The sequence below is a fragment of the Rousettus aegyptiacus genome, unplaced genomic scaffold (assembly GCF_014176215.1).
Source record: "Rousettus aegyptiacus isolate mRouAeg1 unplaced genomic scaffold, mRouAeg1.p scaffold_m13_p_5, whole genome shotgun sequence".
Taxonomy (NCBI): Eukaryota; Metazoa; Chordata; class Mammalia; order Chiroptera; family Pteropodidae; genus Rousettus; species Rousettus aegyptiacus.
The window spans coordinates 116381147-116517757 of NW_023416308.1; the positions used below are offsets into that span (position 1 = coordinate 116381147).

The following is a 136611-nucleotide window of genomic DNA, read 5'->3' on the forward strand; positions in this document are numbered from 1 at the left end:
CAGCCTCCGGATGTGGCATTTTTGGAGCCCGGCTCCTCTTCTACAACCTGACACAGTCGCCCCAGTTCAAGAATGTCATTTATACTTCCACCAAGACCCATGTCAGCTCAAAACCCTCCCCTCCCTTCCTTGGGAAGTCCTTGCCTGGGAAGATTAACCAGCAGGCCCTCAGCCACGACAAACAGGGCTCCCAGCCTATCACATGAGCCCATGTGTGGCTCTTGGCGATTATTCCCATGCTGCTTCTGAAGAAGCCTTATGGGGAATGGCAAAGTCTCAGTCCTCACTTGACAAAGTTCGAGCCCGCATCCCCTCGGTAGACTCGGAAGACCCCGCCCACCTGCAGTGGGATGGGGGCGGCGGGGCGGGGCGGGGAGGCGTGTGCAGGCCAGGCGGGCTGTTGTGCGCAGCCTGGAGCACCCGGCAAAGCTGGAGCTCGGCATGAATGGGAGCGAGAGCCGTTGCCTGGATACAAGTCGTGTGACTGGGAGGTCCAGAGCAGGCATTCAAAACTCAGAAAGAAAGCAGGGTGTGAAGCCAAAAAAGCAGACAGGTCTGGCAGAGGCGCGCCTCTCCGCCACCAGGCGGTTCTCTTGCCCCTGTCGGGAAGTTGGTACCCGTCAGCTGCCAGCTGACTGTTCCCAGGCCCCCCTTCAGCTGAGTCACCAGTTTCCTGACGCGTCATACCTCTTCCTCATGGAGACTCTTGCTCCCACCTGTGCCGGGGCACTCAACCTCCGGCTGAAGTTGGGGGGTGGGGCACTGGGGATGGAGGATTTAGGAAGTGAAGAACACCGGCGGACCAGGATTCCTGGGCCCCACCTGCTTCAGAAGCCCCTTGGACAGAATCTCCCTGGTCCTGGTTGTGCCCTGTGCCCTTGAGACAGGACCCCGAGGTTGAAGCTCTTAACCGAAGTTCGCCTTCCCCACCTCAGAGCCCCAGCCCCGCCCCAGCCCTGCCCTGCCCTTTTTCTCACTCTGGGGAGGAGGCTGCCCTCCCTCAACCCCTGCGTAGCTGCCTTTTAGGATTCAGGCTCTGTCTAGAAAGGTCAAGGGAGAGATGCTCGGGAAACAAAAGCCCCTCATAGTTCCCGTGCGTGGGAACCCAAGTGGATGCCAAGAACCGGGATGGAGGATCGGGGCGGCGGGGGGGGGGGGGGGGGGGGGGGGGGGGGGGGGCACGGGGGTGACGGCCAGGGCGGGGCTATGACCGTCCCCCGGGCCCTCCATCCTGCAGTCACTTCGGCTTGGCGTTTCCTTTCCCTGACCTTCGGTCACCCAACCCAGGCAGTTTGGGCTGAGTCGTCACTTTATTTGGCACACACTTCCTTTCCCCTGCGTGTGGGGCTCGTGGCCGAGCCACCTGAGAGCCACTCCTAGGAGGACACATGTGGCCTCTCCAGACTATGAACCCTCTGACTAGACATGAAAGGACTTGACTAAGGCGGTTAGATGTTTCTGTTTTTTTTTTTTTTAACATTTTAAAAATTTGTATTGAGATATAACAATAATATAAACTTCACTACTTTAATGTGTACAGCTCAGAGCTTTTTAATATATTCACAATATTGCGCAAACATCACCACTATCTAATTCCAAGATATTTTCATCACCCTAAAGAGAAACCCTGTACCCGTTAGCAGTCACTCTCCATTTCCTCGCTCCCCCTCCCTGAGGACCACCAACCTCCTTTCTGTCTCTGTGGATTTGCCTTTTCCGGGCATGTCACATACACGGAATCATACAATGCCTGGTCTTCTGCATCTGGCTTCTTTCACTTAGCATCGTGGTTCCAAGGTCCCTCCATGCTGTAGCACGTGTTAGTGCCCCGATCCTTTTTATGGCTGAGTAATATTCCGTTGTACAGATATACCAAACTTTATTCATTCACTCATCAGAGGGTGGACATTGGGGTTGTCTCCACTTTTTGACTACCGTCAGTAATGCTGCTATGAACACTTGTGTACATGTTTTTGTGTGAGCATGTTTTCACTCTCGGGTGTGTATGTATACCTAGGAGTGGTAGGGCGGGGCTTCAGATTTATGAAGGAAGGGAATGCTAGGGATGGGAAGGAGAGAGAGAGGAAAGGAGGAGAGGGAGGAGGAGGGAAGGACAGAGGGAGAGAGGGAAGGAAAGAATGACAGGCCTGGACAGTGCTTAGAGCCAGACTGAGGAGTCTAGAATGCTCTGCGAAGGCGTTTGAACTTGATCTATACGCCCCAGCGAATCTCTGAAGACTCTGAGTAGTAGAGGCACAGTAGCCAACCAGCACCCTGGGAGAGGACTGGCGCAGAACTGGGAGAACTGGGGGGGGGGGGGTAGGCAGCTAAGGAGAGGGGGGACCAGAGGCGAAGCTGACACTCCTGGCCTCGTTGTCCGTAGGTCACCAAGGAGGCCATCCCTGAGACGGGATTCAATTGGCTGCGCTCTGGTATTTGGGCCCCTCTGACACTCTGGCCTTTGGCATTTTAGGTTTTCTACCCCTGAATGGCCACCCTTATCTCTGCTCCCTCTGGGGCTGTCCTGGAAATGCCAGGGCCCCAAGGGGCCAAAGGGCTGGCCTGCTTTCGGACCCACGTGGGCCCAGGCCAGCTCCAGTTCCCCCACCCAGATCCACCCCCCTCCTCAGGCTCCAGACTCCTCCCTGCCCAGAGCCTGCCTGACAGCTGAGCCCTGCAGCTGCCCCGGCCCAGGGGCCTCTCAGAGGTTTCAGGGACAGCTGCTTCCCTGTGACCCTGCTGACCCCTGCTCCCTGCTCGCTGCTCTCTGAGAGCCCAGGAGTCTGCCCATCCGGGGCAGTGGCGGGCCCATGACGAAGCAGGCAGCAGCGGGAGGAGCACTGGACCAGGACCCAGAGTCACGGCCAGTCCCGATTCCGGAGGGCTGTCCCCAAGGCCCACTTTCCCCCTGAGGACCTAAGTCCCCTTCAGATGTTCTGCCCCTTAGAATATTTCTGGTGACAGTTGTTCACCTCTGGGGACGGGTGTCAAAGGGCTGGGGGTCAGGAGCCGGAGGGCTCAGAGAGTTCTCTCACAGCATGTTTGAAACCTTCTGCCATCAGCATGGACTTACTCTAGAAGAAACACACACACACACACACACACACACACACACACACACACATACACACAGACCCCGCCACGCGCTCCTCAGTGCTCTGCGTCCTGTCACGTTTGTAATGTCCTCCCTGGGAGTCGGTCTCACAAAAGCTGCTGTTCGCGCCTCACGGCGCTGTCTCTGAGTCCAGGCTCTGCGACTTCCTGAGCCCTTGTCTCCCACGGCCCCCTTTTTGCCATCCCCAGCATCCCGCTGTCTATTCATTAACTCATCGGGTACCTACTATCAGGCATGCGCTCAAGGGCAGTGGTGGTTACGGTCCGGTGGGGGGCGGACATGAACCAAACGATGATGGCACAGAGAGGACAGTGACCCAGAGTTTCTCCGAGGGTATGAGGAGGGCCCTTGACACCTACTGGGGGTCTGGGAGGCTTCCCTGAGTGCAGCGTCAGTGAGCTGAGAACCGCAGCGGGGCAGGGTGCGCAGGAAGTGACCGGTGAGGTGAAGGGCGGAGCAGTGGAAGGAGCCTGCCCCGGGGGTCTGGGCGCGGCTGAAGGGCTGATAGGCTCCAGGCTGGAGAGGTGAGCAGGGGCCCTGCCCCGGGTTTGTGGCACTGAAACAGGTAAGCAGGGGCATGTGGCCATCAGATGGGCGATTTGCATCAATCTCCATGTGAGGTAGAGAATGAGCAGGTGGCGCAACGTCTTCACCCCAAGAATCCTCCACCTCCCTTGATGGCCCCACTATTCTCCCTGTCCTCCCCTGCCCCTCCCCGGGAGTCACCCAAGCTATCACCCTGGGGCGGGCCTGACCCCCACTTCCCCTCCCTCCATGGCCCTGGTCTGTCACCAGATTTCAATCTTTCGACCTCATTACCTCCAACTCTGGCTTTTACCCCACGGCTCAGAGTCAAGTTTTGTCTCTCCTCTGAACCAACTCTTCTCAAAGTGTCCCCCGCCTCCCTTCAGGTCGCCTTCTCCAAAGCCAACTTTCTAAGTGCAATTCTGCAGCCATGTCATGGAAAAGGAAATTCAGATGCCCCTGAAGGCTCCGAAAAGACAGTCGAACTCACCTCACCTCGCATGAGAGAAACACAAAGAAAAACCACGCCGAGGTTCCTTGGGCTGTGTTTAGTGTTTACCTTTCAGACAGACAAAAATCAAAAAGGGTGAGGAGAAACAAGTCCTGTGGTCTGTGCAGGGGGCCTGGTACCCGGCGCATCCCCTGAGAAAAACAAGCAGACGGAGCTGACCAAATGACAACTGCACGTGCCCTTTGATCCCCCAAGTCCCTAGGAACTTATTTCAAAGCTGTGCTCTCATGCACAAGATGACTGGCTCCCTGCAGTGTAGCTTGTCATAGGGAACAACGCAAACGGTCATCAGCCGAGACTGACTGACGTGCATTATGCTGCACTGGAATACTATGCTGCCATCAAAAAGAGAAACCCAGGACACACTCTGTGTACTGATATGGAGTGGCTATAAGTACAATGTCAACTGAAAAAAGCAAGACACAATACATATGAATAGCAGAGGCTCAATAAAATGTGACTTCCTGCGGCCCCAGAAAGCCACCCCACTTCCCCTGACTATGGGGCCTGCCCTTCCTCCATCCCTACAGGGCCTGCTGTACTTTGGGGTTCTACTTATCTAAATATCGCCATTCATTGCCGTTCGTGGAAAAAAGATGGGAGGGGCTTTGCTTGCACACATAAAGATTATCTCTAGAAGTGTTTATAAGAAACTGATGTAACACTGGTTGTCCATAAGAAGGAAAATTGGTGCCTGGGGAACAAGGGTAAGAGAAAGTCTTTCTGCCTCTTGTGCCTTCTAAATGTTGAATTGCATGAAAGCATTATCACGTCAAAAAAAGTATTTAAATGAAAAAAATATAATTCTGATCATGCCGCACCTCTCTCAGGATCTTTAACTCCCTTCCCGTGGCATTCAGGAGCCATCGTGAGAAATCGCCTGCCATTAATCATTCTTTAATGGTCAAGATTCTCTGTGGCAAGTGACAGAAACCCAATTCCAACTGCATTAGACAGAAATCGTGATTCGTTAGTCTGTGTAATGGATGTCTGCTTCAGGCACGGCTGGATCCAAGAGTGTAAGTAATGTCATTGAGGTTCGTTCTCTCCGCTCTGCTTTTCTCTGTGCCGGCTGTATTCTCAGAAATGACCTTCCCTCAGGGTGGCAGAGCTGGTCACTAAGCAGTCCTTAGTTTGCATCTTGCCATTTGCAATTCTAGAAGTCCAAGTAAGTCCCCAAGCTGAAGCTCGTAGGTGTCACATCCCCATTCCTGAACTATTCCTATGACTCAAATTGGCTTGGCCTGGCCCTCGGACCCGTTTTTAGAGAGTGGAGGTGGGCTCACTCACAATGGAGACTCTGGAAGATTGACGGGCAGCCACCGGAATCAGACAGATGGATGATGGGCGAAGAAAACAGTGCTTTTCCTGCTCGCTATGCCATTGTCTGCTGGACATCTCGTTACCCGATCATGTCATGTATCTACCTTTACTCCTCCTGGCCTTTGCCTCTGCCTCTGCCTGCTCTCCCCAGAATATCCTTCCCTTTGTCTACCTGGCAAACTCCTACTCATCCATTAATTCTCTGCCGAAATAGCACCTCCTCCTTGAAGCCTTCCTAACTCTCCCGTTTCCCCATCTCTAACAGGACAAATTCTTTTCACTGCTGTTCTTTTTGGCTTTTCGTTCAATTCATAGTCACTGACTGAGCCTCATCCAAGCTGGCCTGAGCTAGATAGAGGTGAGCCAGGGCCGGCCTCTGTCCTTAAGGACTTCCATTATGGCACAAAAAGTACTGTTTTAGACCTAGTTATTTGTTTTACTTGGAGCTCTTTGTTCTCTGAGAGCTGGGGCCCCAGCCTTGGCCATTTGTGTCTTCTCCTGTCCAGCACAACCCTGGACACAAGCTTGATGCAAATATGAGTTTTCAAAACGAATCATGAAGGGGTGGGAAGTATTGAAGACTGGCCTCCGATGACTCTGTTCCCCGGGCCAAAGGACAACAAGGCAGCTCGGGCACTCCCAGGGGCTTCCGGGAGGATGTGCATGGGCCGGTCTCTGCTAGGACAGGGCCGTCGCCACTTTGGAAACCCCCACAACCTTGGGCCAGGAGATAAAATCCAGACCCGAAGGAAAGTCCCCCAGCAAAGCCTTGCCACCCAGCTCCCAAGGAGGGCTCTAAGGTAGAAGCTGGGGTAGTTCCAAGGGGACACTGGTCTCAAATCCCCGCCTCTGGCAGGTCAGAGTTCTCTGAAGGGGGGTGAAGCGCAAGCAAGGAGGGCAGGGCTAGACTTGGCCAAAGCCCAGGGGAGAAAGGAAACAAGAAACAATCAAGGAAAAATCCTGGGGTTGGCTCAGGCCACAGAGCCCTCAGGCTGGGATGGAGGAGGCTTCCTGGGGGGTGGAGGGGGTGGAGCTGAGGCTCCTCAAGGGACCTTGTCTCCTCTCACTGCTCTCTTAAATTTCCTCAAAATTATCACCGCCCTTCCCTTGTGACCCTCTGCTCCCAGACCGGCCCCGGGATTCCTGGTTCCCAAAGTCTCACCTGCCTCCCAGGGACCCAAGTTCCTGGGTAGGTGGGACCGTGGAGAGCTGGCTCCAGCCTGGTCCTTCCTGAAGTTCCCTCCACCCTCCCAAGCTGACCTTAGAGGAGTCCTCAGGAGGAGGGGGCTTCCGACTCTCTCCCCCTGGGCCCATGAGGGCTGGGCCTGCCAGTGTGGATAATTTCCAGGAAGAAGGGGTTGGGAGGGGAAGGAAGGGCTGAATCAGTCCCCGCATGGTGATTACAGGGCCCCATGGGGGGAAGCAGCCGTGAAGATGGGGAGGAACAGACTCGACCCATCCCAGAGCCAAGAAGAGGCTCCAGGCTGAGAAGAAGGAAGTCGAATACCTCATTTATGGTTTTTCTCCTTCTCAGCCTTCCTTACCTCTAATCTCTCCCAATTTTCCTGAGGGTCCTGTCCCCCCAGCCACCAGGGAGTCCGAAAACCCTTCCAGCAAGAACAGCCCAGGTCCTGGCTGAGGCATCAGACCCTGGACATGGGGTGCAGGCTGCAGTGGGAGGCAGTGGGTGGGGCGATGGCCTGAGTATCTGTTGGGTCAGAAATGCAGGACAACCCAGCCGTCTCATGGCTCAGGAGCCCAGCCTCCCCACCCACACTCAGGCCCTTAAACACAGACTGAAGAATTGCGTAAAAAAGCCAATTTTAGTAAATTAAATCCTGTTTTATAAATGCTCATTAATTGCAGGGTTCCCGCAGCGGCTGGGTGTGTGTACACAAAGTCCTGCCCATTCAGCAGATCCAGGAGGAGCTGGCAGCAGGCTCCCCAGGGCTTCTTCAGCCCCAGCCAAGTGACATAACATCACTTGTGAATGGGGAGAGTGAACCCCCTACCTGAGTGTTTGTAAAGCACAGAACCCTCCCTCAGGCACAGGTCACACTTTGGATGTGGGCTTTCATGGGGGCTAATGGCAAGAGTATACAAAGTAGCGTGAGGAGGCACCATTTGGTAGAAACTTGTCACATCCGAATGGGCTTAAAACAGCCCCTGGAGCGCAAAGGGCGGTTCCTCTGGCTTTGGGCCCTGGTCGGGAGCCCTGGCTTGGAAGCCAGGCTGGACCGATCTCTAGGTGGCTGAGCAGAGGGAACAAGGGTTGGACAGGGCTGGTGGGGCCAAATTGGCTGCTCTCTACTCATCACCTGGTACTCCCCAATAGCCCTCCCAAAACCTCTCTAAGGAGCTCTGGAGTTGGTTCCCAGGATTCTGTGGCCTTGGGTGAGCACCTTTGTTGCTCCAAGCTTCCATCCCTGCAACTTTCTGGCTTGTCGCCAGCTCTGAATGGAGCACCTGATGCTTGCAGACCCCCGCCTCCCAGTGGAAGGCTCTCAGAAGATGGGAGGGGGCAGGCGCTGCACCTCAGCCTCATTCCTGCAGGTTCAAGGGTCTTCATCATTAGAGTCATTCAAGGCCAGGTGGTGAGGCCAGCCCACCGTCCCCCAAAGCTCCTATTACATCGCGTCCATGAAATTGTTGCCCGCCGAGCCTCTGTGTTCCCATCAACAAAACACATGTAATTCCCTTATCTGGTCTGGGACTCACTTAACTCCAATTTTATAGGCAAGGAGGTTCAGAAAGAGACTGTCTTTTACCTGTGGACAAGTCAGCAGCAGAGTCGTCTCAGAACTTGGGCCCATGGCTCAGAAGCAGCACTCAAGGCTTGGCAGGGATGTTCTTCCTCTCCCAGGACTCTGTTGTGGGATGGAGGGGAAAGCAGAGGTGACACTGGCCGGGTAGCATCCTGATGATGGGGGGAGGGCCCAGAGCCTACACATTTTGACATTTTCAGGCCGAGCGCATCACTGTTAGCGCCCTGAGCTTCAGTTTCCATCTCTGTAAAGGCAGATAGTGATGCCAGCTCTGCCCACCTCGCTGGGCTCTAGGGAACAGGAAGCGCTTGGTAAGGGGCAAAGGCAGGCCTTGGTGGGTGGGTGCTTGGCAGAGCCTGGGTGGCATGGGGTGGGGGAAGTATAACTTTCACCACTCACATCAGAACTTGGCCCAGGGCCACCATGGACCCCCCTCCCTCGACTGTCTAGGCTCGTTTTCCTCTGAGCCACCAGGCCAGGCCACCTGACTGATGCTTCCTGAGGAGTTGAGGGAGGGGCTGGGAAGTTTCAAGTTGAAAACCCGAAATTCCCTGATTGGTTTTCTATTGCTGCTGTAAGAAATTACCATGAATTTGGAGGCTTAAAACAACACAAATTTATTAAGGTGCAGTTCTGTAGGTAAGAAGTCCAATGTGGGTCCCACTGGGCTAAGATCAAGGTGTCAGCAAGGCCTTGCTCCTCTGGAGGCCCCAGGGGAGAATATGTCCTTGTCTCTTCCAGCTTCTAGGGGCCACCCACCACACAGCTCTTTCTCTGCCTCTCCTTTTCTGTCTCCCTCTTCCCCTTTTAAGAACTCTTGATATTACATGGGACCCACCTAGATAATTCGGGGTAATCTCTCTATTTTAAAGTCAGTTGATTAGCAAGTGTAATTTCATCAGCAACCTTAATTATTCTTTTCCATGTTAACGAAACATATTCACAGGTCCCGGAGACCAGGCGAACATCTTTAGGAGAGGCCATTGTTCTGCCTACCCCATTTCCCTTCTCCCCATCCCTCTTTCCCTCCGGACTTGGCTGACCCCACCCCACGTCCAGCATCCTTCTTCTTCAGGACGTTTTCCTGATCTTTCCTCCCTAAGAGTCTCTCCCATATTTACAGTATGGATACTTTTACCATCCTGGTGACACTGTACTGTCACAGCTATCGCCCTCCAGAAAGTAAGGTCCCCTCACCCTTACTTTGGACGGGAGGTCCTGATCCAGAGGGGGCCGAATCCCCAGCAACAAGAACAATGCCTGGCACCTCGTAGACGCTCCTCAAGTGTCTGTTGAATAGCTAAATGGGGCAAGGGCACAGTTCCTTTCAGGCCATCTCCAGTGCCCTATTTAGGGCCTGCCCTTCAATAAATTTTTCTAATACTGTATGAATGAAAGAATGAATGAATGAAAGAATGTATGAACGAACAAACTAACGAACCAACTGTTGGAACAAAACTGTCCAGGTAGCCACCTAGCATTACGGCAAATACCAGTGTGCCCAGGCCACTCTACCTGCACATCCTCAATGTCCCCTTTTCTCCAGGGTGATAAACTCCTGGAAGCTCTCGAAAGTTTGCAGTATTTTAACGTAGGCGCTTTCAAGGCCTCATTCATTCTTTTAGTTGTCACTGAATGCGCTTGCGTAGGCGCCTACTAGACCCAGCCCTCGGGGTCCAAGGACTCTCTCTGAATAGTGAAGAAGAATTCACTCTAAGGCTGCTGCTCCTTCGGTCCTACTAGAACCGAGAGTCTGGGCTCCGACAGGCACAGCCGGAGTCCACAGAGTCCAGCCTAGGAACCCGACGCCCTCTGGCCGGCAACCCTACAAGCCTGGAGCGGACACAGGAGCGGGTAGGGCTGCGGGACCCCGGCGCTGAGCTGTGGAAGGCGGAGCCCAGGCGGGCCCCCGAGAAGGGCGGGAATGTGGGCGGGGCCATAACTGGAGCGGCCCGGGCATTGGCTCCATGGGCCGGAGGCGGGGCTTCAAGGTCCAAGGTCTGCACAGTAAGTTCACAGCCAGATTCCGCTCCCATCGCCGGGCGGTTCTAGCTCCCGAGCTTTTGCCACCCGCGGGTCGGCTGCCTGCGTATTTTTAAGGTGAGTTCGCGCTGGGACTCTGCGGCTTGTCTGCGGCTCCCCGTCCCAGCCTGTGCCCCGGCCCCCGTCTCACCTCCGCGCAGGTCCTTTCCCGGGAGCCTCGGGCTCTTCGGTGTTTCCCGCCTGCGCCTGGGTCTTGGCAGCCACGCCCGCTCCACCTTCGCCTGCGGGGCGCCGTGCATCCCGAGCCCGAACTCCGGGTCCCGCCCTGCACCCTGCGCCCGAGCCCCACCCCACCCACGGGATCTGAGAGCGCCCTCCCGCCGCCCTGCGTCCTCTCCCGGGCTGGGGGTCGTATTTTTAGCCGGTGGTGAGGTGTCCTATCTTTAGCCATGGCCGCAAACGTCCTGAAACGGATCCTGGCTAGGCTGGGCTGCGCTTAGGCAGAGGGCGGGGAGGGGTCGGACCCGGAACCCTAGCTGGGGCTGAAGAGCAGGACCCGCGGGAGTCATGGGCGGGGACCCGCACGCCTCAGCTCTGGCTCTGCGCCAAACAGACACACGGCCATCGCCCAGGCAGGGAAGCACTGGGGAGGCTCCTCCCAGAGCTTGGAGATTCCAGCAGGGCCTCCGATCTCCCCTTTACCCCTTGATTTTCTGATTGTGAGACCAGAACCCCCCGAGAGAAGAAGATCCCGCAGACCGTCCGCGTCTGGTACGCGAACGTGCGACTCTTTGGGGGTGCCTGCCTGGAGCCGGAGGCTGGCTGGAGACTCCGGTGAGCGCCCGGACTCCTCTGGGACTGGGCGATAGTGCGGGCGCGCGCGCCATCTAGCGGCCGCGGATCCGAGCGCCGCTCAGCACAGGAACCCCTGGAGACTCCGCCGCGGGCGAGCGGGAGTCTGCACAAGCTGTGGCGGTGGGCGGGAGAAGGTGGGTGCCTGGGGCCAGGGTCCGTTGGTTTTTGGTCTTGTTGAGAGCACTGTCCCCAGATCACCAAAAAGCCTGAGGAAAGCTCTACAGTTATTTGCTGAATGAAAAACAGGGCTGACAGTGACATTGGTGTTCTCATCTGCACTAGGTAGAGGCCTCTAGCAGCCCTCTGGTAATGGCTTTATTGTCAGCCCATTACATGGATGGGGAAGGTGAGGGACGGTATCTTTCCCAAGATCAGAGTGAGTCCCAGGTGGAGATGGATTCAAGGTCAGTCTCCTGGTTTCAAGGTCAGGGGGCTGCTTTTTGAACACCCCTGGTAGAAAGTGGCCTAGTGTTGTGACAAGAGGGCCTCTGCCTCCCAAAAGTCATTTTCTCTGACGGTCCAGAAAATGCTGGGTACCAGTCAGTGTCCACTCTTTCCTGTAACTAGCTGGGTGACTTCAACAAAGTTACTTAACATCTCTGAGTTTCAGCTTCAGCCTCCGTAAAAGGCAGTGATGACGCCCACCATGCTGTGTCTGGGAAGCTGAGCAAGGGCAGCTGGAGCCTGGGGTCTTGTAGTTGCCAAATTCGAATTCTTGGGGCTTGATGATTGCAATTCCCAGCTCTCCCCTGGGTGGTTGACTCTGGCCCAGCCCTTCGCCGCTAGCCTGTTCTCCCCACATCTGGAATTGGGCGGTACATCTGGCTCTGAGTGAGACAGCTGTCAGGGACGCCCAATTTGTTGTGGAAACACTCAGCCCGTCTTGGCGCTGTGTGTTGGGAGGGGGGACGTGGTCCGGGCTTTGAGCACATCCTACCAGTCGGCCCCATTCTCCGTGAGTGAAAAGGAAGGAAAAGCCACCCCAGGACTTCTCGCCTGCAAGGGGACAGATAGGATGTGTGTCAGCATGTCCCCCCCCCCCCCCCGCATGGTGGGCACAGGTAAATGCGTTAGATGAATGAATGATGGGATTATAAGGCCTCTAGGCGCCCACTTCCTCGTCCGCCCTTCCCCCAGCTCCTTCAAGCTTAGCTGGAATTCTGCCACCAGAGAGTCATTCCTTTGTTTCCTGTTAAGCTGCAGGTGCTCTGGGAGGGGCACGATGTATGGTCTCTGTGGCTCGGTGTGACTGACCCGGGACTGACCCAGGGCGTCCGGTCCTGGGGTGGGGTTTCCTGAATGAGGGCCTGGGCTGGGGGAGTGAGAATTGGGATTCTGACACTCCTGCTCCCTCCTTCCTCCTTCCTGCTCCCTCCTGCCAGTCCGACGGCCTAGGAGACAGGGCAGTGGGAGAGGGTGAGCTCACATGGGTACCCGCTGGGTGACCTTGGACACGTTTCTTTCTTTGCCTTTTGTGCTCCGATTCTACATCTGTATCCACATGTCGGGCCAGTCCCCCCCCCCGCCCCGCCCCGTGGGAACTGGAGGCTTGCAAAGCTTCCTTTTTCTGTTAACCAGTATGATGCCCCTCTAGAGGCGTTTATTTTTCCAAATTAAAAATAGCTTTATTTTTTATTTCATAAATAATATGTGCACGTAAATAATATACATGCTTATTTTTAAGACCCTGAGTTTATAAAAGTATGAATAAGAAAGGCAAAGACCAGAAATACTATCACCACGGGAGAACCACCCTCACCATGTTGGCGACTGTCCTTTCAGACTTACAAATCATTTCATAGTAACAGGACCAAATACTAATTTTTATTGAGAACACCTTTTCTCCCACATCACTGACCCCACACCCCATCCCAGTCTAGGTGGCCCACATGACAACCTAGCGCTGGCCTTCCATGTTCTTCTCGGTTCTTATCCTGGATATAATCTTATGCAGATTTATATAGGTAGGTTCATGTACACGCATAGATGGGGAGGGGAAGCAAACTGGTCAGTACTTTCGATAAATGGGATCTTACATACTACATTTTTGCATTTTGCTTCCCTTCTTTTGCGAAGCCTTATGGGAATGCGTCCAAAATGTCTTTAGCTCGTTTTAAAAAGGGGATGATAGGAGGGTGGTTGTGATAATTAAATGAGATAGATGTGTTTGCAAAGAACTCAGCAAAATGCCAGACACAGAGCAGAGCCCCCTCCCTCCAAAAAAATATTTGTTCCCCCCACTCCATCTTCTCCTTAGGTGCTAAGTCAGGGAAGGGGACGGAAACTCTATTAGGCTCAGCCTCTCCGCATAAGGAGGAGAAAAGGGAAACTCTGAGATGACCTCACTACCAGGCGGGATGTGAGTGGCCCAAGCAGGAATGTCAGTCGTTTGGCACTATCTGCTGAACACCTACTCTGTGTCAGCCTTGCGCCGAGCCTGGGTGGGTGAGATGGAGGCTGAAAGATCTCTATCCTCAGTCAGTTGGGGAACTGAGACCCGTCTGTGAGACCCCAGGCAATTTGGCACTTGTCATGTCTCGGGGCACTGCTGATGTATAATAAGGGGTGAGTGCCAGGGCGACGGTCGGTTGTGAGCAGAGCGGAGGTCCCAGGGCAAGAGACCAGAGCCAGGACTTTGTATGGGATTTCAGGCCTGTCACTCAGGTTCCTGGGCCTCAGTTTCCCCACATGTAAAGGGAGGGGCTTGGCGCTGGTGACCTAGGCCCTAAGATGCAGTGAGTCTGTGACGGAGCCCATGCTTCTTTCAGGGCCCCCACAGCAGGGCGGCCCTCCGTGGGCTCCTAGGCCTGAGGCAGGGGGCCCAGAAGTGAGACGGATGCTTCTGACTTCTGTCCTTCTGTCCCTGACGTGTACCCTTGATGTTTCAGCTCTTCAGCCCTGGACCTAGAAAACACGAAGACAAGACCAGGGAGCGTGGCCACCTACGAGACCCCCACCTTCCTCCTCCAGGAGTTTCCAGCCCTCTGGAGAGAGAGACAGTGACTTTTGTTATCTCAATCCTCTGACTTTGTTGATTATTCGTCTTTCTTTTTCTGATTTCTTGGGCCAACTTCGGTCACACCACACACCCTACTCTTAGCCCTTTGGCAAGTTTTTGGTGTCCGAAAGCCACCTTCTGGGTGTCCCTGGTTGAGCGGTGACAGGAGGCAGCAGGAGGCCGCAGTCTCGGCGAGGGGATTGTCGCCAGCCCCGGCAGCCAGGCCTGGGTGGTGGGGTCACAATGTCCACCAAGGCGCCCATCTACCTGAAGCGCGGCAGCCGCAAGGGCAAGAAGGAGAAGCTTCGGGACCTGCTGTCCTCGGACATGATCAGTCCACCGCTGGGAGACTTCCGCCATACCATTCACATTGGCAGCGGTGGTGGCAATGACATGTTTGGTGACATCTCCTTCCTGCAGGGCAAGTTCCACCTCCTGCCGGGGACAACAGTTGAGGGACCCGAAGAGGACGGCACGTTTGACCTCCCCTTCCAGTTTCCCCGCACTGCCACGCTGTGTGGGCGGGAGCTCCCTGAGGGGCTGTCCCCTCTGCTCAAGAATGCTGTCTCCCTCCCGGTCATCGGTGGGCCCCAGGCCCTCACCCTGCCCACAGCCCAGGCCCCACCGAAGCCCCCTCGCCTGCACCTAGAGACCCCTCAGGCCTCCCCACAGCCTTCGCCACAGGAGGCAGGGAGTGTGGATATCTGGAGAATTCCAGAGACTGGCGCAGCCCACAATGGGCTGACCCCTGAGTCTGAAGCTGAGGAGCCCTTCCTGTCCCACGCCAGCTCCCTGCTCTCCCTGCACGTGGACCTGGGGCCTTCCATCCTGGACGACGTCCTCCAGATCATGGACCAGGACCTGGGCCACATGCAGATCCCCACATAGGACCCGAGGTGGGCCAGGCTGAGTGCCCAGGCTGGGGTGAATGCCAGAGGCAAAGGGCGGACATGGTCCTGGCCCAGAAGTCAGGATCCCAAGGTCACTGCGTGGTCACTGGCCAGCAACGTCTCACTTTGGGCCTCTGTTTTCCTCCCTCCCACCGTCTCCTCAAGGGCACAGTGCGCCTCATTGCTTTCCCCTGAAACCTTTGAGGACACGTGCAGCACTCAGCCCAAAAGCCCCTGAGCGCCTTGAGCCACCTGGACCCTCACCGCCAACTGCCCTTCCTGCCCTCAGCACCCTTAGACGAAGGCTCTGCTAAAATGGACTCCCCTCTCCCCTCCCTGCTGCCTCAGCCCCCTCTGATGCCCTGATTAGGGTTGGGGGAAGAGGCAGGGCACAGCCAGCCAGACATTTGGTGTCACGTCCTAGACTGTGTATGGCATTGGTGATCGAATGTCCCTCTCTCTACCCCATCCCCTCCCACATGACCAGGAGTTCTGGTTGCAATAAAACTTGTTGCTGCTCATAGTTGTGATCCCCATACCCTTGTCCCCTTGTCCCTGAAGATGGGCCTGTCTCTGTGAGCTGGATCGGCCCTGGGGGAGACTCCAGCCCCTGCCTTTTGGGAGAGTGCACCTGATTCCGAGGGCCCAGGGCTGGGAGGGATCTGACAGTGCTGATCAGCAGACTCATCTCATCAGTGTTGTTTATTGCACGTCTGCAGTGCAACTTGGCATGCTCCAGGTGCTGGGGACACAGGACGCGATACCTGCTCCCCTGGAGCTTAAATTCTAGGGGGAGGAGGACAGTAAATCTGTAAGCAAGTACGACGATTTCCAACAGTGCTAAACACTATGAAGAAAATGACGCGATCGGGCAGCAGTATGGGTGGTGTCAGGGTACTTTAGGGTGATCGGATGTGATTCTGAGCCAAACTGAGGTCAAACAGACATATGCACAGGCATAAGCAAAGGCACCGAGGCGCCAGAGTGAATGAGAGAAGCCGCCGTGTGGTGAAAACGGCATTGACCTCTGAGTCTGACCTGCCCTGTGTGAGGCTCTTGCCTCGTTTCTGAAATGGAGTCAGTGACACCTGCCTCGTAGGGTTGTGGAGACGACCAGGGATAACGTTTGGTTACAGTGTGTGACGTAAAGGAACTGGAAGCTCAGGAGGACAGGACCGAAGTGGAAAGCAGGTTGGAGTCAGAACAGTTGTGCTCGCGGGCTGAAGCTGAGGATACGAGCTGCTGAAGGATTTGGAGCCAGAGAGACACGTGGTCAGGTCGCCACCCGGGCCAAGCGGAAGATGGACTGAAGACCGAAGGGGAGGAAGCCTTTGCATCATGAGGCCTGGACGGGGCGGGGACAGTGGGGACGAAGAGGAGGGGAAAGTGTAAGGTGGGGCTTGGTGTCTGGAGGCCAGTGCTGGCCTCGGTGGTCCTCCTCTTCCCTCTCAGTGGGTTCATTTCTACCCTTTTGACCCTACAAATCCCAGACCCCACCTCACCCCCAGCCTTTCCTACCTCCAAGGAGAGATTTCATACTAGAGGCAGAGGCAGAGGCAGAATTGGATCAGGAGACATTCTGCTTGGCCACACAGGTTTTGTTGTTGTTGTTGTTGTTGTTGTTGTTGTTGTTGTTGTTGTTTTGGTGATAAATTTATTGTGGTAAAATATATATAACATGAAATTTACCATTGGAACCATTTTTAAGTGTATGGTTCAGTGGCATTGAGTACATTCACACTATTCTGCAACCATCACCATCTCTAGAACTTTTTTCATCCTCTCAAAATAAAACGACATCCTCATTAATAAATAACTCCTCGTTCTCCCTTCCCCTCAGCCCCTGCAACCACCTCTCTACTGTCTCTGAATTGGACTTCTCCAAAGACCTGATAAGAGTGGAATCACACAGTATTTGTCTTTTTGTGACTGACTTATTTCACTTAGCATAATGTCTTTAAGGTTCATCCATGCCGTTGCCTGTATTGCAATTTCCCTCTTTTTAAAGGCTGGAGAAGAGTCTGGGCAAGATAGTGGAGCGCATAAACGCCGCGTTTGTCTCTTCCAATGACCACATTAAAATTACAACTAAATTACAGAACAATCAATCTGGAAAACAATCTAAAGACTAGCTGAACAGAAGTGCTATCACTAAGGATATAAGGAAGAAGAAGCCACATCGAGGCTAGAAATGAAAAATAAATAAAGACTGAGTAATATGCCATTGTCTGCATATATGCCACAGTTTGTTTACCCATGCATCTGCCGAGACACCTGGGTTGCTTCTACCTTTAGGCTATTGTGAATAACGCTGCTGTAAACATGGGTGTTCAATATCTGTTTGGGTCCCTGCTTTCGATTCTGGTGGGTCTATACACAGAAGTGGAACTGCTGGATCATATCGTCATTCTGTGTTTATTTCTTGGGGAACCACCATCCTGATTTCCATAGCAGCTGCACCCTTGTACATTCCCACCAAACTTTCTGTTTTTAATCTGAACTTTTTGCCATCAGTTAGAGAGTAAGGGGTTCACTATCTGTACCGGTATCTGAACCCATGACTGTGAGACACCAAAGCCTATACTTAACTGCAGCCCCCTCCCCTCGCAGGGGCTCAGCTTTCAACTCAGATAAAGTGTGAAGGCAAAGGATAGGGAGCTAAAGGGACAGCACCTCCTTGCCTGTGGGTTCCCCCTCAGCGCTTGGGTGGCCTGTGTCTGTCTGCCTGGGAAAGGAAGACAAGAAAAAAAGGACATTTTCCTTAGAGCTTCGCCCAGCAGGAAGGCAGAAGCTCACCCTGGACCTAAGTTGAAGCCAGAGTAGCCTTGAAAGGGGGCCATTCTTGCCCTGGGTCCCCTGGACCTGCTCCCACCCACCCTGCATCTGGCACAAATCCAAAGGCCCTGGGAAACCACTTGGGACTGCCATGCCAGGTGGAGAAAGAGAACTAGAAGGGGCCCTGAAGCATCAGATAAGCTTAACTCAGGATACCCGCTTCCGCCAAGGTAGCCAGTGTTCAGGCACCATGTCCTATAAATCCTACCCACGAAAAGGAATTCTCCAAAATAGGGAGAGAAGTTGTTGGACAGCCAAAAAAGAAAGACAAACACCCCTGTCTTAGATACCCAACATTCCTGATGCCCTTATTCTAGCATTTGTTCTTAAAATGTTATCTATCTATCTATCTATCTATCTATCTATCTCTATATATATAGAGAGAAATATATACATGTATTTCCTCCCTGCCGTAACGCACGTATCCCTCTTTCTCTGACAGGAGAACAGCCAGGTGCATGTCTCTGAAACCTGGAGCAGAATTTGATAATAGAGGAAATGTTTACTGGTGTTATGAGGGTCACAGGCTGTTGAGGACAGAGAAGAGATCTCCAGTTCTGTTGAAATGGAGGTCTGGGTGATTTGGTTAGGAGCCATTTCAAATGAACTAGTGGGAACAAAATCCCTATTAACCTTGGCATTAAGACTTATAAATAAGTAAACAGAGATAAGGAATATAAATAGAACATTTTCTGTGAAAAGGTAGGAGGAAATGGGGCGATAATCAGAGGCAGACATGGGCTTAAGTTCTGTGCTTTTTTTAAAAAGAGGCTATTAAGCCATGTTTGTACACGAGTTTGCATGATTCAACAGTGAAGGGGAAATGAATGTTACAGATGCGAGATGGGTATTTGCAGGAGGGAAATTTTCAGAACCTAAGTGGAGGGAACCACCTTAGACAGGAGCTAGGGACACGAGGTGGATACCAATGAAGTTGGTAGCTGAGTTTGGTGGCATGAAGGTGAGGTAACTTATCAGACCTCAATATTTAAGCCAAAGAACTGCCCGGTTCTAGGTGTGAATTTTCCTCTTCCTAAAGCAGGCATATGGTTGGCGGCCCGAGTGGACTGGGCACTACTTTTATCTTCCCAATCCCTCGGGCAACTGGTTAATCACAAGGTTAAAAGTCGGCCAGGTAGCAGGGGCGCGTACACTCCCTCTGGCCCATCTCTGGGGCGGCCGGTTTTCACCAATGTCTCGCCTTTGCCAGGACAGAAGAACCTCCCGGCGGCCTCCTGCTTCTCCAAATTGGAGAGACGGGGCTGGAGAGAGCGGCTCGGGGCGCGCGCCCGTGTCCGCCGCGCATGCGCGTCGGGCTCGGCGGCGGCCCGGCCCGGCTCGCTGGCGAGCGCGCGCGCGCCTGCGCAGAGGGACGAGGAAACTGGGTCCCCGTTAGGTCCCGGCGCCTGCGCGCTGTGGGCTCCGGGCCTCCCGGCCTGAGGGAGAGGAGCAGGGAAGATGGCGGCTGTGGTGGAAAATGTAGTGAAGCTGTGAGTGGTCGTTCCTTTCTCTCCTAGGCCGGGAGGTCTTGTAAGGGCACTGGGAGGAGCGGGCGGTGCGGGAGGGAACGAGGCGAAGAGAGGGACGTTCCCGGGAAGGCCATGCTGCGACTCCTGCTGGGGAGGGCAACAACAGGAGACTCTGGAGAAGACGTTGCGCTTCTTTGGAAACTTGTGGAGGCCCTGAGGGGGGCACACGGGAGCTCCTCACGGGCAGCCTCCCCGGGCTCTGCGGGGCCGTGCGGTCCGAGCGCTCCTTCGGGCTTACGGTTTCCAGACTATGGCGTCCTCGTTGCGTTCGAGAGAGACAGTCCCGGGCTCGCTCCCGAGACGCCGCAGTCCGGAGGAGCCGGGCCGAGGGCGGACCCGCAGCGACCCGTGTCCCCTCGAAGCGCCCCCCGGCCCCAGACCCCTCCCCACCGGCTGCCCGTCCTGGAGCAACAGGCTCGGCAGCTGTGCGCGGTGAAGCACCGCGGAGCTGTTTTGTGCCAAACGGCCCCGTCACTTGGGGGAGGGGGGCGTCTTGGGTACCTGGTACCCAGGACCAGAAATATTCTCGGGGAGAATTTGTTGAAGAACAAATACAGACGGGAAAGAACTTGAGGAGAGAAGGCCTTGGCGCCGGCCGATCCCAGCCGTCAAAACACGGCGACAGCCGGGACGTCTTCGCAGCCTGCAGGGCGTCTAGGTCGGCAGTGCCCTTGCGCTGGGCAGATGTGAGCAAAGTTAAAGGTGACGGTGGCCGGGGAGGTGGCCTGCTAGCGCCGAGTTAAAGATGCTGTGGGACTTGATTTAACCCAGCCTCCTCCCCGAAGAAGAATCTGGATGAGTTTTGGAATGGGTTCATGCCCCGTGGGCGAATAGGCAGCGGGCTCCTTTTTAATCGGGCCTGGCGCTAGGATAGGGCGATTGATGGAGAGCTGTCTGTTTTGTCTAGTCTGGGCTTTCGGATTTTGACTGGATGACAAGGTAATACCGGTTTGGGAACTATCCTGAGGGATTCACAGCTTCTCATTTTCGTCTTTGTGGTGGGCTGAGCCCACTCTTCCCAAGAGCCTTTTATGAGGGTACATAGCTTCTCCCCCCGCCTGGAGCCTTTTCTTTGAGAAAGCTTTCCCACTTCCATTAAGCTAAGTGCCTTCTCCTCCTCTTATGTGTTTTTTTTTTTTTTTTTAACTTGCTTTCAGCTCTATCCTGCTGCCTCTTTCAGCCATCCCTCCTCCCAACCAACACTATTATCTTTCTCTCTGATCTGCCCACTCCAGTTTCCCCAGCTCTTTCTTCAGGCTGACATTTCTCTCAATTTAGAAGTAAAGCTGTTGATCTACCTTTTATATAGTTATTCCTGACTCAGACGTTCTTTCTTTGTTTCTCTGCCTTTCTCTTTGTTGACTCCCCCCATCCAATTGTAAGGGGAGGTTTTACACAGGTTTCATGCTTCTCGAAAAAGAAAGCTTCCACCTTAGAAATCTTACTATACTGGGGGATTGTCAGACTTGTCTAGGTTTTGAGAGTTATATGTAATGAGATTTTTCATGTTGAAAGACTATCTTCGGGAAAATAGGATTGCTAATCCTTTTGTGTAGTGTTAGAAATGAGAGGTTGCCTATTAAATAGAGCATGGCTTCTTATTTGTCTTTAAAGAGCTGTGGAGATCGTGAGGGTCACCAACGACTGGTTCCTGAGTACCAGTAATGAGAAATGAACTTTCTTCTCGGTTGCAGCTTTAGAGGGCTGTGGGTCACAATTAATACATTTTCCTACATAACTTTCTCTTGAGAAGGGACTTCCATTCTCACCCAGGAAAGAGAGGCTTTTCTTTTGCTTTTCTTCATCATGGTGTGCCTACTCTTCTGACAGCCAAGGTTATACATCAAGATCAGGATTACTAGCTCATCTTTTCTGACTTGTATCCTGTTCTGAGAGAAGAATTTTCATATTCGTAAATTCTGTCTCTCCCAAATGTGGTGTCAGAACTGAACTGGTCTTTAAGGTGTCTTATTAGGGTAAAATAATAGTATTAAATAGTTGTGACTGCTGACTAGTTTTGAAACCTTCTGAATTAGACAACAAGCTCTAGAGGATAATATTAGCTTCAATTTCTTGCATTAGGAGCCGTCAGTTCTTAGGAGCTCTCATTCTCTCTTGCTCTCTATCAGATCCCCCACCCCCACCCCCGCCAACTTGTGTTTCATTCCCAGCGCTTTTACACACGAGACAGTTTGCCCTACCTTCTGAAATTCCACTTAACTCAAAGAACTTTGATAGAACATCTCTGAATCATTTTCCCAAAACTGTTTCCAGCTTCTTACTCTGACTTTGCAGCTCTCAGCCCTGCTGGCCCTTCCTTCCATTTGACTTCCAGTGTCAGTATCAATTCCCATCAGCAGAAACAAAGGAGCTGCTGCACTCAGCCTTGTTTATCCAATTTTCCTCTGTTTTATGAGGACATGGCTGCCTCCTAAAGGCAAGCAAATGTGAGCCTGTTCATCCTCTCCACTCTCCAACACAAGATTCATGCCTACCTCAAATTAATCATTATAGCTCATTGAATCAAGCCAGGCTGTTTTGTGATGTCACTGCCTTGAGTATGTGTGTGTGTTTCATTTGCTGGGAACATGCTAAGCTGTGCCTAAGTGGTCTATTGTGGCTGCTCAGTGAAAGCCTCTCTCAGATTCCAGAGCAAGGTTTGTTGGCATAGCTCAAGTTATGGATGTAAGCAACAGAGATTCACTCTGTCTAGCGTCTCATGCGAAGGGGTCTCTCTCAGAATGTTAGAGCTTATCTAGTCCAACTTCCCCAGTCTATAGCTATCCACGTTTATTTGGTGACTTTCAGCCAGGCCAGGTCTTTTTACTTCAAATCAAATCAAGATTCCCCAGACATGTTCACAGGTACTGGGGATACTGTAGGAAAGAAATTACCTCTGCCCTCTGTTTATTTTGTTTGATCAAATATATAAATATAATTGTTACAGTGTAAGTTGCACTTACACTAAAGTGCTTATTAAACCCTGATGGATGAGAACAAGATTGTTTCTATATATATTCTCGTTAGAGCCAGATAACTTCTGGCACGGTGCAGTTTTCCAGCTTCTAAGAGCGCTTAAAGGTTTACCTTTGAATAAGATTTCAAACTGAGTCTTATGATTCCAGGGTTCGTTCTTATATAATTTGATGGTGTGAAAATGGAGACGAGCCTGGGATGGGCTTTGAGCAAACAGGTGTTGTGTTGGTGTAATGGTACTTGGTGAACAGTTGGCTTCAAGCAAGTTCGGGTATTTTCAGATGTTTTCCATTGACTATAAAATTAGTATACAGAATTAATTAGTTGGCTAAGTATCTAGTTCAAAATTCAAATGATATAAACAAATGTGTAGGAGAATGTTCCCTAGTCACCTCGTTTTTCTTCCTGGAGGTCTACAGTTTCTTTTCCACCTCTTTGTTTCATAATTGGTGGCATCCTATCAACTTCTCAGCACTGAACCTTGCTTTTTTTTTTCTGGTTGTCTGGGAGATTGTTTAATATCAGTACATGAAGAGTTTCCTTTTTTATGAATTTTATGGATATACTGTAGTTTGCAAACTATATTTTAGTAAGACCCCCAGACCTTATTGAATTTTTTTCCTCTTTCGTAAAAAGGAACTAACCTTCACTTAGAGTCATGAAGGTTAAGAGAAAAAGCATCTTAAGCAGTACAGGGTTTGGACTCATGAGAGGCACAGGATGAACATTAGTGTCTTTTCCTCTTTGTGGGTTAGACTTAAGTCTCATTAGACACATGATGAAATCATGTGTTCCTGATGGTAATTTATTTGTAAAGTGCCTTTTCTCGTAATGGCTTCGTGAAGGGGCTCAGTGTCCCATGAGGCAGAAATGGAGGCAGATAGAACCAAAGCAACAATCTCCCAGTCCCTTGAGCCTTCTAAGGAACCAGATGGCAAGGGAGACGGATAGTTCAGCATGCTATGCTCTGCCCCTACCCCCCAACACGTATATACACACACGCGCCTGAATTTTGTCTTTCCTGCAGCCTGGGGGAGCAATACTACAAAGATGCCATGGAGCAGTGCCACAATTACAATGCCCGCCTCTGTGCCGAGCGTAGTGTGCGCCTGCCTTTCTTGGACTCACAGACTGGAGTAGCCCAGAGCAACTGTTACATCTGGATGGAAAAGCGACATCGGGGTCCAGGTGAGGGTCCAGACTCAGGAGCACAAGGAGGCAGAAGCTCCCTCATTTTAGGGATGAGCCAGCTGAGAGGGTTTTCCCTATTTCCACCCATGGATGAATATGACCTTCCCGCGATTAGAAGCCCAGGGAAGAAGAAGCAGACATATTCACACCAGCATCTTGGTTTTCTGCACGGCTGCTCAGCGGAGGCCATTATTTGGCCTCTGCAGAGCTGTGTATTAGCTAAGGCCCCTGACTTTATAGTTATCGTTCTTTTCCATAAACCGTCCCACCCCACCCCTGCCCCCAGCACTGCCCATATTCCTCCTTTGCTCTAGAACTCAGGTGGGTCCTACTCATCTAGAAATTATTTTCTAGGACCAGGTTAGGGCTTGACTCCCTTCTCTTTCTTCTTTCCACAGGTTTGGCCTCTGGGCAGCTGTATTCCTACCCTGCCCGGCGCTGGCGGAAAAAGCGGCGAGCCCACCCTCCTGAGGACCCAAGACTTTCTTTCCCATCTATTAAACCAGGTAAAGCACACTCCTCTCTGAGCAGAGGCATGGCCTACTGCATGATAAGAGGCCCGCTAATTTCCTCCGATGCACCAGGCTAATGCTGAGATCCTGAAGATAGTAAAATGCATAAGATATAGTTCCTTTTTTCAAAGAACTCAGTCTAATAAAAAGAGATAGGTAAACAGATCAGTTATGGTGTCAAGTGGACTAGGGTGTCTTGGTTCCTGGGCAGCCAGAGATCAGAAGATGGTGACTGGCCTGTGGCTGACCTACCATAGTAGACCCAGAGCAGTCTGCGTCCAGCCCTCCTGAGCCTTGCCTTATCCCGACCTTGCCTGCAGACACAGACCAGACCCTGAAGAAGGAGGGGCTGATCTCTCAGGATGGCAGTAGTTTAGAGGCTCTGTTGCGCACCGACCCCCTGGAGAAGCGAGGTGCCCCAGATCCCCGCGTCGATGATGACAGCCTGGGCGAGTTTCCTGTGACCAACAGTCGAGCACGGAAGGTACAAGATTAACAATCTGGCTAAGGGCACTTTGATGAAAACCAGCTCCCTGGTCCTCAGAGGCTGCCCAGGAACCAGAGTGGGAGCCGAGGCAGTGGGCCGGGAGGCAGGCCCCCGGAGTGGTGTTCCTGCTTTGCCCTAAGCAACGCTGGTCCTGACTGGCTTCAGTGTTACTGTGCAGTCTTTCCTGCTCCTCTCCAAGTACAGACTCTCCCATCTGTTCATCTTTTGTCATGAAAGATTTTTGGTGCCTGGGGTTACATAGGTATAGCAGACCTGGCCCCTGCCAACAGGGATGATAAAACTATACATGAAAATATTAAGAGCTGGAGATACTCTGGACACTGCATTGAGTGCGTTTCTGTCATTTTCTCCAGTCTGTACAACCTCACGAAGTAGGTACTGTGGTCCCCATTTCACGTACAGGGAGGCTGACTCAGCAGTTAACAGAACTCCCTCCGCTTTCCCCCCCACACCACTACCACACCACCACCACAAGGCCACACAGTTGAGCAACAAAGCTCTACATCTAGGGAGTGAGGTGCTGGAAGGGAACCACTAGTAAATGTGCTCCTGGGCAGCAGGTCAGAAGCAGGAGAGGGCATGGCTCCTCGGGGCATCAGGGAGAGCTGAATGGAAACATGGCATCTGATCCAGCCACTTGGGGATGGTGGGAAAGACATTCTCGGTTAGGGAGCAACGTGAAGAGCAGCAAGAAGAAGGAAAGGCCAGAGCATTGAAGGGAGAGGGAATGAGATTATAGGGCGTCGAAGGGCAGCAGCGAGGAAAGAGGCTGGTGGAGAGGGGCCAGGTCACAAGGGAGGTTCTGGGTGGCCTTGCCAGTGTCATCGTTGGAGAGGTTTTGGGTGTACTTATTTCTGTTGATCTTAATGTTCCTGTCCACTCAGCGGATCCTAGAACCAGATGACTTCCTGGATGATCTTGATGATGAAGACTATGAAGAAGACACTCCCAAGCGTCGGGGCAAGGGGAAATCCAAGGTGAGCATCCAAGGCACTTCCTGCAGCCTGAGGCAGGGGAACTTGGCAACCACTTCCAGGAGAATTTATCTCGTTAGCCTACACACCTTAAGAGCATCTTTATGCCCTTCTCGGCAGGGTAAAGGTGTGGGCAGTGCCCGTAAGAAGCTGGACGCTTCCATCCTGGAGGACCGGGACAAGCCCTATGCCTGCGACAGTGAGTGCTTCCCGAGTGGGTGGGTAGTCCTTGCCTGGACCCAGCTCCTGCTCAGGATGTGAGGAGGGAGGGCTGTGTTCTTGCTCAGAATGGTAAAACAAGCCTGGACTCTTGTTCTGCCTGCTGACTGGTTCCTTCTGAGACCCCTGGGAAGCCCTGGCCTCTGCTGCCTGACGGGTGGGACCTGCATGCTCTGGGAGAGACTTCTGCTGTTCCCCTGGGATGGGGGTGCCGGTGAGGGGGCACACAGCAGGCAGAGTCAGTCTCTTGATAGACGGCATCCAGGTCTGCTGGCCCCAATCTAGCCAGGGCCCCAGGAGTCCAACACTGAGTTTTTCAATGTCTGCTCTCGCCCCCGCCTTTCTCTGACTCCCCACTTCTGTCCCTCCACCCTGGGAGCACAGTCGCCGCTGGGGTTTCTCTCTCGTTTGTTCCGCTTTCCTGCTGCCGCTGCTCCTGTCTCAAGTGTATCAAGGCCTTCTTCTCATGACTTTTCTTTCTGTCTTTCAGATAGTTTCAAACAAAAGCATACCTCGAAAGCGCCCCAGAGAGGTAGCTCTCTCAACTTTTCAGACTTTTGGTTTTCCTATCCCTTTTTCCCTCCTCCCTTGTTCCTCCTGCCTTTCTCATCTCCTGTAATGCTAGTTTAAAAATCTCTAGACCGGCCTGGGGATAGGAGAGATGGACCTTCTATTGCGTTCCAGTCCTCAAAATCCTCTAAGTTGCCTTTATTGCTGCTTGTCTCCCACAAACTTGCTGCTAGGGCTGCTCAGGCCCATTGCATGGGGTGGCTTTAAAAGCATTGTAAGGAACCCATTACAGCAGATCCGTCTGCTCCCCTTTCCCCAAAACAGATTCTCGGTGGTCAGCTAATGTTCTCCACCATTCCACCACCTCCTCCTCCCGTCCTCTCCCCCTTCCTCTCCTGCCAGCGCCCTTGCTCTTCTCGGTATCACTGCTCAAAAGTACAAGATGCCTTGTGGGGATCTGCTTTCCTTGCTGATCGGTGGGGTTGGGCAATGCGCTGATTGGGAGTGTCTTTGAATTTCTTTGGGGGCCAGCTACCCCAAAGATTCGGTAGGTTATCCCCAAGAGACCCAGCCTCTACTCCTTTACCCATATTGGGCAGAGATGGGCTCTGCGGTGTATCTGGGGTAGCCTGAGCCTCCCACATTTACTGAGAGGGATAAAAACTTAGATTCTCTTTCTTACCTTTCCTCCTTCATGCCACATTGCAAGACTGTAGAAATTCCCTTTCCTTCCTCTCCTGGAGCTCCCCAGACTTCCTAGGGCAAATGGTAGTGGGGCCAAGGCTCAGCCCTCCCCGGGCAGCAATGTGAGGGAGTAGAGGTGGCTGTGGACGGAGGTTTAGTGGGAAGAAGAGCCTTAGAAGCTGGACAGCCCCAGGTCCTGATGCTCCCGGCCAAGGGGAGGTGGTCATCAGTAAAAGCGTGTCCCAGAACAGAGCCAGTGGGCGCGGGTGGTTGCCTCTGCCTCAGGTGGAGCCCCACGGCAGAGGGGCGGAGATGTGGCACTCTCAGATCCTTACGCTTTCTCTGCAATCTTCTCTCCCATCAGTCTGTGGGAAACGTTATAAGAACCGACCAGGCCTCAGTTACCACTATGCTCACTCTCACTTGGCTGAGGAGGAGGGCGAGGACAAGGAAGACTCTCAGCCACCCACCCCGGTTTCCCAGAGGTCCGAGGAGCAGAAATGTAAGCTAAGTCATCGGAAGGGGCCAGCAGGAGTTGGCCTTGTTATAAAAAACTTTCAGGGATGTTGAGAGGCCCTCCTAAGACCCCCATGGGTATCATCAAAGTTCTTATGTTTTTTCCTGCAGCCAAGAAGGGTCCCGATGGATTGGCCCTGCCCAACAACTACTGTGACTTCTGCCTGGGGGACTCAAAGATCAACAAGAAGACAGGACAACCCGAGGAGCTCGTGTCTTGTTCTGACTGTGGCCGCTCAGGTACTTCCAATCCAGGGGCAAGGGCTGCTGCCGCCGGCGCCCAGTCGCAGCCCCCAGGCGGCTCTCGGCTTGCCAGCTTCCAGTAGCCGTCGCAGGCAACCAGGTCACCCCACCTCTCTCCCCTTTCCAGCTGCCTTTTTCACTTATTCCTTCTGCCCTTCCCCCGCAGGGCATCCGTCTTGCCTCCAGTTCACCCCCGTGATGATGGCAGCCGTGAAGACCTACCGCTGGCAGTGCATTGAGTGCAAGTGCTGCAACATCTGTGGCACCTCTGAGAATGACGTGCGTGTCCCCACCCCTTCTCAGCTTTTACTGTTTTTCCCACAGTTCCCTCTAAAGTGAGCTTGCTCTTAAAAGGGAGCAGGACCCTCCCCAGCATCCCAGGTGGAACTTTGGCAGGTGTTTATCTGCTTGTGTCAGACACTGCTTTAGGCACTGAGGACACTAAACAAGACAAACAAGACCCCTGCTTTCATGGAATTTACGTTCCTGTGGGTACAAGCAATGAGCAAAGAAATGAGTTCCATTTTTATGATATGCTTTGAAGAAAACAAAACCAGTAATGTGGCAGAGAGTCACTGGATGACTGACTTAGTTAGAGATGGCTTTTCCGAGGAAGTGATGTTGGTTTTCAGGTTTGGATGATGTAAAGGAGCTGGTCTAAGAAGCTTTGGAGGGAGAGACTTTCCAGGAAAGGAGCAACGGGTGCAAAGGTCTTGCGGTGGACAAGCATGTGTGCTCAGCCGGAGACTTCCTGCATTGGTAGGACAGGTAGAAGGTGAGATTGGAAGGCAGGCACCACCAGGTCTGAGGCGTTAATCATGGGAGTGATGTGACCTGTCTTATATTTTAAAAAGATAACTGAATGCTCTTTGGAGAATAGATTGTAGGGCAGTGGTCCCCAACCTTTTTGGCACCAGGAACTGGTGCTCCCATGAGAATCTAACACCTCAAGATCTAAGGCGGAGCCTGTGGGTGATGCTAACACTGGGGAGCAGCCGCAAGTACAGATGAATCTTTGCTTGCTTGCCGGCTGCTCACGTCCTGCTGTGTAGCCCGGTTCCTAACAGGAATGGCCCAGGGGTCGGGGACCCCTGTTGTAGGGTACACAGAGAAGACCATGAGATTAGTAAGGCAGCTGGTAGGGTCCAGGTGGGATGACAGTGACTCGGAAGGAGGCGGACAACAGTGGCTTTCTATCCAGAGATGCCCGTGTCTATTCTTACCTGCCACCTGTCCTACCTCGCTTGGAAGTAGCAGCGGCATCTACAGAAGCCCTCATTCCTATCTGTGCCCAGTGGACCAATGCCCATTAGTCATTCACCATTGCTCATTCACGTCCTCCCTTCCTCTTCTATCTTGCCTTCTCTAGGACCAGCTGCTCTTCTGTGATGACTGCGATCGTGGCTACCACATGTACTGTCTTACCCCATCCATGTCTGAGCCTCCTGAAGGTAGGTTGCCTGGATCTTTCACTCAGCAATTATTTTAGTAACTTGGACCATCACCTGTACAATAAATGAGTGGTGATATGTCCTTATCAGTGATATATCCTTTGAAATTAGAGAGTAGGCGCTTTGCCTCCACTCAGGTCAGAATATTTTCCTAGGATTTCAGCTCGAGGGTTAATGTTTGCTTAGTATCACCAGATACCTTTGTGAACGTGGAACAGCAGCAGCCAGAGAGAGAGCAGACGCTGAGCAGAGGACAGTTACTGGAGGGCGTGATTTGTTTTCCTCCAGCCAGTGCAGGAAACTCAGTTCATAGCTTGTCTGATGTGAAGCTCCAGTATTAGCTCTTTGCACTTGACAAAATTGAGTTCATTTCCACCCGACCTGAATGGGTTTTGAACCTGGAGCCTGTATGGGTCACTGCACCCCTCCATTCGTTCGCAGAATAATACTCCAAGTTTATGGAAGCTTTTCGAGGAAAGCAGTGGTGGCACCAAAAAGTGGCTGCCTCTCCACCAGTCCCCGTCTAGCCAGATTTCTATGCTAAACCCCTTCCTTTTATAGAAATTCAGGAGCTTACTCAGGAGGCTGTGAATGCCCCAGCACGAAGGATGTGGGCCAGCATTCCAGGCTCACTGTGATAGAAGCTGATTTGTGATACAGGTCACACTGCTGTCACCCCCTAGAGGAGGCGGCCACTAACAAAGTCTGAGAGTCCTTTAGCAGCTGCAGGGGAGCATTCAGCTTTTGTCATCTAGCATTCAGCTCTTGTCATCTGTCATGCTGAGTTTATAAATTTACTTTGAGGAGAAGTAGTCAGTTCCATGTTTTATTTTTTTAACCATAAGATATCAATTCACCGACAAAATTGTACATTAACTGTAGAAGAGCTGGCCTCTTGAACTTCCGTCAGACACTGAGGTAGTGGAGAGCTGCAGGCAGCTGAAAGGGGACCCCGTAGAAGCCATCAAACAGCGTGGACTCTAGGTCAGAGGTTGGCAAACTGTGCCCCATGGCCAAATCCAGTTGAAACAAGTTTGTATAGCTCTTAAGCTAAGAATGATTTTCCCATTTTTAAAGAGAGTTTTAAAAAATAACCAAAGCTATATGTAGCTTACAGAGCCTAAAATATTTAACTCTTCACAGAAAAGTGTGTCAGCCCTTTTCTGAATGTTGACCTTTGGGTTAGAAAGGACCTATCTCTGAAGAGCTTAGAAAAGCTGTGGGTTTTTTCCCCCAGAATAATGTCCAAATACACAAATGTATAATTATGCTTATTATTTTAAGGTATTAAGGGCTAATTCTATATCTCAATCATAGTAAATATTAATAAACAAGGTATGAGCCAGTTATTTTTCTTGTAAAGGACGTGATTTATTTTTCTTTGAAACTAGACTTGAACCTAACAAGTTGAGTCTTCATAGTTCACCCCCTTCTCCTCTGGGTCCTCAGCCTTTACTCAAACACCTAGTGTTGGTGGGTCACCCATCTCATCTTTCCATGGTTTTCACAAAAAGCTATCTTGTGTGGAATCACAATTAGTTTTCCTAGAGCCCCTGTTCATGATCTTTATTCTAACCATGGGGGCCATGAGAACTAAGTCTAGTTCTTCTATAATCACAGATCTAAAGCTAGGATGCTTTAAGAATTATATGCGCCCAGGCCCTTCTCCTAGAGATTCTGATTTAATAGGGCCAAGAGGGCCTAGGAGTCTGTATTCCGAAATAGTCCTCCAGGTGATTATTTCTTTATCTCTGTTGAGAATTATTTTTCATGATATTCAAAGACCTGGTGGTTTCTCCCGGCCGGGCCGGGATAACGGAAACGTTGCTGCTGCGGAACATCTCCCATCGTGCTTGTAGCCCATTGTGCTACTAAGTAGGGGTGAGGTGGGAGTGGAAGGACAGCAGATGAGGGTTGGGCGGGACTCACCTGGGACCCACCCTAACCCCATCGTGCATCTCTGCAGGAAGTTGGAGCTGCCACTTGTGTCTGGACCTGCTGAAGGAGAAAGCTTCCATCTACCAGAACCAGAATGCCTCTTGATGTGGCCACCCATGCTCCCCCCATGCATCTAGGGCTGTTTCTCTCCTCTCTTGTTTCTCATACCCACCTTTCCCTTCCTCCTCTCTTTCACAAGTCCAGAGAACCTGGGGTGGTCGTGCCAACCTGCCTTTGGCAGCAGCAAGCTGAGGTGGCAGCTCTGCCTGCCTCTGGCCCCATGCCCTCAGGAGAACGGAGCAGCATACCGCCCACCCCAGGGTGCACCTGCGAATCCCGCTCCTCGCGGCTTTCCACGAAGTGCATTCACTCTGCCTGCCTTGGGCCCCGGCCTGGTGATCACAGGGTTCAGACAGTGTCCTCTGAGAAAGAGTGGGGGGCATCTCAGTTCTCTCTCTGCTTTACCTCCACTCTGGTCCCTGGGGTTTTCCCTTTCCCTAGAGGCAAGCTGGGCCAGGCGTAGCGGGGAGCAAGCAACTGAGCGAGCGGAGGTGGCGCTTGGGAGGACTTTCCGTGCCCTTCCTGCTGCTTAGCCCCGCCGCCTCCTTCCCCCAGAGGGGCACTCTGTGGCCCTGTTCTTGCTACCCAGGATCCTTTGCCCATGCCAGGATGTTCTTGGTCACCCTCTGGGCCCCGCCTTGTCCCACCCCAGGGGGGGTAGCAGCTTCACCCCGAGTCTTCCTTGTGCTTACCTGGCTCACTCTCACAGGTGGTCTCTAGTGGCCACAGCATTCCCACCCTTGGAATTTCCTACCTTCCGCCTCCTCATTCCCTTTGGTTTTGAGGGGAGAGGGGAAGCATTGGGAGGCCGGGCCAGCCGCTTGGGGGTCACAGGGAGACGTTGGATAATGTGCCTGTTTTTTAACTCGATGAAAAAGCCTACCTCCAAAATCCCCTTTTTGTTCTTCCTGGACCTGGGCATTCAGCTCCTGCCCTTAACTGAATTGGGAGCCTCTGCCTCCTGCTCTGTGCATCCTGGCCCTGGGGTCACGGGGAAGCCACATAGACATCCCATTCTTCCCTTGCACGCTCGCTAGCAGCTGGTAAGGTCTTCACATCCTGATTCCTCAGTTTTCTGCCTGGTGACACTGACATTAAATAGTGGGAAGGACACTCCATGCCAGGACACGCTGGAGTGGCCATCCCCTTGGCCTGGGCAGGCCCTAATTCACTGTCGCTTTGGAGTTGTGTCTTTTTTCTTCCTCGCTCTCTCTTTCGTTCCTGTATTCTAAACATTAGTACAAATAAACATTTTTACACAGAGCCTTCTGCTGGGCGGTTTGTCTCCTGACTCCCTTTCCTGGTTTTGAAGGCTACTTCATTCTAAAACTTTCTTAGGACAGTGATTTTTAAATGTTTATAAATATAACCTCTTCCCCCAAATTAATTTTTTGCTGAACCCCAGTCTGTGAAGCAGATACAAAATTACATATTTTAATTTCTTATGTAAAGCAAGTTATAACAATTCCTTGTTATAAGAAATAGCGAAGTTGTTTCAGTTAATACAAAATTCGAGTTAAAGTCAACTTCAGCATTCTGTTCATTTCTGTATTTTGGTTGATTTGGAGGAAATTCTGCTAGATTTGTATATGCAAGTGGTGACAGGTATATAACAGTTTGACCTTGCAATTTGAGATACTTAAAACGGGTTTAGAAGCTTGACTTATGTAAATATAAAAGAATGACACAGGAAAACTAATGACATCACGATGGGACACACGAAAGCTTTGTATGCGTAATGAGCGTGAGCAGAGGCACGGCAGCCTTGCTCGCCCGCCCTTGTTCATTCAAGTGCGGCGTGTGTGAGCTCACCCCACGACGTGGCACTGTAACCTTCCTCGGCATGGTTATGTGCACAAGGACGAGTTTCTCTGCATCTAACATTTTGACAGCTTCCATAGTGCATATTATGTATCTCACTTGAGTGTGCTTTGAAGTTAAGATTTGAGTCAGTTCTAAACCCCCTGAAATATCTTTAGGGTTTTCAGGAACAGTCTGGAAGTCACTTTTACCTAATGGTCGCCTGGGCCATTGCCTTCAGTAAGTGCTCTGTGTTGGGAATTGTGTTAGGAACAGAAGGCAGCCTCTATCCTCACGCTTTTTACATGGAAGTAGGTCAGGAGTAGAGGGAGTAAAGCAACGATCCTTGGTGGGTGAGTAGTCTAAGGGCCAGGAAAGGTGAAACAAAAATTGTAAAAAATGATAACTCTGTAGCAGACACAAGGGAGGAAATTAGAGAAGAGTTTGCAGGTGGGATTTGGGGTGGGACAAAGACTGGAAGAAGGGTAAAATAGGGCAGGATTGGGGTGGAGAAGGAAGCCTGTGAGAAGAGCAGAAAGATGGTGACTCAGATCTGTGGCTCCAGCCTTCCAGTCAGAGCTGAGAGAATGAAGAGGTGAGGCTGGAAAGCAGGTGAAATTGGGTGTGGGGAGCCCTGGACCTCGGATTAAGATGTCTACTTTTAATTGAACAGCTGCAGGCGAAGCTAGAGGTTACTAAGGAAGGGAGTGATATATCCTGGGTTTAGGAACTTGAGTCTTGCCGACAGGTACCAAACCTAATAAAAATTATTCCTTACTCGCCCTAAATCAGAACTGGCTCTAGGCAAGTAGTTTCTCCGTAGCTGGACTACGACGTGAGGGCAGCGCTGTCCATGGTAACGGTTGTAGTGTAACAACGCCTTCCATTTTCACCTAACTCCGTCATGACGGGTATTAGCCCTTTTTGGTAGGCGAGGAAGCTGAGCCTGCCTTGGGTCATGGGCAGCAAGACCTTGGGACACCAAGTCTGCTCTCCAGCCCCCACGCTGCCCCGAGGCTTGTCAGGCCCCGAGGGCCGAGGGCCGGGGCCCCATCAGCTGGAGGAGCTTTGGGGGACTCGCGGGGTTCCCGGCTCCTCCTCGCCCCGCCCCAGCGCGCTGGAAGCCCCGCCCCCCAGGGGCCTGACGAACCGCCGCTTCCGAGGTGTCCAATGAGACTTAGCAGGGGGCGGGACGGGACCCGCTGAGGGCCAATCTGATTGGGCCGGGGCGGGGCTGCGGCAGGTAGGAGCCGAGCGGCTGTACCGCGGTCTTGCCAGCGGGCAGAGAACCCGGCGCGGGCGGCGTGCACGGGCTTCTGCTGTGCGCGCGCCCGCCGCCCGCCGCCCGCCGCCGGCGCAACCCCTCGGCCCGCTCCGCCCTCCAGGTCGTGGCGCCCGTCTCTCCCCTGCTCTTCCGTCGCCGCCTGGACCGGGGATCGGGAGCCGGGCCGGGGCAGGGCGGGAACCGCGGGATGAGCCCCTGAGGTGGGTGCTGAGCTGGAGGCCGGGAGGCGGGGAGGCCGGGCGGACGAGCGCCTGGGTCTGCCCCGCGGACGGACCCCGCATCAAGATGGGGAAGCCGGCCAGGTTTCGAAGCCCGGCTCCCGGCTTGCCTGAGTCACGGCCGCTCGTGCCCGCACTCTGATACCCCTCCCAGGCCACCACCCTCCCGGCTGGGGCACTCCGCCCCTCCCGCTACCTGTGGCCACCTCAGCCCTCTTGCCTTTTGTCGTCTGCGCACCTGCCCTCTGGGCCCTGTGCTGCCATTCTCCCTCCAGACCGGACTGCCGCCCAGCCTTACCTCCTCGGGACCCAGCACCAAATTAGACTCGGTCCTTTGGCCTGGTCCGTCCCTCTTTGTCGTCTGTACACCTGTCATTTCAACTCTGCTCATCCACTCCACCACCACGCCTCCTAACACCTTCATCTAAATTCAGCCCAGGCTGTCATCCCGCCTCGCGGGGATTCCTCCTTCAGCCCTGATTGTCCCTGCAACTGCCCCCACTCAGTCTCAGCCCCGTGTCCTCCCCCATCCACACTCTTTTGTTGTCTCTGCAGCTCTGCTCTCCACTCTATTCATCCTTCTCCCCAGGAATGCCCAGCCCCGGCCCAGACTACCCTTTCTCCTTCTGACCAGTCCGTCCTGGCATTCGGCTGGATCCGTGCCCAGGCCGCTGCTCACTGGGCCTAGTCAGTTCCCTTCCGCTTTCAGCCCGGCCCTCACACTTCCCATCCAGTGCGCCCCCTTTCACCCTCTCCCAGCCGATCCAGTCTCCCCCGGTCTCTTCCACACAACGGCTGATGTCCCTGTCCTCGTAGATTCTCTTTTCCTTACCGTGCTCCTCTCCCATGCCACCTGGCCTCAGCCACCTGTACCCTCCTCAGCTGTTTCTTCCCTCCCAGGTGCCCTGGAGAAGCCATGGAGCTGAGCAGCAAGAAGAAGCTTCATGCCCTATCCCTGGCGGAGAAAATCCAGGTGCTGGAACTCTTAGATGAGTCCAAGATGTCCCAGTCAGAGGTGGCCCGGCGCTTCCAGGTCTCCCAGCCCCAGATCTCACGCATCTGCAAGAACAAGGAGAAGCTGCTGGCGGACTGGTGCAGCGGCAGAGCCAACCGCGAGCGCAAGCGCAAGCGGGAGTCCAAGTACAGCGGGATCGACGAGGCTCTGCTCTGCTGGTACCACATAGCCCGGGCCAAGGCCTGGGACGTGACGGGGCCCATGCTGCTCCACAAAGCCAAGGAGCTGGCCGACATCATGGGCCAGGATTTTGCGCCCAGCATCGGCTGGCTCGTCCGCTGGAAACGCCGAAACAATGTGGGCTTTGGGGCCCGCCACGCACTTGCGCCTCCATTCCCAGGCATCACTTCCCAGACCCAGCCAACTCTTTCCCTTAAAGACTTTTCCCCGGAAGATGTTTTTGGCTGTGCTGAAGTGCCCTTGCTGTATCGGGCGGTGCCTGGCAGAGTGGGCGCCTGTGACCAAGTGCAGGTGCTGCTGTGTGCCAACAGCAGGGGCACAGAGAAGCGGCGGGTGTTGGTCAGTGGGCTCCAGGCTGCACAGAGGTGCTTCTTTGGGGTCAGCACTGAGGCTCTACCTGCGTCCTACCACCCTGACGTGGACATCCCCTGGTCAGAGTGGCTGGCACAGTTCGACCGGGACATGGGGAGACAGGGCCGACAGGTCGCCTTGTTGCTGGCTGCCCGCGTGGTAGAGGAATTGGCAGGCCTGCCCGGGCTCTGCCACGTGAGGCTCCTGCCTCTGTGTGCCACTGGCACCACACCTTCCCTGCCCGGCTCTGTGGTCCGGGCCTTTAAGGCCCATTACAGGCATCGTCTGTTGGGCAAGCTGGCGGCTGTCCAGAGCGAGAGGGCGGGCACGTCGCTGGCTGAGGCGGGGGTGGGCATCACAGTCCTGGACGCTCTGCACATGGCCGCAGCAGCCTGGGCCAAGGTGCCACCCCAGCTCATTGTAAGCAGCTTCATTCAGGAAGGGCTGGCTTCCTGCAAAGCCCCCCTGTCTCCAGACAAAGCCTCTGAGATGCCAGCAGTCCCCCGTGGGCTGAGCTATGAGGAATTTTCCCGCTTTGTGGATCTGGAGGGTGACAAGCCTGTGTCTGGAGTGTGCAAAGGGGAGATGGGCACCGAAGACGAGGAGGGGTCCCTTGAGGATGCCTTCAATCCCCTGCCCACCAAAGCCGATGCCCTCCGGGCACTGGGCACACTGAGGAGGTGGTTTGAGTGCAATGGCACCGCCCCTGAGCTATTTGAAAAGTTCTATGCCTGTGAGGAGGAGGTGGAGAGGCTCTGCTGCCTGTGAAGGGCCCTGCTGCCCCCCAGAGCCCCCTCCTCTCCTGTTTCCCATGGAAACGCCCTCTTCGGAAGGCAGATTAGGACTAGTCTCTTTCCCGTGGAAATGGAGCTTTCGTGAAAGGTGTAGAAGGGAGGAAAATTGGGAGATGCAGTCTAAGCTCTGAGCAAAAGTTCTCCAAGCCCAGAGATGAGAGGTCCAGAGGGGGCGATAGGGGATCGAAGCTAAGCTAGGTAGTTCCCGAACCCCAGGGAGGCTGGGCCTTGGGAAGGTGGAGGGGGTGCTTTACAGACAGGCTCTGTGTTAAAAACAGTTCTGCTTCTGGAAATAAAGTTTTTAATCAGGAAAGAGGCCAGGGTGTTATTTTCAGGGTAGGAGGGTGGAAACTTGCAACTCAGATCTCTTGCTTGAGGGCTGAGGATCACTGCGACACAGCTGTCTGCAGCTGTCTGCGGGTGACCATAGGGATCCTGTTCCAGACCCTCCAGGGAGTGGGGACTCCTCGTCAGCTACCAGACGGGTGAGTATCTCCCGGACATTCTGTGGCTCCGCTAATTTCACTCTCGGATTGTGGCGATGGGGGTGGTGTCCGGAAGGGTGGGGGGCAGGCTAGGGACATTCTAGGGAAGTGGAAAGGAGCCAGAACTTGGAATAGTCGTTGGTTGATTTTTTTTTTTTTCTTTTGGTTGTTCATTTGATCATTTCACAACATCCCTTCAGCAAGGGCTTCTGTGTGATGATGTTGCAAAGATACTGTGTCTGCTGGGCGGGACCTTGCAGACACTGACAGTGGAAGGTGATGACGTGCAAAGCGCTGTGGCCCAGGAGAGCCTGGGAGGCTTCTAGAGGAGCTAAGTTTTGAGCTGCAGCGTGAAAGACAGAAAGAAGAATGGGAAGGATAGTCCAGGCCAGGGGGCGGCAGGCGCCGAGGCCTAGGGGGAGAGAAGGGGCGGCCATGCGGCTGACAGAGGCAGACAGTCCCGCCAGAGCCCCGGGGAGCAGGAGGGGCCGTTGGCATCCCCCGAAGGGTTTCAGTTAGGGCAAGGACAGCTCATGTGTGGGGTTCCAGGAAACTGATACGTGGAGGGCGGGTCGGAGATGTGAGAGTGGAATGGGAAGAGGATGGTTTCACCTGGGAAGGACGCGGGCTTTGGACACAGACTCTGTGGTGAGAAGTCTGGCTCCAGGCCAAAGTCCTGCGCGTTCAGACTGACCTCCAGCAGTGACAAGCCAGTGTGTGCAGTTTGGCGGAGGATGTTACAGTCGAGGACTCGGGCCACCCAAGGCGGTCCCTCTCAGACCTGCATTCCTAGCCCAGGCACCTGACAGGGGCTTCTGCTGAGGGGTGTCTCCTGACAGACAATTCCTAGTCTGCCTGGCATGTCATCTGCCCCTCACCCGATGCTGTAGAAACACTGGAGAAGCGGTGACTCTTTCTGACTCTTCCTTGCACTGTCACAGTAAGTGAATAAAGGCTGACTGATATTTTCAGTTTGACTCATAATTGACCACCTCGACACCTGGCAACTGGACAATGATGAGGACTTACTTTTAAACAGTTCTGAAGCCACCTACTGGCCTTCCTTTTCTAGCCCAAGATCCCAAATCATTGAGCCTTTCCTCACAGATTCTATTTTTCCTGCTTTGTATTCATTTAAATTGTCCTTTTTTTTCTGAAATCATCCCCATTCGGAGGTATCTTTTTAAATATTGAAACCAAAATTACACAATCACAAAGCAACAGAGAGGGGACAGATTAGTTCTCTGTTTTCGGGCGTTACATTCCTGCTAGAACAGAATAATGTAACAGCGTTTAATTGCTGACTTCCTCCTGGAGTTTTTTTTTGTTTTTAAAACCACAAGTAATTTTTCCCTTTCGTGTACTGTTTTCACATATACACTTCGCCTATTTGTAGATGGCTCGTGCAGGCAGTGTTTCCTGAACGCCTTGCTTGTGGGGCAGGCCCTGTTCTAGGACCCTAAGCTAGAGCTGACCCAGGCAGAGAGGACCCCACCTCTCAAAGCCCTTATCTTCTAGTTGAGGGAGATGAAGATGGACAGGCAGACAAATAGCTGCTGTGATTTTAAATAGTGATACAAGCCAGGTTGAAAATCAAATAATGATGTCATAGAGAGTGACCGGGAGCAGGGAGTCAGGAAAACGGCGTTTGGGCTGAGTCGTGAATGGTAAGAAGGAAACATCCATTCTTCCAGAGGAAGAGAGTCCTCTGCAAAGGGAATAGTAGGTACAAATATCTCAGGCTAGGAACAGCTTGACAGGTTAAAGGAACAAAAGGCTGTCCCTGTGGCTGGAAGAGGGAAGGGGACCCAGCAGAGGAGGAGAGTGGAGAAAGATGCAGGGGTCTTTGAGCCAGCGGCATTTAAATTTCATTCTAAGTGAGACAGGAAATGTTATTTTTGGGGGGCGGGGAGGATGATTTAGAGAAAGGATGAACATGATATGTTTTATGTTGAGATTTTTTTTTCTTTTTCCTTATTTAAAAAGTGTTTTTTTCTATGTTTAAAAATTTTTAATTCTAGTTGCTGTGTGAAAAACATATGAGGAGATGGGGAGCAAAAGTTGAAACCCGAAAAACAAGTTAGGAAACTACCGAGTTGGACGGACTTCCTCAGGGATAGGACCTGAGGCATGAAGGAGCAAGAGGAACCAAAAAGGACCAGTGCCCTTCCCGACAGATCCGATTTTTTATCGAGGTCAGGCAGTCCTATCCGATTTCGCAGGTATCGATTGCCACATGCCAAGTAAGCAGTGGGAGGGGCAAAGAAAGTATGTACGAGCTTCCATCTTTCTTAGGAGACTGTAATGAACAGTCTCCATGCTCGGGAGGCGTGCAAGGCTCCAGGGCAGCAAAGGGGAAGAAGACACGCTTCCTGTTCCTCAGGTGCTCACAAGCTAGAGGGAGAAACAGTAAGCGACCGACAATATAGGTCAGTCGTGAGAATTAAACAAATTAATATTTACAAAGTGTTTCCTACTTGCTGGGCGCTATTTAAACACTATACGTGTGTTAGATATCATTGTCGTCATCCTCATCATCATCACTCTTGAGAAGGTGACGAACGGGGTGCAGAGAGCCCAAAAGAGAAAGAGGGGTGTCCCATCTTTTAATATCTCTGCAGTTTACTCTGAGTAATTTTTTCCCATCCACCTTCCAATTCTCTTCAGCTAGTTCTTTGGGGTTTTTTTTTTTCAAATATACAAAATTATTTTTATACTCTGTTTCTTCCTTTTTAATTCTTTTATTTATTTACATATTTTGTACACGGTTACATTTTGTATCTGATCAACCTAAAGTTGAAATCCTTGTTGGGGGGGGTGGGGAGGGAAATCTGTTGCTTTTGTTTCTACTGATGCTTTAATTCATGGTGGCTTTTTTCCCTTATGGGTCTGGTAATTTTTGTTGTGAGACTTTTTTTTGTTGGCTGTACTTCATCTCCAGAAAACCTGGAGATCCTGACTTAGAGTGCTCACCTTTAGAAATTTTTGTAGTTACTCCTGTTGGGCACTAGGAGGCGCTAACACCATGATAAATTAATTTCTGGAAGGAAGGCGTCTCAGACCTGAAGGGGGGTAGAAAGATGAACAGGCATATGGTTCCTGGTTCACGGGGGAGATATTATTCTTATTTTTTTCCACAACAGGGAGAGAGGCAAGTTTCCTTGTAGGTTCCCTCTGGTTTACACTCACTGCTTCATTTTGAAGGAGTCCTTGAGTAGTTCCCTTAACTGTTTGCAAAGTCAAAAATGGTTGTTAAATTTCGTTTGTTATAATGGGTCTGGAATCTAGCTGCTTTACAATAGGAGGGCTCTATAGAAAGTCTAGAGCACCAGCCTGCCAGAGGGGAAGTCAGGAAGACGAGTTTTCATTCATTCATTCATTCATTCATTCACTCACTTGTTCAAAACTATTTATTAAGCACCTCAGTATGTCAGCTAGAGTTCTGATAATAAGCAAAAGCAGTCAAGGTCTCTCCTTCATGGAGCTCACAGTTTAGAGGTGAGAATATTAAAATCAAAGAATCACACAAACGGAAGGGTATAATGACAGACTGGAAGGGGACCAAAGAAAGCACAAGCCAGTGATTCTCAAACTGTGGCCCCCGGCAGCAGCAGCTGGGGACTGACTGAAACGAAAGTAACCAGATCCGCCCCCAAACCTACCGAATCAGAAACTCAGGTGAGACTCAGCAGTCTGTATTTTAACAAGCCTTTCACGTGAATCACTGGCCTAAGCCAAGGGAACCTGACCTAAACAGAGGGGCTGAGGAAAGTTCCACTAAGGATGGGATACTGAACTGAGAGCTAACAAACGAGCAGGAAGCACGCCAACAATGAGGATAGCATGTGCAAATGTCCTGTGGTGGGAGGGAACCTGGTTTGCTTAAGGAACCGAGAGAAGGCGAATGTCTGAGGGCCTTGGAGGCTGTGGAAGGAGCTTGCCCTGATTGCTCAGAGTAATGGAAAGCCACCGAGGGGGACAAGAGGAGTAAGGTGACTTGATCAGAATTGCACTTGAAAAAGTTATTTGTTCAGATTCAGGACAGGACCAGGGATGTAGTACAGGCATACCTTGCTTTTCTACACTTTGCTGAAGGCTCAGATGATAGCATTTTAACAATAAAGTATTTTTTAATTTAGGCATGTGCATTATTTTTTTAGACATAATGCTACTGCACACAATTGACTGTGATATCACATAAGCATAACTTCTACGTGCACCGGGAAACCCGAGTCCTCATGTGACTCTCTTTATTGCGACATTCGCTTCATTGCAGTGGTCTGGAACCAAATTTGCCCATGTCTCTGAGCTACGCCTGTATTGGGATTGGAAAGGAGAGAGTGAGCCCCAGGAAACTTTCCAATCCAGGTTAACAGGAGCTGGGGAGTCCCTTGAAGCAGGAGGGGAGAGGGAGCGCTTCTTTGAGATGTCTGGCCTGGGGGCGTACCTGTGCCACCGAGCACTGCAGCAGGAGCAGGTCAGTGCCTTAGGGATGCTCAAGGATCTGTGACCAGGGACCGTTGGCTGTGTGGGCCTAAGAGCTCAGGACAGTGGTCAGGCTGGAGACACCAATTTAGAGCAACTTCTCTTAATGAAACTAAACTAAAACTAAACTCAGCTGTTTAGTGAGTCTGGCAAAAGTGATTTAAGCCAGAATCATTCCCAGATGGTGTCATTCCCGCCTTTACCTGCACACGTAGCCTTAGTGTCACCTGCAATTTCTCCTTCTGTGACCACTGCTATAAAAATAAGTACATATGTTTGACGACACGAATCCAACGAGATGCTATTTAACACGTTTGCCCAAGTTATAAGCCCTTTACGTGCGACTCTCAGATCCCACCCTCGTTTTCAGCCTCAAAGTGGTTCACTATTCCCTAGTTCTTAGGGATTCCTTCTATCTAAATGGGTCTCGAGAATAACGATGACCTCTAATAACATCTGTTAATTCCTTCAGGAATTTAATATGCATTATTATGAGCCCCTGCTGCTCTAAAAACATCTAGCTTTTAAAAATACCTTCAGCCATTTCCTGCCTGATCTTTGTCTTTCTGTCCTACTTTCCAACACTGCCCTGTCCCCTGCCTGGGCCTCTGAAAGAGGAGCGAGTGGTTTTCTCACTTTTCAGGCCATGCTTGACCCCACCCTCACTGGGCACTGCTCTGCAGCCAGCTGGGAGCCCTTGCCTTGGGCTAGTGGAAGGAACTGCGTGGCCCAGGGAGCCCTGCCACTCTCTCTGGTTCTAACAGGGCTCAGAGGAGGGGAGCTCCCCCGGAGATGCCTCTGGAAAGAACCAGAGAGGGAAAACAGAAGCAAGTGCCCAGACAGTGCAAAGGCAGGCTGACAGGTGTAATTACGACCCCGAAAAGGAGTTAATTTAAACGGAATCAAAAAGGACTTTTGTATTTCGTTCTCTTGCTTACTGGTAATGTGGTGAGAGATGCAAACTACAGAGGACCACCCCGACCTCCTGCCCCGTTCGTAAGAGCCGCCTCCTTTTTCACATGCATGCTCTTTGCTCCCTTCCAGCCATCAACTGTCCCCCAAGGTGTTCCAACGACTGCTGTCCATCACTGCCACCTCTGGCCTAAACTCTCTGGCACTGAGTGATGCCGGATGGGCCCTGGGGCTCACGGGCTGACCGGTAGGAAGGGATCTCAGAGGACACTGAGGCACAGAAAGGTCAGTGGCCAGCTCAGGCAGACCCTGTTTGAACAGAGGCTTCCTGAACCTGTGCTGGAGTGGAGGCCGCGGGCACTAGGCGTCGAGTCACTTAACCAAGACTCTCAACTTCCTGACCGGAAAAGGCAGCACATTCCTGCCGCTAGGAGCCGCCAGGGCGCCGTTTCCTACGCTCCAGCGCGTGTCAGTCACCGGGGAGCCTCGTACAGCCCAGACTGCGGGGCCCGAGCCTCAAGGGAGCTGCCCGCCGGTCAGTCCCGAGCCGGCCGGGGCTTCTGCGTTTCTAACCAGCTCCCGGAGGTCCTGATGCCCCCGCTCCACGGACCGCACTGGGGCCACCCCGACCTCCAAGCTCACAGACCCTCACGTGCTGTGAGTTAGGGTGAAGGTCAAACCGTTGCCGGCGGAGTGCAGCAGCCCAGGGCAGCGAGGCGGGCTGTGCTCCCCAAGGCTCTCAGCTTCCGGGTGAGCGGGGCGCCTCCTGCATCCTCAGCGGTCCTCCTAGGGTCACGGTTTCGGCCAACGGCGAGGCATGTCCTTGTAAGCGACTGGCCACGGGCTCGCATCGCATTCTTCTCTAGCAAGAGCATGAGCCCGGGTCCCCGTCGAGCTGCAGTGGAGTTTGGGACCCATACCCTGGCTCAGCAGCCCCACGTCCCGTGGCCTCACGATTTGGGGTGCCATCTGCAGTCTGCGGCCTATGAACCAGCGAAGGACAGCTCAAGACGGGCACATTTGGGGGCCGATGCCGCCGGCAGGTCTCCCTGGGTGAATCTGAGAGACTGTGTCAGTCACAGTCCCCAGGGAGAGCAGCGTCCCCAGGCTCTGGAGTTGGGGGGGTCAGATGCATCCAGGTGGGGTGTGTGACATACCAGCCGTGTGACCTGGGACGAGTTGCATAGCAACTGTGAGGCAAGCCTTCTCTGTCAACAGTGATAAGAATGCTGTGATCATTTTAGAGGGAGCACCCAGTAAATGACAGGGATTCCAGGCATTCAGGTCACCGCGAGGTGGGCCCAGGTTGACCTCAGACCAGACCAGGACGTGAGGGGGTACAAACTCTGCCCTGCTTTATTGCCAATCACATAAACTCTTAGCCAGTTTTTAATTCCCACTTGGAAACTGAGATAAGAAGACAAGTGACGTCGATGAGAGTGGGCCAGCAGACACCGGCTCCGGGCACTGGTCCGCTGCGGAGGACGGCGGCGGGCACAGCTGTCAGTGGGCCGGGGGGGGGGGTGGCCAGGACCCAGGAAGCAGGTGGGGCGGCTGGCGCTGGGAGAGAGGCCGGGTGTGCAATGGGGCTCCACTCGACGCGCATTCACCAGCAGCCTCCAGCGCCAGGCTCTGAGCCGAGAAATGATGAGGAGTGAGAACTCAAGGAGCCCCCACGCCAGTGAGGAGGCTGAGAAGCCAGCCAGCCGCTGTGACAAGGCACAGGTGAGGGCTATGGGCAAGGCTGGAGGGGGGGCCACACACCCCAAAGTCAAACTGGGGCAGGACAGTGAGCCAAGGAAGGACCCCAGGAGACAGAGTTCATCTTGGTCAGGGAGTGGGTCCAGCCAGGGAGATGATGGGGTCACCCCGTGGCACCCCACTGTTGGCTGGGAGGGTCTACGCCTTCCAGGCTGGGGTGTTGAGAGGGCACAGCTTGCTCTCGTGAACAGGGCTGGGCTGCCGAAGCTGCTGAGAGCAAAGCTGGTGGGCAGGGAGGGGCCCCCAGGTGCCCCACCGGGAGCGGGTGGAGTTGGGGCTTTTTCCTGAGGGTGATGGGAGCCACCGAAGGGTTCCGGAACAGCAGGACACCTACGGGCTACTCTCGAGTCAGGTGGGGAGACGTTTAGGAAGAAGTCAAGGCAAGTGCTGCTGGGAGGCCGAGGGCAGAGCCCAGGACCAGGGGGTGTGGGAACTGCTCCCCACTCCCTCTCCCGGCGGGCAGGGCAGCGTCCTTGTCTGTGAGGGTGGGAGGTCCCTTGACAAAGAAAGGGTGAGCCTCTTACATTGGAATCCCAACCTGGTGCTTTCAACTTGGCCTCCAATCAGGGCGGGTGGGCAGCGGCCTCGCTGGGGAGCTTCAGGCAGTGCCTGGCCAAGGTCATCCCCAGGAGTGCAGGAGGTACTCGTAGGTGAGGAAGGTGACGGCGTTGACAGGAAAGGCGCGGGCGCTGTTGATGGTCAGCCCCCGGCAGAAGACCCCCAGTCCTTCCTGCCGGGCGCTGCTTACCATGCAGTCCAGCACCCCCCGGTACTCTCTCTGCTTCAGTCCGGCCATCTGCACCCTGGACTTGACCACGTCCAAGGGGGTGGCTATCATCCAGGAGGCGATGCCTGCAAAGCCCCCCGCCACCAGCACTGTGGCTGAGCCTGGGAAAAGGGAGCCCGGCGCAGGTCAGATGTGGGAATAAAGCATCCTCCCCTACCCCTTGTCTCCCCACGATGGACCAGCTACCCCGCCCTACTCCTCTCTGTCCCCCTCACACAACTTCACTTACTGGGGTTCTGGCCATCTGGTGTAGATTGGCGACAAAGCCATTCATAGGTGACGAAGTAGAGTCCCAATGAAGGGGTGTCCCTCAGCATCAGGGCCCAGGCTCCCCGGAAGAGCCCCCGGGGCCCCTCCTCCCGGAAGATGGAGGCCACACAGTGCACGGGCCCCCTGTACCGCGGCGGGGGGCTCCCTAGCTGTGCCCTCGGCTCTGTCTGGTTTTGTAGCCGAACTTTGACGAGGTCAAAAGGGCTCAAGCAGCAGGCCTGTAGGAAAGGAAGTGTGAAGGGCCTGGGCGGGGCCTTGGGCTGGGCGTGGCTTATCTTAATGAGAGGGAAGCCGTGGGCAGAGAGGGCAGCATTTTCCCCCAGGACCTCACTGCTGCTGCTCCCGTTGCCAGCTCTCAGTCTCTCGCACACAAAGCTGGGGGTGGGCCAGGGCCACCTCCTTGCCGTCAGGTCCCTGACAACGAGCGGCACTGGACCCGTCCGCAAGTGACAGTGCCCAATTTTCCTGGCATGCGCATAGGACAAGGCTGGGTTCTTTTTCCAAGAGTTGGGGTAGGTTTCTAGCCTTTTCAAATCCAGGAATGAGCCTGTGTCTGCAGTGACTGGGCCGAAAGAAATGGTTCAGTCTGTGCCCACAAAACAGCAAAGGACGGACCTCTCACAAGGGTTACGGAAGTCATCTCGTTAATGTTGGGGACTCAGTTTCGTAGAACTTCCCTCCCTACCTCCTGCAGGACAGACACTTCTCAGAGGCCCCTGAGGGGGGCAAGCACTGGGCCAGCCCTTCCTGCCTCTCACAAACCCCTAATTAATGGCCTCCCAGTAGAAGGTGGGTGATGGGGTGGGATCTGCCGGTCCCAGAACTGTCATCACCTGGCTGATATTCGGGCACATATTTGGGACTGAGGGTGGGTGCTGAGAGGACATGGAGGGCTGTCGCGGGGCGGGGCTAATGTATGAGTCAGGGACTCCACTATGTCAAGATCAGCTGTTAAAGTTCAAGTGAGAATTGAAAGCATAGCTGAGATTAGCATAGCATTTTGGGCGCGCGCGCGCGCGCGTGTGTGTGTGTGTGTGTGGTGGAAGGCACACTAGCTCAGTCCCTTAGCCTTGGAGATGGCTGACGGCAGAGGAGGCTGGTGGTTGGCTCTCGCAGTGATCTTTACAGAGTGACAGCCTAAGGTTGCTGGCTTCCTCCCCTGCAGGAAGGGCAGTGGACTGGGGACACTCCTTGTAAGATGGGGCCCTGAGGTCCCCCTCCAGAGCCTACTGGCAAGGTCTAGCTAAGGGCTCTTCCAGGGGGCGGGCTCCTGAGCCTTAGGCCCCCAGGGGGTTGAAGCAATGGTTGGGCCAAAGGTAGAGCTGCAGGCAGGGGCTGGTTAGGGCCCTGCCCCCACCCCATGCCCACAGGGGCAGGAGGACATCAGACCCTGCTGCACCTTCGGGCTGCAGCCTTGGCCAGACAAAAGCGACATCTGCGCACACCAGAGGGTGTCACCCCCCCCACACACACACACCCCTTTCCACCACCATGCTAAAGCACATTTTCTGCTCCAAGACCCTGTTAAACCAAAGTCATGGGCTTGACAGCAAACCCGGGCTCCACCTAGTCCCTGGACCCAGTCAACCCCCATCGTGACCTGAACAGTACTCCGTTCTGTCATCTGCTCTGCTTCCCACCGAGCTGGGAGCTGAGCCTGGCTGGGCCTCAATCAGGTGTTCTTAGGGGTGCCAGGTCTCAGGGCTTAGGAAACATGCAGGCATGCACCCCACACAAGAAGGGGTAGAAGGAGAGCCAGGACCTGTTAGAGTTCCATGAATCATTAATTCATTTGAGCAAGCCAGCTGACTCTGTCCTTTGTCCTCGCTCTCTGCCCCATGAAATCTGTTGGGAGCATCAGGGCAGGTGACCTGAGGTGCCTGACTGGGGTGTGGGGTGGAGCTAGGCGCACGTTCCTCTGCCTCCATGCTGGGGCTCCCCATTTGGCTGAGGTTCCCCCTGGTGCGTGGAGACCTCTCTTCCCTCTACCCCACCCGTCAGAAGCCCAGGCACTTAGATACTGAGAACAAAGACGAAAACCAAGTGACTGGAGTCACTTAATGATTAATACCCTGGGCCTCTCCCCGCAAGGGCTGTGGACTGGGCCCCGCTGAGGCTCACAGGTGGCAGCCACCCAGATGCCACAGGCAAAGGGCCGGGGGCAGGGGCCGTGCCAGGACCGTGACTGAGTTCAGAGCTCTGCGGGGCTGTCAGTTCCCGGGGTGAGAGGTTCCCTTGGAGAGAGCCCTGAGCCAGCAGATCCCTCTGGAGCGGGGCAAGCCCTGTCAGCCTCAGCGGGCCCGGCTGCATCTCCTTGCTGTCCTCCCCGCCCCCACCTGAGCTCTCTCTGCCTTTTGTCCTCTCTGTTCTCCGTGACTCTGGCCTGCAGGCCTGCAGGCCTGCAGCCCGGAAGGCCACGGCTCAGCCAGGCCAGGCCAGGCCAGCAGGAGCAGCAGGGGCTGCCCATTTCCCCACGGCGGGGAAAGGCCGGGTCTGCAGCTGGGAGCCTCGAGATGGGGCCGGGAGAGGAAGGAATGAATTAATCCTCGCCGCGTCTGTGTGTGTGCATGGACGTGTGCACCCCCGCGCTGTCCTGACCTGCAGGAACCCCCCGGTGCAGCCGGCTATGAAGACTTGCGTGTAGCTGGGCGGCTGGGCCCGCCGGTCCTGGTAGGAGGTGGCCGTGAGTGCCAGCAGGGTATTGCTGTAGACCCCGAACAGGACAGAGTTGACCACGGCTATGCTCGCGATGGGGAAGCTCATCCCCTTGAAGAAACCCAGGAGCTGTGGGGAGACGGCGGGTGCTAGAGGTGGGAGGGGGGGGCTCCGCTTTGCCCTTTCCAGCCCTGGCGGGCCCGGCTCTGGAAGCCACGCTGAGCCCGGCCTCAGAGAGAGGGAGGTGGCAGAGGCTCCGATGGCCTCAGCACCACCCTTGGGGCACTAAGGTATCACCCAGCCCCCAGCGGCCCCAGACTTGGGTCTTCTCCCTTCCCAAGGCAGAGCCCCGCCTGGGGAGAAGGAAGCTGGTACTGACTGCTTGGATGCCGGCCGCCCCAAAGCCCCGAAGAAGCAAGTCACCCACCGACTCATGGCGATAAGTCTTGACCACACAATCCACGATGCCCCGGTATGCGGTCTGGGTCTGTAGCCGCACCTGGATGGGGAGGACGGAGCAGGTGGGCAGACAAGGCATGGCTCCAGCCCAGCTCACCCCTCTGCCTCTTCGAACAGGATGCCAGCAGGCCAGGAGAGGCAGGAAAAAGCCTGTCAACCGGGCCCTGCCCTTGGGTGTCCTATGTTTGGTTCAGGTGACATCTTTCATTCCTTGTGTGCTTCCTCTAGACTCACCTTTACAGTGTCAAAGGGGTGTCCCAGGACCAAGCCCAGAGCTCCTGTGATGACAAGAAGGTGCTATGAGTGAGGACCCTCACACCAGGCCGAGGAAGCAAGTCCGTGCCGAGAGGGAAGCGGGGTTCAGGCAGGAGGAGAGAGGGGAGGGCCTTCCCGCCAGACTCCGAAGACACTGCAGCTGGCTCCCTTAGGGCACTGTACTAAGAAGTGTGGGGACAAGGAGACAGCAGGAGGGAGCCCCAGCCTCGCCTGAAGCACAGACATGCAAAAGGGAGGAGCCGGCCACAGACGCGGCATCCTCCCTGGGAGCCCACGCCCGGGCGTCTCGCTGGCTTAGCTGACTGTGGGGCTCCAGATGGAGTGTCCGGCGCCTCTGCCTCCTCGCCAGCTTTACTCCTGCCCTCCCCTCAACTCAAAACCATTGTCCAGTGTGGGGTCTTGATCCAGACCAGGCCCTGCCCTCCTGGCTCTCTGCCTCCATCAGTGGCAGCACAGAGCCGGGGGATCTTGGGAGAATCCTGCTGGCACCAGGGGTAGAGGGTCCAGCCCCGGCCACCTCCCCATTTCTTGGTCTTGCCCTCTATAGCAGAGGCTGGTTCTGGAGCTTTTGGGGAGCTTTGCAGCCCCAGGAGGCAGGCTCGGAATGTTCCTCTCCTAAGAGAAATGTCACCCAGAAGCTGGGCTGTGTCCACAGCACAGGAGGCCTCAAGGCCCGGGCACATAGCCCACTGCCAGGTTCCCAAAGGGGAAATCAAGACAGCAGTAGTGAGGTCAAAGGTGAACTTCCTTTCCAAACCCCAAAAGAAGGCTTGTGCTCGAGGTGCAGGTGCTGCTGGGCATCAGGCTCTTCCTCTCAGCAGGTGGCAGGGGCAGGTGGCAGGGCTCTGGGACAGAGCCGTGGCACCTCCCCCCTGCACCCTCCTCTCCTCTCCCCTCTGGCAGCTCTCATGAAGCTCTGGGACAGCTGGCTCTCGGTCCTCCAGGGGAACCAGGACTTTGGCCTCAGCTCCTCCTATGTCACTTACCTTCCCCAGGAAGTGACCCAGCACTGGGGGTGACGTGACAGAAGGGAGAAACATGTCTTACCCGAGATCCAGCCAGCCACAAACTCCTCCACAGGCATTGCTCTGCCGGTGGGAGCCAGGGGCTCCAGCGGAGGCGGCGCTGATGAAAGTGTGATCCTGGCCTCTCCCTCCGCCCCTGGACTGCTAACCTCCCACTAATGTTTAACCTGGGCAGAGGGAGGCAATGGCCCGGTGCCCAGAGCTCAGGCACAGGAGATGGACGCGAGCCAGCTTGGCGGCCCCGATGCACCGCAGGGAGCGTGCAGTGGGAAATCACATGGAGCAGGGGTGACGGCCAGCGATGGCCTTGCAGCATGACCAGGCCTGGCAGCCAGGCCCAGGCCTCTGGTCCGGAGCCTCCAGGCTGCCTCAGTCGGCACGGCCTCAATGAGCCTTCTCAGGGCCAATGGCCGCCCAGGTGAGCCACGCTTCTCTTTCCCCATCCCCACAGCACCACGCACTAGACTGCCGGCCCATCCTGGACAGCCCCCGGAGGCTGGTGAGACGGAGCATGGCCACCAGGGGGCAGGCCCAGCGCGCGAGGCCGGGGCTTCGGGGACCCGCTGGAGCCGCCGGGTGGGAACCACTCACCGGGCGCGAAGCCCCGCCTCCTCCTCCTCCAGGGTTGTTTCCGGCTTCGCCTGTGAGTCAATCGCAACCTCCCCCCACCTCCTCTTCTCGGAGCCTCTCAGAGGAAAGATGGGGATTTTGAGTGGGTGAAGGTGGGTGTAGGTCTCTGCTTGGGGGTGACTAGGCTATGCCTGCTCATTTCTCTGTGGACAGCTACATCCCCACTGACAGGGCAGCGACCCGCATCCCTCTCCCTGGAGGATGGGCTGCAGGGAGGATGAAAAGAGCAGGCTCTCCTTTCCAGGGCAGGAGACCCAGTGCCCAGGAGCCGCTGCCCATAAAATCCGTGGAGGCCCCAAATGCAGGCCCCAACCCTCGGAGACGCCTCGCCACAATTCCATGAGGAAATAGCGTTACTGTTACCTTCAAAACAGATCCCGAATCCAAACCGCTCACCTCCTCCCCTGCTCCCTCCCTGGCCCAAGGCCACCGTCACTGCCACTTGGATGCCTGCCCCTGACTGGCCCGGGGCTCCCTCCTCGCCCCCCCCCCCCCGCCCCCCGTCCAGTCTGTTCTCACAGCAGCCAGAGTGATGCAGTTAACATCTGTCAGACGATGTCTCGCTTCTCCACACCCTGCAAAGGCCCAGTCCTGCTCAGAGCCCAAACCACAGTCCTTCCCAGGCTCTAGGAGCCCTGAGGTGCCCCATACTCCTCTGACCGCCACCCCCTTCCTCCAGCTGCCCTGGCCTCTCCTCTTCTCCAGACGGGCTCCTGCCTCCAGGCCTTCGCACTGGCCGTTCCGTCTTCCTGCTGGCCTCCTCTAGCCTGGACGCGGAGGAGACCCATACGGTGAGCCCACCCTGATCATCTCATCGACTGCCGCCATCTGCCTCACCTGCCTGGCAGTCCTGGTCCCCCTTTCCTGCTCTACCTTTTCTTCGCTCCGTTGTACTCATCACCTCTGAATGCACTATGTAATTAACTTGTCCGTCTGGGCAGGGCTCTCTGGCTGTTTTCTTCATTAATTGTATCTCAAAGGTGTAGAACTGTGTGTGACAGACATTCAATAAATATTCATTGCAAGAACGAATGAGTGGACAAGGCAGGGAGCGGCATCAGTGGACAGCCCTGCAGCCAGCCCTGGCTCTCCAGTTCTCTCTCCCCATCTCCGAGGGCCCTAAAGAATGTAAAGGCCCAACAACACCCCCGCCTGCCCCTCCAGATCTCACTGCTGCTCTTGGTTTGCCAGCAAATGCCCAAGGACCAGTCCTGCTCACCCATTTCCTCTCCCTCTTCCAAAGGGAAACCACCCCTCTACTTTCTAGAGAGCAGAGTTTCATCTCTGAACTCCCCCAGGAGCTGCCTGGCCCTCCTTGGGCTGCCCCCAAGAACTTCTCGAGCACTGGCCTCTTGCGGAGGGCTGGGCTGCCATCCTACTTCTGCTCGTTCTCCCCCGAGTGATGTTGGCCAATCCCTTTTGTGGGCCTCAGGGTCCTTATTGCTTGATAAAGTTGGGGACCAGCGCAGCTGATTGCTAAGCCTAAGGCCTCTTGGCTCCGAATGTCTGTAGGTTCCTCCCTCACTTCAGAATGGGCCTCACTCTCTTCTCTAATCCCGCCACACCACCCCGAGTCACGAGTCATGAGAGACCCATTTCCACTCCCGAGAGCCTTGCAGAACAGCACCATGCCTGCCAGCTCTTCTCCAGCTCTGACCTCTTCACTCGCTAGCTCACAGCCTCAGAAACGAACGTCCTCGCTGGCTGCCAGACCCACTTCATGTCCCTCGCCCGGGTGTCCACCCCCACCCCCAGGTGCCACCCCACCTCCCAAGCCTACTGTGTCCTGCTTGTCCAGGGCTTCCCCGGTGTCTGCCCCATGCCCCCGCAGCTCCAGCTACCCGGAATGCTTTCAGGAATCGCCTCCAGGGCGCCCTCCTTGCTGGCCCTGCGTTCCAGCCTCCTTGCCCCCACCTGCCAGACATCAGCTTCGTTACTGAACCTTTCTCATCCTGTTTTCTCCTCATAAAATGGAGATCTAATGCTCACCTTAATGTGTTACAGGATTAGAGAAGGGTCTGGCACGTTGTACATGCCCCACAAATGTGGAGACTATTACTCTTATTTTCACTCCCAGGGTGCATGAGGATAACCTGAGGAAACACATGGGAAAGGGCCTAGCACACAGTAGGTGCTCAGGAATTGAGGACTCTTTTCGCTTGTGGCATTTCATAGCTCTTTGGGCAATTCTGTCATCTTATTTCGTTTTAAACATGTATTTCTCAGACGTGGTTCCATAGTGTAGTGGTCGGAAAGTCTGCTTTACATGCAGAAGGTCCTGGGTTTGTGCTCCTGTGGAGCCACGGTCCATGGTCTAGGGCCATGCCACCCCAAACAAGCCCGATGTCTGATCTCAGAAGCTAAGCAGGGTCAGGCCTGGTTAGTACTTGGATGGGAGACCACCTAGGAAGACCAGGTGCTGTAGGCATAAATAATAATAATAAATAAAAATAAACACGTATTTCTCCTGGGCTTCTCTCTCTCTCCCCTCTCTCCCTTCAGTGCCCAATTAAACTGTGTCTCACCCAGGTCCCATTCCCAGGTCCCATCCCCTGCCCTAGCCCAGGCCCTCCATCAAGTAAGCACTCCACAACACTGAACTGTGTTCTCGCTTTGCTCCAGAGAGTTTTAAGCCATTGTGCCCTGGTCTGAGCGTCCCAAAGCTGAGAACAAGGAGAGAGATGTCTGTTCCCACTGTTCACTCTTCCTCTTCGGCTCACACCTGACCTTCCTTAATTCTCAGGTCAGGCTGGTAAGGAAGACATGTCGTAATGGGCTCACTTTTGGGGATAGTGTGGGCCCTGGAGGGCAAGCTAAGAGCTCTTTCAAATACTGAGGAAACTCGGACTGGGTCAGGAGCCGGAGCCGCCTTCCAGTGTCAGGGGATCAGGGCGGAGTGAGCCCACTATGCCACTCCTGCTGATCACCAAGTTCGTTGTTATTGTCCCCTTGGAACAAACTTTGGTTTATCTTGGGAAGGTGCCCATGCACCTGTTTTTCTCCATGAGAGCCACACCTCAGGCACACACACATGCTGTCATTGCCAGAACATGTTGGTGACGTGACTCTGGGGACAGGTGGTTTCACACCTGCCTCTTGGGAGTGCCAACGCTTCTTTCCAGCCTGGGAATGGCTCAAGGACTGCGAGGCTGTGCGTCTGAGATAGTAAAGGTTCACATGACTGCTCCCTGGAAAAACGAGTGTGTCCGGACTGGGTTTATGGCATATAATTTGAGGGCCCTTAGAGGTCATTGAGTCCAACCTCCTTCATTTTACAGATGAGAAAACAGGCCTGCAGGGGAAAGAGCTTGTTCAGGGTGAGTCAGGACAGGGACCCAGTCTTCTGACCACAACGAATGACCCATCACCCTTCACAGCCGGGGGACGCTGCAGTAGAGGCCGCTACCTGCAGCCCCTTTACTCAGAAGCCAGCACAGTGTGGATCCCTGACATGTTTCACGAAGTATCTCCAGTTTACAAGTGAGGGGACCAGCCCAAAGTCTCATGCAAGTGAGCGCCAGAGCTCGCGCCCCGATCCCGATTGCCTTGGACCTTCCACACACTGTTACAGGCCATTGGTGTGGGGGCCCACGCACCGTTGGTCCCTCGGGTTGGTGGCGAGGATGGCTCGTAACCGCGACCAAACAAGCGAGGTGCGCGGCCCTGCAGCCCCGACCCTGCGCGGGCCCGCGGGGGCCGTGAGCGCGCGGGCAGGGCGCGTGCGCGGCAGCCCCGGCTCCGATTGGCTCCCGCGGTCAAGGGAGGCGGGGCTGTGGGCGCCGCGCTTCCTCCGCCCCGGCTTCCGCGTCGCAGCCCCGGGAGCGGGACCGCGAGCGGGAGCCCGAGTCCCCGCTAGCTGCAGACCCCGAGCCGCAGCTGCGGGTCGGAGTCATAGCGGCAGCCTGGGCTGAGGCGGTGGGCGCTGCGTCTTTGCGAGGTGAGAGCTCGGCGACACCGTGCGCGGGCCCCGCCCAGACGGGTTTGCGCGGTGCCCTGCCTGGGCGTCCCCGCGAGCCGAGCTTCGTACTAGCTCCCGACCCCTCCCACCAGCCCTGACCTCCAGTGCGCTAAGGACCCCCACCCCCACCCCGCTAGTGTGAACACCAGTGCCCCCATCCGCTGGTGTTCACTTTCGAAGATCAGCCCGGCCCCTCCCCAACTCCCCATCTCCAGACTCTAGTATCTGCTCTTTCTCTTTCCCTCTGCAGATGGACGGGACAGAAAGCAGTGCCGCGCAGCCCGGCCCCTCTGAGCGGTCCCATCGAAGCAGCGTGTCCTCCATGGGAGCCCGAGGTGGGTCCCTGCCCTCATCTCCTCCACCCCCCCACATCCTCCTGGGGCCCCAGCCCTGGGCAAGTGGTCCTGGTTTGTCATCTCTTCCATTAAAGAGAATCTTGTGTGTTAATTAACAAATAAGGTATGTTGAGGTATGGAAAAGTGACAAAGTCAATAAGAGGACCTGGGCTTTGTCACTAGGGTACTGGCCCTGGCACTCCTTGAATCTCTCTTTCCTCATTTGTAAAATGAGCATGTGGAACAGAGCTGTGAAATTCAAAAGAAATCTTATGAATGAAAAGCGACACATTCACTTTCTTTGTTGGATTTCTTTCTCACAAACAGCTTTTTGAAAGCAGAGGTCGTTATCTTAGTTAACGAAGGAAATTGAGTCCTGGAGAGGTAAAGTCACGGGATACTGGAGCCTTCAGTGCCTCGGGTTTTCCTGCCTGAAAAATGGGTCTGAGTCACAGCCTCCTGGAGGTTATTTTATGATCCCTCAAGAGAGTAGCTTTTGGGGAACAGACTAGGGATCCAAAAAGCACCTTTACTTGAATTACTGGTAAATTCTGCCCTTGCCTTTCACAGGCTTCACCTCATTTGCCTCACAGCCACTCTTTGAGGGAGGGTAACAACCCTGCTTTGTAGGCGAGGCAGGTGACATGTGGACTTGCTAAAATCAGCCAGCCAGCGGGGGGCCAGGCAAGGATTGGAACCCGGGTACTTTGGCCTCCAAGCTTAGTGCGCCTTCACAGGACCTGCAGTTCCAGGAATGGACATTTGAATGTGGCAGCTTTCCCCAAGGGTCTCCTTGGGCTCTAAATAGGAATCCCAGAGGCTATCCTAAGGGAACACTCAACTCGTACTTCCCTTGGCCTGTTTAAGCCCGTTTTGAAGGCCATGGGATTGAGTCTTGAGGCTTCAAGAGTTCTAAGGAAGCAGAAGGGAGACGAGCCAGAGCACGAAGGCATCCCGGGATGTGCTTTACCCTAGGGGTGGCCTTGACTCCTTAGTTCCCATCTTAGCCTGGGCCAGAGAGAGACAGCAGTTTACATGAAGATAACAGTGGGTCCTAGCACTGCCTCCTCCCAGCCCGATTTTCTAAGTGTTGTAATCTCACGGTGGGTTCCACCTATGCCTCAGTCCCCAACTATGGAATGTTCTCCAGGGAAGAAGCACAGCGGTGTCCTTGGGGCTGCCAGGGGAATGTGTGAGGGGACATGTCCAGCCCCGATTTGAACTTTTGGGGGTTAGGGTGGGGCTAGGCTGGTCCCAGGGCTGGAATTGCTGGGTTTCTGGGTGGTTTGAGGGTCTCAAGTTTTAACAGACAGCATTCTTCACAGGGTCCTTCAAGGTTCTGCCTCTGGAATGTAGCGTTGGTCACCCCAAGGGGTGTAGGGTGGGGGTTCTAGCCTCAGTAGGCGTGGAGGGTACCTGGTGGGCCTGCCTGTGCCCCAGCTGACCCTGCCTGGCCTTTATTGCAGCAGCCGATGTGCTGGTGTATCTCGCGGATGACTCGGTGGTGCCCCTGGCTGTGGAGAACCTACCGTCCCTCAGCGCCCACGAGCTGCACCGTGCCATCCGTGAGGTCCTGCAGCTGCCGGACATCACCCTGGATGCCTTCGCGCTCTGGCTCGTCTCCCCTCTGCTGGGTAAGGCTTGGCAGTGAGGAGTCAGGGTGGGAGGGTCAGGAGAGTGCTGACTAGTTTTGGGGGGCAGCTTCCAGAACCTGTGGCATTGTACATCAGGGGAAGGTGGGACTTGTGTGTGGCCTGGAGCCGTCCACCCTTTTGAGGACTCCTGGCTTCTCTGCCCATACCTCTCTTTCACCTTGTGGCAGAGGAGGGGCCGATACTGCCCATAGTTTCAGCAGTACAGAGCCTGAGGCATCAGGAGAAATAGGATGGGGAGCGGGGGCAGGGGGAGCAGGCAGGGACAGAGGGATCTGTCCCCCCAGAGGGGTCTGTGCCACAGCCTGAGCCAGTGTTTCGTGAGCAGGATTTTGCCTTTTCCTCATGGCCCAGCCCTGTCTCACAGATAAGGAGGTGAAGGTTTGGAGGGGCAGGGCCAGTGCGCGGTAGGATCAAGACCAGAACCAGAAGCCCGGGCAGCCCCCAGCTGGCCTCTCAGAACTGCGTTCTGCTCCTTGAGGGCAGGGAGGAAGGTGGGACCTGGGCCAGAAAACAGCCACCCTGGAAGATGAGGCTTTTCCTGAGGGTGGGGAGGGCAGGCAGGACGGGCGTGAACCACCTTCTCTACAAGGAGCCCTCCAGCCCGCCTGGTTTCTGGCCCGTGACTGTCTGTGTTCTGCCCGTGATTGCCTATGTCCCGAAGGACCCTGTGAAGAATGCTGTCTGTTCAGGCTGAGATTCCCAAGGCAGGGACAGAGCAAGAGTGGGGCCTGGGCCTCTGAGTGCGGCCTCCAGCCTGCTGGTTTGGACAGGAAGGGAGTTGGGAGAGGATGCCCCAGCTGGTGCCAGGGCAGGGCATGTTTTCTGAGCTTAAAACGTTCTCCTTCCTTGTAAGAGGGGCAGGGGCAAGAAGAAAGTGACTGGTCCCCTGGACCTCTGGTGGTTGGGGTCCCTGGTGCGTTCACCCTGGAGGGAGCCTATCAGCTGGCTTGGCAAGAGAGGGAGTGCCCGTCCCCCAACCCCCCGCCCACTAGTTGGGAGCTTCCTGCCCAGCTGCTGCTCTCGCCCACCCTCGTCCTGCTGACCTGTCTCTCGCAGCCGCTCCCAACCCAGCTCGGCTGCCCCTCCTTCACTCTCCAGGCTGTCCGTCAGGACTGTGGGCCCCTTGCCTTGTGTCTTTGAAAAGTCGGGGGTGGCAGTTCCATGTGGCCGGCCGGCCCCTGCCAGGCTCCCCGTCCCTTCAGCCGGACAGCTTGTTTCCTGCGCCCCCCCCCCCATCACATTCCTGAACCCCTCTCACCGTGAATGGACCGCCTGTGTGGCCCCGCCCTCTGTCCTAGTCACCCTGGGCCACTGCCCTGTTCGGGGGAGGGCGGCTGGAGGCCCCAGCACGAAGTCAGTGCCACGTTGTTCCCAGGCTGAGTTCAAGAAGGCCGGAAGGCCACTTTCGCTTCGACTTGGGCCCCTCAGAACCTTTGGCTCCCCCCACCACCCCCAGAGTGCGAGAAGCACTGACGGACGCCCCAGGGCCGTGGGGCACGGAGGGCGTGCCATCTGCTGGTTCAGCCCTTGACTGGGATGTTCCTTCTCAATGCCATCGTCACTCTGCGTGGAACAGGGTTCCAGGGACCTTCAGTGCCGTTTGGGTGACAGCCTCCAGGCAGGAGGGCCACATCTGGAAGTGTGTGGGACCATGGGGTCAGCATAGTCCCATTCTGTTAGTGGGAGCCCTGAACCTCTGAGACACGGGGCTTAGGGCTGAGCAGAAGGAGGGCAGCCTTGCCCCGGGTCCACCCTCCCCCAGCGTGTCCAGGGGTCCCAGCTAGTCAGTTTCCTCATTCATCTCATAAGTATGTGCGGAGCCCCCCACCTCGTGCTGGGCAATTATCTAGATGCTAGGGATACAGTGGGGGGCTGGGTCGCAGGTGTCTCTGCCCTTACGGAACTCGTGGTCTCAAGTGTGGCAGGAGAGCTCTGTTCTACTCCGTCCCTGGCACCTCCCATCTGCCGCTAACTCCGGTGGCCTCAGGCAGTCACTGTCCCTCTTTGGGCTTCAGTGAATGTCCAGATCGAGAGCGTGTGTGGAGGACCCTGTTAAGCCACCAAGGGCGGGGTGGGCTTGCTGAGGGGGCCCTTCCCGAAGAGGGAGGAAGCTCATGGCACTTTCCCCTGCTGGGGAGTTGTGGGGCGGGGGTCCTTACAGATGGCTGTGGCCAAGGATCTAGGTGGAAAATGAGCCACCAGGGAATCTGGATCAGAGACGTGATGGGAGAAGCAAGGCGTGTGAAGAATCTGGATGAGGGGGTTGGGGGAGGAGGCTGTAGGCAGAGAGGGAGGCCAATGTGGAGGCTGTGGCCCCTGTTTTGGGCTAAGATCAGGGTCCACATGGAAGCCCAAAGAACAGATGAGGACCGTCAGCGTCAGCCTGGCAGGACAGGGCACCCGGCCCTCTGGTGGGAGGGGCGAAGCGGGGAGATGAGGGTCCGAAGGGGGTTTGGAAGGCAGGGGCCGCTGGCGGATGGCGTGGATGTTGCCCTTCCTGCACCCCGGCAGCCATCCTTGTCCATCTCCACATGGCCTTGGAAAGGGCTTCAGCCTTTCCAGAGGCTGTGGACTCTGGTGCACGAGACTCTTGGCCCAGGACATCGTGTCTTGGTGCCAGCTGACAGTCCGGAGTCAGGAGGCTGATCCACAGTGAGGGCCCACGGCGGCCAGGGGAACAGCAGGGACCAGACGGGTGCTCCCGCCCACGTGGCACTCCCGGCTAGTGGGGGCACAGACAGTGACGCGATGTCCGAGGGCGGAAACCGCTGTGAGGCAGCCAGACGGGTCCGAAGGCGTGGTAGGTGAGGGAGCAGCTGCCTGAGTTAGAGTCCAGTATGGCGACACTCGAACTGAGACCCGAACCGGCCAGCCATGTGGGGATCTGGGCGAAGGGTGTCTGAGGCAGGAGGAGCTGCAAGTGCAAAGGCCCCAAGGCACAAACGCGCCAGCAACGGTCGAACAGCGGAGGACGGCCCGAGTGGCAGGGGCAGAGAGGGAGCGAGGGGAAACGCGGCGGGCGAGCTGGAGGGCATGGCGCCTGTGGGCCACGGAGGCCAGCTGGGGCTTGCCGGGGAGACGGTGCCGTGGGGGCCGGGCAGGCAGAAGCCCGTGCTCCGCCAGGGGCAGGGGCACGCGGCCCCTCGGGTCTCCATTACCAGCTTCGGGCTCTGCTTCCGGATGGCAGTGCCGGGCCCATCTGTACCGCCGTCCCCGGCACCTCGCATCTGCCACGGCCTCTCAGCTGCGGCCCGCCCCGGGCACTGTAGGGATCAGTCAGAGGCCGGCTCTGTCTGAGCCTGACTTCCTCTCAACTTGCTTTGTGACTTTAGACAAACAACCGCTCTGAGATTCGTGTTCTCTGTGGGCGAAGTGAGGACGGGGTGTTGCAGAGCATATGCTTGTAAACCACTTAAAGTGGCCCCGGACACTCCGTGCCTGCTCCGTGGGCGTTGGCCGTGGCTGCCGTCACGTGGCTCTCGGTGGCGGATGGCAGTCGCACTGGTGGGGGCTGCATGGCCGCTTCACTTCCTGTCCCGCAGAGGTGCAGCTGAAGCCCAAGCACCAGCCTTACAAGCTGGGCCGCCAGTGGCCGGAGCTGCTGCTGCGCTTCACCGACGCCCCGGACGACGACGTGGCCACAGGTCAGTGCGCTACCCGTGCGTCTCCCCTCAGGCTCCGAGGTCTGCAGCACTGACTCGCAGCCCAGCCGGGCCTCTGATGGCACGGGGAGCTGCCCTGGCTGGGGGGACCAGCATCCCCCCAGGCTCCATCAGCCACTCATGGCAGAGGAGGTCGGGGGGCCCTGTGGGGAGCCCAGGAGAGGGTGTGCTGGGGGACAGCGAGCACGTCCAGATAAGCCACACACATGCTCTCTGAACAGCCCTCGGGTTTTCTCAGTCATGGCGGGCGAGACTGGGAACTGGGCCATTCGGGAGAGCGCTGGGCGGGCTGGGCAGCGTGGCCAGGCAGTGACTGCAGCCTCTACCCCTCAGATGAGCCCTCCCTGCAGTTCCGAAGGAACGTGTTTTTCCCAAAGCGGCGGGAGCTCCAGGTGAGGCAGCGAGCCCCAGGCAGTGTCACCCAGGTCTGGTGCCCTGTGTCCCTAGACCCCTGGACACTGGTGCCCTGACCCCTCCCTGCCATGCAGATCCGTGATGAGGAGGTCCTGCGGCTGCTCTACGAGGAGGCCAAGGGCAATGTGCTGGCCGCACGGTACCCATGTGACGTGGAGGACTGCGAGGCCCTGGGCGCCCTGGTGTGCCGTGTGCAGCTCGGGCCCTACCGGCCTGGCCAGGCCACTGCCTGCACCCTGAGGTAACGGCCAGCGCGACCTGCGGCAGGGGCTCAGCCTGGGGAGGGTTGCCCAGAATTTTCCTTACAAGTGGTCCTAGGTCTTCCAAGGTCCTGGAGTCAGGAGGCCTCAGCCCCAGGGCTGGCCCTGACACCGTGACCTTGGGTCAGTCACTCCACCTCTCTGAGCCTCCTTCGCCTCATCTGCCCTGGGAAGTGGGAGACTTGGGTGACGTGACATCTGTGAGTGGAGCCCCCAGCCCGAGGACCCCCACACGTGCATCAGCCTCCACCTGAGTTCAGGAGGAAGCTGGGTCTTTTTTTGCAGTTGTAGTCAGGAACTCTGTGGGGGACAAATGATGAACATGCCTGTGGCGACCCTGAGGGGGTGGGCAGCCCCCTGGAGGCCCCTCCTCATGCTGCCCTGTGGCTGGGCCTCTCCGGGCCAGCACCAGTTCCTTCCTCGCCTCCACCCCCCTGCTGCCCTTCCCCATGGCCTGGGCGTTTGGTCCTCCAGAAGCCCCAGCAGGGACCCTTCCCTCTTCAGAAATTACAACTAGGGTAACATTTGTCCGGCATCAGTTACATGCTGAGCACATGTGAGCGCCGTTCCGTGCCAGTGGGCATCAGTGTCCTTATACATACATGGGGAAACTGAGGCTTGGCGAGGGCACGCAGCACTCACAGACCGAGGCTCCAGCTGCGGCCCATCTGGAACGGCCAGTGAGCCGCCCACGAAATGGGCCGCCCCGGTGGGAGGACAGCGCAGTCACACCCGGCTCCTCCCCTGCTGTGTGTGGTGGAAATGCCCTTTCTCTCCTGAGCCTGTTCCGATGGATTGTGGCTTGGTAGTTTTTACATCGCTCTGGGTCACTGGTACCACGCTTTGGTTATAAAAGACCCACTAGTGCAGAAGTCCAAACCTTGCTTACTCTGCAGCACAGACCTTGCTCTAAAGCCCTGCAGCCTCTCCGGCTCGGGGACAGGCCTGGTTTGGGCTCTTTCTTCCTCCTCCCTCTTTTCCTCAGGCTTCTCACCGCCTGGGCCGGCTGCTGGGATGGCAGCGGTGGGATCTCTGGCCGTCTGTGTCCAGGGCCCCCCACGAGCATGCCCACACCCCGAGGACCTCGTCGCCTCTGGCCAGCCCCGGCCTGGGAGCTCCGCGTGCCGAGCGTTTGTTTTCCCTCCTCCATAGGGAGAAGCTGGGCTCCTTCCTCCCCGCCCACCTGTGTAAGCGGGGCCACGGGCTCTTCGCTGCCCTCCGGGGCCGGGGGGCCAATGCCGGGACGGGCGAGCAGGGCCTGCTCGACGCCTACCGCAAAGTGAAGGAAGTGGTCGGCAGCGACAGCGAGCGCGAGGCCCCTCTGGGGACCCACTACCACGCCTACCTCCTCAAGTGCCACGAGCTGCCCTTCTACGGGTGAGCAGTTCCCTGGCTGCCATGCTGGGCAGCCACAGCCCTGGGGTCTCCTCTGTCTCCTTCTCAGACAGCTCAGCTGTCTGTCTTGGCCTTCGCTAGGGCATCCTGCCAGTGAGCCCATCTCTGCTGAGCTCCGTGCTCACATGACATATGCCTGATGCTCGCACCTTAGGCCCCACGGGTCCCAAGCTGGACACTTGTCTTTCCCTTCCACCTGTCACAAGCCAGGACACCCCGGACAGGTCCTTTCCTTCCACCTGCCAGTCCGGGGGCTTGCTGACCTTCCCTTCAGCCAGGGCCCTCGTTCACGCAGTCCCCATCTAGCCGATAGCTTGTGTACCTGCCGTGTGCCAGCACTCTAGACGCTGGCGACACCTCATTGAGCAAAAGGACCGTGATCCCTCCCTGGTGGAGCTGCCATTCTAGTGTAGAGGGACAGGGAGCAGTGGAAGTACAGCAGAGACTACAGGTGGGCAGGAGGCGCAGCCAGGCGACCGGCGAAGACCGTGACAGTGCTCGGGAGGGGTGACTTGGGCCAGTTGGCAGTAACGCAGGTGGGACGTGGTCTGAGTCCAGAGATGTTTGAGGGCGGAGCCAACAGATTTTGCTGGGCAGACGCGCAGTGGAAGAGGTGAAGGAAAGGAAAGCGAGAGGATTCCAGGTTTCTGGCCCAAGCAACTGGAAGGCAGCTTGTCTTCACCTGAGACGGGACCCTGCGGTGGAGCGGGTCAGGGAGATTGGGAGCTCGGCTTTGGATGTGTTGATTTTGGGATGCTCTGTAGATACACAGGTGGCAGTTCCAAGTGAGCTTTTGGGTTTCCGGGTCTAGAGTCAGGTAGTAACTGGTGAGTTATCAGCATGTGGGTGGTGTTTGAAATCGCAGACCCCAAAGGACAGCCAGGGAGGTGAGTGTGGACTAGGCAGGAGGAGGACCACAGCCAGCAAGGCGGGAGAGCTGGACAAGCCACACGAAGGGAGGTGTCAGGGAGTGACCAGGCATCCCATGCTGCTTCGAGGTCAAGTTCACCATGCCTGTGTGGCTGGTGGTTGACCTTGGCCCCACCACCGTGGAAGAGGCAGTAAATGGAGGAGAGTGAAGAAAGGTCAGAGACAGTGAGAGTAGCCAACTCTTTGCAGGCACTGTGCTGTGGAACGGAGTCACGAGCTGGAGCAGCAGTCGGGGGTGCATTGGGGACAGAAAGCTTTTACTTTTGATGACAGGCGAAATGTGTCTGCTGGTAAAGATGGACCATAGAGTGAGAACTTGAGGTCAAAGTGGGCAAGTGGCTCCTCTTCTGGTTACTTTAGTTTCCTCAGTAAAGTTGGAGTCTCAGCCATCAACCGAGCCTATAGACGTCTTCCAGGAGTGGGGACAGACGGGGACAGGCGTGGGACTGCGGGGCATCGGTTGGGGCTGCTCGCAGGAATGTCAGTCCCCAGTCCCCTCCCACTGCTCCAGTGCAGGCAGTCAGAAAAGAGGGTGCACTGGGGCTCCGGCTTAGCCAAGGGCAAGGGGTCAAGGGTCCGGGACAGCCATAAGCGAAGGAGAGGACACAGCCAGGCAGGAGGGACACGGTGGCCGCCCAGTGGGTTTGTGTCCCAAGGCCACCGCACCCATCCTCAGAAATCAGTGTCAAGCCCTGGAATTCCCCCGGGGCAATCCTGCCCCTCGTGGGCCCCACACAGGTGCAGCCTTGACCCCCCCACACTGCTGCTGACGGATCTTGGCCCAGCAGACAGTAGACAGTGGGACTGTCCCAGCCCCGCTGTGGCTTGACCACCTCCAGCAGCCTCAGCCCCTTAGTCCTCAGGTGTCTGGCAGTCCCCTGAGCAGCCATTGCTCTGTCCACACCTGGCTTCACGCTCTTCCCTCTGCCTGTGGCGCCCTCTTCCCTGTGCCACCGAGTTCCCCCAGTCTGCTCAGACCTTCCTGTCCTGCATGACCAGCTCCGATGCCATTAGTTCCAAGAAGCCTCCCTCTCACCCGCTTCGGTTCCTCCCTTCCCCTGGGCGAGTTTCCCTTTAACCTTCAGTCACCCAAACCCCTAAGCTCCTCAGGAACCTGGACAGGGCCTGGCCCGAGCATTTGCTGGTGGGCGAACTGAGACCCTGGCCATCCTGTTCTTGGTGCTGGAAGGGACGGGCTGACACCAGCTTCCCTCCCCAGGAGTGCCTTCTTCCATGGCGAGGTCGACAAGCCGTCCCAGGGCTTTTTGCCCCGGGGTGGACGAAAGCCAGTGACTGTGGCCATCAGCCTGGAGGGCGTGCATGTCATCGACAGCAGGGAGAAGGTACCTCCAGCTCCCCCAAGGTGGGACCTGAGGGAGGTCTCAGAGAGGAAGGGAGCAGGGCCCTTACTCAGGCTTTCCTGGTTTCCTGGGGTCTGTCGTTGGCTTGGGGCAGGGTGGATGGCCTGTCGGGAGGGCCCCTGTCTCCCTCGGATGTCCGTGGGGCTTTCACTGGCATCCTGGGGGCTTTTCTGGGTTTGCTCTGGGTCTGCTTTTCCGCCCAGTGGCCACTGCAGGGGGTCTGCAGCTGGGAGTGACACTAACCGGAGGGACTCTGCAGGGCCTGGCTCTTCCACCCGACCAACGGCTGGAGCCCAGCTGCTGGTTTTCCTGAAAAGCCCCTGAGCAGGAGCCCTCCTGGGCTGTCTGAGTCCCGCCTCTCCCCTGGCCGACTCCTGGATGCCTGCATTGAGGTGGTGGCAGCAGCCACCCTGTGTGGCAGCTTCTCTGCACCTGCGCAGGGGTCCCTCCTAAGCCAGCAGCACGCTTTTGGGTGATTTCTTGTCCCTAGAGAGGGACCCCAGCATATCCGAGCCCAGCTGGGCCTCCTGGGAAAGGTCTTCCCTTGCAGCCCGCCTCTTCCCCCATGTGACTGCCCGGGTGTCAGGGCCTTGACCCTCCGCTGTGAAGTGCCGTGGGCTAGGGCTGCTCAACCTCCCTGGTCCCCAGCCCCTTTGGGTCTGATGACAGCAGGGACTCCCCTCCTTAGAGAAATTCACACGAATTTACACTCAGCCTTGGAGGTGAACAGGAGTCCCCTCCTGGTGGTACCTGGCAGGGTGAGGTGGAGGAGCAGACCTCTGCCCAGGGGAGTCCTAGCTCTGTGTCCCCCGCTGGCCAGCATGTCCTGCTGGGCCTGCGCTTCCAGGAGCTGTCGTGGGACCACACGTCCTCTGAGGAAGAGGAGTCTGTCCTGTGGCTGGAGTTCGATGGGAACAATGAGGGCACACCGGTCAACAAGCTCCTCAAGATCTACTCCAAGCAGGTAGTGGGAGGTCTCCCGCAGCCTCATGGGGGAGGCGGGGGAGGCTGTTTCAGCGGGTCCCAGCCTGTCGGAGGCTCCAGGCTGGTGGGCAAGGAGGTGAGAGGGCCCTGAGAGCCTGGGGACCCAGGGCGCTGACTCTGACCTGGGGCCACCCTGGTGGGTTCACTGGGCCTGGTCTGGAGGGTCCACAGCAGGCAGTGGCAGTGGCCGCAGTGGGGGCAGCTGTTCGCTGAGGGCCTCCCAGTGTTGCGTGCCCAGCCTGCGCCGGCTGCTCTGCCCTCGAGTCGGCTGCTCTCAGAGGAGGAGCAGCGTGGAAAGGTGCCGGCCGCTCGGCGCCTCTGCAGCCTTTGTGTTCCTCCCTGGTGGCTTCGTTCAGCGCACATCCTGTGTCCCCTCTGCCACCACAGGGGTCTCCAAAGTAAATGTTTCATTGAACTACATGTAACAGAAAAACGCCCAGATCCTAAGTGTATAGTTTAACAAGTTTTCCCAAAAGAAACCCAAGTGTCACCTTTCAAATATAAGAACTAGAACCAGGACCCCTAGAGACCCCTAAAGCCCCCTTCCAGCCTTGCCCCCCAGCAAGAGACCCCCGCGTCCTGACTTGTATCTCCCCAGAGTTGTCTTCTGTTTTCGAACTTTCTAGCAATGGGGCCCACAGCGTGACCTCCGTGTGTGTCTAACGCTCAGCGTTGCTCAGCGTTGCGGCCGCGAGCGCCGTCCGTCCGTGCGCACGGAGCGTGGTCCGACCCGCGCGATTCCTCGATCACCAGCGTCCGGATCCGCTGGTCTTGGCTCTTCCATTATGCGGCCGAGGGGCGCTCGGGTTTCTGGTTTGAAACTGTCGCAGACCGTGCTGCTGCAGTCACTGTCGCGCGTGGCCTTTGTGTGAATGTCTGGTTTACACCCAGGAGCGCCCCTGCCGGGTCACAGGCGGGCGCGGGCTCAGCGCGAGCGGACACCGCGCGGTCCCCGGAGCGGTTGCGCGCTGAGCGCGCCGCGGTGACGAGCAACGGCCCACTGCTCGCCGCCCCCACAGCCCAGCGCTGTGGGGCTTCTTCATTTTAGCCGCCCTGCTGTGACAGTGGTGTCTCCTTCCAGTTTTTGACTCTTTACTTTTTAAGTCGACAACATTGAATATAATTTATAATTAAATGCACCTATTTTAAGAGTGAGTTTTGACAAATCTACACACCCTTATAACCACCATCGTCACCACAGTCCAGCGCGGAGCAGCTTCTTTGCTATTTATATATCTTTTTAGAGGCGAAATGTCTGTTCACCTTTTTTTCTTTTTTTCTTTTTTAGCCTGCAGCACCTGGTCTTCCTAGGTGGTCTCCCATCCAAGTATTAACCAGGCCTGACCCTGCTTAGCTTCAAGCGATCACACGAGATCGGGCGTGTTCAGGGTGGCATGGCCATAGTGCTCAGTTTTTATTGGCATTGTTTCCATCACCCCCACGCCTCCTGTGGGTTTCACTCGGCACCCCCAGCCTCCACCCATCTTCGCCAGCTTGTTCTTTAGAGTCGCCTTTCTAAAGTCGTTTTGTACATTCCTCTTCCGATTTCATCTCTTCTCCTGCTAGGTGACATTTCTTCCCCCTTAGCTATCTCAAGGGTTTTGCTTTCTCCGGAATGTCACGTTTACCGTACGACGCTACATGTTTGCCCAAGAGAAACGGAGACCTATACTCAAATGTTCATAACAGCTTCGTTTGTAGTAACCAAAGAAATGGAAACACCACCAATTCTATCAATTGGTGAATTGAATTTAAAAAATTGTGGTACAACCTTATGGCTTATACACTATCTGCAGTCTTCTGAGACTGGCTTCCTTCTCCAAGCTTCATGCTTTTGAGATTCATCCATATTGTGAGCTGTATCTGTTCGTTCCTTTTTACTGTTGAATTAAGTAGCATTGCACGGGTATACTCCAGGTTAGCTCTTCACCTGTCGAAGGGTGTTTGGGTTGTTTCTAGTTTGGGACTTGTGTGAATAAAGCTGCTGTTAACATTTGTGCACAGGCTTTTGTGAGGTCCTATGTCTTCATCTCTCTTGTATAAACACCTAGGACTGTATGATAAACGCGATCGACGTTACCAGATACCATCAGACTGTTTTCCGAAGTGACTGTACTGTTTTGCATTCCCACCGTCAGTGTCTGAGAATTCAGTTGCTCTGCGTCCTTGCCCAGCACTTGGTACTGTCAGTCTTCGTAATAACTGTATAATAGTGCTACGTCATTGTGGTTTTAACTCGTGTTCCCCTAATGACTAATGATGTTGATCATCTTTTTATTTATTTATTTGCTCTTCATTCGTCTCCTTTGATGGAGTGTCTTCAGATAATTTGTTGTTGTTGTTTTTTTTATCTAGTTATTTTCTCATTGAGTTGTGAGAGTTATATATTCTGCATACTAGTCCCTTATCACATGTATTTTGCAAATATATTCTTTCTGTCTGTGACTTCTCATTTTCTTAACAATGTCTTTTGAAGGGATCTTAAGTTGTCCAGTTCATTTATTCGTACATCTCCATTGTTGGCCTTTGATTTTTTCACTACCATTTCATAGTTTTTAGCATACAAATCTTGTCCATATTTTATTAGATTTATCCCTAAGTATGTCTGTCTGTCTCTGTCTTTTGTATTTGTGTGTGTGTTGTCATAGAAGGTATGTTTTTTAACTTCAGTATCCAGTTGTTCCTTGTGGTATATAGAATTATCCACACATCCTTATATCCTGCAACCTTGTTAAACTCACTCACTAATTCTGGGAGCTTTTTTGCAGATTCTTTGGGATTTTCTCTGCCGACAGTTGTGTCGTCTGTGAATAGGGACAGACGTGTCTGACTGTCCAGTCTGCATGCCTCATCTGGCCTGGCAGCGGTCGCTTGGGCCCCAGCACCACGCTGAGTTGGTGTGGGCAGGCGTCCTTGACCTGCTCCCGACTTTATGGGGAAAGCGTTCGGTCTTGCTTTCAATACATGTGATGGTTACTGTGGTTTTTCACAGGCACCCTTCGTGAGGTTGAGGAAGCGCCATTCTATTACCTGTTCGCTGAGTTTTCTCTTGAATGGATATTACATTGTGTTGAATGCGGCTAAGTTTGAATAGCGGCTCCCGGAACCGCAGAAGCATCACGCCGTGTTGGAGGAACGTAGAGGGCGTCCCTGTTTTGCTTGTGGCTGTCCCTGTCTCCACCGGCTGCCCACCTGTTCACCAGCCCACTGCCCACTCTTCCTTGGAGGAGAAAAGGCAGCAGGTGTAGAGAACGGGACTCTGGCTTTTCCTTCTGGGCCCATGTAGGGTTTGGGCCCAGGATAGGTCATGAGGCTTCAGAGAGGCCTCGGGGTACACCGTGGGCAGGAGCCAGGCCACATTTCTGTCACTCTGGGGCCACCCCCTTGGCCTCTGACCCTGCTACCCCAGTGGGTTCTCTTGAAAGCACAAAAGAGGCATTCCGCCCGCCGTGGTCTCTGCTGTGCCCCACGGCGGCACCTGCTGGGCGCCCAGTAAATGCGTGCTGCCTGGCGGGTACCACCTGCCGGCCGCTTTCTGTCTGTGGGTCTGTCAGCCCTCTGGCGTCCCCGTCCTGTGGTGCCCAGACTGTGCCCACTGACATTGGTCACTTCACCTTTTATATCAACATGTGTTATGTTTTAAATTTGTTGAGAAGATGTCACTTTTGAAGAATGTGCTCAGGGAGCCACCCGCCCCACCCTCCCGGCCTCGCCGCGGCCTTCCTCTCCCTGGCCTGCAGGTCCTTCGGTCAGCCGACGCTCATGCAGCTCCCTCAGCCCGGAAAGCCCGCCCGGGCGCCCTTCCCCCTTCCCTCATCCTCTCTAGCAGCCGATGATGCCTTCCCTGGCTGTGCCTTCTAACTAAAACACTCTTTCTTTCCCACCCGCCCTCCCGGGCCTGGGACCCCTACTCATCCACCAGGACCACCCCTAAAGTCACCGCGGATGGTTCGCCACCCTTGCCCCCAGCCCACAGCACGCGAGCCCCCTGCTCGCTTTCCTGTATAGATGGCGTTGGTGTCCTCATCTGCCTCCCCCGCCAGAGAGAAGGCAGGAGGCGCCCGTCTGGTTCTGCCCGCCCTGCGAGGACCTCTGCAGCGGCACGGACAGGGCCTGGGCTGTGGCTCATCCCGCAGGCCTCACGCTGGCCCCTCTCTCCTCCACAGGCTGAACTGATGAGCAGCCTCATCGAGTACTGCATTGAGTTAAACCAGGCCATGGAGCCCGCTGCTCCCCCGGAGAGCGCGTCTGGCCCCCTCTCAGTCCCCGGCTCCCCGCCGCCCCCAACTCAGCGCCCGCAGCTGCGGAGGCAGGGCAGCGTGGTGTGCAGCCGGATCCAGCACCTCTCCACCATCGACTACGTGGAGGAGGGTGAGCGGCCGCTTTGCGGAACACGCACACATAACACATGCCGCGGGGAGCCCCGGGGGGTATGGAGGGCCGAGTTCGCCGCCAGCCGGCAGGACCCGACTGGGTGCGAGTGTCTCGTCTTCTGAGCTCTGTGATCAAGAACTAGAGGCCTCTGGGGCCCTGGTGCTAAGAATCCCGCCCCTTCTCACGGCTGTGTCCGGAGATGCGTTCACGTAGCATTGTCCTCCAAACGTGAAAGACTCGAAACTCCCAGTGTGTGCTAGGACAGGTGTGGGTACAGAAACGAGGGCACCACCCCCCGCGGAGTCAGTGCAGCCCGTGCGAATGCAGTGGTGGCTGGGACCTGGCCTGAAGCAGACAGACAGAAGACATCTGGAGGAACTGGCAAAATCCAGAACTCTGTGGTTGAGTGAATGGTACTGTCCCGATGTCCATTTCTTAGCTTTGACAAATGCAGGACAGCAGCGGGAGATGCTAACGTCAGAAGAAGCCGGAGGAGGGCGTTATTATCTCTGCAGCTTCTCTCTAAATCCGGAGTTAGTCCAAAATAACGAGGTTTTCTTAACGCGTTGACAAAGAGCTACATCAGGTGGCAGGGTTCATGAAATCAGGCGACAGGCTGGCAGCGTGCACGGCCGCGTCCGCGGCGCGAGGCGGGGAGGCCCCATGGCGCCTCCGGTCGCTGAAGCTTTTCCTTCGTGCTTCTTCACAGCATTCACATTTTTTACGTGCGTGTCATTTTTATAATCAGAAAAAGCAAAAGAATGTTTCTGCGGCACAGCTGCCACCGTCGGCAGTCTCGGGCAGCGGGGTCGGCGGGGTCGCCTTCACCCGTCCCGTGCCTCTGGGCAGTACCGTTACCTCCGGTTTTCAGCTGCCGCAGACAACAGACCTGTAGCGAGTCTCCCCTTGATTCTGAACCATCCGCCAGGATGAACTTCTAGAAATGGGGTTGCTGGGTCTAAGGCCATGCCTGCTTACGTCCCTCCCAGAAGAGAGGGGGCCACCTGCCTTCTGCACCCTCAGCCACCAATAGGCATCATTGTCCAGAGAGAGAACTCGTGTGGGTTGGCGTTTGACTGCGAGTGAAATTGGGCCGTTTGTATGTGCTCGATCCTTTATGTGTTCTTCACGAATTGCTAATCGTTTGTGTTGCTTTTTCTTTTTTTGCTCGATTTTTTAACATTAACATCTTAATATAGTAAATACATTTGTTATAATTAATGAACCAATATTGAGGCAGTATTATTAACTAAAGTCCTGAGTTCTAACCTAAATCCTTCAGTTCCAAGATCCCATCCAGCTCATCACACCGCATTTAGTCGTCATGTCCCCTGAGGCTCCTCTTGGCTGCGACAATTTCTCAGACTTTCCTCGTGTTTGATGACCTTGGCAGTTGTGGGGAGTAGTAGTCAGGGCTGTTGTCGGGTGCCCCCTTATCGGAATTTGTCTGACAGTTTCCTTGTAATTAGACAGGGGTAGAGACCCATTTTTATCACATCCTATCAAAGACGCATTATCAACATGACTTACGCCTGTCGACGTTCACCTTGATCTCCTGGCTGGAAATTTTTAATTGAGGTTCATTCGCCTTTGGCCAGGCATGACTGTGGTAGGTGTCACGTTTCTTTGGTCTGTTCTTGGACAGGTTTTAGTCAAAGCTGCTCAGACACCACAGTGAACCCGGATTTGCCTCTGATCTGGGAGGCTGGTGACACGCCCCACCCACCCGTCCTGTCACTGGGGGAAGGGTCGGGGCACTGAGGGCGGAAAGCTGGTGGGCGTGAAGGGGAGAGCTCAGCGGGAGCCCGGGCTTCGGGGGGCTGGGCCCCCCGCCGCAGCCCTCTCCTCAGCGTGCCCCTCCTGTCCCCCAACAGGTGAGCAGATCAGGCGGGTGAAGCCGAAGCGCACCACGTCCTTCTTCAGCCGGCAGCTGTCCATGGGCCAGGGGAGCTATACCGTGGTGTAGCCCGCCGAGGGCCCGGAGCAGAGCTGAGACGGGGAGGGCGTTGGGAGGCCCCGGGCCTGGCCCAGCGCTGTCCTTCCTGAGGGGCACAGCTGGGCTGTCGCCCTTGAGTTGGGAAGGAAGGCCACCTTTGGGCGTGGAGAAGTGACCTGTGCTCCTGGACAGCGCCTGGGCTGTGCTGAGCTGGCCGGCGGCTCCCGCAGCGCCCCTCTTGCAGCCTGCCTGCCCTTGCTCTGGACACTGAGCCCCACTGCCATCTCAGGACCAGCCGATCAGGCCCTGGGCGTGCCCTCGCAAGATGGACCGTGTCCCCTGCTCCGAAGCCCCCAGTGGCAGGTCCAGTGGCAGGAGGCTCAGGAATAGGGCTCGGGACCTGCAGGTCAAGTGTGTGCCTTTGGTCTCTTTCCTGGACCTTGGCGCCCACATCCCCGCATTCCTTCTGCCAGCATTCCGCCACTGCAAGGCTGGGCCGTCACTGTCGGGCAGGAAGGGGGCCTCCCTGGGTTGAACCTCAGGAGGAGCAGAAGGTGAGGCCCCCCCCCCCCCACCGTATCTTCCCTGGCTGGATGGAGTTGGCGGGAGCAGAGCAGGGTCCCGCTCAGGGGCAGGAGACATTGACCAGCAGGAAAGTGCCTTTTCGCTAGCTTTTGGTGATGTCACTGTGCTGGGAGGTAGCCGTCTCGGGGACCAACAAGCCTACCAGACCCACACTCCAGACTCGGAGAAGCTCCCAAACCCCCTTGGGCTCCAGGTTTTAGTTTTGGCCTTTTTCTCTGCTCTGGTTCTGTGAAGCCTGTGAACTCTGGGGCAACTCAGAACCCCACAACCTCAGAGGTGCTGGCTCCCCCTCAGGTGGCCCTGTGTTTTCCATCTGGCCTGGCCCTGGGGGCCAGCACAGCCAGCCTTCCGGAAGTCCCATAACACCATCCTGTCTCGGGTCAGATTACGGAGGGCAGGTGGGCACTGGGCACGGCCCGCCCAGGAGGAAGCGCTTCCCAGCCCTGGCTCCTCTGGCGGGGCTGTGGATCTCAGGGCTTCCTGGGACTTTCCACAGGAAAGAGGCGGGCTCTGCTCAGCACAGGGCTGGCTTTGTCTCCCCTTCCTGGTGTGGACCGGGAGAGGAAATGTGAACCCCTAGTCTCCAGGTGCTAGAGCCCGCTCACCTGTTTGTTCCCTTTGTTGATGTTTGAGCACTCCAGATGTTGTACCTGGGCGTGCCTCTGGCAGCAGAGGCTTTTGTTATCTGTCGTAATAAATGGGTGTCCCCAGCCATTGGAATGTCCCAGCGAGGACATTTTACCTCCCTCCCTGGAGCTGACGTCACCGGCTGCCCAGCCTGTCTGGCTCTCTCATCCCACTCACTGTCGATGCCAGGTGGATTCTTATCTGATGGGCCAATGGGGTTGTGGCGGGTGGGTGTGTGTACACAAATTACTTGTTTTTACTCTTCGGTTTTTCTCCTCTGTTTTCTAAGCATCCATTGTGCCTTAACCTTTTCTGCCTGCCCTTTGGGACAAAGCAGCATTTGACTAAATGTCCTTTGAATATTCTTTCTTTTGTACCATGTGACTGATTAGTAATAAAATCAGTTTCCAGCAGTCTTCAGGGTGGTTTATGACACGAAATAATGAAAATGTTCATTATAGCCTGGCAGTTGATTACCAGCTGCATGTTGCCTTTTTAAATAACTATGCGTTAAGGGATGCAGCCCCCGGGGCTCGAGCCGAATACGGATGGAGAGCTCAGCGTGAAGTTTTCCAGTCTCAGTGGTTGGGGTAAGAAGGTCCAGGAGGGGCTTGGAGGTTCATGGTGGGAACAACCAAGGTAGGAGTTCTGCAGGGAGGCAGGGGAACAAGGTTCAGGCAGCAGGCGAGCTGAGGCCTTTGCCCCTGTCCTGTGATCCTAAGCCACACCACCATGTGCCACCAGGTCCCTGCACGCAACTGGGGGATGAGGCCCAGGGCACTGCCTCAGGGCAGAGACCAGAGAACCCAGGAGGTTTGGACAATTCTCGTGTCCACCTTCAGGGCTGGTTGTGCCCTGGGCCCTGCCAAGTGGCAGCTTGTTCCCCACAGATCCTGTCTGCAGGGAGGGGCAGCACCCGGCCGGCCCTCCAGAGCACTGTGGGCCCCGCAGGAAGCTGTGCAGCAGTGATAACTGCGGGTACTCGGGGTTGGGGGTCACAGTGAACATTGCAGGAGCCGGAAGGAGCAAGCCAAGCCTCCCACAGCAGCCAACGTCCCGGGACTAGGGCCTCTGCCCTCGGGCATCCATGACTGAATGGTGCCTCGTCTTCTGTGGGGTCCCCCACCTGATGCCATGATCATGGGCACTTATACGAGGCACTGACCTTGAGCCTCCACTTCTTGACCTTTAAGATAGGAATAATAATAGTAACCACCTCCTGGGGATGTTGGCTGCTTTAGGGTCCGATGTTGTTTAGGTACTTGACAGGCGTTAGCTATTTTCATCATCTCAAAGTTCTGCGTATAGAAAGCTGGGAGGGAGAACGGGCTCTCCCTGGGAGGCCAGGGCCTGCAATGGCGCAGACATTCCCACTCTGGTGAGTAAGGAAGCATCACCAGCCTGGGGCCTGGCGGGCCTGGAGCCTGGCCTCCACCCAGGCCCCGTCGGCTGTAACAAACCAGCACAACCTCAGAGGCTTAGAACAGCACCATTCAGCACCTCACGGTTCCGGAGGTCAGACATCTGAAATGAGCCTCGCTGGGCCGAGATCCAGGTGTCAGCAGGGCTGCATTCCATGCTCTAGGAGACAATCTGTTGTCTCTCCTTTTCCAGCTTCTGGAGGCCATCTGTGTTCCCCGGCTCGTGGCCCTTCCTCTGTCTTCAAAGCCAGTGAGGGCAAGTGGTGTCCTCATAGCACCCACTCTGACCTGCCCAGCTCACGTCTCTCTCAGACTCTTGTACTGATTACCCGGGTCCGAGGTGGATGATCCCGATCACTTCCCTATGAAGTCAGCTGATGAGCCACTTTCAGTTCCCCTTTGCCACATACCCTGACATTCACAGTGCTCTGGGGCTTAGGGCACAGGCATCTCGGGCGGCTTGTTCTGCCTACCACAACCCCCCTCCCCTGCTTTGTGCTCCAGGCCGGTGACCTTTGCCTCCTCTCTTCCCATCTCCCACTAGGCCTTGCCACACTTGCCGTGCTGGGGGCCAGGTGAGCAAAAAGGGTTGCCTGTTCGAGTGATGGTCAAGCTGCCCTGGGGACCCCTCCCAGCGCCGCGGAGGAGCTTCTGCTCTGGGTGGGCCATTTCTGTGGCTCACTCTGCTTGGGCCTCTTCCTCAGGCCACTGCCCAGTCTCCGCCACTACCCAGTTGTATCATGGGCATGAATTCAAAACGCGTCTCCCAGCCACACACATGTGCACCACTTCGGTCTTCAGTAGGCTCCGCTCCACAGAAGGGCCTTGTGTTCTTCCCAGCACCGCAGGGGGAGGGGAGGACACCGCCCACCCAGGCTATGTCCTCCTCCTCCCTCCCCCGCCTTCCCTTCCTGTTCTGGGCTCAGTTCAGCCTTCACTACGGGGCCTGTGTGCTGGTCGTGGCCATGTGCTCCGGGTGCAGCTGGGGAGAGGAGACAGCTGACGCCTAGAAAAACCTGTGAGGGCTCTCGCAGATGGAGGGGAGACAGGCTGGATGCTGGGGGAGATCTCTCGGTTCCCAGCAGGCCTGGAGCGTGTGACCCCAATTCCAGGCACCTCGAGATGGCCAAAGGGGACAGGGGAGGGTGCCCAAATCCGCATGTCAGATGCTGCTGTGGGGAACCAGACCCCCCTGTGGGGAGCCCAGCTCTACTCAAGGTGCTGCTGAAAGGTCCCCTGGGAGTCGGCTTCCTGGTAGGTGAAGCAGTCTGCCCTGCCCTTCCAGAGTCCTACCTCAGGGCCTTTGCTCTGGACTCTTCAACCGCCCTCCCCACCTTGGCTTCCCAACACACCCCAACCCCCATTACCCCCACCCACCTGTCAGACTGGATAACTTCCCTCTGGGAACACACTACTCTCTTGGGAGAGCTGAGACCCTGGGCCTCGATTTCCTCATCTCTAAAATGGAGATGGTAATAATACCTACTTCAGGTTATTGGGGGAGGACTGGTACCTCTCTAATACTTTCTTCCCACCTCAAGGGCGGGGCTCAGTGTCGTGCGCACATCCATAAATGATGACACCTGTTGGCAGAGGCGGGGCAGTGTCTGCAGGGTCAGGAGACCCTGCCATGGTGGGGTCGGAAGTCAGCTCTCCGAGGCCCAGTTCCTTCATCCGCGAAGTGGGGACAATCGCCCCGGCTTCACAACGTTCTAGGTGACATCGGGTGGTGGACATGAAAGCATCTGCAGCCCGCGATGGCTGCCCTGGGTGTGACTCTGCCAGGTTCATTCGTTCACCCATCCCTTAAACCCAGTGTTCCAGAAGTCATTTTCATGCCCCCTTTGTTCCCACCCGCATCAGTTTCCTGGGGTCGCCTTAACAACTTACAAATGGGGGAGGGAAGGCTTAAAGCAACAGAAATGTGCTGTCTCCCAGTTCTGGAGGCCAGACACCCGTGACGAAGGTGTTGGCGGCGCCCCGCTCCCTCTCAAAGCTCCGGGGAGCCCGTCCTTGCCTGTCCCAGCTTCTGGGGTTTTGCGGGCAGTCTGTAGCGTTCCTCGGCTCGCAGCTGCATAAACCCAATCTTACCGTCATTCTCTGTGTGTGTGTCTTCTCATGAGGACCCCAGTCATACTGGGTACGGGCCCGCCCTACTCCATTTCATCCTAATCACACCTGCAACGACCCTATATTTACAGCTAGGTCACATTCTGAGGCACTGAGGGTTAAGGCTTCAACATGTTTATTTGGGGGGACACGATTCAACCCATAACACCACTCTCATGGCTTATTGGTCTTCTGTGGGCTTTTTTAATGCATCAGTGGTTATTTTAAAATCCCCTTGGGTTGCATGGAGAAATAAGAATGGTTGCCTCCACCAGCCGGGCACACATGACCTGGCTCAGCCAGCACCCGGCTCTGGAGGGTCCCAGACCAGAGGAAGCATTTCTGGGTCATTCTCCACCACTCAATCTGGGAGCCACGAAGTTACCTTCTCCCTGTCCAAATCAGCTCATTTCAAAGCAGGCAGGCAGGTTACCTAGCGTCACCCAGATCAGGTGGCGGGGACTGGGCCTGGGTCAAGACTTTAGTTTTAAGCAGCAAGGCCGGTACCCCACGGTGGGCTGCTTTTTCTGCCCCACCCGGCTGAGAACGCGGGCGAAGGGGCAAGGGGGCGCGGAGCCGGGTACTGCCCCTGCCCGCAGGTTGCTGGTCCAGCTGTGGCCGGCAGGGGGCAGCTGAGCCCGCCCTTTCCTCCAGCTCAGCGGCAGAGCCGGCGAGCGGGCACCGCCCTGCCGGATGTGCGCAGCCGGAAACCGGGCTGAACCTGGCAGGCCTTGGTCCGGCGCTGCGTGCCCACCTCTTCGCAGAGAGGGCGCCCTGGCTCCTGACCTCTGTCACCTTCCTTCCGTTCATGATGGGGGGCGCCCCAGACCTCCAAGAGTACCAGATACAGGCTGCGAGGAGAAAGAAAAATGGCTGTAGTCAGGTTCCGTGCACACACACCCGCAGCAGCTTCCCGGTGGGAAAGAATCAGCGTTGCTCCTTATGTAACCATGTGCCAAACTGCCCGGGCCTGCGGGGACCTCTGGTACCTGGCAGTGTGCCACCATTGTTGAGCTGCGATATAAAGACGCTGCCGCCCCACGAGGCTGGCTGTGTCCTTGCTGGAATCAAGAGCTAGGTCGCAGTTGCCTACAGCTCTCGCATTTTTTTCCAGCTCCCCGAGCCTCGTTTCCCGTATCTCGGTACTTCGAATCTGCAGCAACATTTGGTGTTCAGATCCACATTTTTCAAAGATCGGGATCCACGTCCTGAAAACAGATTCTGCTTTGGAATTTTTGTTTTCCTGTTCAATTACAACTGAGTCAAATATTTAAAACTACGGTATTTTGGGGGAATTCAGGAGGTGGGTAGGCACACCCTGGGACTGGTCATGTCTCCCCAGCTTCCCCCTGTGCCTACAGCAGCTGACTGTCCCAGGTCCCTCTCCTTTCCCAGCTGCTGTGGGCCCGCCCTCAGCACCTCCCTCCCCCACCCATACCGAGCCCTCCACCTATTTTAAACTACTTATCCTAAGTGTAACTTGCAAGAGGGAGAATAATAATAGTCCCGGCTCCTCCCTAGAACTGTGTCCCGTGGTCATTCGACCTTGGCATTTGGTGAAGGGGCGGTAGTGACCACTGGGCCAGTGAGAGCACAGGCCTCCCTCAGCACCAAGGTCAGTAGCCTCCAAGGGCCGAGGGAACCACTCAGAGGGTTTCTGCTCTGCCCGCAGAAACCTGGGCACCACACATGCGTCATTCATGGATGCCACTTGGGCAGGCCAAGGGGGAACAGGGCAGAAAAGGCTCATTTGGAGGGTCTGGTACAGTCTGAGTCACCAGTGCTCCGGCAAGGTTACTGGAGGACAAAGCTCAGGCCTGAGGACCAACCAGGGGCAGGGACCCAGCAGAAGGGGCTGCAGGTGGGCCCTAGGGAAGGCAGAGAGTTTCTTGGGTGCTGTGCACACCTAGGGGTGGAGGATGGCTGGTGTCACCATTGGCCCAGATCCTGGCCCAAAGTGCTGTCTCCAGGATTTCTTGTGGGTGGGGCTTGGGGAGAGGCTGACAAAGTAGGAACAGTTGAAAGGGTGGGGTCTATGAAAGCTGGGACTTGCTTAGTCAGCCACATGGGTGCCGAGGAGGTCTGCGGGGCCACTGGAGGGGCGCAGCAGTGGTCCATGAAGCCCAGGCTTGGGGAATCAGTTCCCTCGGTCCACAGGCCTGCCCTCTGCTGTGGGCGGGGGAGCAAGGACACGGTGCTCGGCGCGGGGAGAGGACAAGTGGGTTTGGTGAGCACTTAGGAGCAGGGGCTTCAGGACATAGGGAGGTAACTGTGAACCAGTGAAGGAGTTGGCCAGAGAAGGGTGGGGCGGGCTCCAGACAGGCCAGCTTGGGCAGGGCTCAGGGAAGCGGGAAGAGGCAGGTCAGGAGGGCTGGGGCACTGAGAGCTGATGCCCAGGAGTTAGCTATGTATGTGGCAGGGAGTCCTAGAGTTTCAGATGCAGGAGACTGACACCATCAGAATTATTTTGCGGAGGTGTGGCCTTAGGATGAGGGAGGACCCGAACTGGATCTAGCCGCCCAGCACTCACCAGGAAAGTGCATCAGGGACCCAGAGCCCATAGGTGAGCAAGTCGAATGTGTGAGATGTCCTCTCAATCAGGATCCCCTCCCAGCTCCCCACTCCCTCTTTTTGGCCCATGTGGGCCAAGAAAATGGGAGCATGAAATGCAGGTGGGCTGACCCACCTATCCCTCCGCTTGTCCACCCCTGACACCCTCTTCCTCAAATGCCTTCTGCCAGCTTTGGTTCCCTTGCCCACCCCAGATATTCCCCATGAGCAGCCCACACCCCCTTTTTTTCTTGTCTCCTGACCTGGGAGCCCAAGCAGGACAGACCCCCAGGTCTGTGCCCATTATGGAGTTTGTGGGGCGACTGCTAACTTGAGAACTCACGTCCTTCCTGCAGTCAGTCCATGAATGTCACAAATAGTTACTGAGAGCCTCATGGTGGAAAGAGTGACCTTTACAAAACATAAGACTGTTTGCCAGGGTCAACTGTTGCTGTGAGGTGGGGGCCGACAGGCTGGAGCCCAGGCTGAGGCCCAGCTTCCTGTCGGGGTGGAGGCTGGGTGGGATCCAGGCGGTGTGAGGCAAGCAGGCAGGAAGGGCGCCCGGCCAGCACGCAGTGACTGTGCACTTTCCTCACCCAAGCCCTGGGACCAGGGGCCTCAGGGCTCAGAGGAGATGGCCCCAGCAGAGGGTCTCCTGTGCGTAGAGAGCCCAGGTGACCGAGGCCACAGCTCGGGAACTGGACCTATGAGGGACAGGGGTGGCACATTCTCAAATGGTGGCAGCAATACCGTCCTCGTCCTGCCCTTGGTGTGAACCTGAAGCAGCACCCCTTTCCCACTCCCGTTCTCTCCCTTGCCCGCAGGGGGTCCCGTAGGAGATGGCCTGGGTCCTCACCTGGGCTGGCATGTGTTTGAAAACAAGAGCTCAGCTGACTTCGGAACAAGGTGGGAGGTATCCATGGCTGTGAGAAAGGATGTGGAGCCCCGGCCCCAGGCCTGAAATCCGGATGTTGCCCAATGGGGACCCTTTCCTGTCTTTTTTCTCCTCCAACCCTAAGCCCTTATGTGGGTCACCCAGGAAGGAGCAGGCTTCTGCCCCCCACCCCACCCCCACCCGGGTAGGGGAGGCGTATCTCTGCCCAGCCCCACCCAGGGACCCAAGTCCTGTTTACTGCTGTTTACTGGAACAGTTTGTTCTGACCTTAGAGGAACCTGCTGACTCACTGACGCCCAGTCAGGATGGAGGAATTTTTAGCCTTACTTGTGGAGAAAGCAAAACCCAAACCCAATGTTTGTCCATTATGCCGTGAGCACTGCCTTGACCTCCACCCCCCACCCCGGGGCAGGACAGAGATGTTCCTGTGTGGTTTTCTATCTTCATCTCCTCTCATCCTCTCCCAAAGAAAAATGTTTGTGTGAAATTCGGAGGACAGGAGAACTTCTGAACAAGGAGGCTCTCTAACTGTGCCATCTTGTCCTTGAAAATGGGGTGGGTGGCCAGGGCAGCTCCGGACACAGGGCACAAAGGCTGGCCTTAGTTTCTTTTGAGATGAAGAATCATCAATTTTGTAGAATCCTAATGCTTTGTGTGTTGCTAATTCCACCTCCTCCTACTCTTTGAAAAATAAAACCTAAGGTAGTTGTTTCTGGGATTTGAGACTGTTCTGTGTGAATGAGGAAGATTTTTAGATCTGAAGTAGAGAAAAGCAAGCTGAGCCATCAAGCCCGGCCCAGGAAGCAGCCACAGCAGTGACTACCACCCCTCAGGCACCTCACTGATAAATAAGGAAATGACCCCCACGGCCTAGTCCTGTGACACAGCAGGGAAGACGCTTGGTATTATACATACCTACTGGTGTTCCAGAACATTCTGACAGGCAATTCCCTCCTTGCATAGTGTTCTTTAAGACCAAGCGTCCCCAGCCCACCCATGGAAATGCTGCCAGGACAAGATCTTGGAGAAGGGAGAGCTGCCAGAATGTTCCCCTGGTAGGGCCCAGCTAAGCAGCCTTAGAGAACAAGCCTGGGCTTGCCGCATGCTTGACCTTCTGTGCTGAGCTTGACTTTCTGTGCTGAGAGTCACCAGTCCAGTCCACAGAGTGGTTATTTTCTGAGAACTGGGTGTGGCAGCTTGGCCAGCCCCACCCACAGATGCCATCTCCCGGAGGCAGGGGAAGAAATTCTGCCCTAGTTTCCTCCTGGTTGTCACAGAGGGTTTTGTTTGGGGCGTGGGTGGTTACCCTGGGAGGGGACTTCCAGGCAGGGAGTTGGCCCATGAAGCCATTTTCAATTCTGGTTACTCTGACCACTGTCCCTCCTCCACCCCATACTTCAGGAGGCCGGGGCTGAAACAAGGCCACAAGGACATCCCAGGCTGTGGTTCCACTTCGCTCTGGCCCCAAACTGGCACAAGAGAGGCCAACAACTCTTCTCAAAATTCTTACCAAGTGCTCAGGTCCTGCCCGGCCTCGGTGGAGGGGACAACAGTTCTCCCCTTTGCTTGTGCCTCTGCTTCAGAAAATCCTGGTTGGGGGCCAGGCGCACCGTGGGCAGCCAGCGGGTAGTCACTCCCTTGGCAGTCATCAAATGGGCTCCGAGGCCTATCACAGGCTGTAAACGGCCACGGACAAATTATTTTTTAAAATATTTTTTTTTTCTTCTCCCACCTCCCAATCCACAAGTAAAATGGGTTGAATATTTACACCCTTTTGGTCTTGTTTCCAGGTAATTAGATATCGTCTGCACAAACAAGATCTTGCTTTTCATTACTTTGCAACTGTCTTTTTCCACTTAACACATCATCATGAACAATCAGCAAATATTCCATCCCAAAGGGATAGCTCATAGAACGCTTCCAACCTCCGGGCCCCCGGTAACAGAATAACAAGCTCATGACGCACACCCCTGAAGTCACTACAGGCAACTCACAACTTGGAGCTGAACTTACTAATCGAATTTCTCCCCTTTTTAAAATCACAAAGTCACAGCGGGGTTTCTTAACGGGAGACACCGTAACCGCAGCTGGGTGTGCGCTTCTCTCAGGGCCGCCCGGCTGCCGAGGGGCGGTCGTGCCCCGCTTCCCCGCGAGGGCCCCGCGCCCCGCGCCCCCCGCCCCCGCCCGCGCGCCTCGGCGCTGACGTCACCGGCGCTCACGCGGCCGAGCCGCCGCCCGGCGAGTCACGCGCCGCCGCCTCCGGGAGTGATGCGCCCTCTGCAGAGATCCGTCCGCGGCCGCCGCCTGGAATTTTCCAGACGCTCTGCCGGCGCTTCTTTCGGACTTTTCGGGGCGGGGGTGACCTGAGGTGACCCCCGCCGCCCCCATCGCCCCTTCGAGAGGAGCGGCCCCAGCCCGCCTCCCCAGCTCAGCCCTTCTCTCGGGGGACGGTGCGACCCGCAGCCAGACGAAAGGGAGACTTATGCCCCTAGAATCCGCCTCCTTAATGTGACCTTGAGGTCTGGCAGTGTCATGAAGCCCTGCTGAGCCGGCGGGGTGGGGGCGGGGCCGGGCGACGGGCGCCCCGGGAGGCCGAGCACCGCCCCAAAGCGTCTCCTTGGGCAGGGTCGGGGACGGACTTCTTTTCCGGTGGCGTGGAGGAATCGTCCCGTGGAGCAATGCCCTGGGTGATGCGGCCAAGGGCTATAAAGGCAAAAGTTGTGACCCGTGTAGTAGGAGTTAGTCACAGGAAGGGTCTCTTTGGGGCCTAGATGCGTGGGAGGAAGTGGCCAGTTTAGGGCCTCAGGGGCCAGGATGAGGGCGATGGCAGAATTAGAAGATGAGGCTGGGGAGATGAGGGTACAAGGAGAAGGAAAGCTGAAGATAAAGAGGGGCCTGGGTTTCAGGAAAGCTATGTTGGGGAGAGCTGCGTTAGAAGGGCCCCTCAGTGACCTAGGGCAGAACAGCGACACTGCAGGCCAGGCTGTTGCTGCTGCCTGTTGGAGAAGGGGAACGTGGCCTCTGGGCAGAGTGTGCCTCCAGGACCCTAGTTTGTGTGGAAGGAGGAAGGCTGAGACAGGGGAAGGCGCAGGAGGCTGAGCGCCTTGCCACTTCTCTAAGAGACCGGGTGGCATCGGGCAGTTGGTGCCCTGAAAAATGATCAGGAAGAGGCAGGCAGCGGGGTGCAGGGCCGCAGGTGGGCCGGGAGGGCAGACTTGAACTTGTCAATACCAGCAGCCCCCTTTTTTTCCAGACAAAGGGTTGTGAACCCTCCTGGGGATGAGGCCTGGTCTTGTGGAAACTCAACTTAGCTTCGCCGGGCTGACGGCTCCGGCCCAGGGTGGTATGTAATTTTGGCCCAGCCTGTCGGCACCCAGGTCCGGGTGAGGCCAGATCCCTGGTCGGTGGTGAGGGCGGCCTAAGAATGGTGCAGGAGGTAAGGTGCCATCCTGAGCGCTTGCTGGTGTGGCGCCTCTTTGGTTCGGTAGGCAGGAGCTGCTGAGGCTGGATGTTTGTGTGTCTGGACAAAATTGACCCACGCTTTATTTTCCAGGTGGCAGTGCTCCCCTTTGGACTTTCCTCTAGGTTCCGTGCTAACCTGTCCTGTGAGCACACTCTGCCCCTCCTCCCTTTAACTCTCTCGAGGTTGTCCGTTCTCTTAAAATATTGCTTCTGGTAATCTGGTAAGCCCGTGAAAATTGCTCCAGTTCCTGTTGGAGCCGGTATTGTTGGTAATCTTGGAGGAGGAAAGGCTCTCCCTGCCGAGACTGGGTGGGGCGGGTCGTGTGGCTTGCTGGTGGAGAGGGTGGGGACTGAATGTGCACCCTTGGGTGGGCCCGCAGTGATGGCAGCAGCTGAAAGTTATGAAAGTGCTTCATGGACCCTGGTTTGTTACTATAGCGTTCATCATGGCGATCAGATGGCACCAGGAGAAATGGAGCCCCTGGCCAGTGAGTCCTAGCAGTGCAGGAGGGGAGACCCTGGAGGAGAGCCCGCCTAATTTGATGCCTGCAGATTGAATTTCCAGAGTCTTAGGAGGAAGTTCTCCAGTGTCTGTTTCCAGGCCTTGCTCAGGAAGCCCTGTATTCAGGAGGCCATCATTTAAGGTTTTCAGATGAGCTTCTGAGGGGGCAGCTTTTAAATCCAAAGCAGATGCATCCGGGGCCACCAGCAAATGTGTGTGCTTGAATTTTGATCCGGGAGCACCAACCTCTGGGCACGCGAATGCCAGCAGGCGCCCCTTCTTTTCTGGGTGGAGATTTGCAGATGCTGCATCTTCTTAATTGAGCCTCCTGTCCTACTAGTTCTGTGCTACGAACCTTGCTTCCAGAAGATTCTTAAGCTGTAGAACATTGTAACGTTGATGCCACAACGGAGAGGGATGCCTTGCGGATGGACCCTGTCACCCGCTCGCCTGCCTGTGCATTGGTCGGAGGAGTTCTTAGTGTGATTGAACTGTGGGGAAATGGTCAAGTTGGAAATGCCTTAGGCAAATACTCTGATGAAGTAAATTGGGGGGAGGGGTGTCATCATTTGTGGTCTTCGGAGGGTACAAGTTGCTCGTGCCCAAATTGCTAGAAATGGCGGGTCTAGTTTGGGCATTTTGACTGCATTACAGTTTAAGAGAAGGGAATGGTCGGGGTACCGACAGTGATCTCCGATTCAGCTTGCTCTGTTTAACTGGAATTTCACCTGATTAGATTTCACAGGAATCTTGACACACAAATGGGAGGATCCTGAGGTGCGGGTTGTAGGAGGGGGAGGGCACAGGTCAGTACTTGGGGGTGGGGGGATGAAGAAAAGGAGGGGGTGGTTAGGTGTATTGAAGAGGATGCGGGTGGTAAGGAATGTGGGTTGAAGAGAATTTTCTGAAAAGGGGAAGGGCACCGCTTGGTACTGGGCGGGGTGGGGGTGAAGAAAGGAAGAGGGGTGATCAGTGCATTCCAGAGGGTGGGCATGGTAGGGGATGTGGGTTGAAGGGAACTCTGGAGAAAAGACCAGTGAGCAGCTCTGGGGAATTCAACAGAGCTCATGGGCTAAGAATACTAGTTAGCGTGAGTAAATTGTTAATGCTAGTTAAATTGTTGCTCGGAGGCACAAAAGCACTTAGAACTGTAAGTGCGGGGAGGAAAGCAAAATTGTTTTGCTTTGCTGCAAGGTGTAGCTGAAAACCTGAGTATCAGTCACTTGAAAAATGAGTGGCAAAACTTTGGGTCAGCAGAGGGTTGATGTCCTTCAGTGCCCTGCAGGCTCAAGGGCTCGTCTGAGGCTGAAGGTGGGCAGTGTTCAGGCGCGGTCAGTCTTGGGAGACACTAAATGCTCAGCTGCGGGCTTTTAAAGCATTTAGGTTTGAGATTTTGGCATGTGCTCGAGATTGGTTGTACTCTTCTGGGTTCCTCACTTCATTTTTGGTTTACTGAGATGTCTGATTGAAAATCTGAGCCCGGGGATGGAGAGAGAAAGAAACAACTGTTTCTAGTTGTACATAGCTGTGTAAAGGCAAAGTTCCTTTTTACACAATGGTCAGCTGTCAACTATATTTAAAAATGCAATGATTTCTAAAGGAAGTGTGTATGTTACCTTGTGCCTTGCAAACATTACTTGTCCTTTGTAGTCAATAACAAAAGTGATTGCTTATTATTTTCATAGTCATTGTAAGGAGAGCCAAATAACCTTTCGTGGTCACTAAAATCTACTGTACTATTTGGTAGCAAACATCCATGTACCCTTGCTAAGCTTAAAGTTATACCATTTTTGTTTGAATATTTGCTTTTTAAATGATTCAGTGCTAGAGCTGGGAAACTATCAGCCAAATTCAGTTTGAGGAGTAAGCAAAATGGGAGGCCTTTACTATATGTGGTCTTATTGTAAAAAGTCAAGGGAAGATCTGAAAACCTTTAATAAGATACCGCTTGTTTCCGAAATGCATCTATTGAATTGATAAATATCAGTGGCTTTTTGTTATGTCTTCCTCTTAAATGTCACTTAAAAATTTTTAAATCCCCGATCGTTTTGCTTTTGGGGTTTTTTCAGTCTTGGGGTTTTTTTTGTTGTTGTTTTTTATGTTTAAAAATACTTTGGCCTGATCTGTTAACCAGTGACTGTCATCGGAATTTATAGAGTATTAGTCATGCGTGTATGGGGAAACGTGGGGTATGCTGTTGCGAAATTGGAACTGTAAAAGCAGGTGGTTAAAAGCACTTGTACGTCGCTGTTGCTGTTGCGTAAGAACTAGCGCGGTTGCCTCATGTACGGGATTACTAACCCTTTTTCTTTCCCATTACAGCACAAATAAAGGTTTGAGCTCTAAACTCACTAGAATCATTGTATTGTTGCTATATCTTTCGACCTTTATCTTCTGTAAGCCATAATTAAGTTGGATGTGTCTTCATATTAAAGATTTAGGCCTGAATTTGCTTTTCTACAGTTCTAAATAATTGAGGTCACTCACTCGGTAGAGTGTGGTAACTCCAAACAGAACCGGTGTCATGGTGGGCAGGGAGGGGGCTCTGCTCCCTTAGGAATGTGTGTTGGGGTGATTTCAAGAAATGTGATGCCAGCCACGCAGCCATTGAAGGTCCTTATCAAGGTGGGAGTGGGTCGTACTTTGTAACATCCTGGAGCTTGGCTGGGTTTCCTGATGGTGGTGTCTAAAGAGGACGTATTTTTCTTTCCGTTTGCTTAGGGGAAACGGTCTGAGAATGGAATGGGTGTGTAATACGTGTTTTCCATATTTGGGTCTTTGGGAGATTGGAATGTATTTGGGATTGGGGTCTAAGCACAATTCTCATCTTAACAAAACAGGTTGGCTCTAGCTTAAGTTTATATGGCAATCGACAAGAGTTTGCGCTCACTTGTATAAAGTGCTGTACGGCGTAGGCCAAGGCTGCGTAAAGGGTGTAAGTGGCAGCTCCTGGAATCCAGAGTCAGCGTCCTGCCTGAATCGATTCTGCGTCCTGGGTGGGGGACGTGGCAGCAGCATTTTATTCTGGAAGCCAATTCCTTGTACTTATTCTGTGTTTACTCTTGGGCTGTACGGTTTTGCCTCCCACAAGACAAATTTGGGGCTCAGAATAGAAACCAGTGCCAGCCTCTGCTCTGAAGACTCGTTTCCAAGGGCGTGGAAAGGGACCCTTGCTTGGGAAAGGGAAGTGTGAGACCCAGAGCGGAACAGGCAGGTGCTGTGACCAAATCAAAAGGATGGGGGAATTCTTCCCTTCCTGAGAGCGCCTGAGGGTCCGGCTGCTTTCCTCGGTGTGCTTTGCCTCTTGCCTCGAGTGCTTTGCCTCCCTCTTCTGTCCTTGTGAAACCCTCACGAGTATCAAATCTGGACCTAAAAGTTGCTGTGCCCACCAGCTAGCTGCCTATCTGGGACTCGGGGCAGGTTCAGAGGTACTGTCCTTGCTTACCACCCCCCGCCCCACCTCTCTGTCCCCTCCACCTGCCTTGCCCTCTTCGACACTTGTTTCTCCTCTTGATTCTTACACAACGATTGAAAAACTCTTATAACCTTATGGGTAACTTATAAATACCCCTGTGGAAACTCGGCTGTTGGCAACTGGCGGGTTGACAGTTTCTTGGGAGATGGATAAATGTTGGACGTTGAGAGAGGTTACGAAATGGGGTTAACACCCAGGAGCAGAGAGCAGGCCGCTGGGGGCTGTGCTCAGGCTCACACCTCCTGGGCTCTAGGCAACGCCCCTTGACTCTGGAGCTTCCTGTTTCCCCCCTCAGTTATCCTGGGGTCGGGTGGGATGGGTGGGTCACAGGAGTTGATAACCGTGTTGGTGATTATTGCGTCCTCTTGCGCAAACCTAATTTCAGCCTTGCCTTGGAACTCCCAGAGTGTAGATGATGGCAATTAACTAGAAAATGGTGTGATCTGGTACAAATTAAAAGTAATGCGATGTAAGAAGAGCAAATGTTGAATTTCTAGAAGTTCTTTTAAAAGAAAACTGCCTGAAAGTATTGGTTGAGGCTCCTGTGTGTGTCCAGGTCACACACGCTGAGAACTGCAGAAATGGCATGTCTTACAGAAGGGAGATCGGACCCTAACTGTTCCCCACTCCACCCTGTCAGCACCCTGGGTCTGTCTGCTGACCATGGTTATGAAGGGACTCTGAGGGCCTATGTGGGGGCTGACTTCTCTGTTCTTGAGACTGGAGGAAACCATAACTTCCGGCCTTGATCAGGGCCCGGTATTACATGGTGCTGACAAATGAAATGCCCAAACAGGCTGACAGATATTTGTGGGTTTGTTTTAAATGTTCTTATTTAACACAAAAATACACTGATGCAATCTGGAAATGGCAAGGGGAAGGTAGCAAAGTAACCCAAAATGAGAAAGATGTGAAGCTGTGCATTCTGGGAGTTGACCTTGACCTTTCTGAGTGAGGCCCCCGCTGCAGCACCTTACGGCCTGCTACCCGCTGGGAGCCTCTACCCCACAAGCCCCTCACCTCAACACCACCCCCCCTTTCCTTTAAATAACTTAATTGTGTGCAAACAGTTTATTGTAAAGGTTTACAAATAAAATTTGGGGGGAAATCCTCAGTAATCTTCCATGAAATCGTTATTGGCATATTTGCTTCTAGAGGTTTTGCTGCACATAAGATGTATTTGTTTTTGTGCAAAACTGGGATTACACTGTAAATTCTGTTCAGCACCTCTCAATATCGTGATAGCGTTCCGTGGTGTGGCTGTATCAATTTAAACGATCTCATTTACATGACGTATACATGGGGTCTCCCAGTCGGTTCTCCTAACTTGGCCGCTCGGGGGCTTTCTGCCTCCGGACGAGTTACCTCACTGAGCCTGCTTTCCTGTCTGTGAAACGGGGGTGGCGAAGGTGTGTGTGTGGTGCAGCTGGTCGTCACTGAGCGCCTGCCTGCAGCGAGTGACTCCTCGCCTTTCATGCTCCGCCTCAGATCTAGCCACCTTCTCCTGGTTCCCTCCACGCATCCGGTACCACCTGCCTGCCTTGCTCTGGGTCTTTCCGTAGTGGTGCTTAAGTGTCCATATTCTGGTCTGTTTTGCTTTTACATTTAGTTTTGTTTCCACGCATTTCTGCTCATAGCAGCAGAGGCCACAGACTCACTGGGATTGGCTTTTTCTCAGGGTGGTTAATTCTCACACAAGAATTCCATGAACGAGTTTCTGGAGGTCCGTGAATGCCCTGAAACTGTCTATATATTTTTCTGTGGAAAGCATTATCTTGCCAAAGGGGTCTATGACCTGAAAAGTATTGTGAATGGACAGTTGCATTATTTTATACCACTGTGCTCATACAATGTTTGGTCAGTCTGTTAAGTTGTAAATGGTGTTTTGATTATTTTAGATTGTGCTACTCTGAGCATCTCTACAAATTTGGCGGACATAGACATAGACAGTCCCTGGAGTGGCATCGCCTGGTCATGAGCATGCATAATTTTATAACTTGTGTCACAGACTCTCAGATACTCTGTGGAAAGGTCACCCTTCCCCTTGTGGATATATCTGTTTTCCTACATAGTTGCTAACTTCAGGGTTTTTCTATTGCCAGTTTCTAAAAAAAATTTGTGAAAGATAACATAAAATTTATCATATTAACCATGTTAGGTGTACAATTCAGTAGTGTTAAGTCTGTCACATTGTTGTGACTATGAACTTTTTCATCTTGTCAAAGTGAAACTCTGTATCCATTAAACTCCCATTCCCTTCGCCCCCCAGCCTCCGGCACCCACTCTTCTGCTTTCCCGTGTCATGAGTTTGACTGCTCTAGAGACCTCCCATGAGGTGGAATCATACAGTATTTGCCCTTTTGTGACTGGCTTATTTGACTTAGCATAATGTACTAAGTATCTATGTTGTACAGCATGTGTCGTAAACTTCCTCCTTTGTGGGGAGCTGAATAATGTTATATGGTGTATATGCTTCATTTATGTAGCCATCATTGGACACGAGTTGCTTCTACCTTTTGATTATTATGAGTCAATGCTGCTATGAACATGGGTGTACAGTTACCTTTTGGTATTTTGGATTTCAATTCTTTTGGACATAAAAGGCAGAAGTGGAATTGCTGGATCATATGACATTTCTATTTTCAGTTTTTTGCGGAACTGCCCAGTTTTCCGCAGCAGCTGTGCCATTTCACACTCCCAGCAGTGCGAGGGTTCCAGTTCTCCACAGCCTCATCAATACTTGGTTATTTTCTGTTGTTTTTTAAATAGCAGCCATCCTGATGGGTGTGAGGCGATATTTTATTGTGGTTTTGATTTGCATTTTCATAATGATAAGTGATGTTGAGCATCTTTTCATATGCTTAATGGCCATTTGTCTATCCTCTTTGGAGAAATGTCTTTTCAAGTTCTTTGACCATTTTTAAAATTGGATTATTTGTGTTTTCTTATTGATTTGCAGTTCTTTATATATTCCCTTATCAGATACATGATTTACAAGTAGTATTTACATTCTGTAGGTTCCTTTTCCAGTCTGTTGATTGTGTTCTTTCATGTCCAGAAATTTTTAATCTTCACATAATCCAGTTTATCTCTTTTTACTCGTTACCTGTGCTTTTGGTTTCATGTCCAAGAAATTGCCAAATCTAGTGTCATGAGTATTCATTGCTACTCTTAAAAGTACTTTAGTAATCATAATTTGTATTTCTGTAATTGCTGGGTAGTCTCTCTTACCACTTGATTTACAGTCTGCATTTTTCCTCTTTCCACTTAACCTTGTAAAATTTCCATACTGGTTTTTATAATGATCATGAATTCTTTATGTAGTTGGGAAGGTAAGCATTTGCCTGTGTGATTGTCAACCTTATTTTTGTTTTTTCCTTTTATCGTTGGAGCAAAAATATTATACAAGTACTTTAAAAATATTAGTCTAGTAAGTCTAATAATAACAATAATGATTCCATTGGGTTTTCTTCTGATTCTTTTTCCTTTAGTAGCTAAACACGTATGTATTCCCATAGATACTCTCTCCATTTAAGGAGTTATGAATCTGACCTAGTAGTGGATCTAAATTATTTACATTGATAAAGTTGAAATATCAAAGTTTTGAGTAAATACTCTTTGCTCCTTCGGTCCTATAAATATTAGCTTCTTATGATTATCTGCCCGAATCTATTTCTGGAATTTTTAGTCTCTAGTTTTAATTGTTTTTAATCCAATACAATGACATTTAATGACTCTCACTGTTCATTATGTTTCAAAGTCTAGTAAGTTGAAGCTATGATACTCTCAAGGTGAGAATGTTCTTGTTGGCACTTGAGTACACAGAACTGGTTAATCTTTGGTTAATGATGGAACATGGCTCTGATTTGCTTTCTAGATGTTCGTAATGTGGTAAGCATTTTCAAATCTATTCAGTATAAAAATGAGGACATGAGACGGTAAATTTGTCTGTCTATGTGGTCACCTGCCATCCCTCCCACCTCTAGGTAATCATCATCCTAACACCGGAGTGTACATATTTTCATTTTAGTTGTTTTTAACTTTATAGAATTGTACATAGTTTTCTGGACTTTTTCTCATTTAATGTAAGATCCTGCTGTGTAGTTAGTTAGTTCATTTGGTTTGCTTACTGGGTAGAGTCCATCATGTGACTATACCACAGTTAATGCATTGATGTTTCTATTGCTTCTCTTATTCTGTTAAATGCGGTCATATGCAGAATTCAAACGCAACCAACAGGGTTGGCACTACCCACCCCCTCCCAGCGATAACCTGTGTTACCTGTTTGCTGTATTTCCTGCCAGACCTTTTTCTATTTATTTATATCCACTTCTGAATCTGAAAGAGATGTGTTGTTTTCTTTTCTATATATAAGTGGGGAAAATACAATCATATACAGTATATCATTATTGACTTGCTATTTCATAATAAGTAGGGTCACATGATCTGCCGTGTAGTATTTCGTTACATGAATGTGCTCTGAGTTATGTAGCTGTTCTGATATTGGACATTTACACTACTTTCAGTCCTTGTGATGCTTCCAACGATGCCGCGTGGTCATCCTCCATATCCCCTCGTGCACGTGCGTAAGTCTGTCTCAGGGTAGTTACGCAGAGTGGGATCGCGGGGTCATAGGACGTGGGTCAGAAGGTTCACCATGTTCTGCCCTGTCGTCCTCCCGAGGGGGTGTACGAGTTCACACGCCTGAGCGTGAGAGCATCCGTCCGTATCCTCTTGACACCCTGTGTCGCAAACTTTTCTGGTTCCACCATTGGCCTTCGATCTGTCATGTATTCACGGTGACCCCGTGAGACTTTAACTGGTGCAGTGGATTTTTGGCATCTGTGGGTTTAACATTTTGGGGCTTAATGCTGATAGGGGTCCCGGGGTCCAGGACACACAATTTTCATGAAGTATCATGTTTTAAATTACCCATGTCATGAGGCTACTGAGGACACCCAACCTAAACTCCACGTCCACTTCACACGATAGCTTTATTCTCTGCTTATCTCTGCATCATGGTGACTCTCCTGAAGGGATCAAAATTTTGCAGATTTTGGTAAAGCCGTGGCTAAGCTTACTGTTATATACTGTCATATGGATGGAGTCGTGGAGAGTATGTGGCAGGATTTGTTTTAGTCCCTTTATAAGTTACTGGTCTTGTATTTAAAATTCAAACACTACAGAAAAATACAATGTGGAAGATGGAAATTCCTCTGGTCATCTGCTCTAAAGCGGAATCCTACAATATAACATGTACCGTCCTGCAGCTACTCAGTTGTTTTAGTGGCTCCGTAATATTGAATTTTGCTCATATTGGTAAACTATACTTATTATTATTTTAAAGTGTGCTCTTCCTACTTATAAAAACAGTTTGCTGTAAACCAGCATGCCATATTATACCAGAGGCAGCAGCCTCACACGTCCTGTGTTTCCCACGTTTCTTGTTTGCATATTTTCTATTGTGCATGATTTAATCTATTGTTTCGTAAGTTTAGCGTGGCCTAGGTGTGCGGTGTGTGCAAAGTCCGCCACCGCGCACGGTAAGGCCCTGGGCCTTCACGTCCACTCACTCTCACTCACCGACTCACCCAGAGCGACTTCCAGTCCTGCAGGCTCCGCTCGTGGTAAGTGCCCTATCCGGGTGTGCCAATTTTTCTCTTTTATACCATATTTTGCCGTACGTTTTCCATGTTTAGATACACAAATACCATACTGTTACAATTGCTCCGCGCCGCATACCGCATGTCGTGCAGGTCAGTAGCCCAGGAGCGAGTGGTCCTTTCGTGTAGCTTAGGCGTGCGGTGGGTGACAGCAGCCAGGTGTGTGTAGCTGCATCTGTGATGTTCTCACGACAAAATCGCCTCACGACTCACTTCTCAGAACATCCCCACCGCCGAGCAGCAGTGAGGGGCCTGTGACAGCAGTGCCTGGAGGAGGAGAAGCTGCGGGCATTCGCACCGCCCAGGCGCGGCTCGGCCCTCTCCCCGCTCGTGCCGTCGGGTCTGGGGCTCTCCGCCTTGTGAGGCGGCGTGACAGTTCCTGCTGCCAAAGCGGAGTGACGCCGGCCTTCTCCCAACTTGTCCTGGAGTCTGGCTCAGGCTGTTCAGTTGCTGGAACTGCTTGTTCATGCTAGAATTTAGCATAAGCTGGCGTCTGACTTTATTAGCACAAAATAAGCCTCAGAGTCTGCTTCTTGGTCTTTTTTCTAATCAGGTTGAAAACCTATTCTAGGAAAGCAGTTGTGACATTTGCACAAAAAGTGGTGTTTAATTACATCTTGTGTTTAGTCTGCTGAAATCGCATCTGGCGTTTCTAGCCCTGAGTGGGGTGCCTTCGGGTCGGGGCACAGTCGGCTTCCCCTCCTGCCTTCTGCTCAGACAACCTTGGCTGCTTTCTGGTTCAGGTACATGTTCCCTCTTTCCTCTAAGGCCACCAAATGCCAGGAGCACAGCTACGAACCCTGTTCTGTCTTACTCAGGGTCCGGAGAGGTCAGTGTCATGAACTGCAGGGCCCAGGATCTGCCCCAGGAGCCTTCTCTCCCCTCTCAGCCTGGGGGGTCAGGGCACTGTCCCCAATGCTCTTCTGTCGATGTGACAACTGTGTGACCCACCATCTATGCATGAAAGCAAGGCCCTGCCTCTGCCCTGTGCTGACCCCAAGGGCAAAGGATCTGTGGACTTTCTTCTAATTTATTTAACTTAAAGGTGTAGGAAATGTTCAAAATAATCTATACATGTTAAATTCAAGCTTTATAGGAGGTACAGTGGCATCTCTCTCTACCCCCTGCCTCCCTTCTCACAGTGGTAAGTGTTGGGACCAGTTACTAGAAGCGTTTCTTTCTAGAGAGTTCCGTGTACACATTGAGCGATAGTGGTCCTGGTGTGCCGCATACCTTGTCTTGCACTTGAGTTCGTTCAGTGAACAGCACATCCGGGTGCTCACTGCTCACCTGTATTTCTGGTCGACCTTGGACTTTGCACCTATTGTGTCCTCGTCCATGTTTGAATTCTCCATTCCTCTTTGGGGGAGCAACCTCTTTTAGGTTGTTTTCCACCATTTTTATTGCATATGAGGCTCTACCGAGTATCTGTCTGCGTGTATTTTATATGGGCAGCTGTATCTATGTGAGGGGAAGTTGGAGGGAATTCACAGTCCATGCGTCTTTCTAAATAGGGCGGACGCCGTCAGCGTACACGCACGTTAGGGAATGTCCCAGCTGACATTCCCTACGCCTTACCAGCACCGTGTTCTTGAGTTTGGTGATGTGTCAATGTGAGAAGTGAAAATATTTTTTCATCGTAGTTTTGATTTGTGTTTGTATTGGGCTGTGTATGTGCTGACTTTTAAGAGCTCTTTATAAAATGTCATTTGTGTCAATACTTTTCTGTTCATCACTGCTCTTTAAATGTTATGCTAAAACTTTTCCGTTCCATGTTTTAAATATATAAATACTCATTTATCGATGTTTTCTTTTATGGCTTCTGTATTTTACGAGTGGTTTAGAAAGGCAAATCCAGCTCAAGATGATTTTTTGGTAAACCCCATATTTCGCCTTGGTTCTTTTAAGGTTTTATTTTTATTTTAATCGTGGCTCTATCTGGACTTAATTTTGGTGTAATGAGTGACTTAGGGGTAGTGGCCACGGACCATTTACACCATCTACTGGTTACTACTTCTTACCTTTGATCTGTTGATTTCTGTGCAGTTCCAGTTTTAAATATTGTGGTTCTGTACTTCAGTATAGCGCGACCTCATTATTTCACTTTTTCAGAATTGTCCTGACTTGCTGCACGTTTACATTACTTCCTTATGGCGTTTCATGCTCTCGTCTTCCTGAGCAAGAATCAGGTGCCTTGCCGTGTAGTCACGAATGTTGGATTAGCCTCTGTATTTTGTGAGAAGCTGTGACCAGTGTTCTGGTCTTGGCCTCTCTGTTCCGGTGTCCGGGCACCCTGACCCACCTGGCAGCCCCTGCACCTGTCCTAGTGACCCCCCCCCGCCCCCCCGCCACAGAGTGCATTTAGTGTTTTTTTATTTTTTTTTCTGTGCCAGAAGTTACTCAGTTACTCGTTGCCGTTGAGCTGGCAATGTGCTGTTTAGTGGACTTTGCAGATGAAATACTCCTAAACACACTGTCCTGGTAAAAATTCCGACATGGTCATGCAGACCCAGCTGCGGGATGACCTGGGCCTTGTCTAGGAGGTCACTTTCCAGGAGAGTGCAGCTGGGAGGGTTTGCATTGCCCACCCTAGTTTTACTGAGATATAATTGACATACAGCAGGGTTTGCATTCTGACCTCTCCCCCTGTGTGGCCAACTTCTGTCACGGGGAAGTTCTGTGTACTTGGATGTCTAAACAGAATCCTGTTCTGACCAGCACCTGACCCCATGCTCAACCCCTGAACCGCCGCCTTTTCCTGTCCCCAACGCACTGAAACTGTTTACAAAATGTATTGCATGCTCTCCTGCCTTATCAAAGGATTATACAGACCAGAATTTGCTGTCTCTCCAGTGTCTCAAGGCCACCCTCATGAACACGTTGTCCTTTCTGGAACATGGTGGTTTCTTCGAAGGCTGCTGAGGTGGGTGTATGCGCTTCCTCACAGAGTCTCTTCTGGTTAGGGGGCTGTGTCGCTTCCTGGGGGTAGCCCACCCCTCCTCCCCTGGGCTCACTGTGTCCTGTAGTAGAGGCTGAACTGAAGGGGCCTGCATGGAAGCAAGACCACCAAGCCTTCCATTATTCCTCTGTTCCGCACGTAAGTCAGAGGTGGCCTGCGTCTGTTTCAGAAATGACATACATGGGCCCGGGTTTCAACCAAACGCTGTTCTGTTTTCCGATTATGATTTTTTCTGACTTTCTGTCGAAACTGGATAGGATGCTTTCCCTTGTTTTCTAAGACATTTTTGTGCACAAATCTGATTATTAAGAGAATTTCTTAGCAGTGGCGTTACTGGCTCACACGCCCTCATGTGGCCAAGCTCAGCTTTCAGCAGCAGTTCCCACAGCCGTGGCGTTTTTGTCCTTCGCTGACTAGAGGGCAAAAATGTTTTCATTTGTGCTTTTTGATTTTCTGACGCCACACGTTCACTTTTCGTGTTTGTTAGCTGCTTGTGCGTCTGCTTTGTGCGTTGCTTAAGTTTTCACTTCTACTTTCACTTCCTGGAAACGTTTTATTGAGAACATTTAGCCGTATATATTACAAAAAGGTTTTTTTACGTTTGTAATTTGCCTTTTTAAATTTACATGTTGGATTTTGCCAGTGGTTTTTAAATTTTATAATCAAATCTATTTTCTCATTATGGTTTTATACTTCGGCATCATGCCGTATTTTCTCGTAGTTCCCTGCAGTTTCATTTTAGACATTTAACTATAATCCTTCTAAAAGTTATTGTGGTGTATGAGATCTAAAAATATCTGATTCTTTCAAAACGGTGGAGCAATTTTTCCAGCACCATTTACTGAATAATAATTCTTTCTCTACTGATTCGAAATGCCACTGCATAATTATGGAATATATTCTTTAATATAATTATTAAGTTCTATTTCTGAAATTTTTAGTCTGTTCCACTCATCTGTCCTTCCTTGTGCCAACCCCAGGTTTAATTATTTTAGTTTTATAATAAAAGTATTTGGATTTTCATTGGAATTGCATTACATCTATAAACATATTATTATACTGAGACTTCCCATTTAGGACGTGGCCTCTCTGTTCGTTCAGGATAGGATGATTTTCACCAGGAGATTTACACTCAGGAATCTTAGGCATCTTATACAAGTTACGCACATTTAAGACGTTTGTTCCTAGAACTGTTCTGTATTGTGCTTGGGTATGTTTTTCTACTAAAATTTCAGATGATGGTAGGTAGCATGTGATCAGATTTATTTTACATATGCATATACTTTTATTTTGTAAATAAACATGGTGAACTTCATTATTAGGGCCAGTTGGGAGGCAATACAGCATCTCAGCTAAAAGTATGAGCTTTCGAGTCAGATCACCCCGTCTTATGTTGGACCTGCCGCTTATTTACTGTGTGACCAGCTTCCTGCCTCTGTTTCCCCATCTTTAAAAAAAGGATAATCATCTACTAGGAAGCAGGATGAGGGGTAATGTAAGCACTGAACTTACTGGGGCTCCCACGTGAGTAGCAGTTGTCGTTAATGAGCCTCGGCCGTGTGATCGATTCCTTTTTGTGTGCTTCTCTCCAGTCTTGGAATTGGCTGTAGTTACTAACAAGCCGTGAGCATCCTGATCTTGTTCCCACCTGACCCTCTAGTGGGACCTGTCAGCAGATGGAGGAGAAGGCTGAGGCTGGGCGCCGGGAGGTGCATCTAAGCCCTCAGCAGCCTGCACTGAGTCACTGAGGGGGTGACTATCCTGCTGGTGGTCCTCAAGAGAAGCTGATAAGCATCTTAAGTTTTAATATTTGTATATATTTATTTTAACATGTATCTGAAAGATCACTGGTTTTCTATTTATGGTGGTAATACGGAGTTTACTTTTAAAATAAATTTACTTTTTACTTTTTTAAATTAAAATGTCATTCATATACCGAAATCATGCGTTCGAAGTGTGCAATTCAGGGGTTCTCGTAGGTTTACTGTGTTGTGCAGCCATCGGCAGCATTCGTCATCATCCCAAGCGGAAGCTCTGCCCATAGAAGAATAACTCCCACCCCCCTCCCCCAGTGCCCGGTAACCCCCGCCACACGTCCACTTCGTCTCCGAGGACTCGCCTGTCCTCGATGTCGCACGTAAGCGGAATCATATGTTTGTCCTTTTGCATCCGTCTTATTTCACTCAGCATAGTTTTCAGGGCTCTTCCATAGTGTGGCGTTTAACAGTACTTCCTTTCTTTTGGTGACTCAATGTTCCCTTGTGTGGGTGTGCCACGTTTCGTTTATCATTTGGACATTGGGGTTCTCACTTCTTTGGCTGTTATGAATAATGCTTCCGTGAACATTTGTGTGCACGTTTTTACGTGAACGTAGGTTTAAAATTCCCCTTCGTGTATACCTAGGAGAGGTGTAACTTCTTGAGCAACTGCCAAACTTTTCCAGTGTAGCCGGCACCGTTTTGCATCCCCACCTGCCATTCACGGGGGCTCCAGTTTCTCTGCATTGTCGCCAACGCTCGTTCTTATCTGACTTTGATTATGGCTGTGGTCACGGGCTTGAAGCAGTATCTCTTCTGATTTGCGTTTCTCTGATGACTAATGATATCAAACACCATTTCGTGTGCTTGTTAGTCAGTCACGTGTGTGTCTTCGGAGAACCATCTGTTTTGATCCTTTGCCTACTTTCTGATTGGGTGTTTTTCTTTTCCTCACTGAGTTCTAAGAGTTCTTTATATATTCTGGATACTAGATTGTCAGATACATGATATGCAGATACGTCCTCCCATTCTGTGCTTGTGATTCCATCTTCTTAAAGGGTCTTGAAATACACTTATATCTTAAAAGTGAATTGGTTTCAGTGAGGGGAAAGGGACTGCTGTACTCAGATGTGGCAAAAGAAGACACCTCGGGGTGCCGCGTGAACGACTGCGGTCTGGGAGGGTGTCCCCTCCGAGGCCAGGCGTGTCCAGAGGCGGAGGAGCCTGCGGTCCTCACCAGAAGCGATGGGCAGCGCCGCCTGGTGCGTCCCCTCGCGCATGACGTCCGCGGGCATCACCCGCTAGGTGTGTTGGGATCTGGACTGCTCAGAAGTGTTGGTTTTTTTTAATCAGGAATAGGTATTGGACTTACTAAAATGCCTTTCTCGCATCTTTTGAGATGGACCTCAGGTTTTCCTCCTTGCATCTTCTAGTGATGATGTTTACATTAACGGAATATTACTTTTTCTCTTCATATTAATGGACTCTTATGCTCTTCTATGATTTCTGAAACAAACCATTCTCGGGCCTGGAGCTTTTTACTTTGCCAACACAGAAACGAATCAGAAAGTCCACACTGACTTCAGGGGGCTGACAGGCAGGTGTTGGTATCAGCGTATCGGGAAAGGCAGACTCGGCCGAGAGCGGTGGCCGGGAGCACAGCTTCGGCAACTCGGTCTCCATTCCCGGCTTCGCATTCTCGAAGCCAGTTTCCTCAGTGATGGGGAAATGGGGACAAAGATATCGTTAGAACCTATCACGGTGCAGACGCCGTGAGAGAGTGAGGGGTCCAGCTGCTTTGTGTCTGTCGTGAGGGAGATACCAGTGGCCCCGGCCCCGGGCCGCCGCACAGACCGACAGCATGGACGGCCCTGTTACCCGCCTGCGGCTGGCGTGGCTCCTTTTTGGAGGGTCAGTGGTTCTTTGAAAACTTTTTCAGTTTCTTCCTGAGTTACCTACTGGACTAGTCAGTATTTCTATGTCATCATAAGTTCATTTTTCAAAGTTATGTTTTCTGAGAAAATTATCTTTTTCATATGTATTAGTGTAAAATATAAAATAACCTTTTATATTTTTATACTCTCTATGAATAGTTTTCTCACTTTTTCTTATTCCCAGTTTTTCATTCTCTTGAATAGACTTTAAAGAAATCTATTTTATTGGCCTTTTTAAAGAAGAAGCTTTAGTCATTTTGTAATTTGTTAATTTCTACTTTTATTTCATTAGTTCTTTCCTTCTGATTTCCTTGGATTTTGTGACTTTTTCTAGAGTCTTGCTTCATTTGTTTTCCAACTCACATACCTTTAGCAGTGGAGTGCGGGGGGGTGGTACAGTGTAGTGATGGAGGCCGCGGCACAAGGCAGTCCTGCTCCAGCCCCTCCACGCTGGAGCAGGACCAGACTGTCACCTGCTGAGGTGTGGAACCTGTCTAAGGGAGGCTACCGATGCTGCCCAGGAGGATGCATGGGTTCCTGTTGATGGCCACGGCCTCAGAGGCACATTGGGGTGGCGGGTAGGGGGCGTTCGGGAAAGGGGAACGGGGAATTGCTGTTGCCTCATTCCACAGTTCCAATTTCTCACGGTCCCTCCAACAACATCCTCTATGGCCAGACACTGGGCTGGTCCCCGCAGTCACTGACATACAAGATGACCGGCCCTGCTGCCACCTCCCATTATCATGGGGTACGGGCCTCAGATGGTGGTTACACGAATCATGCGTTTGCGCAGTTGTGGTACCGAGCGTGAAGACAGAAGCCCTTACTCAGGGGCGGGGACCTGTGAGCTCTTACTTGAGGGGTAGGAGAACCTGTAAGGAAGAGCATTTCCAGATGAAGGAAGGGCGTGGACAAAGCCTCTGAGCTGTGAAGGGGGCTGGCAGGGGTCACCCTGAGGATTCAGGATGTGACCCCCAGGGCACCTGCAGGCCTCCCGTCTGTGTCTGGTAAAAGAGTTTGTCGTCCTTATTTCCTGTATGCTTTATGGTTTGTCTGATGCATAATTTGACTAGTTTTTTAAGAGTATGCTTTAAAAGTTCTAAGTGTTCAGAAATGTTTATTTTTTTAACCACCGTAATCAGTTTCCGGTTTAATGAATGGTTGGTTACCTGAGGAAGTGACCTGTACAGTTGCTGCTTTCCTGAATCTATGGCTCCCTTTCTTCGCTGCTTCAGATGTGGCATTTTCATCGACGTCCCATGGCAGCCGAGGAGGTATCTCCGTCTCGTTCCGCAGTCTGGATCAGTCCCTCCCTCCGGGTGTTTTTCGGTCCAGGCCAAACCCACTCTCTCCTGTGTAATGAAAAGTGGGATTCCATCCTCACCGCCTCTGGCTCTCCCCACCTCCCCAGAGGCGGCTCACCAGTTTTGTCCCATGTGTTTTACTGCAGTGTTATTGGAACCGCCAGGCACCCGACAGCACAGGCCGTTGTCCTCTGTGGCCTGCTTTCTGCCTGGAATTCACTTTGTCCGATGTCAACAGGCCAGACCCGCAGCTGCACCCCCCCCCCACCCCTCCCCAACCTGGCCGTCATCCTGTTTGCATTTGACCGAAGTATCTGTGGGGGTTATTTTCAGCAGCTGAATTTTAAAGCTTAATTATTTTTGCATGGATTTTTCTGCTTTCTGCTCATCTACGTATTTATTTCACACGGTTGCGATTGGTGGTGGTTTTGATTCTCCACCTCAGGGTTTGTTGTGGGCACAGTCCCCCCTGCTGAAATAACTCGCCCGTTCTGGTCGAGGCCCTCCGGGGCACTCCTGGGGTGCGCCTGTCAGTGCCACCTGTGGGCCACCACGGGCTTGTCCCAGCATCGTGTGATCGTACATCACTGTCACAAACATCTCGGGACAAATCCCTCCTTATCCCTGAAGGCCTCCTTCGGCTTGCCTCTCCCTCTGGCCAGCAGGAAGGGGGAGTTGCTCGGCTCTCCTTGCTCACTGCCCTGTGCCCTCCAGAAGGTTCTAAGGAGCCAGCTGTATACAGTTATTTCCCCACCATCCTGCAAACACGATTTGCTTTTGTTTTTGATCATTGACTCTGAGTGCAGAGTGGTTCCCTGAAGCCATTTGAACTTTCCCCCTTGTAGCCAGTGGCACGTCGCCCTGTGTACATGGCTCTCTGGGGTTCCTGCAGTACAAATCTTGGTGCTCTGGCCGCTAACATGTTACCTTAACTCTTTGCTCATCTTACAGAGTGTGTTTTGACTGCCCCCGTTTCTGAGGCCTCTTAAGGCCAGAGCTTTGTTGCTTCATCATCAGGTTGGGACTTAGATGGCTGTTCATGGTTCCTCTCTCCTGCTGCAATCAGTAAGTGCCTGCCCTTTGTGGTGTGTTTGGGGGTGATGCCGAGGGGAAACGGGTGAGGAGGGACAGGGTGTGAGGGAGCTGGGGTGAGAGGGATGGAAGCTGGGCCCACAGTCCTGGCTCTGAGCCCACCTGGTAGTCCAGAGAGAGAGAGAGTTTGTGTGTTTGTGTGCATGTGAGTGTGCGTGCGTGTGTGAGAGAGAGAATGGCTTTGTTTGCATTCATTCCTCAGAATGAGAAGAAAGGACCCACTTCTCAGGTCTGTGTGACCCTGAGCAGGATTCACCCCTCTCTGCACCTCAGCTTCTCACCGGGGCCTGTCTGAGGAGGAACTTCTGAGGCCCTCAGGGCTGACGTGATGGGTCCAGGGTTCTGCCTCCATGAGCAGCCAGGACAGGGTTCGTGGACGAGGACTGCAGAGCACCTGGGGGTGCTCCCCCCGGACCCGCCGTGGGCCGGCGCGAGGCAGAGCCCGAGCTGGGAGCCGTGGGTGCTGCGGCAGTGGGCTGGGAGGGCGGCGTGGGGGCAGGTACTGGCTAAGGGTCCGGGGTGGGCTTCATGTACCTCAGGCCCTGGTGACTTGGACCCGTCCTCCCTGGAACTCAGGCTCCGAATGAGAGGCCAGTGGGGCACTGTGCTCGGACTTCACGTTCGTGTAATGGCAGTTCCCAGGAAGGGTTCCGCAGCTGACGGTGGCCGAGGGACCGGAGGACCGCGCGCCAGGCAGGCGGGCGCGTCTGTGTGACCCCGCGCGGCCGGGGCGCCGCGCACCCGGAGGACCGCTGCAGCTGGGACTAGGCCGGAGTGCTGAAACTTTCCCCTCGTTCTTAGATTTCCTGTTCTGATAAAGGCAAAAATCTTAAGTTTTTCAATTATGAAAGTTATCTGCGTAGAGTCGACAATTAAAGCCATTTTATACAATGAAAGTAACAGCCCTTCCCCTCACCCGTCCCATCCTTATTACGCAGAGGTAGCCGCTCAAGTTCCTTTGCATCTTTCTGGAAATTTCTATATACGTGCAAAACTTGTCACTGCTGACACCGTCCTAGAACAGGCAGGACCATGACTTGCGCTTGAGCTTGCCTGACTTCATGCAGCTCCTGCAGCCGGAGCGTGCGTCTGGCAGAACAGGAAACGCGTGGCCGTGAGGCCGAGGGGACACGTGTCCCCTGGCCGCACCTTCGGCAGGGACGTCAGGGTCGGAAGGAGTGAGCCTGGCGGGGAGGCGCGGAGCCGCCGCAGGTGTTTCTTTTACTGGACGCGGCTCATGGCCGCGTTCAGGTTTTGCTTTTCACCTTTGAGTCTGTGAGAAAAGGAGCAGGAAAAAGCAAAAGGCGCTGGTGGTGGCACACCCGGCACTGCTGGGCCAGGGTTCGAGTCCCTGCGGCGTCCCCGCTGCTTCCGGCTCCCACTCCGGGCCCCCTCCCCACCTCCTCCGGGACTTCCGGGTCCCTAAGGACAGAGGTGCTGGGGTGGGGCACTGAGCGCCTTTCTCCCCAGAGCCCTCGACTCTCCTCCTTCATCCCCTTGCGGGGACCTGGGTGCACTCTGCAGGGACCTGGGGCGGGGCCGGCAGGGCTCTCGCTGCTGCAGCTCACCGCCTTCCCCCGGACCCCACGCAGCTGACTGGGGGATCTGAACACCAAGGCTGAGGGGCCCTGGAGTGGCTGCACTTGTCATGGTGTGTACCCCACCTGCCTCTTCCAGCCAGGGCTCCCAGGATCAACTCACCACCTCCCTCGTCTCTACCTCCAAGGACCAGGATGGCTCTTTCAGGATGGGTGGGAGGGGAGTGGGCGGGCCGGAGAGCGGAAGACAAGGGCCAACAACACGCCCTGGTGCAGGAAGAGCAGGTAACTGGGGGCAAGTGGAGCCAGGGTGGGCACCGAGGGCTCTGACCCTGTGCCCTCCAGGTGCCTGGCACCTGGAGCCGGGATCCCAGGAGATCCCCCAGCTTGGGACTGACAGGGGCAGCATGCTATAATCTTGAGCATGCTCCCACACAGGCCCGCACAGCTTCCCCCTCCCTGTCTCCCTGTAACAAACCACATCTCATAAAGCAGCGGTCCCCAACCTTTCTGGCACCAGGGACGGGTGCTCCTAGGAAAATCTGATGCCTGCTGATCTGAGGTGGAGCTGAGGCGGTGATGCTAGCTTTGGGGAGCAGCTGCAAATACAGAGGAAGCTTCACTTGCTCACTTGCTGGCCTGCCACTCACCTCCCGCTGTGTGGACCTGTTCCTGATGGGCCACGGACAGGTACTGGCACACAGCCCTGGGCATCCTGTCATAAGGAACGGCTGGAAGCAGGAGGGGAGGTGTGCGAAGTTGGTCTGGGAGGCCGGGCCTTCTTTCCTAGATGGGCCGAAGGCTCCCCCACCTCGTAGAGCCTGGTCAGAACCCCATACCCTGTAGGTGTTCTCAGCCCGAACTCAAGTCACATGATAGTACAGGTTCTCTAGGGAGAGATTGGCTCCCATGAGGTAGAGGGGACCCCAAAGCTGGACAAGCCTGAGGGAAATGCAGCCTGCAGGGTAGAGGGAGGGGCCCCCGAGGATAAAGAAGGATGGAAGCTGATCAGGCTTGAGCGAGAGCCCTTAGTAAGGGACTCTGGCCGGGGCCTCCTCAATGTGAGTGGTGGCTGGCTCTCTGTCAGTCGCAGTCCCTTAGCCCCTCTGCAAGTTTTGGTAACAAAAAAATTGCTCCTTGGAGCTGATGTTTCTGATTGAGGGTGGTGAGAGTGGGCAGCAGGAATCTGGTCTCGGTATATGGCCTGTGTCTGGCCTCAGCAGCCAGGCCTGGGTGGTGAGGTCACGATGTCCACCAAGGTGCCCATATATCTGAAACGTGGCAGCCACACAGGCGAGGAGAAGCTGTGGAACCTGCTGTTCTCAGACAGGGTCAGCCTGTGACTGGGGGCTGACAGGTTTATGCTCTGACATAGCAAAGGCACAGAGCCCAGGAGCAAAGGACAGAGGTGAGCCAATGTATGGCAAAAAGAACACAGACCTCTGAGTCTGACCTGCCCTGTGTGAGGCTCTTGCCTCGTTTCTGAAATGGAGTCAGTGACACCTGCCTCGTAGGGTTGTGGAGACGACCAGGGATAACGTTTGGTTACAGTGTGTGACGTAAAGGAACTGGAAGCTCAGGAAGACAGGACCGAAGTGGAAAGCAGGTTGGAGTCAGAACGGTTGTGCTCGCGGGCTGAAGCTGAGGATACGAGCTGCTGAAGGATTTGGAGCCAGAGAGACAGGTGGTCAGGTCGCCACCCGGGCCAAGCGGAAGATGGACTGAAGACCGAAGAGGAGGAAGCCTTTGCATCATGAGGCCTGGACGGGGCGGGGACAGTGGGGACGAAGAGGAGGGGAAAGTGTAAGGTGGGGCTTGGTGTCTGGAGGCCAGTGCTGGCCTCAGTGGTCCTCCTCTTCCATTCTCAGCTGGTTCATTTCTACCCTTTTGACCCTACAAATCCCAGACCCCACCTCACCCCCAGCCTTTCCTACCTCCAAGGAGAGAGTTTATACCAGAGGAAGAGGCAGAATTAGATCAGCAGACATTTAGCTAGGCCACACAGCTATTTTTTAATATATATTTTTAAATTATCGTAGAGATGTGTATCCACCCACATCACATATATGTAACTTGCCATTCCAACCAATTTTAAGTGTAAAATTTTAAGTGTACAAGTCAACGCCATTAACTATGTATAACTACATGCCAAATGTGCAACTATCAACACTACTTACTTCCAAAACCCTTTATCACTCCAAACAGAAACCCCACAAAACAGTCACTGCCATGCCCCGTCCCTTCCTGCCTCTGGTAACCTCTACTCTACTTTGTTTGCATGAATTTGCCAATTCTAGATATTTCATCAGCTTAGAATCTGCGGTAATTGTCCTTTAGTTACTGGCTTCTTTCACTTTGCATCCCGTTTCAAGGTTCCACCCACGCTGCAGCAGGTGTAAGTGCTTCATGCCTCTTTATGGCCGGATAATATCCACTGTACGAATGGAGCACCTTTTCTTTATCCATTCATTGGCTGATGGACATTTAGGTGGTTTCTACCTTTTGAGTATTGTGAACAATGTTGCTGTGAACATCATGTACAAGTGTTTGTGTGAACACAGTTTCAATTCGCTTGGGTAGATACCTAAGAATAGAGTTGCCGGGTCACATGGTGACCGTGTTTTAACTTTCTGAGGAACCACCAAGCTATTCTCCACAGTGGCTGCACCACCTGACTCCCACCGACAGCATATGAGGGTTGCAGGGTTTCCACATCCTGACCCACTTATTTTTCTTATAGGCATCCCAGCAGGTGTGAAGTGGTATCTTGGCTTTTTGTTTAATCTAAAATTTTTGCCATCAGTTAGAGGTTAGGGGGTTCACTATTGATAGTGTGACTTAAACCCGGGTCTGTGCGACCCCAAAGCCTATGCATGATTCCAACCGTCTCCCCCAACAGGGACTCAGCGTCAGACCCTAGTAAAGTGTGAAGCAACAGGCTGGGAGCGGAGGGCCAGCACCTCCCTACCTGTAGGCTCCCCCTCGCCACTTGGGTGGCTTGTGCCCCACATGCCTAGGAAGGGAAGGCAAGAAAAGACATTTTCCTTAGAGTTTCTGCCAGCTGGAAGGCGGCGTCTCACCTGGACCTCAGCTGAGGTGAAGATTAGCCACGCTTGTCCTAGGTGCCCTGGGACTACTCCACACCCACCCTGTCTCAGGCCCCAGCCCAAGGTCCTCGGGGCTGCCATGTCAGGGTGGAGAAAGGGAATCTGAAGTGGAAGAGGCTGGGGTGGGGGCATGCCATTGCTGGGCCCCTGCCCTGGGGCCTTTCCATTGAGGGGGACTATCCTCCAGGCCCACGTGTCGGCCAGTTCTGTAGGGCCCAGTGCTGCCCAGCCTCAGACAGGGTAGAGGCTCAGCCACACTTACTGGAATGCAATCAGAGGGACGAGGGGGAAGGGGTGTGAGGCCCACCTCATCCCAGAGCCTAAATTCGCCTCCTGCTGGAGCTAGGTTACCACATGTGCTCCCACCACATGGGCGGCCACCACAGGGCTCGTGAAGCAGGAAGGAACTAGACACGGACACCGGCAGCCGTTCCGCCCCTGGCCTGGCCCTTCCTGCTGAGTCTCCTTAGACTTTCCCTGAGTCAATAAGCCATCGACTGTTGACCCGGGCCCTGTCTTCCCTACTCCCCTTTCCTGCCCCCTCCCCATACCTCTGTGGGTTGCCATCTCCCCACGCCCTCAGCTCAGGGGCCCTGCTTCTTCTATCACCTGTACAGCATCCCCCCAACCCCCACCTGGCGTGTAGTGCAGGCTGCGTGGCCACACCCCAAGAGCCCTTCTCTAGGAGGCAGGATGTAGCTGCCCTGGGCCAGCACGGTCCCCATTGCTTCACTGATCTGGGTGATGGGCATCAAACCTGGCAGTGCTGTAGGGAGGCCCTCCCTGTCCTGTGGGGCCAGAGGGAAGAGGTCATTCAGGCCCGACCATGGGCCTCATCCCACCAAAGGACAGGGATGGCAATTCAGCTTTCTGGGCTCCCAACCCCCAGACTCAAAAAGGCAGAGATTGAAAGTCTGGCCCACCCACCCACCCACTTGTCAGATATCTCCCTTCTCCTCCTCTGGAGCTTCGTGTGGGTGGTCCTTGCAGACAAGGTGGACTATGTTGTGCATCTGGAAGCACCCCACAAAGAAGGGCAGGTAGAAAAACATGGGGTTCAGTTTTCCAGGAGTTCAGACTACTGGATAAAAGGCTGGGAAAAGGGTTGGGCTCTGATGTGTCTGCTTCTCCACCTGTGGGGCTCGAGGTAGGAGATGCATTTGAAGAATTCTGAAAAAATGAATAGTAATTTATGTTTCGCTTATTCTGTGTCAGGCACTGTTCTAAATGCTTTATAATATATTAACTTACTCAATTCTCATGAGTAGGTTATTTCCATTCTCAGATAAGAAAACCGAGGTACAAAGATTATGTGACTTGTCCAAGGTCATAGGATTGTAAACCACAGAGCTGGGATTTGAACTCAGTCTGGCTCCAAGGTCTGGACCACTATACCAGGCCAGGATCTAAAGTTTCCATATTTCAAAGTCCATCTTTCTGGAACAGGCTATTTCTACTTTTGGTTTTATGCAGACACACCCAGCATTGTGCTAAATGAGAATCATATGCATTTCTTACAATGTTATAAGATAGTAATTACTTTTATCCAGCTTCACAGAAGACAAGAATTAGGTTTGGACAGGGTAAATTCTGAGTTGGGATTCAGACCTAGATTCAGGGGTCCAAGGCTCTGGGACCCACTGATCCCGGGCAATCCCCGCTCCCCCCACTCCCTCCCCCCACCTCTCGCCCCTACCTCAGTCTGAGTGAAACAAGGGAGTCAAATCGAACGTGAAGCTCCTTGTAGTTGGGGCCACCTAGGACCTCCCTCGCCTCCTCCCCCAAGCTTTCGACCTCTACATTCTGGCCGCACCTGAAGCCCCGTGCACATCCTTCACCCGCTTCTCTCTTGCTCTGCACCCTAACCCAGTCTATGCTTATGCAGAGATGTGCACATCGAATGAGAAAACCCAGATTGCAGCTGAGGACTTGTTGCTCCGAGGGCCCAAAAAACAACTGGGCTTCCAACAGACTGCTTCCCACCATCCGCCTCGTTCCGCAGTCAAAAAGGGAACCCGCTTTCCAGCAAAGCGGAACCAGCAAGGATGTTGCTGATGTGACGCCCCCTCCCAGAGCCTTGGCCCGCCCAGGACCGAGCCTGCGCCTGCGCAGACCGCGGGGGCGTGGCGAGGAGGACTGGGCGTGGCCTCGGCGGAAGGCGTGAGGCTGCACGGGGCAGTGACGCAAAGCGCCCCTAGTGGCGGGTGTGTTCGCGACCTCTGTAGCCTCCGGATTCGATTTCCACGGTTACGGAGGCGCGAGGCAGAGTCCCAAGTAAATCTCCATAGAACTGAAACGTGAAACCTGAGGTACTCATGGCTGTAGGTCTCTGGGGAATGGGGAAACGGGGCCTGACCCCGTGGTCATGGGAGGACGGGCCGACCCCTCGCTTTCCCTTCCAGGGGGCTCTGGTCAGCTCTGTTCCACGATTCCCCTAGGATATTGTCCCTTCCACAAGCGACCTTCAGCCCCACGAACTGCCCAGGGCTCCCACACCCCTCCCCCTGCTTCTCCCAGCTGCCGACCTCACTCTTCTCTGTCCTCAAGTTGCCGACATGCAGCTGTTTGTCCGTGCCCGGGAGCTGCACACTCTTGAAGTGACCGGCCTCGAGACAGTTGCCCAGATCAAGGTAAAGATAATAGTGTATCCCTGAGTGTCCTCAGCCCATCCGCCCTTTACCTGTCCTGTGGCTTCTTCACAGATCGCTCTTGACTCTCCCTTTCCCCCCTAGGCCCATGTAGCCTCCCTGGAGGGCCTCACTCCTGAAGATAACGTGGTGCTTCTGGCAGGTTCTCCCCTACAGGATGAAGCCACCTTGGGTCAGTGTGGGGTAGAAGCCCTGACGACCCTGGAGATGGTTGGCCGCATGCTAGGAGGTGAGTGGGATTACAGAGGCCCCAAACTGGTACTATTCATGATCTTTAGACTTAGTTTATTTGCCTGTCACAGTGTCTCACATTTTTTAATTTCATTTACAATATCTGAAAGTCAGCCTATTTTGTGTTAAATTCAATGTCTGGCTTTACTTTAAACGTGGAGGAAATCTGGTAACAATGGGCCTTTGTTCCCACGTACCAACAATCTGCCACAGCTGAGTAGCAGCTGCTCTCTGGAAGGCTCTACAGTTTGTTACAGTCCCCACTGCTTCCTGTTGCTCCTCAAAACCAATGTCAGTTACCATTTATTATCAGGTTTGAGCTATTGTTTGTCTTATAGTAAATAAAAGTAAATCTTTCTTTTTGTACCTATGTCTCTGTCAAAAGTGGGAAAACGAAAGATGGATCGAGAGCATCGCATGTTTCAAGAAAAGTGGGAGCAAGCATATTTCTTTGTGGAAGTAAAGAATAGCCCTATGTGTTTAATATGTAACCAAACTTTGTCCGTGTCAAAGGAATACAACTTAAGACGCCATTATGAAACAAACCATAGTAAGAATTTTGACTGGTATACAGAAAAGATGCGTGATGAAAAACTTAATGAACTAAAGAAAGGCTTGACCTTTCTACAACATTTATCACCCAATGCAAATAAAATAAGTGATGCTGCTGTGAAATGCAGTTATGTAATAAGTGAAAAAATCGCCCGGGCATCAAAACCTTTTACAGATGGTGAGTTTATAAAAGACTGTCTGTTGAGTGCAGCAGAAATTATGTGTCCTGACCAGAAACAAGCATTTTCAAACATAAGTCTAACTGGAAACACTGTTGCTCAGAGAGTCAAAGATATGGCTGAAAACTTACAGGACAAGTTGCGAGAAAAAGTGAAGTCATTTGTGACATTTTCTATTGCAGTTGATGAGAACACATATATAAATAATACGAGCCAGTTAATTATATTTATCCGTGGTGTTGATGAGAATTTTGACATCACTGAAGAACTTTTGGACATGGTACCCATGAGAGACTCAACATCTGAAAATGACTTATTTTTGTACGTTGAGAAAAGTCTCGAAAAGTTTAATGTTGACTGGTCAAAATTAGTAAGTGTGACCACTAATGGTGCTCCTGTAATGGTCTGTGATAACACTGGACTTGTTGCAAAACTTAAATCCAAGGTCAAAATGTTTTGTAAGGATGCAGAACTTAAATCCGTTCACTCCATTATTCACCAGGAATTATTTTGCACTAAAAAGTTAAAACTAGAACATGTCATGGATGTAGTGATAAGCGCAGTGAACTGGATACGCTCCCATGGCTCCAACCACAGACGATTCAGTGCTTTGCTTGAGGAACTGGATGCACAATACGGTAACCTCCTTTACTATACGAAAGTAAGGTGGCTTAGTCGTGGCATGGTACTGAAGAGATTTTTTGAATTGAGAAAAGAGATCGATTTGTTCATGTCATCTAAGGGCAAATCCTTTCCCCAACTCACCAGTGAAGATTGGATCAGAGACCTGGCTTTTTTGGTTGACATTACCACTCATTTAAACACTTTGAATATTTCTTTGCAAAGACGTTCACAAGTAGTTACACAGATGTATAACTCAATTTACTCTTTCCTAGCAAAACTGAGTCTTTGGGAAACTCATTTGGCAGTAAATAATCTGGCTCACTTTCCTACACTGAAATCAGTTTCCAGAAACGAAAATGATGGCGTAATCTACATCCCCAAAATTGTAGAATTGAAGATTGAATTCCAAAAAAGGTTCTTTGATTTCAAACATTATGAAAATGAACTCAGATTGTTTAGCTCACCTTTTTCCATTAACATAGAGAGAGTTTGTGAAGAATTACAAATGGAAGTTATTGAACTGCAGTGTAATACGATACTGAAAACTAAATATAATGACATTGGCATACCAGAATTCTACAAATACCTCAACAAGAGTTACCCTCGGTATAGAAACCATTGTGCAAAGATTCTGTCCATGTTCGGAAGCACCTATGTCTGTGAACAATTGTTTTCTGTTATGAAATTGAGTAAAACTAAATCTCGCTCCCAGTTAAAGGATACGAGATTCAATTCAGTTCTACACATTGCAACTCGAAATATGAGACCAGACATTGACAGCTTGGTGCAGAAGAAAAGGGGTCAAGTTTCTGGTTCCAAGTCAAAGGAGCAACATTATGAAAGAAGATTTTGATGATTAAAGATTATCTTTGAAATATCTGATGTTATGTGCTTGCACTGTGGTTCAATAAAAAGAAAAATATATATATATATATAGGTGTATTTTTTTCCCCTGGCATTTGATTTTTCATATACCTCACCCGTTTTATTTTTGTAACCTACTTGGCTATTCACAGTTCCTTATGTTTTTCTACTTGTCTCGAGCCAGGGAAAAACTGTCACCTGCTTCCCTGAGCAAAATGTGCCTGAGCTGTAGAATTTCTGTGGATGTTTGAGCCAGGCTGTACCAGTTATCAATTTCTTGCCTCTCAGCTCCAAATTCATCCTTCACAGTCTGCTCTCCAAAAATGGATCTGGGCCCTTTAAATAGTGTTCCTTTGACAGCAGGCCTAATGTTAAACTTTGTCAGTAGAGGCCACTGGAGACACATTGCAAAATAAAGGAGTCATTCTGCTGAGACACTGCCCCCTGAAGCTTTTCCTGGTGTCCTAGAGGACAGATTTCTAGCAAATTCTGACAGTGTGGCACTGCGGCAATTTCTCAGCTCTTCTGTAAGCCTGCCCTGTGCCCTATGCAGCAAGGCCCAGCTCCCGGCCTTGCAGCGGGGAGTCTCTTCCTGGACACCTACATCCCTCAGACCTGGGGGTCGTGGCTGCTCCTTAGACCTGCTGTTCCTTTAGAATTCTCCTTAATCCAGTTGTAGTTGATAATTCTTCGTGTTAAATCTTCCTTGTTCAAATTACTGTGTGGTTTCTCTCTCGTGTTTGGACCTTGACTGATACAGGCCCTGTTTTTCATTTGTCTTGGTAATCTGGACAACAGAGAGGGTCAGCAAGTCACCTAATGGAGAGCAGATATCCCTGGGAGCCGTAACACTTACTTGGGCATACAGAATGATATTATGTTTATAATAGCTGGTTTTAACTAATCATTGTTCTACCTCAACTTTAAGCTAACTTGATATCAGAAAAAAAAAATGTTTGGGTGAATTCAACAAATATTTGTCAAGAATGTACCACATGCAAGGCCATACTCCGAGTGCAAGCTAGTTCTCTGTCATTTGTTCATTCTATGACCTTGAGCTGGTGACATTGTCCCCTGAGCTTCACCTTCTTCGTGATGGCTCATTCGCAGGGCAGTCACGGGTCCTGGTTTAAGCTGGGAGCTCCAGTGAGCTATGGACGACCTCTCCAGCATGGCCATCTCAGAATCTGACGCAGCCAATGTCTCCCTCCTCCAAGAACATTGCCTTTGCTCTCCTGTCACCATGTTGGCGACTTTTTAAGCCTCCTTTGTTGTCTGTTTCACCTCCCAAATTATAAACGTTGAGCTGTTCAGGGGCCTGTCTTCTCTTTACCCTCCATCCTTCGGTACACATTTCTCTGGGTCTCCTGGCTTTCAATAATATTAGTAGCTTCTGACTCTCAGACTTTTACCTCCAGCCAGACCCCTCTTTCCTGACTCCAGAGTGGAGCTGCCAGTCATTCCTCAACATCTGCTCCTACTGCAGTCGATGGCAGCTCTTGTCATTCCTACTGCTCAGGCTAGAAAACTGGGAGCTATCGTTGGTTTCTTTCTTCCCCATAGGTGACTGCCATTGAAAGTTTACCACCGGGTTGTTTATTATTATTATTATTATTATTATTATTTTATTTTTATTTTATTTTATTAGGTGAGGCAACCCTTGGTTGACCTTACAGGTTATAAGGACCTTGTCATCTTACAATCCTTTATGTTTTTTATTTTTTATTTTTTATGCCTACAGCAGCCGGTCTTTCTAAGTAGTCTCCCATCCAAGAACTAATCAGGCCCGACCCTGCTTAGCTTCTGAGATCAGATGGGATTGGGATTGTAGACTACCACTGGGTTTAGAAACTGGAGTCCTTGGGGAGAGCCCATGCTGACACGATTGGGGCAGCCTCAACTCTGACAGTTCCCTAGACCACTAGATCACTTATTCAATGGGGACCAACTGTGCCACGGTCATTGGTGAGACTGTGCTGGGATCGGGCAGGTAGGCGGAGTACACCCCCCAAAGGGGAACCCTGAGGGCCTCTGAGCAGTAACATCAGCACTAAACAGACAACATGCACAAGTTGCAAGAACGTAGGTCCTCGAGTCCCTGCCTCAGCTCGCTGGTTTCTGCTTTACATGCATTTGTACCACGTGGGGTCTGATTTCCAAGGCCAGAGCCACTAGGAAACAACAAATTAGCATGGGCTTGCGGGGTCTTGCAGATGGGTGGTTGGCCATTTGACCCAAAAGAAGGAGACAGGGAAATTTAAGAGCAGAATTCAGAAGGCACAATTGTAGAGTCTATGCAGTGTAGGACAGGTGGCCTGGCACATCTCATCAGGTGGTGATGGTCAAATGCAGGGAAGCCACAGCCAGCCTGGGGACCCTCTGTCCGACCTGTTTCATAACTGTCACAGCCTCACCGTGTGACCTCCAGCAACTTACTGCACTCGTCCACAGTCTTTCAGTTTGTGAATTAGAAATATTAACCTCTGCCCCACCTAGTAATTTTTTTTAAATATGAAAAATGGGTTGTATAAATACACTTAAAATGCGATGTAAATGCAAGAGCTGTTATAAGATACTGAACAGGGTATAGTCTGAGAAAATGGAAAAGGCTAATGTATAGTGATCGCCTACTGCGTGCCAGGTGCTGGATGCTTACATGCTTTTCTTCACCCTCCCCACCAAACCATCGGTATAGTATTACTGGGTGTAATTTTAGTGATGAAAAAAACACAAAATACAGAGGAATTAACTAGCTTTCCAAAGTCACACTGCCAGAAAATGGCAGCCCTAGGTCTTCTCTAAAGACCAGCGGTGGCCTCCATCTTCCCTAAAATCAATAGGATTTTATATCCTTATATTAGTTTGTTAAAGTTGCCATAACAAAATGCCATAGACGGAGGGGCTTAAACAATAGAAATTCATTTTCTCAAAGCCAAGATAGGTTCTTCTGAGACCCCTCTCCTCGGCTGGCAGATGGTCGCCCTCCTGCTGCTTCTGTCTTTGGCCATCCCTGGGCATCTCTTCCTCTTCTTATAAGGACACTAGTCATGTTAGATTAGGACCCCACCCTAATGGCCTCATTTTAACTTAATCACCCCTTTAATGACCTTATCTCCAAATTTAATGACATTCTCAGGTACTGAGGGTTGATTCAACATAAGAATTTGGGGAGGGGGGAAATTCAGCCAATAAGAAGCCAATATATTAAAAAGATTAGTGCCCAACTAACAGACTCCTAAATATTTTATTCCTTTAAACAGTATGAATCCTTTACAGATGTATAATGTCATAGTTCTCGTTCTTCTGAACAATACAGTAACTTACTTTCCTTTCAATTTTATTTCACATTATTCTGACTCTTTGTTTTCAAATGTGCTCTTGAATTGCCTTTCCAACTGTTCTTTATCAGCCCTTGAAGCTTGTAGAGTTTTGAATAAAAGGGTATCCCCCCTTCCTCCATGGATGCCCAAATAATTTTTGGAGAGATGAGGAGAGATCTTGAGGGCACCCATTTTTAAAAGAAAACCTATAAAATCGATGCGTTAAAAAACGTTAAAAAGTCTGAATAACACTAAGTATAGTCATGGATGTGGAGCAACAAGAACCCTCATACCCTGCTGGTGAGATTGTAAAATGATACAACAGAGAACGATTTTGCAATTTCTTATAAAATTAAACATATATTTACCATATGACTCAGCAATTTTTCTTCTAGGTATTTACCTAAGAGAAATGAAAATATATATCCCCAGAAAGACTTGTCTAAGAATGTTCAGAGCAGTTTTATTCATATAACCACAAACTAGACATCCTAAATAGCCATCATAGATGAATGGATGCACAAATTGTTGTACATCCATACAATGGAATATACTCAGCAGTAAAAAGGGCAGAATTACTGACACATATAACAACATGAATGAATCTCAAAAATACCTTGAGAAAAAGAAGCCAGACACAAAAGACTTGCTTACATCTGTATGATTCCATTTATATAAAATTCTAGGAAGCCACAATAAATATAAAATAACAGCAGATCTGAGGTTGCCTGGCTGGGTGGTAGTGGGTGGGGCAATTGCAATGTCCTCTTATCTTGATGATGGTCATGGTTACTCTGGTCAAAATCCATTGAATTAAAATGGGTTTGTTTTATAATGTGCAAATTATATCTCAATAAAGTTGGTTTAAAAAAAACCGAGATAGGATATTTTCCAGCTTCTGTTGTTCATTCCCTTCATAGTAAATCTCTACATACAGACCTTAAGGAAATAACAAAAGCCCCGTTTCAAAATTTTCAAGCCCATGGCGTCATTACCACAACAATTTGACATAGTGTTCACAAAAACTAGAGCAATAGACTGAGAACAACGTGAGCCTAGAAGATCTTAGCATGTCAGTAAGGAAGGAAAAGTTGAAGGATAAACAGGGTCAAGTTGAAATAACGGAGGCCATGCTACGAAGGGCTTCTTCCACTGATCAAAGTGAGAATATTTGAGAATGAAAAGGAGACTGTTGGCCAACAGCAGATGACATCTAAAAAATCTGAAAAGTCATGAGTCCATTTTGAAATACAAAAAGAGAAAGTGTTAACATATCTTGAAAGAAGATGATTGCAATGGCGTGTATTCTTTAATCTTACTATTAACCCATATCAGTATTATGGATTCATTCATTGTGTGAACCTATAAATGAAATGAATGTAAATACATCAAATTTCTACTTTCAGTAAAAATGGGCAAAAGGGACAGAATTTATCACACCACCCCAAACAAGGAGAAAACAACCAGACAAAAATATAAGAGACAGGAGTTTTTAAGATATTGATCGGCACTGATGAACTGTGAAATGTGAAAGGCAGGGAAAAAAACCAAGGCGAGTCCTGGAATTCTCCCAGCCTACCGTCTGGAGAAAAGGTCCAAAACACAGCACAGTGAGGGAGCACCCAGGCAGAGGGAGCTGGGAGACCAAGGTAGCGAGAGCTCTCTGGGCGGAGAATCAGGAAGGGGAGAGACCTCTGAAGATCTGCAGAGGGTCTCCTCTGATCAATGCCTGAGTGTATGGAAATTACCCGAAGCCAGGGTAAGACCCACCAGAAGCGATGGGAGGAAGAATCCCCAGACTTGGATTTCATTAGCCAGAGTGAAAAGCAGCCCAAGAAAAAAGACGTTACATAAGAAGGAATAAAGATAGGGACAACAGCATATTTCTCGTTGGAAGCGATGCAAGAAAAGACGGTGTTCTGGGATACGATTTTGTAATTCCGAAGCGGTTTGTTCCTTTTGGATATTGCTTTTGAGCTTTTTTAGTTAACACCAGGGCAACATTTAATATATGGCTAATTTTGTTTTATGGCCTGTGCAAAATGCTTCCGAGTGTTCTACACGATCCCCTGTGATTTTTATAGTACCGGTAGGGGAAAAAACTGTCAACCTAGTACTCTCTGTACAGAAACAATATATTCCAAAAACAAAGGCAAAATAAGACCTTTTTAGACATACAAATGTTAAAGAATGCATCACCAGCAGACCCACACTACAATACATGTTAAAGGAAATTCTTCAGCCAGAGCGGAAATCACATAAGTTGGAAATGTAGGTAGACAAAAAGGACTAAATACCAGAAGTGGCAACTATGTGGATAGATATAAAATACTTTTTTCTTATTATTTAAAACTTTTTAGACAATATCAACTATTTAAGGGAAAACATGTACAGCAGGTTCCCGAATAACATCCTTTCATCATAGCGTTGATGAGAAAAAGAATCGATTCCTGGCGAGCGCCACCGTCCTCCTACGACCAGGACGCAGACCCGGTGGGGGAGGGCGTGCCCCGGGGCCCCACGGGAGGCCATGAAATATGTAAAGTCCCTCTAAGTGGAAACCAACTCCTGGCCACTCCTGGAGACTTTGTCTCCCAATGACATATGGGACCTGGGAACATGGGAAGAGCCCAGGGGAGCTCAGCAGGAAAATGGAAAGGCACTGGAGCCAGAGCCACTACGCAAATATGAGGCGCAGGAGACGGGGCGAGCCGCACGGAGGAGGAGAAGGCCCCCGTCGGGCACACACCGGGACGGAGGAGGAGAAGGCCCCCGGCGGGCACACACCGGGACGTACACGACACGCCCCCTCTTACAGAGCGTGGGACATGAGTCAGGGCCCTGCTGTCATCTTCGATTCGGGGCCGAGCTGGGCAGAGAAGCTGCTCGCCCTTCCCTCCTGCTTCAGCCCGTTTCCTGACCTCGCGGAACTTCGGCACCTGGCTTCCTGGCGCCTGTCTCCCTCCTAGGCCTCTGATCCCTTGACTGTCACATCCCCACTGCATTTCTTCTGTCCTGGTCTGACTGTTTTGCTTTGACCTTGACACAGGCCTTTCCCTTCCAGTTTAATGGGGGCCCAGTTTAATGATGGTCCGATGAATCTGGTATTTGGATAACCCCGAAATACCTCCAAGGAAACTCTCGTGAAGCCCTTCTCGTTGCATTTCATAGTATGAGTAAGTCACAGTAAACTGTCCATATTTTAATACTTGTTAAACCAGTTCATCAAGCATTTCCTGTTTATTATCTACAGTACAAACCAGTTTATTCCAGCCATGCGAAGACCAGTTTGAGAAGGAAGCCACACCAGAGGGAGGCAGAGCCTCAGCGGGAGGTGGGGTGGGGGTGGGGGGCAGCTCTGCCAGAGGCTGAGACCACCTCTGGGTTTTTTTGGTTACATAATACAGTAAATACTTTTTTTGCCTAGGTCATTTTGAGAAGGGCTGGTGGTTTCAGGTAAAACCTGAAGAGGTCTAGACCTTGACCTAGTGCACTCATGCTGTCATGCCTGGGCTGGGCGACTCTTGCAAGTAATAATGGGATCTGGGCCTGTCTTTTGAAGGTAAAAATAAAAGACCAGCCATAGACGCCACCTGACCCTGAGGGGACAGGAAATCTGAAATCTAGACCAACTATTTTTATTTCTTCACTGAGGTACCTAGAGCCAGGCCTGCTGTCTCTGAGCTGAGCCTCTGTTTCCCCCAGTTCTGGGGGTGCTAATGGGGCGAAGGTTCTGCCTTCCTCGCAGGAACAGGTGTCCCCCTGCCCACGCTGCGCTGCACCACACGCACCAGCTCCGTAGGGGGCAGTGTGAGCTCCTCGAGGGGCCTCCCTGGGTTAGAACGGGGATTTGTGACTAAAGACAAACATTCATTTGACCGCTGATGAGATGGGAGAGAGACCGAGGAGGCCCATCCACCTCCCCGCCAGATCCCACTGAATTCTGGTGGTGCCCGCAAGTTCTGGGGCTCCGTCTCTGGGTGGCGCCCCGCCTTGCCTGGGGGTCGTGGCACCAAGCATGTTTGCAGCTTCAGCATTCTGGAAAGCCCCATTCAGGGGTACAGACTGTTTCTCTTTGCAGCGAAGAGGGGCTCCTCCGTGGCCCCCACTCTGAGCGTCGCAGGAGGGTCACAGCCTGGACCCTTCCTGTTTCTTGGGGCTGGAACTGGAGCCACAGACGTGGCGATAGCCAGTGGCTGCTGGCCTAGCTTTTCATAAGGCTCAGGGCGGGACTCTGGCCTTGGGGCCTCTGCCCCGCCCAGCCCCACGCCTCGCTCTGTAGGCCTCGGGCTCACCCTCGGGCTCACCCGCACCCGGGTTCTGCCACGTAGAAAAGATCATCCCAGCTCTGGGCCAAGCGCCCCGCTTGGAATGCCCCGCTTGGAATGTCCCGCCCAACTTAGCCACCAACTCATCCTTCCGGGCCGAAAGTCCCACCCCCTGGCGGAAACCTCCCCCGCGCTGGCGACCGGCTGCCTGACGCACGTCCCCGGCGCACCTGGCGCCTCAGCGACAGCATCTTGCGGCCCACGCTGCGTCACAGCTATTTCTAAATGTGTTCAAATCCCTGACTCAACCCCAAAAGCAAGTTCCAGAAATATGCTTACAAAGATGGAGAAGAAGTCTGGAAAAACACAGCGCTGTTGCTGTGCATGTGCGCGTGTGTCTGTGTGTGTGTGTACCTTTTGCTTCATACATTTCATCGTTGTTTATAAAATCTATCAATATTACAGGTTTAAATATCACAACTTTGTGTTTCAAACATGTTATAAAATCTTTCATAACTTTCTACATAGAATCTCACATTTCTTAAATTTATTCTTAGGCTTGTGTTGCTCAGCTGGTCTCATGTCCCAAAATACATCTCCAAGCCAATTTTTGACCAAGAAAAGACAAGTTGTGAAAGAGTATCGCCAGTATAATACCTTTTATTAAAAAAAAAATAAATCCCCAACCACTGAAATGATTACATTTCTATATAGATACATGCATCAAATAGTATGTTTATATGTGTGTACATATATATACATATATGTATATTTAATATACAATACATGTATATATACATGTATAAATGAGTATATATTCTGCACACTGTTAATGTCTGTAATATATATTACTATATTATATATTGCAGAATAACAATAGTCAACTCTAGGACAGGGCTATGACGGGACGTAATGGTCCAAGGGACTTCAACTGTATTGTTTAAATTTTACAACAAGAAAGTATCCATGTCCTTGAGTATCTCTAAATAAATAATAATAAACAAAATCACAGGGTGGAGCCGAGAAGCCTGAAGCAGGCGAGGCAGTCTTTCAAGTGAGCCCATGAGACACACTCCTCCTACAATGAAGTTTAAGTGGCTCTGGCAGCTGAGTCCAATTGGACATCTCGATGTGACAGACTCCAAAAGTGTCACAGTATATAATTTTCAAAGCTGAAAGCATGACTCCCCTTAATATAGAGTGTGTCAAAGATTACGTAATGCCTTAAGAAAGGCGCCAGTGAGGTATGATAACTGCAGAGATGGAAGTATTTCAAGGCACCAAAAAAAAAAAGTGCCGGAATGAGATTTATGAGTTGCATGCAAAATCAATGACCTCCAGGGTAGGAAAATCATCTTTTCTATTTATATCGTATGAATCTACATGTCACCGAGTTGGAACTGGCAGTCATCCTTTTACTTTATTTTCAAATTTTGAATAATTTTTTAACAGAGGAGTGTTAACCCTTTCTCTGCATCTTCTCTGCTGATTCCAAGCTTTTCCAGTCACTGGTCTGAGCCGGGTGGAGAGTGGACTAACCACACTTGGCAGCACTGAGATCTGAGGAGGCACTCTGGGCCTAGTGCCACTGGTGTCCTTGTCTTGAGGGCTGAGCTGAGCCCCAGAGAGCAGAAATGAGTCAGCTATCTCCCCGAGGTAAGGGAGCCTTGCAGGACCCTTACACCCAAGTCTTCCAGGAGGCTACAGGGCTCAGCTGATCTAAGGACGTAAGAAACATCCAGACTTGTAGATAATTTTATTTATAAGAGTTTGTTTGAGCCAAACTCATGACATATGCTGGGGAGCAAAATCTCAAATGCTCAGGAGAACAACAGATTTGCAGCTTCTTTTATGCATTTGAGATGAAGGAGGGGAGTAAGGAAGATGGCAGAAAGCAAGGCAGGGATTCCTATTAAGGCAGGTTAACGATTCTGTGCTGTCTTGAGGGTGGTTGCAGTTTATTTCATAAGTGTGTTCATTTCTGTACATGCACAGAAACAATGGACAGAGATGGCTTAAGGCGAAGATAAGCCTTTTACTAAAACGCTATAGGCCTGAGGCATGGCTATCTGCCAGGAGCTGCCCAGTTAGGAATTTACGATCAGAACATCCTGTGAAGTTACTTTTCATAGAACCCCTTTTTTAATCCATAGGACAAATCGGAGTTCACCAGTATTGGGGAGGTTGGGGATGGTGAGTGAGATGAGCCAGGAGTGCCAAGAGGAGCTGATGTAACCAGAGAAGTCTGTGTTTATTCAAGAAGGCTGTGGGTGGGACAGGACCAAAGACTGATTTTTCTATAGCTTCCTGAAGGCGGATGATGTGGGACTCAAGGGAGGAGGTAGGGGGGACAGCGGAAAGAGAATGGGGAGAGGCCAAGCCTGGGGAGGCAGGAAGGGGGGAATGGAGAAGGCAGAATCAGCAGGAGTTGGTGTGAGGGAGTAGAGGACAAAGGGCAGAACTGAGCATCAGGCAGTGCCGTAGCCCCCAGCCCCGGAAAGACACACGGACCCCCTGAACTCAGTGAGTTATAGGAAACACACTCTTTATTCAGCCAGCTGGGTCTGCCAGGGGTATGCAGACCCCAAATGAAGCAGCCCCGAAATGTAGAGGTACAGGGTTTTTAAGCCCAAAATCCTATTCTTCATTCTGTCTAAACACAAAGGTCTATTTTTCTTCTATTCACACAGGTCGGGTGTGCAAGCGGGGGTACAGAAGCAGAAAGCTTATTGTTAGAATGTTCTGTTCCTATGGGCGACAGCCTATGTTCCCATGGGCCTAGCCAAGCAGTAATTTTTAGTATGAGTCAATTTTTCAGCCAACACATTCCCCACTGGCCTTAGCAGACAATCAAATCTTTGATTCTTCATGCAGAATTTGTTCATAGTCTCTATTTTGTAACACTAAAGGTCTATTAACTAATTTTTCATATATATGTAAACAAGAAATTAAGGAAACATGGGCCAAAAGCTAACAAGAGGAGGAGGATAATTAAAGATCCAGTTACAGCAGATAAAAGGATTGTTAGCCGTGGTGACCAATTGAACATCCTATGAAACCAGTTATTTGATTCCAGTCTCTGTCTTTTCCAGGCATCTAAATTTTTCTGTATTAGTAGTAAACTTTTAAAATTATTTTAGTGTTATTGGCATAGAAGTAATGGTTTTCACTTAGAGCCATACATAATCTATCTTGTTTTAAAAATAATAAATTTAAACCTCTTTTATTCTGAAGGACTATTTTTGTTAGTAAATTGACTTGAAGTTCTAGCCTGTTGAGTTCAGTTAAATTTAGGGGAGTTGCTACTCCGACATAATAAGGGGTTTTTGGGTTTAGACACAACCAGCAATCTTGTCCTATGTCTGGGGTGGTCCCATTTAAGACCTTGTGTATTGCCGTTAGCAAACTTATTAATGTTTCTTTTGGTTCTGGTTGTGGCTGGTCGAATGCCTGGGCTAAAGAGGAAAAAAGGAAGAAACAGAGCGTTATACTTATGTACGCTTGAGTCTTAGTCTTAAGGGCCTGTCTTTCTGAGCTGTCCACTTTCGTGTTGTCTTTACGTGGGAGTGACGAATCCATAATGGGACACTGTCTACTTTAACTGCAGTGGATGTCGTCAGGTAGATGGTGAAGTGTCCTTTCCATTTGGGTTCTAGTCCTTTGGAAGTGAACTTCTGGATCCACACAGAGTCCCCAGGCTGAAACTGGTGGGGAAGTCTGTCCCCCAGAGCCGAGTGGGCAGCACAAACCTGGGACCGAATTTCCTTCTGTACACTTTGAAGGGCCTGTAAAGACTTAAGTAAGACAAGGTTACGCGCTCTGCCTTTTTTTATCTTTTATTTTAGGTACTAAAGGTGGGGGTCTTTCAAAGAAAATTTTAAATGAGGTGAATCCATTAATGTATTGACTACACCTGGCTTGGAGAAGAGCAAAAGGAAGTTTTACCCAGGTCCCACCAGTTTTTAATTTTAACTTGACTAATGTCTCTTTTAGGGTCTGATTCATTTGTTCTACTTGGTCCAAACTCTGGGCCTGGTAGGCGCAGTGGAGTTTCCATTGTAAATTTAGGTAGTTAGCCAATTGTAATACCTTTGCTATGAAGGCTGGCCCGTCATCCAACCCTAAAGTTTCAGGGAGACCAAATCGAGGGAGGATTTTTCATAGTAGTTTTTTAGTAACCACTAAGGCAGTCTCATTCCTGGTAGGGAAGGTCTCTATCCATCCTGAAGAGGTATAAAAACAAGTAAATATTTGTAGCCCTCCACAGTCAGGGTTACCTCAGTTAAATCGACTTCCCAGTGGTCCCCCAGATAAGTTCCTTTTTCCCTATGCCTAGGTTCTTTTATCTTCCCCTTCTTTGGATTAACTTGGGCACAAGCCGGGCATCATGAGGCAATCTCCTCTGCAGTTCTTCTCCCTTCTGGAGCATCTTAGTCTGCCCTAGGTGTGTGGTCTCGTGTGGTTGGTGGAGGAGAGTCCTTTCAAGGTCCCGTGAGAGCCTGATTTTTTTTTTTCTGGGGTCGTCCACCACTCTTGTTGGTTTCTAGTGGCTCCTTTATTTTGAAAATATATATTTTCTTTCACTATATAGGTCAGAGATGGAGGCAGTTCTGGGTAAGGGACAACAGTTAGCAGATGTGGTGGGGGCCTCACTGGCCTTGTGGCCATTGGTCTTGCCTCTGCATTGGCTCCTCAGTTTCCCTCAGCCTCAGGACTATTCCCTTTTTGATGTCCTTTATAATGAACAATTGCCAGAGCCTTAGGCATCCATATATTTTTAAATAAGGCTAAGATCCCTTCTTTATTCTCCATGTCCTTTCCAGCTGAAGTCAGAAGCCCTCTTTCCTTGTAGATGGCTCCGGGTACATGTGCAGTGGCAAAGGCGTATCAGCTGTCACTGTATATTGTGACTGCTTTATCCTTTCCCCATCTTAGTGCCTCAGTGAGGGCGATGAGTTCTGCCTTTTGAGCAGAAGACCTGTGGGGAAGAGCTTGTGACCAGATGGTGCCAGTTAGAGTTACGACCCCTGCCCCGGCATAGCTCCTTCCTTCCTGCATGAAGTTGCTCCTGTCCCTGAACAGAACTTCATTGGCCTCAGGCAGAGGAGAGTCTTTGAGGTCTAGGATGGGGAATACACAGCATCAGTGAAATCTGTGTAGTCATGAACGGGGGTCTCGGGGTCTGGGTCTGGCAACAGATTGGCTGGGTTGATGACAGTAGCTTTGGATTTTAGTCATACGTTTGGGGTCATCCAGTGCTTTTTTGTTGTCAAACACCTCCTGGGCTATCTCAACAAATCGGGACAGGTTTATCCCTGCAAAACCTTTTAATTTTTTGTAATTTACACTGGATAGCAGGGGCTGCCTGAGTAGCAAAGGCTATATTAATTGTCTGCTGGTTCTCAGGAGCCTCAGGATCAATGTGAGTGTATACCCGGTACATTTCATTCAAGGCAGGATGCCTGGTGCTTGGAGCAACGAGGGCATCAGAAGCAGATGTGGACTTGCACACAAGGACACACTGCAGGGAGGGCGTACATGCCTGACCTATTCTGGGACTTCTTGCTCTAGGGACGAGGATGGGGCGGGGGTGGGGGGGATAGCTGATATCACCATGGTGGCCTTGGCTGAATTTGGGAGTTGGCTGTAGTTTGTAATTACTAACCTGATAGTAACTAATAATAACAAAGCCAGCTTTGTGAGAAAGAATAAAAAGCCATGGAGACCGGGGTGGGGGAAGCTAGCACTGCCGTTCTTCTCCTCCCCCTTATCCGTGTTAGTTAATGCATTTCCAGACCGACTCTTCTTCCTAACCGTCTCTGCAACAATTGGCCCCCAACGTGGGGCTCGAAGAAGAGGGTGCGGAACTACGCTGGAAACCGAAGGGCTAAGTCTGCTCACGGTAAGCAGGACGTTCGGCATAGCTTTTTAGCATAGCTTTTTTTGTTGTTTGTTTGTTTTTTAGCACATTTCCAGATTACACTGGAAACCGAAAGGGATAAGTTCGCTCACGAGTAAACGGTACTTTCGGCATAGTTTTGGCACGGGGAATTCTCAGTCTCAGGCTTTACAGCCTCTGCAGTCCAACTCTGAGGGCGCTGCAGCTGACTTGGCAATACGCCAAGGAGAACCTGACCCTGTTTATGAAAATCCTATAGAAATAGAGTCTGATAATGAGCGAGAGGAATCTACTGAGTCCTCATCTGAAGAAGAATGTGCAGGCCGCATTCCTCCCAGTAAAGAATCGTATCAGGTTCTTTCGGCCCAAGTAAAAGCAATAAATGAGAGATTGAAGCAACTGCAATTGGGGCCAACGAGAGGATATTTTCAAGAACCAAGAAAGCCCTCTGCGCCACCTGTAAATACTTTATTTGGGGCAGAGCCTTCAGCTGCTGGTCCTGTCTCATTTACTTTTCCCCTTTCACCTGATTTGACCAAGGAACTAATAGAGGAAGAGAGTAGTCGAGAAAATCTTTCTAGACAGACAGCTACTCCTCAGCTGATGGGGTTCCCTGTAGTGAGACAGGCGTTTCCCCTCAATGCTCAATTTCCTCAGGGGGGTATCAATGTGAATTATACTCCTTTGGAATATAAATTCCTAAGAATACTTAAAGAATCTATCGATCAATATGGTATGCAGTCCACTTATGTGACTGGTCTTTTAAACAGTATAGCCACAGAACAACAATTGTTAGTGTCAGATTGGGAAGCTCTTATAAAAACTGTTAGAACGAGGTGCTTATTTGCAAATGAAAACCTGGTGGAGAGAGGAAGCCTAACAGGTGGCTCATAGAAACGCTGCACGAAACCCTCCAGGGGCTACTCTTGAAGAGCTGACAGGTCCAGGAAACTTGACTACCCTTGAGCAGCAATGTCATTCGACTGAAGAGACCTTGTTACAAGTGGAATTAATAGTGTTAAGAGCTTGGTCTCCAGTCGAGCCACCTGGGAAGCATCCTCAGTCGTTCACTAAAATTATGCAGAGTCCTGGGGAGAGTTACACTGATTTTTTGTCTCGGCTACCTACAGCCATTGTCAGGGCAGTGACTCTTCCTGAAGTCCAAGAATTACTCTTAGAATCTCTAGCTTATAAAAATGCAAATGCAGAGTGTCAAAGGACTTTGAGGCCCCTGAAAGCCCAAGGAGCACCTTTGGAAGAATATATTAAAGCTTGTCAGGATGTTGCCTCTTTGACACATCAAGCTAATTTGTTAGCAGGAGCTTCACAGAAAGGGTTTCAGAGTTCTCAAATGAAATGTTACCAATGTGGAAAACTGGGGCACTTTCGAAAAAACTGCAGGAGAGAGAATAAGGGAAGAGAAAAAGTAGAGTATACAAAACCCCCTGGTAGGGGACAGGCTCCTACTGAACCCTGTAGGAGGTGCGGGAAAGGATTTCATTCAAAGAGACAGAAATGGAAACTGGTTGTTGGGAAACGGGAAGCCAGCCCCTTGCACCTGGGGCCCAGGGAAAACAATTTGGGGTTGCAGTCTCCCGTCAGCTCAGGTCTTCCCCATCAAATGATGCAGTCAGAATCCACCAGGCAGCGTGTTCGAGATCTAATTCATGCTACTGCAAAAGGCGCTGCCTTGGACATTCCTGCACCTCAGCGTTTTACTTTAATTCCTGACGGAGGGGTGTGCAAATTATCAACAAATATTTTTGGACCTTTGCCTGAAGGAACAGTGGGCTTAATAGTAGGACAAAGTAGCTATACTTCCAAAGGAATTTTTGTTCACACTGGAGTGATCGATGAAGATTATGACGGAGAGATAAGAGTTATGGTTAGTGTGAGCATGACCACCCAAATTGCACCAGGAGAAAGATTTGCTCAAATATTATTATTACCTTATGTTCAAGGGAAAGCTGCTCCAGTGAGAAGAACTGGAGGATTTGGGTTACAGGGAAACAGGTATTCTGGCAAATCGTGATTGGTGAACATTGGTAAAGATATCTATTAATGGTATAGAAATTGAAGGCTTGCTTAACACCAGAGCAGATGTTTCTATTATTTCTCTGCAATCTTGGCCATCTCAATAGTCATAATGTTAAGGGTGGAAAATTCTCCAGTAAACCAGCATTAAGGATTTACTCTGATTCTCTTAACCAGGGTGTGGTAATCTGCTCAAAGATATGCTAAGGGACAACTTCTGATTCTGTAATCTGCTTACTTGTTTTGATATTAACCAGGGTGTGGTAATCTGCTTACTTGGTAACCAGAGTGTGGTTCTAGGCATTTTAAGCGGCCTCTTTTGGAAGCTGGGAACTGATCTCTTCTAACCTTGTGCGGTAGAGAATTGGTCGCTGGCCGGCTAATAAAGGCTCACAATTCATCTCAATTGGCTCTGTGGGTCTTAGATTTGATTGAACCACAGCAAAACAGAAGTCAGAAAAATGGAAAATGTTAACAGATTTACAAAGAATTAATGCTGTCATTCAGCCTATGGGGATTTTGAAACCTGGGCTCCCTAACCCCGCATTAACTCCCCAAAATTGGTTTTAAAGGATTGTTTTTATATTATTCCTTCACAGCTTCAGGATAGAGAAAAGTTTGCATTTACAATTCCTACTCAAAACAATGCTCATATCAGTGGAAAGTATTACCCCAAGGCATGCTTAATAGTCCTACCATGTGCCAAGCATTTGTGAATATGCCTTTGCAAGAAGTGAGGGAAAAGTTCCCTCAGGGACTTGTGTATCACTACATGGATGATATTCTTTTTGGGCATGAAAAGAAAGAAATGTTAGAAAATATGTTTTCATTTGGAAAACCTGCTCTGGAAAAGTATGGGTTCGAGATAGCTCCTGAGAAAATACAAGATTCCGTTCCTTATTAATATTTAGGATATAAAATTTTGCAACAGAAAATTACTCCTCAAAAGATAGAAATTAGACGGGATGCTCTTAATACTTTTAATAATTTTCAAAAATGATTAGTAGATACTAATCGGCTCCGTCCTTCCCTCGGTATCCCCACATGTGCTTTAACTAATTTGTTCTCTATTTTAGAAGGGCCCATTGGAGAGTCCTCGGGGAACTAACGCCGCTGGCGGGAAAGGAAATCTAAATACTGTATTATTGAAAGACACTCCTGTCGTCACAAACTTGCGCTGCTCAGGTTTCATTATTGTGTGATGAAGGTTCTTTCTCTAACTTGATAATGATTTCCTTTTTCTTTTATTGGTTAAGTAGTCTAAAACTTAGGACATTTTAGCATGGTGTCAACAGTAAAAATAACATGATTTGGTATTGGAGATGAGAAAAGTAATGACTAAATTACAAATTTCAGTGCTTTTAAAGGTACCTTTCTGTTCCTGTTTCTGTTGGCCGGTCACCGGGGCTCCGTGGAGACTGGACGCAGTCATATCTCCCGGACCGTGGCCAGGCCGCGGGATGCCGCCTCCTGTGCCCTGTTGTCAAAGTCTGTTTATTGTCTTTGGTCTTGTCTAGGTTGTAGGTGGCAAATTTCTCTGGGTCCACCTACACCCCAGTAATCGTTCCTGTCTGAGTGTCTGTTTTGTGTTCTCTGCGCAAGCGATGGGGGGAAACCAGAGTTCACAGAAGACACCCTTGGGGTGTCTCCTGCGACATTTCAAAGAAGGATATGCTTATAAAACAAAAAGGGGGATTATGGAATACCCCAAGACAAAGGCTTAATAGAGCATTATAAACTTAAAATTTTTTAAATCAAGATGAAAAAGGCGGCACCGCGGCTCATCGGCACTGACTGAAACAGGCCAGGGAGCCTTTGCAGCAGCCAGTATACGACAAGGATCTGAAAGCGGACTGGGTGCCTGCGGAGGTACTGAAATGGGGCTGGAACCCCGATCCTGTCCGTGACTCGTCGAACCAGGCAGCAGTCCTGGCCCCACTCCGGCAATTGGCTCCCCGGTTGGGGGAGAAACCCAGAGGCCATTCATGGTCTGGGTCCCTTTCTCCACCAGCGATCTGTACAATTGGAAACCCCAGAACCCCTCATTCTCAGAGAAACCCCAGGGATTAACCTCTCTCCTAGAGACTATTTTCTTTACCCACCAGCCAACCTGAGACAACTGTCAGCTACTCCTCCAGGTCCTGTTTACCTCAGAGGAGCGGGAGCGGATCCCGAGGGAGGGTGCGAAAGCGGTATTAGAGCCCAACGGGCAGCCGTCCACCAATCCGGCCCGCGTCCAACATATCCTCCCGAACACATCATCCACCTTGGGACCCCAACGCCGACCAAGGTAAGGAGGCTCTCCAACGGTATCGCCAGCTTCTGCTCCAGGGCCTCCGGTCTGCCGCTAGATGATCCGCTAACTTATCCAAACTAAGGATGAGTCACTGGCGGCGTTCCTGAAACGACTCTTAGAGTCATGCCGGTTATATACCCCTATTTACCCGGAGGACCCTAATAATAGGAGGGCTGTGAATTTAGCCTTTGTCAGTCCGTCGGCCCCAGATATTAGAAAGAAACTGCAGAGGATGGAAGGGTTTGAAGGAAAGAACCTGTCTGAGCTGGTCGAGATAGCCCAACGAGTATTCAACAATAGGGATGAGGTAGATATAGCACAGATTAAGAAGATGTCCAAGGTCCTGCTTGCAACCACGCAAGAAGCCCAGCCATAGGGACCACCGGGAAAAGGCAGAGGCCGAGAACAGGCACCCAGGGCGAACAATGGACCCAGGAGAGTCAGGTTAGAGAAGGACCAATGTGCATATTGCAAGAAAAAGGGACATTGGAAGAATGAGTGCCCTAAAAAAAGGACAAGCCCCCCAAAAGAAGTCCCTCCTCATCGTTTTCGAGGACGCAGAACGAGGAGGTCAGGGCTCTTACATTATTAGCCCCCGGGAGCCCAGGGTAACTTTACAAGTCGGAGGCAAGCCTGTGAACTTTTTGGTGGACACAGGAGCTACCTACTTGTCCTACAAAGTGCCCAGGGCCCACTCTCAAAGGAAAAGACACTTCCAAGGGGCCACTGGACAAGAGAAATCTTACCCTTGGACCCAAGCCAGGATAACAGATCTGGGAAAAGGAACAATTACCCGTTCATTTCTAGTTATGCCAGAATGCCTGTACCCGCTGCTGGGTAAAGACTTGCTACAGAAGTTACAGGCCACAATTTCCTTTAAGGAGGGGCATACTGAACTGACTGTTGCGTCAGGCCCACCGGACCGGTGGATTTCCAACGCTCGGATCACCCAGTATCAGGTCATGCTTCTCAACCCACCTCACATACAGTTCCTGAAAACTGTCACACTACCTGACGAGGCCCACTGCAGTTAAAGTAGACGGCATCCCATCATGGATTCATCGTTCCCACGTGAAGGCAGCATGAGAGTGGACAGCTCAGGAAGACGGGCCCTTAAGACTAAGACTCAAGCGTACGTAAGTATAACGCTCTATTTCTTCCTTTTTTCCTCTTTAGCCCAGGCATTCAACCAGCCACAACCAGAACCAGAAGAAGCATTAATAACTTTGCTAACAACAATACACAAGGTCTTAAATGGGACCACCCCAGACATGGGACAGGATTACTGGTTGTGCCTAAATTCAAACCCCACTTACTATGTCGGGATAGGAACTCCCCTAAACTTAACTGACCATCATCAGCAGGCTAGAATTTCAAGTCGATTCACTAGCAGAAGTAGTCTTTCAGAATAGAAGAGGTTTAAATCTATTATTCTTAGAACAAGGTAGATTATGGATGGCCCTAGGTGAAACCTGTTGCTTCTTTGCTAATAACTCGAACGATTTGAGGAAGTTTACTACTAGTACAGAGAAATTTGGATGCCAGGGAAGGACAGAGACTGGAATCAAATAACTAGTTTTGTAGGATGTTCGGTTGGTCACCAGGGCTGACGGCCCTTTTGTCTGCTGTAGCTGGACGCTTGATCATCCTCCTCCTCTTGTTAACTTTTGGCCCGTGTTTCCTGAATTTCTTGTTTGCATGTATAGGGAAAGGAGTTAATTCTATTGGACTTTTAGTATTGCAGAGTAGAGGCTATGAGTGAATTCTGCACGAAGAATCAAAGATTTGATTGTCTGCTAAGGCCAGTGGGAAATGTGCTGGCTGGAAAATTACCGCTTGGCTATGTCCATGGGAACATAGGCTGTCACCCATAGGAACAGAACATTCTAACAATAAGCTTTCTGCTTCTGTACCCCCGCTTGCACACCCGACCTGTGGGTCGACTGGTAATGAATAGAAGAAAAGTAGGCCTTTGTATTTAGACAGAATGAAAAATGGGATTTTGGGCTTAAAAACCCTGTACCTCTACATTTCGGCGGTGCTTAATTTGGGGTCTGCATACCCCTGGCAGACCCAGCTGGCTGAATAAAGTGTGTGTTTCCTATAACTCACTGACTTCCGGTAGTGTGTCTTTCGTGGGCTGGCGACTACAACACTGAGAAGGGTCGTTGTCCCTGCCTGGGGTTTCATGGAGCTCTTTCCCTTTCTGCCTCAGTCAGGGTGGGGTCTTGGGTTTCCTGCTGAAGTGCCACCTCAGTCCCTAGACAAGGAAAAGAAAACACAAGCTCATTATTTAAATCATATATCTATTAATTTTTATTATTGAATCCCCTATTAAGTGACTAAAGGGAAACAGGCTTGGTTAATATTTCTTAAAGAGTAAAAAGAAAGACCTCTGGTTTAAAGTCCCCTCCCCCCTCAGACTCTAAGGGCCCTGCCTGGGTTAACACCATTTCTGCTGATGGCTGATGACCCTTATCAATACCCAGAGGATCTGAGTCTCCAGGGCAATTTTCATAATTTGAGAGAGAGGGCCTTTTTTCCAAAGAGGAAAGAAAACTAGGTTTACTAAAAAGATTAACCCTGCAAGAGATGTCCCATTTCATTTCCTGCTAAAAGATTAAGAATTTTACAAGTGCTGTCCCATCTCAGAACCAGACAGGGCTGGGATCTGAGTGAGTGGACAGTTCACTAGTCCGCCACAGAAATGAATATCAAGTGTCATTTGTCGGGGTGGACGGGAATGACCTGGGAGGAGCGAGGGGTGTGGTGCCTGGTGGCTCTGCCTCACCCCAGGGTGGGGCTGGGTGGGGTGTGGAACTGGGAACCAGGCCCTGGTGCCTCCACCTCCCCTAGCTCAAGGGCCTAGGCGGCTGAGGTCACCCCTCCCCCTCTCCGGACACCGATGCGCAGTCTCTATTTGCAGTTCCCTGCCCCCCCTCCCCCGCGTGGCCCCGCCTCGCTTCCCGGGAGAACAAGCCGGCCAAGCACGCTCGCAGCTGCGTCAGCTCCAACCGCCCCCTGCCTCCCCACTATTGCAGCCTGAGCCGCTCAAGGCGGAGGCGCCAGGCGCCGGGCGGGGCCAGGGCTCCTCAGGTCTGGGGGTGGGGTGGGGGTGCACACGCACCTCCGGTGCTGAAGTGCGTAGACCAGACCCATGGCTGCGGAGGCGCAGATGGGTCTGGGGTTCAAAGTGGTTAAGCAGAGTGTCTGCGACTGTGGATTGCCATGTTTGGGCTCCATCGCCAGCTTCGAGTTATTCTGAAGTTAACCCCACACTGCCCGGGGATGGAAGGCTCTCTTAGGCCCCCAGCACTACCTACAACGCCTGCCACGCGGCCTGTTCAGCTGCTCCGGGTTCCTTCCACTAATAAGGAGACCCGCTCCCTGTTACTGCTAAGAAAGTTCTTAAGTTAGCACTCCCTTAGGCATGGCTTTTTCAACGAATATTTACACAGCTCCTACCTCGTGGCAGAGACTGGTCACTGGTTTAGATAATGAAGATTTTGCTGTGACAATATCAAGTCCTAAGGCTCTGCTTCATTTTCTAGGATTCTTTTGAGTTTGTGGATCGCTTCTTCCTGGAAGTCCTCCTAGCTGTGTCCTCTGGGTTAAGGCCCTCTTCTCTGCGCTGATTACTCTGAGCCTTGCTCATCAGCACCCACCACACCTCAGTTTCCATACTGGAGAAGGGCTTGGACTTGACCAAGGCACTGGTGATAACTAATGCACCAACACCCAACGAAAGCTGAATCCTGAGCCTGAATCCGCCCTACCCCCCACCCCCAGCTCCCAGCTCTGCTCTCTAGAGGCAGGTGGGGATGGGAGTGTGGCTCCCCTGGGGCTGGTCCAGGTGAAACCTGGCTCTTTACCTTGGCACAGCCCCAGGACAGGAGGAGGTGCATATGTGAGGTGCATATGTGAGGAGGTTAAGCCCAAGGGTCAGAGGTCTGGGGCACCCCCCACGAAGAAAGAAGGTTGTGGGCATGTGTTTCAACACAGGTGGTGGTTTGTATTTGGGACAGGAACAATAGCTACGTATTTCACACTCAGAAGCCAAGGACAAATGAGTCTTCTTGCATGGGTTGAGGGGAAGGGTTATCTCCGCAACCCTGACCTCATCTGTCCATCTGTCCATCCTTGTTTTGCTCCTTCCATCTCTTTTCAAAGCTGGTTCATGCTGATTCTTGGACTGGGCTCACATGTCCCCTTCCCTGTCCACCCTGTCTAAAATCAGTCCCCTCCTCTGGTTCTGTTTATCCTACCACCTTACTTTCTTCAGAACACTTACATGGCTGCCATTCACTGAGACTGTTGCCTGACGACTCCTCCACTAGAATGTCAGCTCCAGGAAGGCAGAAACCTTATTTTCACTAGCTGTGCTGTGCATGCAGAGAGTTCGTTGAATGCAGTTCTGTTTCAGGATCATATAAGAATCGAAGCTAGAAGTTGGGAAACCCAGATCCTGCTCCACTACTAATTTTGTAATGTACCTCTTTATATGCACGTTTTGCACAAAGGATTGGCATCAGCTTTTAAACAGAGAGTGAGCTCGCTAGCTAGCTAAAAATCAAGCAGAGAAGGTTCAGGGAGGTTTAAAAGACCAGGGAAAATAGAGTTCTGTATCACTGCCCAAGTTGTGCCTCATTATGGCTTTGAGCTTCCCGGGAGCCAAAGAAAAAGGGGACAAAATGTGTTACATGATTCAGCTTGCCCATAAGGAATAGCATCCCAATTTCTCGAGGAAAGCTGACTTTTTGCTGACAGTTATAAGCTATTTCTCAGGTCTTCATGTAAAGATGTGGTGGCTGCTGACAGGCAGACATTTAAGATCGTGAAATGTTCAGAGCTGGAATGGGCCTCTTGAGATCATCTAGAGAAGAATCCTTTTACAGAAAGAGAAAATGAGTCCCTGGGGGGCTACGTGAACTGCTGATGGTACCAGAGGCCAGTTGGTGGCAGAAGAGGAAGTAGACCTCAAAGGGCCCGTGGGGCCTGGGGCTCTGGGCTTTGCTAAACAAGTGTGTGGGGGGTGGGGCCCAACTCATGGGGCCATTACACCCTAAGCTAATGTCATTGCCAGTTACCTAAAGACACATGGCAAGTGCACCACAGGGTGAGTGTACTGGGCTTTACGGTTTATCGTGAGCATTTGCAAACTTGGTCCAGTGGGAGCCTCACTCTAGCCTTAGAAGGCAGTGAGTCCTGGAATTAATATTCCGTTTCACAAAAGGAAACCAAGGCCCCCTGGGGTGGACTGGTAACTAAAGCTCTAAGTAGAGGCTCAGAAATTCCTTGACTCCTCTGGAAGATGAGGGTGCCCTGCTTCAAAAGAAGGTCAGGTTAGTGTAAAATGGCGGACACCCCCTCTGCCTCTGGAAAAGTCTTTCAACTACAAAGAAGTGGACTACTAACTCCAGGGAGGGCAAAAAGGAAAGCAGTTGCTATGACAACATCTTTGGCAGCCAATTTTCCATCCTCCTCCTCGGTTCAAAACAACAGCTTCCAGCAGGTTCTCGGTGGGGGTGGGGAAGGTCTAACTTCAGCCCAGCAACTGTGCTCCAGTTGGCCAATCTTCTGCTGGATTTCAGTGGCAAGAGGAAAAGAGGCAGCCAATGAAGAGGCCTGGAGCTTGTATCCTGGGCCTCCAGCCAGGTTGGAATAACCAGGAGGCAGCACATGTGACCGTTTCCATGGTAACCACTCTTAGCAACCGAGTTGGTCCTATTTCCGAGCACTGGAAAATTCCAGGCAGCCTCCAGCTTGATTTCATTACCTTCTTTGCTTCCTGCTGTGAGGGGCCGGGAATGAAGTCACTGCTGGTGTTTAACCCCTTCTTGAGATGAGTCTGGCTCGATCTGATCCCGACCTGGAAGTGGGAGCCAGGCCCCTGGAACTGCGTTTGGTGCTGGAGGGGGGAGGGAAGGTAGTCGAAGTTGGCAGTGACAGCCACCATTTATAGGGCACAGGCTTTGAGCCAGCTACTGTACTAAGCTCCCAACAACCTCACAAGCCAGAGGAGAGGGTATGACACAGCTCATTCTTATTTCACTGAGGAAATGAACTTGATTCAGAGAGGTTAAGTAACTTGCCAGTGTCACAGAGTACCGCCAGCAAGTGGAGGAACCAGGCTCAGACTGAGGGTGTGGGACTCGGGGCCACTCTCTCCATGACTGTCGTGTTGTCAGACCAGATGGGGTAGGGGAGATGGTTCTGGGGGGGTAGGTGGGTAAAGGAAGGCTTCACCAAGGAGGGTGACTTTTAGGCTGAAGAGAAGAACAGGGAGGAAACACCTGTTGGCTCCAGGATCCCCAAGTCCCTAAGCCAAATCTGTGGGCTGGTAGAGGAGGCCAGACAGGCCCCAGGGAAGGCAATGGTCTGGGGCCCACACCTGGTCCTTCCTTATCTTTCAGCCTCAGTACTGGCCATACCGGGATTCCGGCTGGGGGCAGGGACAGAGGTCAGGCCCGGCCCACAAACGTCCCTGCCCAACTCCTGCTGGGGAAGTGCTGGCTTGTGTTGGGGCGGATCCGAGAACTAGCAGCTGGAACCCAAGGTGAAGCGGGCCTCTCAGAGTCCCCAGAGCCACCCCAAGGCCACACAGGATTGACTTTGTGGATGGCGCATGAGCCCTGGGCAGAGCTGCTGTGAGCTTGAGACAGGGCTTCAGGAAGACTCCCACTGTTTTCAAGGTTGTTAAGTGACAATGACCACCAACAACAAAAGTCATATGCCATAGCTCAAGATCACAACAGATGAGTCACTGAATGAAAGGTGTAATCACAGGAGTACTGGTGAGGTCACTGGACCACAAAGGCCACAGGCGTCTGCAGGAAGGACTGATTGATTATTCAATAGCTTCCTGCAGGAGGAGAGGGGCCGTGACTTTAAAGGGCCGGTTTCCACCAGCAGGGAGAATGGGCCAGTCCTTGGGGGAGGGACAGCTGGATGTC

General features: G+C 52.2%; 9 protein-coding genes across 24 annotated transcripts; 7 read left to right on the forward strand and 2 right to left on the reverse strand.

Moving 5' to 3' along the window:
• Positions 1–10239: 10239 nt before the first annotated feature.
• CDC42EP2 (CDC42 effector protein 2) lies at positions 10240–17189 on the forward strand. 3 transcript variants are annotated; one of them, XM_016119342.2, is made up of 2 exons: positions 10240–10339; positions 13966–17189. In XM_016119342.2, the coding sequence occupies exon 2, from the start codon at positions 14319–14321 to the stop codon at positions 14961–14963; it is 645 nt and encodes a 214-aa protein (XP_015974828.1). In that variant the 5' UTR covers positions 10240–10339; positions 13966–14318; the 3' UTR covers positions 14964–17189. The 3 variants fall into 3 exon arrangements, with proteins under 3 accessions (XP_015974828.1, XP_036077228.1, XP_036077229.1); XM_036221335.1 differs by lacking the exon at positions 10240–10339 and adding an exon at positions 10381–11056; XM_036221336.1 differs by lacking the exon at positions 10240–10339 and adding an exon at positions 11090–11481.
• Positions 17190–19181: 1992 nt separating this feature from the next.
• On the forward strand, positions 19182–32375 carry DPF2 (double PHD fingers 2). 2 transcript variants are annotated; one of them, XM_016119340.2, is made up of 12 exons: positions 19182–19290; positions 23333–23493; positions 23895–24002; positions 24329–24492; positions 25401–25493; positions 25611–25689; positions 26200–26241; positions 27268–27405; positions 27531–27659; positions 27829–27941; positions 29032–29113; positions 31080–32375. In XM_016119340.2, exons 1-12 carry the CDS (start codon positions 19259–19261, stop codon positions 31154–31156), a joined length of 1218 nt encoding a protein of 405 aa, XP_015974826.1. In that variant the 5' UTR covers positions 19182–19258; the 3' UTR covers positions 31157–32375. The 2 variants fall into 2 exon arrangements, with proteins under 2 accessions (XP_015974826.1, XP_015974827.1); XM_016119341.2 differs by lacking the exon at positions 26200–26241.
• A 1890-nt stretch (positions 32376–34265) lies between these two features.
• On the forward strand, positions 34266–37067 carry TIGD3 (tigger transposable element derived 3). The gene is made up of 2 exons (XM_016119338.2): positions 34266–34396; positions 35315–37067. The coding sequence occupies exon 2, from the start codon at positions 35331–35333 to the stop codon at positions 36726–36728; it is 1398 nt and encodes a 465-aa protein (XP_015974824.1). The 5' UTR covers positions 34266–34396; positions 35315–35330; the 3' UTR covers positions 36729–37067.
• Positions 37068–44168: 7101 nt separating this feature from the next.
• On the reverse strand, positions 44169–49996 carry SLC25A45 (solute carrier family 25 member 45). 3 transcript variants are annotated; one of them, XM_036221417.1, is made up of 7 exons: positions 49892–49996; positions 48803–48846; positions 48537–48608; positions 48053–48238; positions 45414–45672; positions 44922–45285; positions 44169–44268 (listed from the first exon to the last, which is right to left on the reverse strand). In XM_036221417.1, exons 1-6 carry the CDS (start codon positions 49926–49928, stop codon positions 45017–45019), a joined length of 867 nt encoding a protein of 288 aa, XP_036077310.1. In that variant the 5' UTR covers positions 49929–49996; the 3' UTR covers positions 44169–44268; positions 44922–45016. The 3 variants fall into 3 exon arrangements, with proteins under 3 accessions (XP_036077310.1, XP_015974823.1, XP_036077311.1); XM_016119337.2 differs by lacking the exons at positions 44169–44268; positions 48053–48238 and having other exon boundaries at positions 44959–45285; XM_036221418.1 differs by lacking the exons at positions 44169–44268; positions 49892–49996 and adding an exon at positions 49589–49703 and having other exon boundaries at positions 44959–45285; positions 48537–48843.
• LOC107497487 lies at positions 48257–54131 on the forward strand. Of its 2 annotated transcripts, XM_036221419.1 has the most exons (5): positions 48257–48581; positions 50321–50512; positions 51205–51290; positions 53122–53251; positions 53778–54131. In XM_036221419.1, the coding sequence occupies exons 1-4, from the start codon at positions 48543–48545 to the stop codon at positions 53129–53131; spliced, it is 327 nt and encodes a 108-aa protein (XP_036077312.1). In that variant the 5' UTR covers positions 48257–48542; the 3' UTR covers positions 53132–53251; positions 53778–54131. The 2 variants fall into 2 exon arrangements, 1 of the variants encoding a protein (XP_036077312.1); XR_001593809.2 differs by lacking the exons at positions 50321–50512; positions 51205–51290; positions 53122–53251; positions 53778–54131 and adding an exon at positions 48797–49594.
• Positions 54132–54281: 150 nt separating this feature from the next.
• On the forward strand, positions 54282–73388 carry FRMD8 (FERM domain containing 8). Of its 2 annotated transcripts, XM_016119334.2 has the most exons (11): positions 54282–54436; positions 54708–54792; positions 56259–56426; positions 59990–60091; positions 60443–60501; positions 60598–60764; positions 61936–62160; positions 64328–64451; positions 65290–65433; positions 69620–69824; positions 71702–73388. In XM_016119334.2, exons 2-11 carry the CDS (start codon positions 54708–54710, stop codon positions 71791–71793), a joined length of 1371 nt encoding a protein of 456 aa, XP_015974820.2. In that variant the 5' UTR covers positions 54282–54436; the 3' UTR covers positions 71794–73388. The 2 variants fall into 2 exon arrangements, with proteins under 2 accessions (XP_015974820.2, XP_036076895.1); XM_036221002.1 differs by lacking the exons at positions 69620–69824; positions 71702–73388 and adding an exon at positions 68446–69332.
• A 3239-nt stretch (positions 73389–76627) lies between these two features.
• LOC107497484 lies at positions 76628–82081 on the reverse strand. Of its 9 annotated transcripts, none has more exons than XR_004950905.1 (4): positions 79912–82063; positions 79399–79759; positions 77495–77713; positions 76628–77356 (listed from the first exon to the last, which is right to left on the reverse strand). XR_004950905.1 is itself a non-coding variant. In XM_036221003.1 (4 exons), exons 1-4 carry the CDS (start codon positions 81780–81782, stop codon positions 77161–77163), a joined length of 645 nt encoding a protein of 214 aa, XP_036076896.1. In that variant the 5' UTR covers positions 81783–82063; the 3' UTR covers positions 76628–77160. The 9 variants fall into 9 exon arrangements, 1 of the variants encoding a protein (XP_036076896.1); XR_004950904.1 differs by having other exon boundaries at positions 79319–79759; XM_036221003.1 differs by lacking the exon at positions 79399–79759 and having other exon boundaries at positions 81461–81626; positions 81719–82063.
• Positions 82082–107663: 25582 nt separating this feature from the next.
• On the forward strand, positions 107664–109774 carry LOC107497482 (ubiquitin-like protein FUBI). Its single transcript, XM_016119333.2, has 2 exons — positions 107664–109373; positions 109476–109774. The coding sequence occupies exons 1-2, from the start codon at positions 109299–109301 to the stop codon at positions 109749–109751; spliced, it is 351 nt and encodes a 116-aa protein (XP_015974819.2). The 5' UTR covers positions 107664–109298; the 3' UTR covers positions 109752–109774.
• Positions 109758–113406, forward strand: LOC107497481 (general transcription factor II-I repeat domain-containing protein 2-like). The gene has a single exon (XM_016119332.2). It carries the CDS (start codon positions 109992–109994, stop codon positions 111828–111830), a length of 1839 nt encoding a protein of 612 aa, XP_015974818.2. The 5' UTR covers positions 109758–109991; the 3' UTR covers positions 111831–113406.
• The last annotated feature ends 23205 nt before the right edge of the window (positions 113407–136611 follow it).

What these genes read in the sequence shown, in the direction of transcription:
- CDC42EP2 (XM_016119342.2), top strand. Translation starts at nt 14,319, where the DNA reads ATGTCCACCAAGGCGCCCATCTACCTGAAGCGCGGCAGCCGCAAGGGC.
- DPF2 (XM_016119340.2), top strand. Translation starts at nt 19,259, where the DNA reads ATGGCGGCTGTGGTGGAAAATGTAGTGAAGCT. An exon ending in TTTCCCATCTATTAAACCAG is followed by an intron (nt 24,003 to 24,328) that starts GTAAAGCACACT and finishes CCTTGCCTGCAG; the next exon opens with ACACAGACCAGACCCTGAAG. An exon ending in CTCGAAAGCGCCCCAGAGAG is followed by an intron (nt 26,242 to 27,267) that starts GTAGCTCTCTCA and finishes CTCTCCCATCAG; the next exon opens with TCTGTGGGAAACGTTATAAG.
- TIGD3 (XM_016119338.2), top strand. Translation starts at nt 35,331, where the DNA reads ATGGAGCTGAGCAGCAAGAAGAAGCTTCATGCCCTATCCCTGGCGGAG.
- LOC107497487 (XM_036221419.1), top strand. Translation starts at nt 48,543, where the DNA reads ATGGCGATAAGTCTTGACCACACAATCCACGATGCCCCG. An exon ending in ACACAATCCACGATGCCCCG is followed by an intron (nt 48,582 to 50,320) that starts GTATGCGGTCTG and finishes CCATCCCCACAG; the next exon opens with CACCACGCACTAGACTGCCG. An exon ending in GGTTGTTTCCGGCTTCGCCT is followed by an intron (nt 50,513 to 51,204) that starts GTGAGTCAATCG and finishes CCTCTTCTCCAG; the next exon opens with ACGGGCTCCTGCCTCCAGGC.
- SLC25A45 (XM_036221417.1), bottom strand. Translation starts at nt 49,928, where the DNA reads ATGCCTGTGGAGGAGTTTGTGGCTGGCTGGATCTCGG. An exon ending in ACCCCTTTGACACTGTAAAG is followed by an intron (nt 48,609 to 48,802) that starts GTGAGTCTAGAG and finishes CTCCCCATCCAG; the next exon opens with GTGCGGCTACAGACCCAGAC. An exon ending in GCACCGGGGGGTTCCTGCAG is followed by an intron (nt 45,673 to 48,052) that starts GTCAGGACAGCG and finishes CCTTTCCTACAG; the next exon opens with GCCTGCTGCTTGAGCCCTTT.
- FRMD8 (XM_016119334.2), top strand. Translation starts at nt 54,708, where the DNA reads ATGGACGGGACAGAAAGCAGTGCCGCGCAGCCCGGCCCCTCTGAGCGG. An exon ending in GTCCTCCATGGGAGCCCGAG is followed by an intron (nt 54,793 to 56,258) that starts GTGGGTCCCTGC and finishes CCTTTATTGCAG; the next exon opens with CAGCCGATGTGCTGGTGTAT. An exon ending in CATCGACTACGTGGAGGAGG is followed by an intron (nt 69,825 to 71,701) that starts GTGAGCGGCCGC and finishes GTCCCCCAACAG; the next exon opens with GTGAGCAGATCAGGCGGGTG.
- LOC107497484 (XM_036221003.1), bottom strand. Translation starts at nt 81,782, where the DNA reads ATGAAAAGCAAGATCTTGTTTGTGCAGACGATATCTAATTACCTGGAA. An exon ending in GGGCAGGACCTGAGCACTTG is followed by an intron (nt 77,714 to 81,460) that starts GTAAGAATTTTG and finishes ATCTGTTTTCAG; the next exon opens with GACGTGGATCCCGATCTTTG. An exon ending in CAATGGTGGCACACTGCCAG is followed by an intron (nt 77,357 to 77,494) that starts GTACCAGAGGTC and finishes TTCTCCTCGCAG; the next exon opens with CCTGTATCTGGTACTCTTGG.
- LOC107497482 (XM_016119333.2), top strand. Translation starts at nt 109,299, where the DNA reads ATGCAGCTGTTTGTCCGTGCCCGGGAGCTGCACACTCTTGAAGTGACC. An exon ending in AGACAGTTGCCCAGATCAAG is followed by an intron (nt 109,374 to 109,475) that starts GTAAAGATAATA and finishes TTTCCCCCCTAG; the next exon opens with GCCCATGTAGCCTCCCTGGA.
- LOC107497481 (XM_016119332.2), top strand. Translation starts at nt 109,992, where the DNA reads ATGTCTCTGTCAAAAGTGGGAAAACGAAAGATGGATCGAGAGCATCGC.